This window comes from Hydra viridissima, unplaced genomic scaffold (assembly GCF_058129835.1).
Source record: "Hydra viridissima isolate aposymbiotic clone 2 unplaced genomic scaffold, HvirCarnegie_v1 scaffold_14, whole genome shotgun sequence".
In the NCBI taxonomy this organism is placed as follows: Eukaryota; Metazoa; Cnidaria; class Hydrozoa; order Anthoathecata; family Hydridae; genus Hydra; species Hydra viridissima.
The window spans coordinates 4,916,424-5,060,602 of NW_028324313.1; the positions used below are offsets into that span (position 1 = coordinate 4,916,424).

Genomic DNA, 144,179 nt, shown 5'->3' on the forward strand with positions numbered 1-144,179 from the left:
TCTATGGTGCTGTAGAAATCTTATTAAATTTTCATCATTAATTAGTTCAATAAAATGTGTCAGAGGAGACATCTTCAAAGGTTTGAGAAGTTAAGTTTGAGTGAAATATTAAAACGTGATTAAGCAAAAGTAAACTGTTTATTTATGAATTTTTTCGTACCGTTCGAAACCCAATACCGTTCGAATTCCGATTCTGTAAAATGCACCAAACCAGCAGACTCGTAAACTGTCGGTTTTACCGAATTTAGGGGGGGGGGGTGCGCCGATTACATGTCCGCCAAAATCTGAGGACAATTTGGTAGTGGACAAGTATTAACTCTCTCTCTCGTGTGCTGTGTTTTTGTTTATTAAAATTTATGGATTTATCTGATCCTCACCTTTCATGCTTAGTTAAACTTATACAAATAGTGCAGCTATGTATGTCTCCGTTAGTGACTGATATTTATATTAAGGACCTAAAGGTTTGTATTCAAGCACATCATCGCAGTTTCCTTCAATTATATTCAAACAGTTTTATTCCAAAACTACATTTTCTTGTACACTATCCATCACAAGCATCTCTATTTGGGTCGTTACGTGGACATCTTTGTTTCGCATTTGAAAGTAATTATCAAGTAATAAAAAATTTCAGACATTTATTTTAAAAACATTCCGTATTCCGCTTGCAAAACAATTATTGTAAATACAACTGGATTTTTTAAAAATTCTTTTGGTGAAGACGATGTGATGTTTATGGAGAGGTTGATCAATTAAAATTTAAGGATGGTTTTATTTCAAGTGCAGTCATTAATGGAACACATCATAAGCAAGGTGACATTGTTTCTGACACAAATGAAAATAAATCAGAATTCTATAAAATTCTTGAGATTTTAACAGAAAATGAAAAGCGCATTTTCAAAGCGCAGAAGTTCATTATTAAAAGTTATTCTGCTTACATCACAGCTGAAATTTTGCCTGGTATTAAATATATAGAAGCAGACAGTCTTCTATTTCCTTTGTGTGTTCATCAATTATGCTCTGATGACACAAATAAAATACTTTTGTTTCCAACAGCAATACCCAATTTAAAGTTTTTGTAATGTAAACATTATTTTTTTCTGGAACTGTCCTTTATAAATTTACGTAAAATAGTTATTGGTGATAAACAATTGCATTATTATGATTTCAGTAATAATAATTTTTCAAGAATTATTGTTACATCATAATTATCAAAAATGTGCTTTTTGAGTTAATATCAATAATATATGTTTAGGGATAGTTTTATTATTTTGAGAAATTTTGTAATTGTAAATGTTTTGTATTCTTTAGATCTTAAAAGTACCATTTCCTGAAGCTGGTACTCGTTAAGAGAATTATTTAAATATTGTGTTTATATTATATATAACAGCTATATGTACAGCTATAGCTGTACATATAGCTACAGCTATAGCTGTACATATAGCTGTTTTAGATAATATAGTATAAACAATATTTAGCTATAGTTGTACATATATGCATCAGATTTATTTAAATATTGTGATGAAATTTATTGAAATGATGTTATATCTGAAAATTATAACGTCATTTTTCAAGAAATAACATCAATATAACAATAAATATTGTTGTTTTATTGACGATATATCTTGAAAAATGATGTTATATTGTTCAGATATAACATCATTTTGACGTTATTATAACGCTATATTGAGGTTATATCTTGAAAAATGATGTTATGTTGTTCAGATATAACATCATTTTGATGTTATAATGACATTATATTGATGTTATAATGTTAGTTCGCGCGACTTTGTCGTTATATATTTTTTTAAATATAACATCATAATTTTTTAGTGTGTAAGATAAAATGCTTTACAGTCAACTAAAATTATTTGAATTCCATCAATATCATTCAATGTAATATCATCCTCAGGTTTGTCCCTGAACAGAACACATTAGGAAATATTCCTCGAACTCTCAATGAAATAAGTTTCTTATCGAAAATTAACTTAGTGCAATAGTTTCTTAAGATTTTGGGAATTCTACCACTAGTTTCTTATAAACACGTTTCTTATGAAGAAAAAAAAAAAAAAAAAAGTGTAGAAGGTGGATAAAGATAAAGGATTTTTTTTCTTATAATTAGAGCAAATGATATTCTTCCGATTAGTTTTTGAATACGAGTAAATATTTGTAATTCTCGTTTTAAACAGTATTTTTATATACTGTATTGTTATAAGCAAATCCTACTGGAAAATACATATATTTGAATAACAGCTTCTGAGAATCGTATCAATACTCTCAGGCCCGCCGCGATCCTTAATGACGCCAGGGGTCAAAATTTCACTAGCGCCCTATCATATCGACCGAATCCAAAAAAAGTTTGAGTACTATCCAAATGCTAATCTTTTTTTACTGAATTCTGAGGGCGTGGCTCGAGGAGGCCTCTAATAATTTTTTTAATATATTAAAAAAGAAATGTACAAATAGACATGTTATTGAACTTTATTTATAGGGTCATGGCACCCCCTACCGTGAAGAAGCACCTACCGTGGTTTTTGAAAAAATGAGTAAATTTTTTATGTTTTTTTTTTTAATTTATTTTTTTTAGTATTGTTTTATACAAAACTAACTAATTTCACTTATAATATATTTTTAAAATGATATATTTTTAAAAATTTGAGATGTTTTTTTACCCGCAAATGATTTTTTATCGCTTTCTTAAGAAAATCTTTAACAGTAAAAAAAAGTTTGTCTAGTTTTTTTTATGGGTTGAAATTAATATAATTTTTTCGATAAAAGTTTAAAATAGTTGTAAAAACATTGAATATTTTAAATCTTATCAAAAAATATTAGTATTTTTTGTATAACATTGTTTAATCATTTACACGGTAGGTGATTACGAAAATTATAATAGTTAGCACTTACCGTTTATAAAAATATTTTTTCGGACGTGTTTTATTTTGTGAAGTTTTCTCTCTAAAAAAACCATTTAAGTTAAACTTAATTTCCAATTAAAGGTAATTTAACCCTAGGGAATATTTATTTGATCTGTTTTTTATACTGTTTATTTATTATGTGAAATGAATTTAACCCCTGGGGAGTATTTATTTGATATGTTTTTTATACTGTTTATTTATTATGTGAAATGAATTCGATTAGAAAGATGCAAGGTTCAAAAAAGAATAAAAATATTCAAAAAAAGCTATTGTATTCAGAAGAACAACTGCATGCAGCACTTAGAGCTTTAAATAAAGGTGAAAAAATTTTATGTGTCAGCAAAAAGTTTAATGTTCCTGAAAGTACCTTACGCGACAAATTATCTGGTAAAAGCCAACCCAAACGGCAAAACTCTGGCATTAAATCATATCTTGGAGAAGAAATAGAGAATGAATTGGTTGCTTGGTTAATGCAGTGCGCTAACATGGGATTTGCGATAACAAAAAAGTTATTAATTAAGGCAGTACAAAAAATAGTTAAAGGGCGAGGTATAAAAACACCATTTAAAGATGATATCCCAAGTAAAAACTGGTTTTACAAATTTATGCGCCGTCATAAGGAGTTATCGCAAAAACGAGCAGAGCATATTAGTAGAGCTAGAGGTCTTATAACTGAAGCATCGATAAGAAAATGGTTTAATGAGGTGCATGAATTATTAGGTGATGATGCACAATACCTTAATGATCCATCTCGTGTTTTTAACTTAGACGGAACTGGTTTTGAGTTAGCACCAAAAACTGGAAAAGTAATTGGCATTAGAGAAAGAAATGTTTATGAAGAATGCAACAACAGCAATAAGGAAAATCTTACAACTCTATTTTGTGTAAATGCAAATAGTGAATTTGCACCATCATTAACATTGTACAAGTATGCTCGAATGCCAAAAAATATTGCTGCTGCTGCACCACCAGGTTGGGGTCTCGGTAAAAGTGACAGCGGCTGGATGACTGCCGAATGGTTTTATGAGTACTTCACAAATGTGTTAGTACCATATCTGAAATCTATTAATACACAATTACCAATATATATGTTCATGGATGGACATCGCTCGCATCTGTCTAAAGAGCTTAGCATGTATTGCTTTTCGGAAAGAATTCATTTGATTTCGTTGTTTCCTAATGCTACACACATCTTACAACCATAAAGGTGAGTTTCCACTCAACTTGTGAGCATGCGCAGTTTGTAATTTAAATTTGAAAACTAATCACTGGGCAGGCTCACGTGATTAATTTTCCTATCCCTTTCCCTTTCCCGTAGTTAAAACGGATGAGTGGAAACTCACCTTTAGATGTGTCAGTTTTTGGACCTATGAAAAAAAATGGCAGAACATTTGTCGGCAATTTAAATTGGATAACGATTTTAACGAAATTCGCAGAGAAAATGTACCAATGTTGTTGAATAATTTTGTTATGGATCCAAATATGAAAAAAAATATTATTAACGGATTTAGGTCGACAGGAATATTCCCATTTAATGCGAACAATGTTGATTATAAAAAAGTAATTCAACGTGTTAAATTGAATTCTACAATTGATAGCAATGAAATGAATCTTTCAAGCCATAATAATGTTGGAAACATATTTGAAAACAACGTTGCACCTGAAGTATTGCTCCAGTTTGAAAAAACTGGAAATAAAGAATGGGGAGGAAAAACTGACTTCAGAGAATTGTTTATTTTTTGGAAAAAACTTAAATTTAACGATAGCTCCAAACAAACCATAAATTTAATAGAAGCCAGCAATAATGTATCGAATAATGAAATTGATAAAGAATTGTATTTACATATTAGCAGTACCCAAAATGAAATCGTATCTAGTGATGTTAGCGAATTCGGAAAAAGCGTAATTATTGATGAATCCGGTGAAAGTAAATCAGCAACAGATCCAACAGATTCAAATAAACAAATAGTAAAAGATGTAAATCCATTACACGACTTTCTTTTATGGCCAAATAAACCAATTACGAAAAAAAGGCTTAAACAAGTTGAACGATTACCGAGCGTTGTAACTTTATCAAAATGGTTAGAGATTCAAATAGCTAAAGAAAACGCAAAGGAAGAAGGTATCAAAAAAATTGAACGTAAAAATAAAGCTGCTGAAAAAAAAGAATTGAAAGAAAAAGAAAAACAAGGAAAATCTAAAAGAAAACAAGCTGTGAAAAAAGAAAATAAAAATAAAAGACAAAAAAAAAACATTTAAAAAAAGAATTTAAAAATAGGCACTTCAGTCCATTTTATGATCTCGTAATATAATTAAGCTAAAATGTTAATTTTAATTTTATTGCATTCAAAATATTAATCTTGTTTTAAAATGGGTTTAACCAACTTTGTAGCACTTCTGGTTGTCAAGAAATTTGCATTTTTATACTACCTAATTTGACATTTTTTTAGACAAAAAAACGCGTTTTTTTATTTTAGTTTTTTTTTAACATTTTTTTTTAGCGTAAAAAATTTTACGCAACGACTTTAGGCAATAATCTATCTGTTATCATTAAACAATATACAAATAAAACAACTTTCAGTTCACAACTAATCTTTAGAAAAAATATATATACAGAAAAAATATATATAGCAGAAAAATATATATATTCATTAATATAGTCATAGAAACATTACACATTAATATAGTCATATCTCTATTACAACATTAAATTGTGAAAAAATAAAACACAAGGTTGCCCAATTTTAAATTTTCTTAAATATTATAGATACGATATTATAAATAATATAGATTAATATATACGACTAATTTATAATAATATTATATAATTTATAATATATTTATAATATAATATTACTAATGATATATAATAACTATATACGATAAGTTATAACAACTATAAACGTTATAGATATAAATATTATAGATTAATATATACAACTAATTTATAATAATAATATATAATTTATAATATATGTAATATATTTCTAATAAAATATTACTAATAATATATATAACTAGTAATTATTTCAAATAAATTGTAAAATAGGCTTTTTACAAAAGTATAACCTTTCCTTTTTCAAGGTCAACAACCAATGGAAAAGTCCATACTTGATTTTCCTCAGTCTCATAGACCACATCAAACAAAGTTTTTTTTAAGTTAGGAGTTGACTTGTTTACTCGAAGAACTTCACCTGTACACCAAAAGTATTTTTTAGTGTCGATTTTCATTATTTTATGTTGAATAAATTTCCCAAGAAGATAATTAACATCATTTAGAATGACAGTCAAGATGTTTGTTTTTTGTTGATTTGCTAATTGAGACAGTCTTGCATTCTTTAATTTTTCACTTAACTGTTCTTTCTCTTTTGCAATCAAAATATCTCGTTCTTTTCTTTCAATAAGAATAACTCTTCTCTCAATGGGCTCTGGAAAAGTCCTTGTTCTAATAACTGATTGTAAATTACTGAACAACTCATAGTTTGTTAAGTTTATTCGCTTACTACCATGCATTTTAGTTTTGTAAAAATATTTAGGTTCACATTTAACTTCCATAACATACCTATAAAAATCCAACTGTGCTCTTAATATTTTTTTGCTTTTAAATGTGTCAACTAACAAAACATATTCATCATCTGCTTCTTTTGAGGTCAACCACACCTTCGTCCTCAATTTTAACAACTCATTAACCGATTTAGCTTTTTTTAAGAAGGCTTTGTCTTCAGCTCTTTTTTTAGCTTTATGCTTTTCAGACAACCTTTCACTCATTTCAAACTTTAATTCTAATTTTTAGCAATGAGTCACGCTCATCTAAAGTCTTTTTATCCAACCAGTCTAGTGTTTTGTTTTTATACCACATAGTATAAGCTTGTATAGTTTGTATTTTGGCATTTGGCTTTGTACGAATTAAAAGATCCAATACTGCAAAGTCACTTTCTGATGCTTTGTTTGTTGTTGGAACATTCTCTGCAGCCTTACTTATATTATCAGAAGGATGCCAATATTTACCTCCAGGAAGTTGATCAGCAGATTGTCTTTCCAGAACAACTAACAAAGAATGACAAATTACTTCTAATGTCTGCTGTGTTAAAATATTTAAATCAGTGTCATTAGTCTCTTCAAATAATTTATCATACAAAATATCTTTATGAATATTAACATCACTTGGACTGAATATAGGTGTTTTCGAGATCATAATCGATGATGCATTTTTACACAAATCTGAAAGTTTCATTTTTAGGGTTAACAAAAATGGATTCATATCAAGAATACTCTTTTGTGATTCAATTATCCGCCAAAGTGGACCTGTAATTATTTTATCAATTATTCCAAGAGCCCGCACTTCTGCTAAATATAATTTGTTGCTAATATCTTCTTTAACTGCAAGTAAAAGATTATTTTGATTTGGCCAATTTTGAAGAAACTCTAAAATATCTTTTGAATGAAAATACAAAGCTGCAGCATTATAATATAATATATTAAATCTGTTACCAACAAAGGGTGCAAGCATACACTTACTTTGTCCTTTACCAGCAAGAAATGCATTAAAATACCCAGCAACTCCAGCTTCATCACTTCCCCTTACATGAAAAGCTTTACATGCAGTTCTTATTAATCTAGTGGCACCTGATTCAGCAGTATTGAATGCAAAAATATTTTCATAACTAGTACTTAAAACTAACATTTCGAATGAGTTAATTGTTTTATCAGTTTCTGTTGCAAAGTTAGATAATAAATGCAATTTACAAAAAAAATTAGACATTTCAATGAAATCTGCTTGCTCGCCTTTTTTTAAACCTTCCCAGTTCTTTATAACTTTAGGCAGTAACTTTTTCCTCATATCTTTAAGCTTTAAATTAAACAGTGGATTAACTGGCCCAAGATCAGACATGGTAGTTTTAAAAGAACATACAAGGTTAGAAAAATCGTTTTCCTTGCTGCTACTTTCTAAAATGTCACATATATCATCTAATGTTTTGGTTAACGCATTAATAGTACAATCTGCATCACTGCCAGCCATTTCACATAATCCAAAAGATAAAGTACTTCCATTTGTGGTAGTAACTTGGAAATTTTGAAAATGTCTATGATGTTCAGTGGTACCGTCACTGTGAAGACAATTGCCTGAATTAATTTCTACAGTGTTTATCAATTCTTCTGCAACTTGAAGTTGAGCAAGTGCTAAAGCCTCAGTCATAAATCGAGATTTTGTACCAATTGAGGGAAGCTTCTCTATATCTATCTTTGCTAGTTTTTTTAAAACAATTGTGATAACTTCATTAACTTTGTTCATGCTGACATTCAAAGAAACTAACTCCATAATAACTTCTCTTATATCATTAGAATACCTTCCATTTTGAAATGTTATTATTCTGCGATCATGGAGAAGAGAACTTAAATTAAAATCTTTATTTTCTTTGCTTAATACTCTAGTGTCAGGAAAGTCTGTATCCTTTTCAGGATTATTTAAACTGTTAGAAGACAAATTTTCATGTTTATTTACTTCCATGCTAAACTTCTTGTTTACATAATACAATTTTTTGCATGTAATTCTTTTTTTCTCATGAAGGAGTGCAACTTTATTGTCACTTTTTTCAAGCATAACTAACGAAAATTTAACTCTTTTATTAAGATTTTTAATGAATTTATTATAAAAATCTTTTAATTCTTTTATTTCCTTTTTTTGTTTCTTTTTTAATTGATGATGAATCTTTGCTTTATTACTTGCGTGTAATAGTTTATATGTCCTTCTAGGGTCGTTAGATGTAAATTTTTTTTTCATATTACTAATACGAACATTAGCAGATTTGAACTTATTTATAAAACCAGATGAAGCAAGTTTCAATTTTTTAAAACAGTTTTTCGAGGTTTGTTGGTTCAACTTTCTTTTTTTACCCTTCGTTTTATTTTTTTCACTTGATATGCATAATTCACAACTAGTTTCCGAAATAGGCGGTTTAAAGAGCATCAGCTTATATGTATCTCTTCTTTTATTCTTTTTTTTTAACGATTTAAATTTATCTACAACAATTTTAATTTTGTTGTACAAGCTCAAATTATTTTCAGTTACTGAAAACAAATTGGAGAATCGGCTTCTGAAATTCGAGCACACCATTTTCAAAGATTTATCACTCAAGCATTGATACCAATCATATAATTCTTTATTATTCATTATGATAAGGCTAATTTTATACAAATACTGTATTATACAATTAAATTGTTAAATTGTTTTTGCAAATTAGTTACCGTAATAATTTTTGAAACAATATTAAGACGGACTGAAAGGAAGGGATTTAGCAGGTTTTAACTTAGATTTAAAAATTAATCTGAATACCCACTGTTATCATGAAATCCAATATTGCCAACCTAGCTGACCCAAGAATGCCACTTATATGGGGTGATAGTGTACACATCCCAGGGTCACCTGGTGCAAATTTTAAAATCTTTTAGGTACGTCTGCGGGAAAAAAGTGACTTTGAAGTTCCAAAAATGGAAAAAATTTACCTTCTTTTTTAACATAGCAAAACCGCTATGAAATCCATACTATTAATCATAGACCAATAAAATTTGGTGGCAATGTACCATATGCCAATACCAAAATTTGGGTGAAATTTTATCCCAATTCCTGCAGTATAACAGAAGTTATGGTAGTTTTAGTGTTGATTTTTTGTTGATTTTTTCACTTCCAGTGCTAAACTTTACTAATTACTGCCTATTACAAGCCCCCAGGCCATAATGTGGGTAACACATGTGCTCTAGTTGAATATACCAACAACATTGTAAAGTAAGGATTATGATGTTCTTACCAAAATTTTTGGTTTCGGGGGTCAAAACTGTTGTTCTTGAATGAGCCCTATTTACACCATATGGACCTTTTTCTATATAAAACCTTATATGACAGTACTATTAGTGCCCCATAAGCTTTCTTTTAACTAAACTACTACCTTAGAAGTTAGTTCAGACATTTAAACAGATTTTTTGATGAAAATTATAAAAAATCTTGACACTTTCTACCCTAGTAAAATTCCGCTTATTCTACACATGGATTTAGCCCTGAGGATTTGTAAGCTAAGCAAAGAAATGTGTTGAAAACCTTTTGCATGTGATTTTTAACTGGTCAACATGTATTGTGTGTTGAAAAACCCATTTCATACATAAAATCAGCTAAAAATGCCTAGAATTTCCTTTGTGTTTTGTTTTCAAAATCATTATCAAATGTACAAATTGTAAAGTTCAATAAATTTACACTAACAGTGAATTAATTTCTAAAATTTATTCAACTCTATTCTTTTCTTGTGATATCTTCACACTCTTTAACTTATTTGACATGACATTTAAAGCACTGGTCAGCTTACTATTCTCAAAATGAACATTTTTACTACTCTATCATAAGATATGCTTAAATTCATTTTCAAAGTTTTAAGTGTTTAAATTTTAGTCTTGCTCCATTTTTGTTTTTACAATGATTAGAAAAATAAAAGGGTTTTTCATAAGAAGAATTAACAATATCAACTCATCATCACTTGAATAAGAGCGTACATGATTAATTTGATTTTTGCTTTGAATTTGTACGCTGTGACGTTCATATCGTTATAAAGTTAAAATCATAACAAGACTTTGTTTTTGTGACACTGAACTGAAACGTTTGCAGAAATATCCAAAATTGTTAAACCTTTCACTTGAAAATCGTTGTTTGTGGTAAAAAAATTTTTTTTTCATTTTTTATTATATAGAAATTGTTAGGCTGAAGTAATTGGATTGATTTAGGTAAATATGTAGCTCTACATATAGCAATATGTTATTTATTTGAAATACACCTACCTCAATGTGACGTATATGTTATTGTATTAAATTCACATTATCAAAGACGGCAGGATTCTAAAGATTATCATTATCTTGAACTCCAATCAAAATAAATCTAGGCATCTCTTATGATGACATTACAGAGAATCCTCTAGTAATGCTAATAATGAAATAACGTTGCCATAAGTCTTAATGTTTGTCTATCATATTCTTCAATTTCATATTATAGCTCAATTTGTTTAGGTACATAGCTACAATCCACTGACTCCTTAAGATGCCAAATCAGCCAAGAAACCATGAAGAGAACAGAAAGTGTGTCTGCATGCTCTGCCTTCAAAAATGTGACCGACAGATGACTGTTTTTCAGGCTGAACGAAATTGTCGTATTTACCAGACAAATCTTGATGGGTGTGACTCTTGTGTGCCTGAAGGTCTTTGTGAATCATGCAGAATTGCCATAAGACGAAAAGAGGAAGGAAAGGATGTTGCTTTGCCAAAGTTGTTTGATTTCAAAACTATCCGAGTCAGAGCTAAAACACGTAGTCATGTGTGTGACTGCTTGATTTGCAAAATTGGACAGTCTAGGTTTCCAAAAAAGCTGAACCTAATGAAAAAATGAAAGTGAATCAAATACCAGCTGTGAGGTGCAGTACCTGTCTCAGCCCATTAGGTAAAGGATTACCACATCATTGTTCTCAGTTAAAGTTCAGGGAAAATATACAAAAATTGGCTTCATTAGATTCCAAAGCTGCAGAACAGATAGCATCCAATGTGATTGAAAATAAGGTGCATCTCCAAAAGCCACAATTTGTTTAGCAAAAGCATCTGGAGGTCATCCACTCCCTGCTACTCCAGGTACAATGTCAGCAAAAATTAATTATAATATTATAACTTTGTAAAAGATTAATTATAAAATGATTGTTTTTGTAATTTTTGTTTGCTGGAGGTAATAAATGCAAACTTTCTATTAGGTCAAGTGCAGCAAGATCACATTCTGCCACATCAACATTGACAACCCAAGACCTCAACGATGTACAAATTAACACTGGCCTCTCCAACAATGGGATCAAAAAATTAGTGAAAACTGTTCATCAGTCATCAGTCAAGAAGATGGTTGAGCCCAACTTCTATACCAATTTTCAAATGGCTGGTCAACAACTGAAGGAGTTTTTTACTTTTACAGATTTAAAAACCACAGATTCCAAAGGTTGTGACATAACCCATGTTGTTGTTCATTGCAAAGATTTGTCTGTTCTGGTTAGTCAAGTCATTCAATCTAGAAAAACCTCAGGTGGCTACTTTGTGAAATTAGACATTGATGGAGGCAAAGATTTCCTCAAGTTTTGTGTCAGTGTTATTGAGAGTTCCACAGAACAAGATAAATCAAACACACCACTTCGAAAACGACTTTTGAGTTCCAGAGCGGCAAAAGAAACAAGTGTGAAAAAACAAATTCTTGTAGCAGTCTCCAAAGATTTCCCAGAACCTCATTCTGATATTCGAAAGGTCTGGTCACTCATCAACGCGGATGCTCTGATATTGATTATTGCATTCAAGCATGTACCCTTGTTGTTGGTGTGATATTGACTCAAAGAACCTTGCTTGCAGAGGCAGTTTAAGAACACTTGGCTCAGTCAAAAGAAATCTCAAGTATTTTGAAAAATTGGGTGGAGTGTTGGCCGAGGCCAAAATATTTGGCGATGTTGTTCACAATCAATTATCAATGGACCTAAGGATATACTGATTCTAGACATCATTCCACCAATGGAGTTACACCTTCTTTTGGGCACAATCAATTAGCTCTTCAAAATTCTCAAAACTGTGTGGTCTGATGCTGAAAAGTGGCCAGCCATGCTTCACATTCACCAAAGCCCGTATCATAGCGGACACTTTGAAGGCAATAAATGCAGGAAATTGTTGAAAAATGTTGATGTTTTACAATGTCTTGCTGAAGATACTTCCAACACCCAAGTTCTTGCTGTCCTTGAAGCTTTCAAAAAGTTTAATTTGGTTGTGAATTCATGCTTTGGAAATGTACTAGAAAAGGATTTTTCGGTTAAGATTGATCAATTTAAAGCTACATATTTGGCAATCAAACTTGGAAGCATCACGCCCAAAATCCACACAGTATTCCATCACATCAAGGACTTTGTAAACATAAAACAATTGCCCTTAGGACAACTCAGTGAACAGGCTGTTGAGACTGCACATCAAGATTTTCACCAGCACTGGTCGAGATACAAAAGAGACAAAACCCACCCTGAATACAAAGAAAGGCTGTTCAGTTGTCTTGTGGATTTGAATAGTAAACACCTTTAGAAAATAACGAAAAGTTTTCATCCGTTCAGCTTCAATTTAATGGATTAATTTTCCTTGTTAGAAGAGAATTTAGCTCATAAGTAACCTATTGTAATGAATTATGGTCAATTTTAAATAAAATATTTAAAACTTATGCTAATCTTATGTCAAAGTTTAGTGCCGTTTGAGAATAGTAAGCTGACCAGTGCTTTAAATGTCATGTCAAATAAGTTAAAGAGTGTGAAGATATCACAAGAAAAGAATAGAGTTGAATAAATTTTAGAAATTAATTCACTGTTAGTGTAAATTTATTGAACTTTACAATTTGTACATTTGATAATGATTTTGAAAACAAAACACAAAGGAAATTCTAGGCATTTTTAGCTGATTTTATGTATGAAATGGGTTTTTCAACACACAAAACCAAAAATTTTGGTAAGAACATCATAATCCTTACTTTACAATGTTGTTGGTATATTCAACTAGAGCACATGTGTTACCCACATTATGGCCTGGGGGCTTGTAATAGGCAGTAATTAGTAAAGTTTAGCACTGGAAGTGAAAAAATCAACAAAAAATCAACACTAAAACTACCATAACTTCTGTTATACTGCAGGAATTGGGATAAAATTTCACCCAAATTTTGGTATTGGCATATGGTACATTGCCACCAAATTTTATTGGTCTATGATTAATAGTATGGATTTCATAGCGGTTTTGCTATGTTAAAAAAGAAGGTAAATTTTTTCCATTTTTGGAACTTCAAAGTCACTTTTTTCCCGCAGACGTACCTAAAAGATTTTAAAATTTGCACCAGGTGACCCTGGGATGTGTACACTATCACCCCATATAAGTGGCATTCTTGGGTCAGCTAGGTTGGCAATATTGGATTTCATGATAACAGTGATACCCGAATGTTAGCAAAAACTTAGTTTTTTTAAAGTTATTTTAGACTAACTTATTCTTCACAAAACCAAAAAAACAAAAAAAAAAAACAAAGAAAAATAGTTATATATTATTTTAAAGGATGCTAGAATGCAAATAAAATAACTTTAAGCTAAAATAATTACAAATACTTAATTGAAACCGCTCCTACAGCCAGATAAACTGATATTGAAAATTCTAGCAGATATTTTATGAAAGATTAATCATTTTACTTTTCGTAAAACGTTTTACTATGGCATAATAGATTTAAAAAATCGGTCTAAATTTAATCTGAAAAAGTCTTCTTTATATATAAAAAACTTCGCAAATTTTGTCTAAGGAATTTGTCACGTGACTGAAGTGCCTATTAAAAAGAAAAAAAGTTTAAATTCAGAAAAAAGCTTTGGTGGATAATTTTATAACCAATGTCTTCTTTGTTTTGTAATCATATTAAATTTATGTATTTGTTTCTCGATTTAAATATATAAAACTAAAATTAAAATATACGATTTTTTTCATACACGGTAGGGGGAGAATCGATTACGGTTGGTGGTGCTTTATCACGGTAGGTGAAGAAACGTACTAGCTCTTACAAAAAATTAAAAATAACATTAAAAAAAATAACTTTACTCCAATTCGAATTATATAATTTAGTTAAAAATTGAGTATAAAATATTAATTCGAATACCCTAAATAAAAATCTGTTATGGTTTAGGAGTTAAGAAGTTTTGAAGTTAAAAGTTTTCTTAAAGTCGCCGTAGGGGGTGCCATGACCCTATTGCAAGTAACTGTAAGTTTTAAATATAATAGATATTTAATGCTTCAAGAGAAGTTTACTCTCCGGACTTTATTCATAGCAAAATTCGTAATGACCTCGTCGTAGCACAGACTTTTTGCAAGATCGTGTTCAATAGATATAACTAGGAGATTAGTTAGCCGGTCTTGACTAGTTGTAGATCTTAATGTTGTTTTTACTAGACCAAGCTTACTGAAAGACCGCTCTCCTTCGGTGATGGAAACAGGAATCGTGTTAAAAATACGTAACAAAATGCATATTGATTCGAAGAGAGACTCTAGACTTTTCTGATAGATTCCATTTAATAGCTTCATTGAAGTAAGATTTTCTTTTGGATCGAAAAGATTGGCGCGCTTCAGAGTATCCAGATGACGGACCTCTAAATAAAGTTTATCTTCATCTACATCGCTTACATAGATTTGCGCTAAAGGTTTACATTTCTCCTCCACGTTAGGTGGCTCAAATTCTTTTTCTTCACTCGACCTACTATTTGATTCTGAGAGCCATAGGAAAGAGAAAATGTTCGTTGTCTTTTCTGCAGCTTGAAACCTGTCTCTCTTTTGTTGAATTAAAGTATCGAGAGCGGTGTTGAACACGTTCACCTCAAACTGCTTTTCATCGTTTTTGTAGAAATGAACTTCGTTCCTTGCTTCTTCGTAAAACGATTTCCTATTACTTGTCCTTTTTGGAACTAATTTTGACTGAAATCCATAGCTTGCTAGACCGGAGGCAACCAAATGTGCTTCATTAACTAATTCGGGCCAAGAAGATCTTAATCTAGTAAGATCCTCGATTAGAGTCCTTATAATTTTCATCTCATCATCTAGAGTAATATGTTCTGATTGAAATGACACGCTGACATAGTTTATTGCTTGAAGTGCTTTGAACCAGAAGGTTGTCATGATAATAAACTCAAACGACTGAATCCATTTCTCCAAAGATTTTACGTCATTTAAAATATCTCCAGTTAAATCAAGATCCCGAAGATTCTGCAAAGAAAGAAGAATTTCTCTGGGTCGCTTAACCAACGGCTTTACAGCCTCAATGCGTGCACTCTATCGGGTTTGCGAGGTTTGATGAAGAGACAAACCAGTCGTCTCGGTCAAGATTTTCCATCGTATAGGGCTTCCACTAAAAAGATTGTAGAGTAACTGAATCTGGCCAAAATAGTTCTTCATTTCTACAGAAGATTCAAGGGAGTGAACACCAGCTAGGTTAAGGTTATAAGCGCTGCATGGCATGTAGAAAGCTTGAGAATTTTTTTGAAGAATGATCACTTGTACTCCTTTGTACACACCAGACATGTTGGCACCATTGTCGTATCCTTGACCTCGGCAGTTCTTCAGATCAATGTTGTTTTGCTCCAAGACGTCCATAATTAGCTTGGCAATATCTACACCTTTTTTTTTTTTTCGAGATTTTCGACCCTAAGAAAACGCTCCTTAACTACCCATCTTTTATCAATACCATAGTAGACAAAGCGGAGAACAAAGGCAATTTGCTCAGTATGAGAGACGTCAGGCGTTCCATCGACAAGAATGGAATAGTAAATTGCCATATGAGCCTCTTTAATAATGGCACCGCGGACAATTCTTCCACACTCTTTAATAAATTCATTTTGAGATCTTCAACCCAAATAATGAGCAACAATTTGTTTAGATTCTTGTTGGCTGCGAGAAACTTCTTCTAGGTGTAACTGAAGAGTCTTGTTGTGCTTTGCGAGTATCTTTAGAGTTGCAAGAAAGTTGCCGCTATCGTCATCACCAATCATTTTTGATGAGCCTAAAACAAGAATTGTAATTACACATATAAATCACGACTTTCTGTTTAATTAGAGTGCAGATAAATTAAAATGTAAATATAAATATAACAATTAACGTTCATAAATATACCTCTAAAGCTAAGGTTGCGTGATGCTAAGAAGAGAATTACATCTATGATGCACCGCAGAATTTCACGCCACCTAGCTGCCTCATTTCTTACCAATTTTTCTAGACTTGAATCAACCCTACACTGATTTTCCATGCTTTCCAGCCCTGTTTTCCACTTAATGTAATAGTCTCGATGGTGAGGATTGTTTTGGTGGCTTTTTACTTTGTCAGCTAGCTTTCTCCAGTTTCCATTGATGCCACCATTCCAACGTAGAAGATGCGATTGATTACCAGCCCCGCAAGCTTGCTTGCTTCCGAAAAGTGAGCACGGAAAGCAAAGAAATATTTTAGAAGTTGCACTCCAAACAAGCCAATCTCTGTTTATTTTTTCCCGATTGCGAGTTATTTCGTGGAAAACTGATTCAGGAACCTTAATCTTGTTCGAGTCTCTCGGAAAAGATGAAGGATTTTTAGGAGGCCCCTGAAGAACAACTGCATCATGTTCTACTTTAGACATATTTTCACCCCACAAAGCAGGATCGTTTGTACTAATTGCCTCAACCATCGTATCTTTATACTATTATTTCAAATAAATATTTAAATAAGTATATTACTTACACAAGCTCAAAATGATTATTAAAAGAATCTTTGCAAAGCAAAATTTACCAATAAATTGTTTCCATTTTCAACTCTTGTAGCCGATATTGTGCTACTTGAAGGAGGCAGTGCTTCTTCTGAGCTCAAATAATTTTCAAAAGACTCATTTCCAAAGCCATCCTATAGAAAATGAAGTAAAAGATTTAAAAATATCTTGATTTATATACCAATAGTATAATGGGAGAGGTATATGAAAAAGAAGGTTATGTTTAAATTAATGAACTTACTATTTCAAAAGCTTGACGTGTCTGGGAGGAATTTGTAATAATCAATGTGGAAACAGCAGGCCTATCCCCATCTCCTTTTTTTGTAGCTCGTATACCACAATCTTCGAGTGTACGTTTATTTTTTTGCTCATTTGCTGTCCTATTTGCCGCATTTTTTCTGTTTTGACAGCCAGAATCTTTTTTCTTGAAACTGAACATGTTTTGTTTTTACAAAACAGAATAATTCAAGTATTAAAGGTATTTTTATGTTACTAAGCGAATCTAAATGAAGTCTTGGAATCTCAGTTATGCAATGTACTTTAACTTTTGTTGATATATATATGTATGTATGTATATAATAAATATACATGTGTTTTTTATAAACAAAGCAGCCATTATGAGTATTTTCCCGCAAATGTTTTAAGTAGTCTCAGACTTCCGCATATGAATTCGGATAATGCTGTATTGCTGAGGCAACAATTCTTAAACTCCTAATTTTAAAATATGTGTCAAGTGTATTGTTACAATAAACTTATATTATAAAATTAGGAGTTTTTCTTTGAAGCCCTGTGTATCTTTTTTATTAAAGTAAAAAAAATTATTGTCATGTGTGCGCCCCTTCTGATCTTGCGCCCGGGTAAAAAGTACCCAGTAACCCCTCCCACGCGGCGGCCCTGAATACTCTGTAAACATTTAAAACGACAGAAAAATTTAACGTCATCCATAATTCAAAAGGTCAGACGAAAAAAAAAACAAACTACCGAATCCGAGTCTTTCTTTGATTAGTCTTACTTTGATAGCCTTATTTGATTCATGATTGCTTAACTAGGAATTGCCTACTAAGGCAAACCAAAATTTTTGTGTAAAGATTGAAATCTGAATAGTATAGCAATCGCTTTGTCGTACCAAGGTTGCAAGGCTGAAACGCATGTGTTGGTATTTGGAGCTGTTTAATCTTAATAGGCTTATATAATATCTATACATGTCATGATCCGAGTTAATTTGTAATAATTTGTAATTTATTCAAAAGAATTGTATAGCTTGAAAAAAAACACGCAGAGTAAATTTTAAATCCAAATTTGATGTTTAATGTTGTTGCGCCAATATTGAATAACGGGTACAATTTTATTACAATGGAAAAATGTTTACTTAAAAAAGGTCTATAAAAGACCTGTAACGTTTATGAGATTTAAAATCCTTATGGCCTTGGAGCGAGATGTAAAACTCTGAAGGAATTGCTGCAGTTTTGTCACAATATTTCTCACATTTAAATATCGCCGGTTTGTAGCACATGTCCATCAAAGATCATGCTTAAACAGTTTACTTCTTTAAATGTATGATAAATCTTTTAAAAATAGTTTCAGATATTTTCTTACTATAATTTAACCCGACACCGCATACATTTTTTTCTTAATGGTTTAAAAAAAAAATTGAAATTGATAATAAAGACATTTCTTAGGAACAAAAAAACAATTGATGTGTTTTTAACCGCGGGTTTATTAGTATATTTTACGGTATAACTAAACATATGCATATTAATTTAAATAAACACTATGAAATTAAGTCAAATTCTGTTTGTTTATTTAAATATACAATATGCGGTGTCGGGTTAAGAACATATTCCCGATAAAAGTAGACGGTTTAGAAATTTCATGAAATCTTTTGACAAGTAATAATATTCTGTAGTGATCGTCAAGAGAATTCCGGGAACGGTAATTCCCGGGATTTTCGTTGGTCAATTCCCGTTCCCGTTCCCGTTTTTTTTTTCGAGAAATTTCCAGGAATTTTTTTTAAATACCAATATGTAGATTATCATTTTTTAAAGGTATATTTAAAGTTTATAGTTGTAATTGCAGGTATAATTAAAGTTTATAACTTTTTTTATACCTGGAAATACACTTTACGGGTGTTAAAAAAGTTTTAATCTTTAAATATACCTGCAATTCTATGTATCAAAATGAATCTTCATAAATTTTACTCTAAAGTCTACCTGTAGTTGGTGGTGCAATTATTGCAATATAAAAACGCGTAAAATTAATTAGTAATTAGTTATTCAATATTTTTTAAAGTGTAAAGTGCATTGTGCAAGTTTTTTTAAAAGAAAGTGAAAAAGTTATTTTCGACAAATTATCAAAGGTAAATATAGTACATATTATGTTATTTCTTTTTCTAAATCTTTTTCTTTTTTTTTATTTCTTTTCTTTTTTCTTCATTTCTTTTTTCTTCATATCTTATCTTTTAGTTTTAAATAGCATGTCTTTTGTGTGGAAGCACTTCAAAAGGGAAACGGGCAACAAAGATAAAGCACGCTGTGACGTAGACTTGGGCAATCAAAAGTGTAGTGCTGTTCTCAATTGTGTTGGAGGTTCAACGAAGGGTTTGATAGAACATCTAAAGCGTGTTCATCAGATACTTGATCCATTGAAATCTGGACCGACAACTAGCAACCAAGCTCAACCAAGCACAAGCAGCACTGACAATCCTCCAGTAAAGAGGCAAAAGCTGATGACAGATTTTACTAGAGCATCGTTTGAGGAAACCATTTCTAAAGAAGTTGCTTTAAATGGATTGAACTTCGAACAGATTGTCAACTCAGATATAATAGCAGAGCATGTAAAAGAGAAGTTTCCAACGAAAAACTTCCCAAAGAATAGATCTGGTGTTGCAAAGATTGTTCTAGGTTTTCATGAAGACATCAAGGCTAAAATAGAATCGTGGATTCAAACTCATCTAACTGAAGGACATTTCTTTTCAACAACCCTTGATGAATGGACTTCTACTGTAGGGCGATGGTGTTGATAAAGAAATCAATTTGGGTATGGTTCCAATTTATGAAAGTGCAACTGCTCTTAACATCAAAAAACTAGTAAGTTGATATAATAATCTTTTTCTTTTTTTAGGTTTCTAATCGTTTTATTTTTTATTTTTTTTATTAACAGTTCGAAGCAAGATTGATGGAATTTGGCTTGGATCCAGAGAAACACATTGTTGGCACTTCTGGTGATGGTGCGAGCGCTATGGTATCATTTGGTTCTATGATCGCATCAGAATACGTCCAGTGCAGCGATCATGGAATTCATCTGGGTATTACTAAAGTTCTTTATCTAAAGAAACAGTCAGCAGATGCTCCAGTGGATGACGACGACGATGACGTGTTATTCGTTGAGTGTGGAAATGAAGATGTACCTGATGCCGGCGAGGACACAGAATAAGACGATGAAGAGGAGGCCAATTCACTTCAAATGGTTTTCGCTTATCAATCAACGATCACCAAATTGAGAAAAATCGTGAGCCTCATCCATCGATCATCGGTCAAAAATGAAATTCTTCAAAAATTCGTTAAGACTCGTTGGGGCAGCCTTCATGATGCTTGCGAAAGGTTCTTGAAGTTACTTGGACCTGTGAAGGAAGCTCTGAACCACAGGGAGATTGACAAAACCTACTTATGGGAAGATATCGACTCAAAAAGATTGGAGGAGCTGGTAGAAGTTCTAAGTCCAGCGAAGTTGGCAATTCAATTCTTGTCAAAGAAATCAGAAAATCTCATCGATTGCAACACAACTATCAAGTCTTTCTTGGACAATTTAGAAATGCAAGATCATCAGCTCTCGCAGGACATCTTCTTGGCTATTAAAGAGAAAATCAACAAACGCAGACATGACGTTCTTCAATCACTCATCCTTTACTTGCACGACATCAACAGCATCAATGTGCCGAATCACTTTGCTACATCGACTGTTGCAGCTATGAGCAAACTTGCAGTGAAACTGATGGAAAGACTCTTCAGTACTGAAAATGATGATTGTGTGAAACAACGTGAACAGTAAGAAGAACCATCAGCATCAACATCACAGCGGTTTTAAAGAAGTTTAGCTGAGCAACTGACACTTGCCTTGAAAGCTTCAAGAGAGGTCACCAACGAGCAGGCGGGCAAAGTTATTGACTACAAAAAGGAGATGCAGATGTATGCGAAGACAAAAGTACGCTCACCAACTCTGGATAGACTTTTCGAGGGACTGAAGACAATACAAGCAACATCAGTAGCTGCAGAATGTCTTTTTCGGAAGCAAATATTCTTGTGAGCAAAGTTCGCAACCGTCTTTGTAGTGAGAACATCGATGCTATTTCTTTTCTTAAATGTTATTTCCGAAATAAATTTATAAAGTAGATTTAAACATAAATTTTGAGTTCTTCGAATTGTTTTTTGTATTTTTTGATTAAAAATTTTCAGGTTTTAGAAAGAAAAAAAATATTTTAAAGCTCATTCCCGGTAACGGTAATTCCCGGGAATGAGCTTTTTCATTCCCGATATTCCCGAAATTGACATTCCCGGGAATTTGAGGATCACTAATATTCTGTGATCTTCTGATTTGGCAAAAGTAACTATTGGTGCAAAAAAAAACTTAAGTTGTTTGTTAGCAGATATTTATCTTTTTCCGTTTCATAGATTAAGTTTGGGAGACAAAAATGAAACGCTACACAGTTCTGCTAAGATTTAAGATTGTTTTTCTATTCCTTGAAAATAATTATTCAATAATAAATACATAATGTGCATACAGAGGATACACATTTTGGCGAAAACGGTCAACTCTAATGAATGTACTCGCTTTAAGCCAATGTTCGCGATCTAGGTCGATTTTTTTCATAGCTGGCAGAAATTTTCAGTTTGCCAATTATCTGCATTCTCCAGTTTAACTTATCCTCGATCGGACGATTTTCGGACACATTAGCAGGGTTTTTTCTTTTGGCATATATTCGATAATTTCGCCTTTTAGGTAATCTTGCACTTTGTTTAAATAGTGTGCAGAGGTTAGATCAGGCCACGACACAATTTTGTATTTTTGTGAACCACGTTGATGAACTTCTTTAACTAAACCAGACATTTAGAAAAGTACACATCTTTGTTGACTGCTTGGTCCGATGGAGCAATGTGATGCTTTGAGACTTCCTTCTCAGAAATGGCTATCCGAACTAATAACTTTGGCTAATATTTGCTTTTTCTTCTTAGCTTGACTTCATTAGGCATTGCTTTGGTCACAGAAGTATAATATCTGCGTTGCAAGATCGGTGTTGCTTAAAAGAAAATATGACTTGTCGTCAATAATTACAATTTTTTCCGAAAAAACGCAATCAATTTTCGGCACTTAGGACGCTTAAGCTTGGTTTCCAATAGTTGTAGGAATGTCGTACAACAACTTTGTTTTATAATGGAAACATTTTCTAGTGTAATTTGCACAACTTAACGTCGGTTGTACAACTAATTTTATGCTTTACAACTGCGGTTGTGAGTTTTGAAAAAAATCTATTTCTGCAACGGTATTTTGTTTTTTGTGCAAAACGCGCAGCTTATTTTTTTAATAGAAACCACACAATAACTGTCGTACAACAATAAAGTTTACAAAATATCGCCATTGTGAGGAATTATTTTAACCTCCCCTGAGACACTAATGAGTCATTACTTTCTTTATGAACTTGACAATATTTCTTCCATCTGGCTTCAAATCATACAATTTACAAACTCCGCTCCCCTTTTACACAGTAGTACAACCGCCTTATTTTACACATTGAATACATTAAGACCATACATGCATTAATAACTACATACATTAATACCTACACACATTAGCACCTACATACATTAACACCTACACACACGCTAATTGCATCTTGAAGACGTTATTCACAACACCATAATTTACAAAGCATGGCGACGGCTCCATCTTGTGTGTTAGAAAAAATCTCTAAGGCAGATTTTATGAACGAAGTTCAAAAACTTCCAGCATCGTATGACAAGTTTGATAAGGAATTTAAAGACAAATGGAAAAAGAAAAATGTATGGGAAGAAATTGGTCGTCTGTCAAACTTCTCTGCTAATCAAGTGGAAGAAAAGTATAAAAGCATTCGAAGTAGTTATGGAAGGTGGCTGAAATCAAAATGAAATATCCCATCAGGATCTGGAAGGAATTAATAGTTGTTTAGTTTTAACTCTGAATAAACTCTTTAATTATATTTTGCCATTCTTTTATGCCATTTGGGGCTCTGAGAAATATTTTTTTGAGAACTTCCCATATAGCACAACAAGTTTCGGATTTGAAACCAAGCTTTTATTCAAAACTCACAACCGCAGTTGTACAACATAAAATTTGTTGTACAACCGACGTTAAGTTGTGCAACTTACACTAGAAAATGTTTCCATTATAAACAAAGTTATTGTGCAACTGTTGTACGACATTCCTACAACTATTGGAAACCAAGCTTTAAAGTTGAATGAAACTTTCTTTTATTAAATTGTCGAAATTTATAGCTGCATAAAATTTTATATGTAATTTGTGTCAAACTAGTTTAACATGACAATATACACCAAAGTCTAACGGTTGAAATATGTGGAACAAAAGAGCCCTTAAACATATTGTCAAAGCAAATACGTGCAACATCGTAAGTAACGCGTGACTTGTCCATCTAAGACTAAAATGCAAATATGTATAACTGAAAAAAATTATTAAACTACTAGGAACGACCATAACATGATTCAATTTAATTGATGGTATGAATAACTTATCGAGCCATTAAATAAATTATTCCTTTTATCTCCTATCCGACTTTTATGTTATAAATATTTTATTTGGTCCTCCTACACACCAGCCTTGATATTGATTTGTAAACTACGAATGGTACCGGCAGCGTTGACACAATTACTGACTGTGTACTTTTATGTTGTTACCAATCAATTTTTAAGGGCTTTTATCAACATTCCTGCAAATAATATGCTGTTTGTCTTGATCGTCATATAATTCAATTTTGTCAAAAATCCACCAATTAAATGAAGTGTTTGTGTTGGTACTTGCTTCAAGAAAATGTTTTTGAAAAGTTTTAAAATAAGTTGCTATTTTATCTTCAGTACAAGAAGAAGCCTCGAGAAACAAAATTTTGCCTGGCTACCATACTCATCTAGGTTTTAACGAATTATTAATTTAGCCGCGCTCATCTTAATGCATGTGTGAGCAGTTTGAATGTTTAGTCTTCGCAGATAAACATTTCCTCGTTTTTTTTCTCATAACCTTTTTCTGGAACTAGCAAGTTCAGTTTTAAAGAGAAAATCTTGATCGTCATAAAATTTTCTACAAACCTGCCTTTTTGGTTTAGTAAAATTTAATTTCAGTTTCGAGAGTTGGGGAGAAATCAATTTTTTTGAGAAAAAACTTTCTTTTTTTTTTTTTTTTTACTAAGGTGAGAATTTTAAAGTTTGCTAAGACTCAAATAAATCTTTACATCTTTAGATAAAGCAGAAAATTCTCTACATCACCTTTCTAACGATTTTTTACATTAGCATTAAGTTGTTGCAAAAAAATCAAAATTGATGAACAGTTCATTTTATTTTATTTTTTTACTCTATATTTTCCAATTCTGGAAAATAATTTCACCTTCTGTACATTTGTTTCAACATTTGAATGTATTGAGCACCGGCCTTCTAAATTCAATTAAGATCCTTAAAATTTATTTTTAAAAAGTGCTAAAGAAGTTTATGCATAAAATTGTCACACCCAAAACTAAAGTTTGGCGTGCAGCAAATTTATACGGTTTTGTGTAACTATGTTAAAAAGTTCTATTTTAATAAACTTCAGAAAATACAATTTATCTTTCAAATTTTTTTACAGAACTTTGCATTTTATTCTGTCATTATTAACAGAAAACCATATGCAGTTTCTTAAATTACTTAAAATATGGTTTTCTTTTCAAAATTTATATATAAGGGATTTCATTAGAACTGAGAAAGTTTCTAGGAAGGAACTAAAAAATTTCAAGACGGCCACTAATATTTTCATGCTTAGAATACTAATTTATTGACTAGCATCGTGATACTATGAATCATACGCCACTTTCTAAGCACTTTTTCAAAAAATAAGATCGGTAAAAATTTTACAAAATTTATATTAATTCTACCATTATAATAATAAAATTATTAAACTAAACTCATTTCAATTGAGCGATTCTTCTTCTATCTTTGATATTTCATCTAAATACGCGCCCATTACTTTAATCTGAAAAAACGAATTTCAACATATCACAAAAGTAAAATGGTGAAAACACGTTCCTAGCGAACCATTTTATGTAAAGTTTTTAATTAGTCAAAAAACAACAGAGAAAATTTTAAATGAAAAAATGGTGCATGTTTGTTTCAAATTCTAATATTAATTTCTCAAACTGGTTTTAACTGGAAAACTGGAAATTTTTTCCCCCAGCTTCTTGCTATTTTAAACTACTTTTCCAGCTTCAATATAAAAAAAAAAGTATAACATCTTAGTTTTACTTGAAATTTTAGCAGCTTTTCAGTATTTTTACAGTTTAAAATCGCTTGATATTATAGCAAGGGCTCTTGTTTGGCATAATTAAAATGCATCAGAAATAATTCATTTATAGACCTTTTGTTTTATTTTTGACAAAACCCTAATTGTTAATTAATTTTGTTCAATTTTCAAAACCATTTTTTTATAACATATCTTTAGAATGTCCTAAACATAAGAAATATTAAAAATCACAATTAAAAGACAAGATTATTTTTTCCAGCCAAATACCTAGTGACCTGGGTTTTGTAGAATCATGTTATACCAATATAAATACCATGTATCGAAAAAAATTCAAAATAAACAAATAAAAGACGCCAAATACCCCATTAATAAAGTTAGATCGATCAATCTTTTCATTTTGTGAATGAGCTCCATCATCACAAGATCCAATAGGCAATAAGATAACACTCTTCCCTGTAGCATTCTGCATAGATAGTGTGACAGGGATGCTTCCACCTTCACGAATCAAGTCAGGGGTAATATTGAACACTAAAAATATTTTATGAGTAGGTTGAAAATTATTTTAAATATTTTATAAAGTTCCCTAATAGCAAAAACAATAATCCTATATTAAACATTTTGTTTTAGAGAACAATTTAAATAAACGTAGCTAAAACCATTTTTTTTTTGGCAATAAATTAAAATATAATAGAATTATCTACTTAAAAATACAACTTTCTTAAAATAATGTCGCAAAGCAAACATTTTTCAATACAATATTGAATTGAAAACTTTGTGCCTTTGACACAATAATATATACAATGACACAATAACAATACCTCTTTTTACAGAGTTTATTCCAGCAATATAGTGGGGATGTTTGTAATCACTTAACCAAGGCATACCACCATGAACCATTGTCACTCTAAAAACCAAAAATGCAAAATAATTTTAACATAATCATAAATCAATTACAAAAAAGTGATCTTAACTACCGATTTCATACCAATATTACTTGGTGAGCAAAATTGAATTTTAATTGAACTTAAATTTTAAGATTAAAAATTATTTACTGAAGTTTATTAGGACTTTGGCTCTCCTCATGAATTTGTTCACAATATATTTTTACTAAACGAGCAACTTCATCAGGTGTTTGATCTGGAACCAAGCGAATAGAGAACTTTCCAATGACCTTTATTTTAAAAAAATAATTTCAATATTTTAAACATTAAAGCTATTTCATGAAAAAAAGCCTTTAAAATGTAAACTAACCTTCTTTGGAATAACAGTTTTACAACCTGCACCATCAAAAGATCCTTGGACACCTATATAAAAGATAAATAATAATGATAATAAAATAACTCTATGAACAAATAGATTTAAATGATCCAAATTAATTATTAAAGCAACAGAAAAAGAGCTTTGATCAGATAAAAATATTTACCATGGATAGAAAGAGATGGATAACGCCATCTATGTTGTAATGTCAAATGCTTAACCCTATCTCCATGATGAATCAACCTATCAGTTCCAATATCTTTTGCAAAATCAGATGGATCAAAATCAATCTCATCATATAGATTATTCTCCTCTTCTGTAATAGGCTTAACAAGTTCATTAATACCAGGAATAAGAATTTTTCCTCTGCTATCAACCAATTTACTAAGTAAGTGGCATAAATCAATCATTGCTTCATGCCTGAAAAACATTTATAATGGATGTAATATATTTCATCAAATTTCTTGGAAACATCTTTTAAAACAAAAAATTTGAAACTTACACAGTACCACCAAATACACCAGAATGAAGATCCTGTTTAGCACATGTTATTTCTGCAAAGAAGTAAGTGATGCCCCTTTAATAAATATATTAAGTAATTCACTAAATAGCATTATAACAAAAAAAAAATGTATCAGGGGAAAAAAAAAATCCAGAATCCAATTAAAAATAAACTAAACCTTAAACCATAGGTTATACAAGGAGTTTTCTTTCCAAGCCAGTAGTTGTCTGAGATGCAAACATAGTCAATATCCTGAAGCAAAAAGATAACAACTTGACTATAAACAAGACAACAACACTATTAACTCAAAACACCCAGGAAAGGAAACAAACCTTAAAAAAAGAATCTTTTCTTGACTCAATTAGTTCATCTAAGCCTTCACTTCCACTTTCTTCCATTCCTTCGAAGCAAAACTATAATAAAGTATCAACACATTTTTTACTTCTGCTTCAACACTTTATTCAGACAGTTTTGATCAGTCAATATAGACAAGACAAAAAAAAAAAAGTATTGTGAATACAGAGGAATATCTTCCTCTCCCTATACACAGACACCTCAACTAAAATTAGTTATGTTATCATAGTTTCTATAAGTTTATTTTTTGAACTAATTTGAAATACGCCTTCATTTTCATCAAAAACATTATCTTCATCTTTAAGTCAAGCAAACCATTTAACAATTAAAGAGTCAAAACACTAATAAATACTTTTTTAAATAGTAATTTATAAATAAAAAGGAATATGTATTTTAAAACTGGAAAATGGAGAAAATTATACTTGTGACTAAAACTGCAACTATTTTTGTGCTTCTTAAAATTTTTTTAAACTTATTAGTTTTAACTAAATTATCTTACATTTGAAATTGTAATTTGATTAAGCTTTTTTTACTTGGCAGATTTGAAAACATGATAAAAGTAAAACCATGCTGAATGGATCACACTTCATTATAAATTTAAAAAAATTAAAAAAAAAATTTTTTTTAATTTATTTGATTTTTTTTTTTTTTTTCAAACATAACTTTTCCATTTAGAAGATAAAGCTTAAATGGGTTGTTGCTCATGTAAAATAATAGCAGAAAGAATGTTGAAATTAGAATTTATATTTTTGAGCACAAAAAGTTCATCACTGAAGGTATTTTTTTACGGAGCCTGTGGCCACACACATTTTCATTTCCTAACATATCTCCACGAAACATTTTCTGCATTTCTTGCATTTGATCAACTTTAAACATGTTTGCTTATCATAATTATCATATTTATCTCCAACTTTAAATGATCATTTTTTTGGTAACTTTACTTACTTTTTCTGAACTTATAGTAGCCATATTTCTTCTTGATCCTTGAGCACTGCAATTGTTTTTCTGTCACACATGCTGTCAAGTTTTTTTAAATTTACTTTTTTTTTTAACATGCCTTTGGTTATGCTCTTCCAGTAAACTTTTTAGCTCAATTTCAATTTCTAATTTTGATGGATATGTTTCTTGATATTGGCTTTAATTGGCAATTAGTGTAGATGATGTCACTGGTGTAATTATTATTGCAGGCATTAAAAGTTTTGCAGTTTTAGTAGGTGGATTAAAAGCTTGTGTAATCTTTAACTTATAGTGATTTAGGTTGTATTTATTTGGTGATAATAAGCTATCTTATTGAAACTCCAACTATTGCATGCAAAAGAGTGAAAGCTTTGCCATACTCAAACAGTTTTTAAAACTAAGATGGAAAATTTTTATTATCCAAATTTTAAGATTTAGTTTAATACTCACATATTTTTTTCCTTTTTCACATGAAAATAGACACCTACATCTAAAATTTTCAAAATATGTAAATAGTGAGCTGGAAGGCATATCAAACATGTTATCATCCCAACAGATTTCCAGGTAACATTTTTCATTTCCAGGTAAGCATTTTTCTTATCACTGGTATAAATATTTCAAGTAACCATGTAATAATTGTATCATTTTCCATCCAATCAGAAGTAGAAATGATATATTTTGTATTGGTAGGCCACATTTTCATATTTAAAACTTTCATTATACTATTACTTCAATGAAAAACAAAATATATCACTAGAATTGAAACTTAATTCTCCACAAAGTAGCTCTTTATTCTTTTAAAAATTCTATTCTCAGAAATATATAGAAATGTCATTTTGTCTTATAGGAGAAAAAAAATTCTGATTCTAATGATATTTTTTATTTTATACTTGAAATTTTAGCTTGATTGTTAGTTACCCAAAATACGCCATGACCTGTTTAACACAGATTAACTCTATTTTTGGATATACTTTCAGCATATATTTGATGAAGCTTTTGCAGAAGATCTTTACAAAATAACACTATTCCAGCAAAAAATTTGTTAAGTATATCTCAAATCATTTAGGAGAAACTGTTTATCAAAAGTCTTACTATAAGTGAGAAACCATATAAAAATTATTATAATAAATATAAGGGATCAAACAAACCTTTAAGTTAACAGGTAATTTCATGCCTAAAGTTTGAAATGCTTCAATAACTTTTAACCATGCCAACACTGGACCCTTATCATCAGTTGAGCCTCTTCCATACAATTTACCATCTACTTCAGTCATTTCAAAAGGCTCAGTGTCCCAACCATCTGCTTTAGAAGCAGGCTGAACATCTAGATGCCCATATATGCAAACAGTTTTTTTTGAAAGATCAGAACCAAGATTCCCAAGAATGATTGGAGGCAAAGGAACCTTCTCACCTTCAAGTGTTGTCTGATTACCTAATGGATTGTCACAAATTTCAATAGTAGCTCCAAGTTTTTCCAGTTCCTGAAATTCAAAGTATTAGGACTTTTTGCCAAAACCTTATTCTCTTACGAAGTTGACTTTAATCAACTTTAATAATGAAAATAAAAAACTGATGTAAATAACTTAAATATATCATGTCTTGCTTTAAACTGTAGCACAAAATAATTAAACTTAAGGTATTTTGTTTTTAATTTCAGTAAAGATACTAATATATAATCATAATAATATGTATACATAATCATTAAAAAGATCAACTGGTATTAAAAAAAGTATATTTCCCTAACTTTAAAAATATCCTAAAACGTTTTATTTATACTCCAGTTTCCAAAGTATGAAAAAAAAGCAAACCCAATTAGTGAAATTAACTGAATTTTATTTCAAAATTTTACAAAAAGTCTATTTAAAATCATTTGCTTAAAAAACCTTGAACATTGCTAACAAATATGATGCATGATATCAGTTTCAGCAAAGGAACAGTAAGTAATCAACTAATATATTGCATAATATAAGACAATTAGATATGTTACTTTTATATAAAAAGTTTAAAACCTGCTGTTGTAGTACATTAGTCTTTTAGCTAATATTATTTAGGCATAAACTAAGCATGAAATGTTGTAGGATAACAATAATAAAAAAGACGCCATATTTTTTTATCTCCTAAAAAATGTAGGTCTGATAAAGTTGTATATATAGTCTGAACATTTAGTTGAACTCTGAAATTACCAATATGTAGTTTGTTCTAGTTGCAGAAAAACTAACCATATCTTCTTAACCCAATAACTCAAATCTCTGTTGAAAATGCTACTAAACTTTAGCACCCAGATATGCTCCAACTGTTACCCTTAAACTGTTGTAACAAACTTCTTGTCATAAATTTGTAATCTCCCATGAGGGTCATGTAGAAAGTGAGAAGTGGTATTATTTTTTAAATATACTCAAGTTTGATCCCATTAAATTTTATTTTTAGGATACTTTTTCAGATCAAAATGCTTTTATGTGGTGATTAACTTTATGTTCACTGTAATTTTAAAATTATCTAAAGAATATCAAAAAAAATTACAATGAAACCTGGGTAAAGCATGGAAACAAACAACTTCTTTTGTAAATATAAAATTTCTTAAGAGCTTCAACCTTTACAACTTTATAATTCTGGAAGTTTTGAAAGAAATGATTTTATATTTCTGAAAATTTGAAAGAAACAAATTTATATTTCAACATTAAGCCATGATAGCAACATAGAAAGCATAAAATCTAGCAAATCATATAAAATGGAATTTCATTTTTAACACACTAAGTTTTTTCATTTCTGAATTTGTCCCAAATATTCCAAATCTTTTAAAAGACAAGCTAGTGAAAGCTTTTGATCTCATATATGAACACATAACTTTTAATATTAAAACCTTTTGTTAAAAGATTTACAATATAGTTCCATTTACTGGAATAATTAGGTCTTGTCTTACTTAGAGCACTAGCTGCTTGGTAATAGCTAGTAAACATCATTATGTCTGATTTCATATCTTGGGATGATTTAGAGTTGCTAATGCTTCTGGTCTCCAGTAAAGTAGGGACTATTTTAAGAAAAACTTTACTAAATCTTTAACTTTAAACCCTACACTATTTTCTGAGGGAACTGAAAAATGATCTGCATTAGATAAGTTAGCATAATAAAAAAAGATTGGTTTACACTGAAAATTTTGGATTAATAACAAGATGCATTTGATCACAACTATTTTAATAAGCTACCTTTCCAACAAACCTAACCATATCAATGGTTTCCTTTCTTCTATGAGGCCATGCTGAAACACTTTCAATTTTCACCCATTTTCTTAATGCCTCAACATAAGAATCCTAAAAAAAGGATTTTATAAGAGGAAAAAAAAGCTGTAAAAGATAGCTAAAACTCAAATAATTATTTAAATAGCCTACTTAACACCTAATTGTAGTGATTAAGTTGTTTTAAGAGAAAACATGAAGGAACTAGGCAAATTGAAAACCTGTAAAGCAAAAAAATGGTTTGCTTTGAGTTTGACAAAAAAAAAATGAAGCATTTTAATATTTCACAATAATTTTTATTAGATTATGATAGAACTAAAAAATGCTGCTGTTGGCCATAAAATCTAATTTATTGTTTCCCCCCTAAATGTTTCTGCAATTTACCATAGAGCCTAAATAAAACAAAAAAAAACTTGAAATTATTACCGTTATTAAAAATAACTATTTTAAAACTATGATTCTTTACAAATTTATATACTTTTCTTTTTTTATTTTGCTAAATGTAACTCTAACAAATAGTGTCTTTACAACAACATTAAAACAGCAATACTGATAGTAAAAAATTTATAAAAATCCATACTATATATTAACTTTGTATCCTAAAAAAGGACATTGTGGTGGTTTACAACTATAACAAAAAAAGCCTAACTTTGTTCCACTATGTATGTAGTGTAACAGTAGAAAAAATCAAATCACTTATGGCATGTTTACTGTGATTATGAATATATTTACTATGATATGGCATGATCACTATGATTCATTAATTTTTATTATATAACTGATTTTATTATATAAAGTATTTTAGAGAGAGGAAAATTTAGACTGCAAAAAGCATGGTCTCTGGAAATTTTGTTGATAATAGAAAAAGTCAAAACTTTAACTCTTATGTATGATAAGATCAAAGGCATGATAAGACCACAGAAGAATATACTTATCGCACTTCTATTCTGATAACTCAGAACAGAGGTTATTTGCAGTTAACATAACATTGGAGGTCAGGGCAGGAAGAGAGCTTGGCTCCACTGATGTAAGGCCTTCTTAAAGTCCACAAACAACAAACCTTGATGGTTCTAACCTCAAAATATTAAGGAAGTTACTGAACAAATTCTCATTAGAAACTTGTAATTAATGCAACTCAATGCACTAATCACAAGTTTGCAGTGAAAACTGTATTAAAGTGTTTAATGGTAATAGCCTTGAAGTGGTTTTTTTTCTGGACCATTCCAAAGTGTCTCATATAACAAAAAGTAACTTTCTAATTCATTTTGAGATAATTGCTAAAAAAAAAAAAAAAAAAAAAAAAAAAAAGAGGAAATAATAACTTAACAATTGGCCTACATCAGCATTTTCAGTTTTGATCTTTTAATAATAAGACAACCTGAGTTCTATGATCAATCTTTTGAATAAAATCAAAATAAAATGAAACATTTAAAGATTGTTAAATCTGGATATTTTTAAATTTCAATGCATGGAAGAAACAAAGCTGTAAAACAAAGAAACATGCACAGCATCTACAACTGCTTCTCCCTAATTCTATTTTTGATACACAAACAAAGGTTTTTAGAAAAGCATCTTTTAAAGTGTTCATTATTGAAATCTCTAAACTTTTTTTTAAAAATTACAAAAAAAAAAACCTGAAAAATATAATAGATTTTAAGCCTTCTATATTTTTTTTTTAAAAAAACTCTTTAATGAAACATTAGGGCTCCTAAAATTTACCCATCTACCATAAGAAACATAACTTAATAAAGTTGCACCTTTATTAAATTTTAGAAAGATGGTAGATAATGGATGAGATTTGTTTCTACTTCAAAGTAAATTGCATAAAATTGTAGTAATTGTAATTAATAAATATAAGCAAAACATAAATATAATGGCTGGCAAAAGTCCAGATAGCCATCAAAAATATATGACCTTAAACTAACTAAATACCAATATATCAATACTGTTTTAATGTTTAGGGTCACCTCCTTTAGCAAAAGTTAAATGTTTACACACCTGGTGTTGATCAACAAAACTAAAGAAAAACAAATAACAGCAAATAGCATTGAAATTATTATTTGCAAAAAACAATCAGTATGCTCTTTTACTAACATATCATTTTAAAACTAAATACATTAAAAAAAAAACCAGAAAGTTGTGGAAAAAGAAAGTCAATCATAAAAAACTAAATTTACTTTGTGTCAACATATTTAAGGAAATACCACAAAATTGCAGGACAATAAAGTCCCATGAATTTAAACCTGAAAACAATTGAGGTTCATAAAGCCTAATTTAAAGAATATATCAAAAAATGATCTTACTCATAAAAGTTCTGAAGTACATCAACCATTGCTAAAAGAAGAAATAAACCTTAGGAGAAAGGATATATAAGGATATACATAAATATGTAAAGGAAAAATGAAAAAAGAAAAAGATTTCACTTCCCATGAAAGAGCTAAATTGATTTACTATAATATTTGAATTGCATTATTTTTATTTAATGTAACAAATTCTTTTTTTACTTTATGTTAAATGATAGCAAAAACGGTTAAGTCATAAGCTGCTTTACTGTTTTTGCTATCTGATTGTAAAGCTAATTTTATTTGGTAAAATTGTAATGACCTATTTGAAATCTAAAAATTTGAAAGAATATTTTGGAGGTAATATCTTTAAAAAAATTATATCTTGAGTAAAGTATTTTCATGAAAAGAATCCCATGAAATTAAATACCGTCAGCATTTCAAAATAAAACATGCATAACAGAAAAATTTCCTTTATGAAAACAGTTTCAGCAATTTTCTTTTTAAAACATTAAGTATCGTCAAGATTTTATGATATTTTGACAGGTTAAATTATATTTACTAGCATATTTTTGTCTTATCTCAGAAAACCCAAATAATTAGTAGTATCTTTCAGTAAACCATAATCTTACATAAATTTTTTAACCCTTGGTTTTAGGTTTACCAGTTTAGGTAGAAAAATATTTGCAAATATGATCCCAGACTACCAAAAGAATGTCCTGCCTTTGATTCTTATTGTGGGAACTGTGAACTAAGTTATCAATCAACTAATATTTCTTTCTACACAGTTATTGATCAAACTAAGCATAAAATCCTTGAATGAATTTAGAGTTAAGAAATCACTTGAGGGATACCATTCTCAAACATTTGAAATTTCTTGTAAGTATAGAGAAAAGCTAACTCAATAGCTATAACCAGCGCTACCCTGAAGATCTTAATTTTCTTTTAGGAAGTCAGTTTTGCAATGATTCACAATCAATGTCATATTCATTGAAGAGTGTTTGAATTGTAGAATTCTGAAAAAATCATTTCATTTGACTTTTAAATTTCAAATAACAAGCTACATTGATATCTAATACTACTAAAAAATACCAGTTATATTTACATTCATAATACTTTTATTGATGTTAAAATAGTAGCATGATTTAGCTACAATATTTTTTCCTTTTTTTTTAAGAGTAGATATAAGAAAGATATCTTTATGAAAATAAAACTAACAAAATTATATAGCATATTATTATGAACAATTAATTACATTGATCTTCATCTTCTGGGCATTACACATAAGCTAACATATCACACTAGTGCGGGTGTGTATAACTTTTAATTCATACAGCAGGTAGTTGAGGGAGAATTTGATACATGTTGCAAATTAATTTACTTTTCTCCAAAACAGAGTCATTTCACCTCAAATCAAAAGACTTAAACAAAAATTTTATATCCAAAATAGTTCTAACCTATAAGGAGGCAAAAATGCTTTTCAGATTTCTGGAAGTCAAAAAAAAAGAGTAGCTTTCGAGATTTTACTTGCGCAACAATTAAAGCTGGCTTTACAAAAGCATATTTTACAGACTCTTTAGAGAACGGTCCGCAGCAACAAGGGGTTGCGGGCCGAATTGGATTCTAAACGGCCTAACATAAGGCTCACCAGTCTCTTTATGTTTTGTTATTTATGAAGCCTATACAACATAGTCACTGGAATGTATAATCTGGATACAAACAAAAGCGCTTTGTTTATGTTATTGTTCAAGAAATTACTAGTTCTCATTCTTCCGAAGGTGCACAGTAACGCAAATAAACAAAAAACTGCTTAAATCTTGGTTTCCAATAGTTGTAGGAATGTCGTACAACAACTTTGTTTTATAATGGAAACATTTTCTAGTGTAATTTGCACAACTTAACGTCGGTTGTACAACTAATTTTATGCTTTACAACTGCGGTTGTGAGTTTTGAAAAAAATCTATTTCTGCAACGGTATTTTGTTTTTTGTGCAAAACGCGCAGCTTATTTTTTTAATAGAAACCACACAATAACTGTCGTACAACAATAAAGTTTACAAAATATCGCCATTGTGAGGAATTATTTTAACCTCCCCTGAGACACTAATGAGTCATTACTTTCTTTATGAACTTGACAATATTTCTTCCATCTGGCTTCAAATCATACAATTTACAAACTCCGCTCCCCTTTTACACAGTAGTACAACCGCCTTATTTTACACATTGAATACATTAAGACCATACATGCATTAATAACTACATACATTAATACCTACACACATTAGCACCTACATACATTAACACCTACACACACGCTAATTGCATCTTGAAGACGTTATTCACAACACCATAATTTACAAAGCATGGCGACGGCTCCATCTTGTGTGTTAGAAAAAATCTCTAAGGCAGATTTTATGAACGAAGTTCAAAAACTTCCAGCATCGTATGACAAGTTTGATAAGGAATTTAAAGACAAATGGAAAAAGAAAAATGTATGGGAAGAAATTGGTCGTCTGTCAAACTTCTCTGCTAATCAAGTGGAAGAAAAGTATAAAAGCATTCGAAGTAGTTATGGAAGGTGGCTGAAATCAAAATGAAATATCCCATCAGGATCTGGAAGGAATTCAGTTCCACCTCAGTTTCTTCAGCTCAATTGGCTAAATACTTTTACAGAACATCGTGAAACAGCATTGAATATTTATTCAACCTCTGATTCCAGATTAGAAACAACGAATTTGAAGGAAAACGTTGAGGTGGTTTGTGAGCAAGTTGAAAATATTCATCATCCATTAAACAAGGAGCTAAATAATCATTTATCTGAAGATGTGACTGAAGAAAACGATTATGTTTATTCTTGTGTGCAAGTAGAATCAAGTGAATTGACAATTCATACCAATAACAATTCATACTAATGACAGTTCATAATAATAGCAGCCTCTCTGTTTAACCTATTAATATGAACAAAAATTGTAAATATTACATTCTAGCTTATTATTTTGTTAAACCAACTGATGTGAAAAACTACACATTCTGTAAAATCCTTTGTAGTTGTAAGAAGAAGAACCTGATTTTGCAGGAGCCTCAATGCATACATGTTTTCCATCAATAGCTCCTATGCATTGTGGACAGTTCCAATTCTGATTAAACTCTTTAATGATGTTTTGCCATTCTTTTATGTCATTTGGGGCTCTGAGAAATATTTTTTTGAGAACTTCCCATATAGCACAACAAGTTTCGGATTTTCAACAGGTTTGAAGATCCGATTAATGAGAAAAGTTGTTCAAATCTATCAGGAGACATTCTTAAGTATCGATAAAAAAGTTCCCTATCAAATAGCATCTTTTCTTGCACAAAATAACTAAATGCATCCCCAGCAAACATTGACAAACGGGTACCGTACGGGTCCCATACGGGTCCGCAACTGGGTCCCGTATGGGAAGACCAACGGTATCCCGTCGGATCTTGGCCGCGGTTTCCATATGGGGCCCATATGGGTATGCCCGCTGGGTATCCCGTATAGTTCCCACAAAGTTTGCCAATTGCAAATCTTGCAAAACTACGTTTATAATTTACAGATAAAATAAAACTGTATATGATTTGACTGTTTGTTTCAAACAAAATAACAATTAAAATTACAATGTCAAAATTGAGAGAATTTTTAACCATTCTTTAATCGCGTATCATCTGATTTCACGGTTGTTTCGCGAATTGGAAGCTTTTCCATCGTTTTATTCTCGTTTCGAAGCTTTTTCTTGTTTCAATATAAGCTGTAAAAAATAAAATGTAACTGTTAGTCTGAAATTTTATAGGTAACACACCTGGTTTTATTCATTTAATATATTATAAAACTCTCTACTCAACACTCTTCAGATAAAAAATTGTTGTGATAGTAAATGTATAACATTCCTTTAGTTACTGATAAATAAATTATAATTTTATATTGATATTGTATATATTTTTAAATAAATAAACATATATATATTTATATGTGTGTGTGTATATATATTAATATATATATATATATATATATATATATATATATATATATATATATATATATATATATATATATATATATATATATATATATATATATATATATATGTATATATATATATGTATATATATATTTATATATATTTATATATATGTATATATATGTATATATATGTATATATATATACATATATATATACATATATATAAATTAGTAAAAACACTTATCTACAAACAACATCATTCGACTGAAACACTTTTACTTAAACTAACCAATGATACATTTGAATTTTTTTAGTTAACTGTACCCAAAAAGTTAAAATTGGTAATTCATGTTCATCTTACCAAAATGTAAAATATGGAGCACCCCAAGGTACAGTAACTGGGTCCAAATCTCTTTAATATCTAGTTGTGAATACATTTCTAAATGGATGTGTGAATCATTCATAAACCAATCAAAAACAAAAATATTAATTATGGCACCACCTAACATTCAAAAAGATATTATTATTAAGGGTACTTTTGTTAACAAGAAATGCATTTGATTTGTTGATTCTGCAAAAAGTCTAGATGTGATACTCAACAATCAATTATCTTTAAAAACACAAATAAATAAGATTTTTAAAAACTGTTACAATATAATGAGAAATATACCCAAAATAAAACAATTCTTATCCCATAAAGATCTGTGCACCATAGTATGTTCATTATTATTTTCACAACTATATTATTGTAACTCCCTCTACTTTGGAATTGATAAAACACTATTAAAAAAAACTGCAATCTGTTCAGAATTGTGCAGCAAGACTGGTATTTAAAACCAGAATAGAAAATCAAGTAAATAACAAAGAGTATAACAACTTGCATTGGCTAAAAAATAGAGAAATAATATATTTCAAGGTCATTTTAATAATGCAGAAATCTATTAAACAGGAAGTACTAACATCATTATGCAATTTAATTCAATACTCTTAGTCAGAAAGAACACTAAAACTAAAAGAAACAAATTACAATAATTGTTTCAGCAATCAAGCATTATCCCAGTATGGTCTTAAACTTTGGAATATACTTCTAAATAGCATCAGTGACAAAAAAAACACAACTACTTTTAATGAAAAACTAAAATCATATTTAATGGTGAATGGAGAACTATTCCACCAGAAAACTCTTGATTATTAAAATTTCTCGCTTTGTTTAATTTGTCGCACAGCTGAGCTAAGTGTTTTGCCAACTTCTGGCAAAACACAGTAGTTGTGGGTAAGACCATGTATTTATTATTTATTTATTTATATATATAAAAGCCTGTCTAAATTATCTCAATCTACAAACTCTAGAACAAAGAAGGCAGTTAGGGGATATGATACAATAATTTAAAGCATTCAAGGGGGTTAATGAAGTAAATTGGTTTCATATCAATGCACACCACATTCCCTTTTAGCACAAGGACCTGCAAGTAATGTTAAAGGCTCTAAATTATATATATATATATATATGTATATATATGTATATATATATACCCTGTTAAGTTGAACCCTGGATAAGTCAGACTTTTACTAAATCGGACAGATTTTCGATTCCCCTTGAACACTCTATACATACGTAGAGCTCACTTAATTCTGACATTTTCTAAGTCTAAATATCTATCTATTCCCTTTGATATTTCATATATATATATATATATATATATATATATATATATATATATATATATATATATATATATATATATATATATATATATATATATACACTATAAAATATTATAAAAAATTAAAATTTTCTCCTACAGAAAAACCTTGACAATGGAAGCTATAATATACATAAAAAATTATATGCAATGTATAAATGACAAATATTTAATTGGAACCTAACATTATAATAGATAACAATTATTAAAACAAGTATTGAAACAATATCTTACTCACTTTTCTCAAAAGGCTTTTCTTGATTATCTCTAAAGGATTGGCAAAATATCAAAAGTATTATTATTTTTTTTGAAACTTTAATAATTCATAAATGTGCAAGTTTTAAGCCAGTAACATAAACATAAGCGGAGTAACACTAACATAAACATCTTTTGTATGTTAAATTAAAATTATGTAACTTTATATACCTATTTTTTGGTTTTGATATACTTCATCAACATTTGAGGTATCTTCTGCATATCTGCATTTTTCTTTTGCTTCAGATTCTGTGTCTAAATTTTAAAAAGTACTTATTTTAATATTGATGTATCAAAATTTCATTTTCAAATTTCAATAATTATGATTAAATGCTTAAATAAATTTATAAAAAATTATCAAAATTATTACTTTACTATCTTTGAGAATATTATATAAACTACCTGCAGTTGACAAAATTCTTCCTGAAAACCTAAGCCATCCAACCTCAGGTTCTTGACATATTGATTTAGCTAAGTCTATTTTTTTCATATTTGTCCAGCAAGGCCAATAAAAATCTGTAGATTTTCTAGAGGAAATTATTGATAACACATTTTCACTCATAGCATTCACTAACCAAATTAGTGATACGTAATCTGTATTGTTTTCTTTATCGAATGCAACTATTGCATACAACATCTCACTCAGTAACACAGTACAGAAATTACACAGTAAGTTACTCTGCTACAAAATGTAAACAAAAGTAGAAAAAATCCATACTCCGCAATCTCCTTTATATAGGAATAAAATATTACTAAATTGTACTTTTGGTTTTAAAGAAAAACGTTCAATGGTCTTCAAAAACTATTCATGATTCTAAGAATATATGCCACAAGGAAGTAAGACAATAATGAAAACCCTCACGTCAACTTTATAATATTATATGCATTATATGCATTTATAATATTATATGCATTATATGCATTTCCTTGTGGCGTTACTTTTCATAAACGTAAATATTAATGAATTCTTTAAAGTATTTATTGTTCAAATTGCATGTAAAACTTTGTAAAATTTTCAACTTTTTACTAAAGAAAGAAAAAGAGAAAAATTTATGTATAAAAAATAAAAATAGTTATAACAACTTTTTATATTGAGTTTCATAAAAAACATAAAACGAGAAAACGATTATAACTTTAATTTATACGTTATATTGTAAAAACTTTTTTTGCACAAGGTAAGTTGCAAATGGCGATAATGGTCTGATTGCATAGATTTTTCCGCATATTACTTTCACCAGATGGGTCCCTAATGGGAAACCCGTAAAAATCCCAGTTTTCTTAGCCAGCTAATCAATGTTTTATTAAAAGATTAAAACCATTAAATAGTTATAAGTAATTTTTTCACTGTAATTTTCCTATGTTATAGACATACCACAAAGGCAATAATCATGTCATAGAACTTTCAATTAAAAAAAAATTTTTTTCTAAGGCATAATAAAGTCAGGCATACAGCCACAATTAAACAGTAATTTTAAAATAATAAAATTATTATGTCATGTTAAATAATTTTCATCACATTTCATCAAAGTTATTCTTTATTGTTATTGTTGCCTGTTTGTGTTGACCCTATACATAATACTATTCTCACATATAGTTCATTATATTTAATGTGCTTTAATGTTTTTTATCCAAGGGGACAGAAAAAAGACGCCTACATAGCTCAAGTGTCATTGAGTTTGTCACAAAAATTTGGCAGACTGGATTAAATAATTCAAAGATGTTTTAATGAGAAGATTTGGCGAAAAGTCACAGATGGCTCAAAAACACCAAAGGTTACCAATCTTGAAAAAAACCTGGGCATCTGAGGCTATCTATTCTAAAGCAGTTGCAAATGGACTCCCCATTCCAAACATCTACTACCTAAGGCATGTAATAATTTCTTACATTTCCCAAAGTATTCTAAACCTAGTTTAAAATTAGATTACCAAGTTTTATTCACATTAGATGTTAGTTTGGTATGTTAGAAGCAGGATCCATTTTGACCAGACAAAATGTATTGGTCCTGAATGCAACCTATTATAAACCCTTAAAAGGAAGCCTTCGCCACTTCTACTACTCTATAAATAACAATAAATACCTTTTATAAGCATCAAAAAACATCCTAAAAGTTGTTCTAGCAAACTAAAATTGAACAATTCGATTCCATTTATTAAAATTTTTTTTTAGGAGAAATTAAAGTAATAATCAAGCTTGCTCTGACCAATCGAACAAATTTATTTGTTGTCTCATGAAAAGTTTAGTTCTCTTTTTAATCATTTAGTGTAAGTTTTGTAGGAGAGAGAAAGTCAGTGGTTATCATATCCTTTATAATTTTACTTTGTAAAAAGTATTGCTTTAGTATCACTTGTCTATGTTGACCCTTAGATGCCATTTACACATTTTGTAAGTTGGAAAATTTGTGTCATTTTTACTAAAATAATAATTGCCAGGCATCAGTTTTAGTTACCTGACAATATTTTAATATAGTAAAAGTGACCTATTGCTCAAGGTGAAAATGGTTCCAAGACGGTGCAAAATACTGCAATAATGCAATATCATAGTATAGGATGTAATCAATGTTGTAAAATGTTACAAACTTAAAATGTATTATTTAACTATGTAGGACTTCTGGGACATCATCAAACAAGTGACTACAAAGAAGGTGACAGATTCTAACAAAAGTAGTATGGGGAGTCAAAAGCTAATACCACTGGATGAGATTGTTTTTGACATTAGACTCAAATAGTTCTATAGAATATAGTATAACTATTCTAGAATTAAATTCTGAGTTTTTATATTCAAATTCAATTTGTTCTACTGCAATATAAAGAAATCTAGATAAAAGTATTTGTAATTGGCAAAGCAGTTTCTTTCATTACTAGTGACACTAACCTTAATAGTTTCTTTTTTTGCAAATAATATTTAATGATAACCTTGGTGTTTGATATTTGTGGAGAATTTTATATGAAAATAGAGTTTGATCTGAAAAAAGTAAGAAATTTATTCGTGCCCAAATTCATATTTTTAATTTCTTACCCACTGTTGATTATCTGTTATCGAGGTGGACAGTGAAAAATGAAATGTGGAACTTATTATTCTAATTTTGTCAATGAGAAACGTTAGAGATTGAGTTTGATTTCTGTTTTTGTTTTCAAAACAAGAAACTGTTAAAAAAAAAGCTAGCTCAAATTATCGGATTTACGATTTCCGCTACACAAAGATCGCGTAAACTTTAATTGGGTTTTTACGCTGAAATTAGCGGAAATTACGAAAAAATATGTTTATAGTAACAATCCGCTCATTTCAGCGGGTTTCAGATGAAATGATCAAGAATTCCGATCGGAATGAGTTTTATAGTAGTGACCCCAGAACACAGACCCTTCTAAATCCCGTTCCCATAAGCCCAGTTAAAAACCATACGGTACCCGTCTGTCAATGTTTGCTGGGTCTTGCTTAACGCGACTTTTAGATAGTTCTTGTTGAGAATGATAACACATAATTATGTAATACAAATTACGTAAGTGCGTTCATGTGGAACGCATTATAAAAACGTGCATAAAAATAGGAAATGGAGATATTTAAAGAGATTAGAATTCGCGTTATATTAAAAGTGGTATAAAAATATCTTTATTGACTTATCTTAAAATAATATATATAATCAAACATATACAAGGGTTAGATGCTTAAGCGGATCACAACAATTGGCGACGAAGATAAAAATATGGCAAAAGCAATTAGTAATTTACCAGGTATAGAACAATTTATTATAAACGAAAATGATACAACAAATATAGATAAACGCTGGGAAATATGGAGAGAAGATTTTGAGCTATATATATTGGCGACAGGAGTTACGCAAGAGGCGCAAAAAAAGGCATTATTGTTGCACTTAGCTGGAAAAGATATAAAAGAAATATACAAAACTCTAAAAGGAAACGATACTGATCAATACAATGTAATGTGTGAAAAACTCGATGAATATTTTAAACCAAAAAAAAACATCACGTATGAACGATATATTTTTAAGAACATAAAACAAAATGAAGAGGAGAGTACTGTGAGCTTTGTTACTCGGTTAAGAAAACAAGCCGAATATTGTGCGTTTTCAGATGTCGCTGAGGCAGTAAAGGATCAGTTTATATCAGAATGTCATTCTGTGAAACTGAAGCAAAAACTTCTCAAGGATAGAGAAATAAACATTAATAAATGTGTTGAAATAGGTCGCAACATGGAAATATCAAAACAACAAGCAAAAGAAATGTCAAATAAGAAAACAAATCAATCCCCAGAGGAGATTGATGTGGTAGATCATTTAAAAAAATTAACTATTTCCAGAAGACAAAAACAAGCAACAGATTTAAAATCAGGAAGTAATCAAAGTGAAAATATAGGTAAAAGAGAAAATGACTTGTTATGTTTTCGATGTGGGGAAAAATATTTTATTGGACATCAAAAAGAATGTAAAGCTAATGGAAAAACATGCTATAAATGTCAAAAGAAAAATCATTTAGCCATTTGTTGCAGAAGTTTTTCAAAAATGCCTTACAGGACAATACAGCAAGTTAAAGAGATAAAAAATAAAAACAAAAGTGAAAGCAGCTCAGAAAATGAATTAGAGGAAGCACTTGCCCTAACTTTAGTTCAAAACAAAGAGGGCAATCCTATAAAAAAAATCAATAAATGTACTGGTAGATGATGTTATAATAAAAATGGTTGTTGACTCAGGTTCTAGTGTGAATTTGATTAACAAAAACACTTTTGAAAGGATTAAAAACCACAATCCAAACTTATTACTAAAAAAATCATCAACAGTAATATTTCCCTATGCTTCAACGCCTCTAAAGTTGATAGGTTGTTTAAAGGCTGAAATTGAAACAAAAAACAAAGTAACTACCAACAAAATCTATGTTGTAAATAAAAATAATGCTGGAAATATCATGGGAATTGAAACGGCAAAGGAGCTGAATATTTTAAAAATTGATGAAAATGGAAACTTTGTGCTCAACAAATATAATGGTGTAAATTCAGTGGCTAAATCAAATGAAACTAAGCAGCACTTTAATGTGTGTAAAAATATTGATGATGAAATTAAATCTCCACTAAATCAAAAAGATAGTAGACCTTTTCATAAATAAACGTCCGCATAATTCCAAAACGAGGCTTAGGTTGTACCGTTTGTAAACAAACCAAATGTCTTCTGATAAAAAACCTATAAGAAAATCATCTGGCAAACAATGTGCTGCCTATAATTGCTTTAATCGAAGCTATATTATCGAATTTGGAGAACGAAAGGCTTCTGGCATTAAATTCTTTCATTTTCCGAAAGATAAAAATGAAATTTCTCTTTGGTGCAACTTGATAAAGCGTAAAAATGGTTTAGATAGTTTTAATGTTACTAGCTCATCATATTTATGCTGCTCTCATTTTAAAGCGCAGGACATTTTAAAAGCTGCTGGAGGTACTAGATGCACTTTAAGAAAAGGTGCTAAACCATCACTTCATAGCTGGAATAATTTCAAAGCTAGTGAAAAAGAAAGAAAATCACCAGGTTATAGATAATCTCCCCAAAAAAGTACAGTTTTACATGACAATGATGTTCTTAACAAAACAAGCAGTAGCTCAAATAGAGATTCACTCCTTTATAGAAAATTAAACATGAAGCAGTTGCAAAATGAAAATAAGAAAATAAAAGAAACAATACCTAATGAAGGAAATAAATTTGTTGAGCATGTTCTCTCATGTGATAAAGAATTAAAACATTACACAGGATTTCCGAATCGAAAAACATTTGATGCAGTTTTTATATATCTTGACCCTGGAGAAAATGGAGAAAACTTTATCTTATTTAATAGTAAGCATTCAAAAGAAAATGAAAATAGGGGGAGAAATCGAATTATGTTACCTTTAGAAGCATATTTATTAACATTAGTGCGATTAAGAAAAAATTATGGTATTAGACATTTAGCATTTCTTTTTTCAATAAGTGAAGGAACTGTAAGTAACACTGTTATAACATGGTTGAACTTTATGTACATAAAGCTGGGTAGCCTTAGCATATGGCCTTTGTTAACTCAAATAAAACAAAATATGCCTCAGTCAATGAAGGATAAATTTCCCAATGTTAAATGCATCATTGATTGTCTTGAAATAAAAGTAGCTGTGCCTCAGTCATTGACTGTACATAAATTGCTCTATTCTGACTATAAAAGTCACACAACTGTAAAGATTTTAGTTGGCATTGCCCCAGGAGGTGGTTTTACTTTTATATCTGCTGCTTACCCTGGGAGTATATCAGATAAAGAAATAACCATTAAGAGTGGACTTTTAAATCCAAATTTATGGAATCACGGTGAAGAAGTTATGGCAGATAGAGGTTTTACTATACAAGATTATTTAAGTCCACTTGGAGTTAAATTAATCACTCCATCATTTCTTCGAAATCGCGAACAATTCACTGAAACAGAGGTGATACAAAGTCAGCAAATTGCAAGTGAGCACATTCATGCTGAGAGAATGATTCAAAGACTAAAATGTTTTCATATATTCGATAGAGTTATTCCTCTAAACATGATTGGTTCTCTCAATCAAATAGTTACAGTGTGTGGAATTTTAACTAACTTTCATGAGCCTATTATAAAAAACGCATAGAAACTAATGGATAAAAATGTGTTGAGGCAGTAAATAAAATTTAACATTGAACTTAACATTTATATATATCATAAATAACTACAATTTTTTGTCATAAATTTATAAATGCATAAACTATAAAATAGATTCTGAAAATTTCAATAAAATATTTGTCTTCAAATTAAAAATTGTTGTTTATTTTTTCAATTATTTCGTCCAACATATAGTTGAAGTAAAAGTCTAATACTCTTTTCCTTAGAGTCTCCCAATATACTTTGTCATATGTAATACGATCAATAACCAATCCTTTTGAAGTGTAAAACACAAAATCACACCATGTTTGTGTTGTTAATCCAAGTTGCATTTGGATTTGATCATAATAGCTATGGTTTTTGTTTGTTAAAATTTTATTACTAGATTTATCAAATATTATAGATGGATTTTTTGCTATAAAACATATATCTTTTGGGTCCAGGTTACTGTATTCTTCACTGCACTTAATTTCTATTATTCCACAATCATTATCACACCTTACTTTCCTATCAGGCGATGCACCCAAAACAAAATTTTTTTCATCAAGTACCAAACCACATGGTTCAACATCTAGTTTATAGCCAGAGGATTTCATAAAGTTTTCATAATATTTTAATGCTATAGGTTCATAATATTTACCATAAGAAAGTTTATATGAAATAATATTGTTTAGCTTAGTTTTGTTTTCACCATGGACAAGTTTGTGTGCCAAACTTTTGAATCCTTTTGGAGATTTATTCTCTAACTTATTACATAAAGATGCAGTGAATCGATTCCTTCTGTAATCAAACCATTTTGAATTTCCATCCTGTTCCCTTGTTTCTTTTTCAATTTGAACTACTATTTCCTTTACTAACTTCATTTTTTCTAAAATGTTTATTTTTTTATTACAAAATATTTTTTCAACATAACAAGTTATAAAATCATCAGTTTCATTAAAAGGGAATGTAGGGTATTCAATGTATTGAACACTGTCTAAATTTTTTAAAGGTGCAGGTAAGTTGTAGTAAACATTGTAACTAGGTGGAACTACAGCACATTGATAGCTTAATACAGACCCAAATGGGACACTTTCTAGACTTGTTTTGACTGTTCCTTCATTTGATTGATTTAACACATTCAACATATGCACTTTAACATCACTGTTTAAAAGATTCTTGTAAAGCTCATTTATTTTATTTTCATTATCACTTTTTCTGTTTAAATCAGTTCTAGTATCATACAATGATGATTTAATTGTGGCGAATGAAGATAGTTTTCTTGTCGAGAAATTCTTTTTTTTAATTTGTGGTGATATAATTTGTAAGTCACTTATTGGTGTTTTATCAAATCTTTTACGACTTTGTGGTATTGACCAAGTACAAGTTCTTGAAGTACAGGCTTTAATATTTGGAACAGTTTTCAGTTTTTCAACTACCCATTTTGCAACAAGTTTCATCATTGCAAATGCATGTGAATAAGTTCCAGTTTTTCCTGCTGGGCATTCACAAAATGCATACATTACTGATCCATCTAATTTTTTAAAAGCAATAAAAATCCATCTGTCAATTTTTTTCATGCTAGCTGCACATACTCCTTTTACACAAAATAGTTCAATACTTTGTTTTGAGTAAATTGAGGATAGATCAATGTATTGCTCTTCAAGAAACATTTCTCCTCTAGACAAATGTTTTTTAACTTTTGTAGATTTAGGAAAAAATTACTATTTACATTTAAAGCATATGCATCAATTTTCTCAGCTGAAAACGCAGGAAGTCCCTCTAGACACTTGCTCCATCCAATTTTGGAATTCAAACTTAACAGCTCACATTTTAAATTTTCAGGCAATATAGGAAATGTTTTTACACTTTGTATTTTTATATTTTTACCCATCAAACATGCCTTTTTTGATAACCATTTTTTCTCAAGAGTTGGATCACAAATAATTGAATTCGTTCCGTTGTGAAAATACTGTAAAACTTTAACTTGAGAGTCTCGTAAAGTTACTACAGCTTTAAGAGAATCGCCACGGTAAAGAAGCCACCTTTTTAAATGATTGTTTGTATATGTTTGTAATTTTTCTAAATCGACTTTGACAGTTGGATCGTCTATATCATCTTCTTTTAAAACAATTAATGCTGGATCTAAACAAAAACAAAAAACATCCAAATAAGTCAACTACACTACACAAATTTAATAAATTTTGTAGATAAAAGTAAACTTCAGTTAAGGTAAATTTTTGATAAAATATTTAATATATTTTACTTTGATATTCAAGTAATAAAATAATAGAAAGGTAATTAATAAACACTTAAAATAAAATAGCAAACCTATTTCCTATGAAGAAACTTCATTTGTGTTTGAAGATAATAACATTATCTTGTTAAAATAACAAATAAAGCTCAAGATTAAAAGAATCAGATAAGCCTAAGCAATGAAATATTTTGTTTGTTTACTAACGGTACAACCTAAGCCTCGATTTGAAACGCGGACGTTTATTTATGAAAAGGTCTATAGTTTGCATTATTTTGATGCAAAGTGACTTTGAAATTCAAAAATGATTTATTAAAGTTGATTGCAGATTATAAAGATATATTCAAAGGACATGGTAAGCTAAAAAACTTTCAATGCAAACTGCATGGGCGCTACTTAGGGATTGCAATCCCGCATTGCGGGATCCCGTAATCCCGCGGGATCCCGCATTAATTTAGCGCATGCGAGATCCCGCAAAAACTACTGCGGGATCCGCGGGATTTGCGGGATTTTGAAACAATTGCTTTTAAACAAAAAAGGTCAATTCTTTTAAACAAAAAAGACAAAAGAGATATCAAATTAAAAGTGTTTAATGTATTTGTGAAACAAATCAATTTAAAAATTTATCTTCAGCTATTAAAATATTTTTCTTAGCTATAAATATAAAAACATCATTCAAAAATAAGCAATTATTTAGCAAAACATTAGTCGAACTCGTTCAAATTTTTTTTTTGTTTAATTAATGATTATGTTGAAATTTTCGCTAATGAGTATGTTGAAATTTTTGTTAATGAGTATGTTGAAAACGTGAAATTGAAAACGTGCGTGTATAATTGTAAAAAATATACTTTTAAAAACTACTTTTTAAAAAGTCTTTAAAAATTATTTACATCAAGATTTTAAAACAAAAGTACTAAGCATGTCGCAAATTAAAACTATATGGAATTATTTTAAAAAAAGTGATAATGAAGAAAATGCGAAGTGCATTTTATGTTCGGCTATTTTAAAAATTAATCAAATCAACTAAAGGGTTATTAATCCATTTAAAAACTAAACGTGGCACCGATTTAAAATCAAACGTTTTACAACAAGACGGAGCTTCAACTTCAAAACAGCATGAACCAGTTGAACTAGAGCCTAAAATATACATCGACTGCGAAGACGAAGAAGTAATTCCATCGAAAAATATAATGCAAAAATTCACATCACTAAAAAAGCAAAATCAAAGTTTTCAATAACGTTTGACGAATGGACATCACAAAATAGTCAGAGATACTTAAACTTAAATTTACATATGGAGGCGAAACACTTTAATCTTGGATTGATTCGAATCCATGGATCGTGTAATGCAGAATATTGCGTCAAGTTAGTTTCAGAAAGGCTAAATAGCTTCGATATTGACCTCCAAGAAGACATTATTGCCATGACCACTGATAGAGCAAGTGTGATGGTGAAAGTCGGTAAAATGATGTCTTGCTATCAACAGCTATGTTATGCTCATGGAATACAACTTGCAGTTATTGATATCTTATACAAGAAAAACTGCGGAGAAGTCGAAGAATCGTTTATTACATATGAAAATTGTGAAGAAGAAGATGAATGTGGTAAAACTGAGGATGATGAAGTTATAAATAAAGAAAATGGTTTGATAATGATTTTGGACCGAGCATCAACTGAATTGGTTAGCAATTACAAAGATCTCATAAAAAAAGTGAGAAAGGTTGTAAAAATATTTAAAAACTCTCCTGTAAAAAATGATACATATTTACAGAAATATATCGTACAAGAACACGGGAAAAAGCTTCAGTTGATTCTTGATTGTAAAACTAGGTGGGACAGTATATTCGATATGTTAGAAAGATTTCATAGACTAAAAGTGTGTATTGAAAAAGCCTTAATTAATGTTGGGTCAGAAATTCGTTTCACCCAAGAAGAGTGGTCCCAAATCAATGACTTAATTATTTGCCTGGCACCACTAAAACTTAGTCTCGAACTTTAATGCAGAAGAGAATCGAACCTTGTCACGGTGGAAACAACTTTTCAATTTATGCTACTACTAGGACTTGCGGATTCTGACGCATTGATACTTTTCCATACTTAAGGAATTCAAGATGGCGTCGTGTTTTTTTAATTTTCTGCAATCATGAATTGTGCATTGTGATTTATAGAAATACCGCATCAGTATTTTTATAATATTGTGATTTGCTATAGTTAAGGTTTTCAGTATGACATCGTGTTCTGAGTTTATATTTAATCATCATGTCCGAAGAGTTGATCATAGTTCATAAATGTAAAGCATGGTTTTAGTTTGTAGTGTCCAATAGCAAATGTTCTGTGAGTGCCATCATTCATTCGTATCCTCTTGTCGTCATCAGCGCTGAGTGCAACTTTGTTGATTTCTTCGGTGTAAATGTTATGCTGATGAGATCGGATAACGTTCATGGCTGCAAGCTTTTCTATCTTATTCATTAAGCAGTCTTTATAATCTTGATGAGTGATAAGCCTAACATCAACATGCTTTCGAATATTCTCCATGGTTTGTTATTTTTAAAAAACTTTATTCTTTAAAAATTTCACCACAAGGTATTGATAACTTCTTGAAAGTCAAGACCTTCATTCAATTTTTTCAAGACGTAAAGACACAAATGGCCGCAATAAGAAGTATCACCAAATTGAACCCTTTCACTGTTATAATAAACCGGACTTTTTAAATAATCAATGAGCTCTACAAGAGGAGGTTGAGCATAAGAGTCAAAACTGTATTTCTTATCACCGTCTTTATACCAACACACCCAATGAAATCCACCAGTGCTTGAATCTCCCGTATTCACGATTCCACATTCTTTTTTCATTGGCTTTTTTGGTAACTCATCCCTGACAAACACGCCTTGAAAGTTTTTTAATTTTAACTGTTTAGCAGCCTTTATCAATTGAAAGTTAGTTAAAGCTTCATTAGGTAAAACAATTCCTTCTACATCAATCCATTGAAAGTCGATCATTTTTTTTAATTTCTTAAAAAGTTTATCCGAATTTTTTAACAAGCGATTTTCATAGAATAGCACCTAAAAAGGGTATGCTATTAAAGGGTGAGTTAGGTCCGAGTAATAATCCAGCTCCAGCAGATTGATAGCCTTTTCCAGTTTTAATGAAGAGTCCATCACCGTAAACATTTTTAGTCCATGGGGTGATAAACAATCCTTCTCCACCTAAAGTTTTTATCTTCATTCCTTTCCCATTTTTGCTCATGTAAAAAAGACCTCTTCCAGCAATTTTATCAACCATAGCAGAACCGGCAGAAGAGCCTACACCTGCTAACAATCCAGTAGCTAGAGCTGGGACTACTCTTGTAGCAAGAGTGCTGCCTAACATACCTAATAACGGTAAAAGAGCTCCGATAAATCCACCTTCAACTTTCGAGTTGTATGATAATTGTTTTCTGCTCAGTTTGAGTGTAACTCCTTTACCAGCTTCATACGCTTTTCTAATTTTGTTCAATTGCGCATTAGTGATAGCGAGAACATGTTTACCGTTCAAGTCTTGATGAGAAAGCTTAATGCTAGTATTGGTTTTATCATGCATAGCTTTTTTAATTTTATCAGATTGACTCTGTGAGATATTAATTTTGATGTTTTGATAATTACTCATTTTTTATGTATTAAAAATTATTTATTTCACTTCTCGAATATGATATCGTATTGCAATATCCTCTCCACGAAAATCAACCAAATCTCCATTCTGATCAATGATGCGAGTAACCATTGTTGAAATTTCAAACAGTTTAACAGGAAGATAAATCAAATGCATTGGTCTCTCAATGATTTTATAGCCAGGACTAACATTTGGATAAAAGGAGTAAATGCAATTGAGTTGGGTTCCATTAATATAGGATGATCCGATAACGTTGTTAACGATTCTGATGGTGCTAATGCTTGAAATTCTAACGATTTGATCCGACTCGTATTCGGAATTGGAATTTAATTTTCTTTTAGTAAACCCTAAAACTGATGCGATGCTGTTTTCCACGTTCAAATCCATCAAATAATTCATTCCAAGTGTGATGGTTGATTTTAAAGTGCTTAAATTGGATCCGATTTTTATGTTATCGGGAGAGTAGCTGATTTTATTTGCTGTGACGTAGCTAGCGCTTTGAGACGCATAATTTTTTATTGTGTTTGAGACGGTCTTTTGTAAATAATTGTTGATGTCTTTAATGTCATAGCTTCCTGATGGAATGTTAATGTTCTCCCAATGAGCTCCATTGTCCATGCTGTATTTGAAAGAATTGTTTTTACTGTTTACATTTGGAATGCTGTTGTAAGTCTCAAGACCGAGAAAAGCCATTTCATAACTTTTTCCTTCGTCAAAAACGATTTTATCCAAAAATTCAGTAGTGATAACACTTGATTTTCCATCTACATTGATGATTATACCTGGCATTTTTTAAATTATAATTATTTTTTAAATTGTTTTAGAAAAATAAAAAATCGTCAAATCCGCTTCGGTACTTTCCCTCGTTCTTTTTAGAAGAGAGATCAATGACGGCAAATCCGTGAGGTTCATTCCAGCAATGATTGCAAAAGGCTTTAAATTCTTCTATTTTCATATCGCAGGAAACGTGATTTTGATAAATGTGATTAACGCTTTTTTGGTCTTGTTTAAATAGGCAAATGAAATTAGCATTTTCTCGGATGGTTTGTCTAGGGAGCATGAAATAATTTTGAGCGAGGTAAAAGCAGTCGACGTTAGAGTGTCTTCCTCGAATGTAATATTTTTCACATTTGTTTTGATTGGTCAATTGTAAATCGTCAAAGATCATTAAATTGTTTTTGGATGAATCAAGATCTTCTGGTTCTGGCACATCGTCAGCCGTTTCGAAAAATTGACATTCCATATCATCATTGTCAGAATATTTTTTTGAAAGATCGTTAATAACATCTTCATGGATTAAATTCAATTTTTCCATTTCGTCTTGTACATCATCCGTTAACAAATCAACAATATCCTTTTTCGGTAATTTCTTCTCGAACGAGTTTTTGAGTATTTTGTACTCGGGTTGAAAAAGAGATTTGCCAAACACTTGCAAATGATTATAGTCTAGCCATCCAGGTCTTAAAAGTAAATTGAGCAGCAGCGTTGTTTTTCCGTATCCAGACTTTCCAACGATGATTCCTCGAATGCTTCTCGGTAAAAGCTTGCTGTTGTTTCTTTTGGTTTTCCCAATTTTACACGACAATTTCATCACTTCCATATTTTTTATATTAAAAAAGTTTTTATATATGTTAAAATGTATTGCGTCAAATGTAAAAAAATAACAGAAACGATTCATTTGAGAAACGAGATCACAAAAAACAACAGAACTATGCTTAAAGGGGTTTGTACCATCTGCGGAACGACTAAATGCAAATTTGTTTCTGCGAATGCGCTTAGCGGAGGAGACTTGGTGGAATCAATCAACAATTTTTCAAAAAAAATAAAGCTTCCATGGGCAAAGTTTCCAGGAGAAATGCACGTTCCAGGGATGAACTTTGCAGGGCCTGGAACTAATTTAGACAAAAGACTCACTTCCACGGACATGTATCAAGAGTGGAGCAAACCGGTGGATAGAGTGGACAATGCAGCATATCACCATGATTTAGCTTACAAGTATTTTAACGACAAGCAAAACAGAAATTTAGCAGATCGAATGATGCTTGAAGAAATGGATTCTATACAAAATCCTACTCAGAGAGAAATAAGCGAGCGAAAAATCATCGAACCCATCATCAAAGCCAAAGCCAAATTCGGATTGGGTGTGAGTGATTTGAAATGGACGGATCAGCTTGCAGAGGAGCTTCATAAACCGGTGATTCATCATTTTAAAAGAAGAAGGGTGATTGTAAACGACATTGATGAAATATGGGCTGCAGATTTGGTGGACATGCAATCGTTTTCAAAATTCAACAATGGCGTAAAATATTTGCTAATGGTGATTGACGTGTTTTCAAAGTATGGATGGATCGTTCCGTTAAAAAGCAAAACAGGTCTTGAAGTGGCAGAATCGTTGAAAAAGATTTTTGGTGAAAGAAAATGCGTCAAATTGTGGGTAGATAAAGGAAAAGAGTTTTACAACAAGCACGTGAGAGCGTTGGGTGTGCAATTATACTCCACTGAAAACGAGGAAAAAAGTTCTGTTGTCGAGCGATGGAACAGAACGATGAAAGAGAGAATGTTTAAATATTTTTCAGCCAACAATACCAATAAATATATTGACGTATTAGATGAGATGGTGAAAAATTACAACAACACAAAGCACTCTTCTATCAAAATGACACCAGTTGAAGCTAGCGATGAAAAGAATAAAGGTAGGGTATGGTGGAGTCTGTATGGAAAGGATCAAACATTACCAGCAAAACCGAAATTCTTAATGGGTGATCAAGTGCGGATTGCAAAAAAGAAGTCTCATTTTGAAAAAGGGTATACGCCGAGATGGACTGAAGAGGTTTTTACAGTGTCAAATGTTCAGCATACGAATCCACCCACGTATAAAATCGCTGATGCTAACGGTGAAGAAATTCAAGGCACTTTTTACGAGCAGGAGATGCAAAAGACGCATCAAGACATATTCAGAATTGAAAAAATCATTCGCAAAACCAAGAGCAAGTCGTTAGTTAAATGGTTAGGATATCCAGACTCGTTTAATTCATGGGTAGATAATAATGAATTGTTAAGTTTGCAAAAATAGACACGCTGTTTTTGTATGATAAGAAAAAAAAATTTGAATTTTGAGTTAAATAAATTTCTTTTCATATAAAAAATAACAATGAGTATGTCAGAAAATCAGCGTGCGATGATAGAACGGCTAAATGCAATGAATGAAAGGATAGAACCTCCAACGCCGGAAGAAATTACTAGTCTTGAAGAATATGCGTTAGAGTTGATAGAAAGAGATGAATTTACTTATGAAATAGAAGAAATTTATGAACAATTTATGGAAGAATATACTGAAAAATTTACGCAAGAATTTATGGAAAGATATTATTTAAGCGATGATGATTTTAATGTTTTAGACGAAGCTGCTGTATTTAATTTGCCTAGTTCAGAAGATGTTGATCCTGAAGATTTACCTTACAATGGACCTTACAATGATACTATAGTTTTAGATTACAATTCGATGAGTGTTGAAGAACAAAATGAATATGATGATTATATATATAATGAATTGTTAGAAGATATGCGTAATGAAACGGGTGGAAACAACTTTATCATTTATATCAATGATGATGAAAGCGTAGAATACATTAATGAGGAGGAGAAAAGAAGAAATAGATTAAAGATTGAGGCGTTGATTGAAGGTTTTAAAAAGGATGAATATAGAGTGTGCGCTTCTGCTGCTTAAAAAACGATAATCATTTTATTCTTTACATGTGAGGAATAAAATGATCTAAAAATTTATTTTTAATATGTAAAAATGCATGCTCCTCACAAGTTTTTTAGAAATGTTGCCTCAGCAGAAGTTCATAGTTTGGATTTACAATTAAAAATTTTGGAAGAGAGGGTTAGAGAGTTGGAGGAAAGAAGACCAAACAACATTATTGTGTCTACGAAAATGTTAGATCATCCACCTTATTTCAACGTTAACGAACAATATGAGATTTTTGCTCAGAAAGACATTAAATTTGCTGCTCTCTCACATACAATGATAGCTTTATCCATTGGGCTGAATTTGGAGAAAGGTATTGCAGTGATAACATTAATGAATAAAATTACTGATCAATTGAATTATAGAAAAAACGAAGTTATTATTTCAGAGTCTGTAGATAATGTTATTATAGACGTGAATAGTAACAGCAAACAGGATGTGATTGTTAAAAAAGGAGAAAAACTTTGTAAGATTAATTACATTGATTTAAAATAATTTTTATTAATAAAAAAAATGGAAATATTGAATGAAAAACTTTATCCAGTTCTTCCATCCGCTCCTGCAGATGAAGGAGGGCATGTTTATAGGCTTCAGAAAATAAGCGAGATTCAGAATGAGATAGAGAGTGAAAAAGCAAAGAGAGTTCATCTAAGCAAAAAGTACCATCGCGCTTTCAGAATCATTTCTAATGTGGATAATACGATGCAAGCCTTATGCATTGCATTGGGTGCGACTGGAATTGGGCTTTTGTCAACCATTATTGCCAGTCCTGCAGCAACTGCGTGTGAAGGTGTGGCTATTGGAATGGGCTTTTTATCCATTGTAGGAGGACAGGTTAACAAAAAACTGACATTGAAAGCGGAAAAACATGAAAAGATCAAAGTGTTGGCCGAGTCTAAATTAAACACGATTAGCGAGCACATTTCCAAAGCGTTGATGGATGGAAAAATAAACGATTCAGAGTTTCAATTGATTCTTGATGAGCTTCAAAAATTTAAATCCTTGATGGAGGAAATACGAACCAAAACAAAAAAGGGAATAGATGAAGTTACTAAAGAAAACTTGATCCAAAAAGGACGAGAAGATGCGATTCAAACGTTCAATAACCTTTTTAAGAAAGGATCAACGTAGTCGTAAAAACCAATTTATGTTTTTTTTCCACGTATTTTAAAAAGATGTTTTTCTTTAAAATACAAGACCTGAATAAAAGGGATGAAATTGTGAAAGAAATTAATGACAGACGAAAGAGGATTTATCAGAACAGCGTGAATGACAACATTTTAGATACGAATTTTCAAGCTGATGTGAGCAAGCTTTACAAGCCTCTGATTGATAGCAATGAAAAGATGATCAAAAGCCTGTCAGTCGATCAAAAAAAGAAAAGACCTTTCGAAGTGAACAAAGTTGGAGATAAAATGTGCATTGGAAAAATGGAGGTTGAAATAGATGGAAATGATATCATTGTCGGTGAAGAAAAGTATAATGGAACAAAAGGTCTTTGGGAACTGATGACTGAATTAACAATACCAAAGAACTATACCAATGAAGATTTGCAAAATTATGAAAAAATTTTAATGGACAGTGATGCTATAAGATCTGATTCGCAACCGCATAAACCGAAATCATCAAGAAGACCAAAGTATCAGCAACTTATTGCTCCTATTTGGGAAAAAATGATGCGTATTGAAAAAGGTAAAAAAGGTAGTGGTGTCATTATTCTTCCAAGCGATCCTAATGCGTTGGTGGAAAAGCTTGAATTGAGTATTGCTGCATGGCATGCTGGGAATACAGGATCAAGAAATGTGGCTGTTGCTATTTGCGATGAGCTGTTGAGACAAGGAGAGATTAATAAAGAGGAATATAAATCGTTAATGAAGGCTATTGATAAAATTATTTAAAAAAATTGTTTTATTTAAAAAAAAATGCTCATTGTGAACAAAAGAAGATATGTGAAAAAGAACGTTGTTGGTGGAGGTGGTATTGTAGACATGATTAAAAATTTCATAAAAAGAGCAGCTGCGTCAAGTGTATCAAAAGCAACAGTGAATTTGCTTAAAAATGCTGCTACAAGTAAAATTGGGCAAGAAGCGATTACAGCTGCAAAATCTGCTGGGACAGAGTTAGCCCTTTCAGCCATCTCCGCTGCTAAAGACGTGGCTATTGATAAAGGTAAAAAGACCATTGAAAAATTAAAGACTGGTTCATCTATTCAAATTAAGAAAATGTCTAAAAAGAACGCGATTCGAATCCAAGACCTGGTGAAAATGGGGCAGGGCATGAAAATAGTATGAAGATAGCATTTTGTTGCGATGACTTGCAATGAGAAACATTTAAATGAATTAAATAATTTTTTTTATTATATAAAAAAATGATAAGTACTGAGCGATTAAGAGTTACTGAGAACCCAGAGTATGATATTGGTATTGAAAAAGTTGATTTTTTTGAGTACCTTCCAACCAATCTCGATTTAAATTCTTCAGGCACGATTACTTTTGAGATTGACTGTCAATCGATTCAAACAGTACCATCAGAGGCTTACATTCTTATTGAAGGAGTGTTGAAAAAGAGCGATGGAACCTTTTATGATGCTAAAGACAACATTGCACTGGTGAACAACGCTTTGATGTATTTGTTTAATGATGTGACTTATGACTTGTCGGGAGAGCAAGTGGAAAGAGTGATGTATCCAGGTCCAGCCACCACCATACTTGGATTGATGAAATATCCTTATGGATTTCAGTTTGCTGATGGATTAAAACAGATGTGGTATATGGATACGTCAAATCTTGTTGGAAATTCAGGATTCAATGTTAGACGAGACCACTTGTTTGCAGACACTACATCCGTTGGAGCTTTTTCGTTTAAAATTCCGTTGAAACACATTTTTGGATTTTGCGAAACCTATGACAAAGTTGTTTATGGGTTTAGGCATACCATCACCTTTACAAAGAAAGAATGTGATGATGCGATTTATAGAGCGGAGAGCGTTAGTGGAGGAATGATCAACCTTAAAAAGTTCAGACTTTATATGCCTCGCGTTGAATTGGATATTTCGAAAAAGACTGATTTCATGAATTTAATAGCTCAAAAAATTCCCATTCAAGTGGCTTATAAATCAAACAAATGTGAAAGACAGCTTATTCCAGCCGGTCAAACAGAATTTACCTGGTCGCTTGGAAGAGTTACTGACAAAAGCATTCCAAGATTTATCTTGTTCGGACTTCAGACAAACAGAAATTCCAGTCAAACAGTTAATCCATCACTATTCGACCATTGTGATGTTAGCAATTTTTACGTGACTGTTAACGGAATAAAGTATCCAAATTACAATTACGACTTGAATTTTGGAGAAAAGAGAGTGGTCATGGCTTATTCAGATGCGTTCTCTTTTGATGAAAAATATTACGGCACAAATGAACTTGTTTGTCAATCTGGGTTAAGCTTGCTTGAATATATAAAATTATATCCGTTGTTCTTTGTGGATATCAGCAAGCAAAAAGAAAGAGTGGCGTCGGAAACAGCTGAATTAGTGGTAAACCTTAAATTTCGAACTTCAACTATTGCAAATACAGTTATTTTTGCAGTGGTGATCTCTGATAAATTGCTTAAATTTGTTTCAGATGGAACCAACATGACTGCTGTTTATTAAGATATCTTTTCGGGAAAAAATTGAATTGACTTAAAAAAAATCTTGGTATAATAAAATGAGATATTCAACATCGTATTTGAAAAATTTGTTGAATGAAAACGGTGTTAGTAAAACAGCAGATGATTTAATAACGTTGATGATGCTTGCGGTTGAAAATAATTTGATCAGTAAAGATGAGATTTTGGAAAGAGCAAAAGAAAAAAAAGTAAAGCCTCATCCAAAAGAAAAAAAACCTGTTGATCCAAAATGGGAATGGCTTAGTTTAGTTAAGAAAAAACCCATCACTGTGAGAATAACCAACATTGAAACGGGTGAGGTGACTGAATACAAGTCTCTTTACAAAGCGATGGCAGGGACTGGACGTGGATGGAGATATTTAGAGCGTCGAGATGGAAAGGTGGATGATGGAATCAAGATTGAATTTTTAAATTCTGAAAAGCTTGAAAAACGTAAAAAGCAGCAAAATTGATTTTTTAACTTTTAACATGTTAAAAAATTTCTTGGTATGATCTTTATCATAGAGTCTAAGGCCTTAAAACATTTAATGCAGGTCTTTACGTGATCTTTTTGAAAAACGATGCTGAAGGTGTGCCAAGATTTAAAAAAATTGAATTGACTTAAAGAAAATCACGGCATTAAAAAAGATGGAGAGGAAGTATGTGATTGAATTTGATACCATGGGTCGTGCGCATCTGTTTGATGAAGAAAAAGAAATTCATGCGGCTGGATGCGAATTTACTGCACATGACGAGTGGGGAAGAAAGTATACGATTAGATTTGATGAAATGGGTCAAGCACATGTATACGACTCAATAAGCGAAATTTTTGCCAATTATCTTGTTTCATAAATTTTTAATTCTCCCTCAAAAAGAATTAAAAAACGGTAAAAACTTTTCGAAGAAGAAAATATGCTGAAAGTGTGCCAAGATTTAAAAAAAATTGAATTGACTTAAAGAAAATCACGGCAGAGATAAAATGAGTATCTATTCTTCAAAACCAGAATTAATTGCTAAAGAGCGAAAAATTGAATGCATCGAAAAAAATCTTTCCATTAATAAAATGGGTGATAAAACTGATGCTAAAAAGCAAAAAGCAAAAACTAACGCCAAAGAGCGAAAAATTGAAAGTGACTTAAACAAAAATCTTTCCGTAATAAAAATGGAAAGTAAAAGTGTGAAAGATCAAAAAGTATCAATGGCATCATTAAGAAGAGATGCTAAAGAAAGAGCTATAAAAGACTATACCAGAATGACTAGGGAAGAGCTTGTTGAGGCTATTAAAACAACAAGACCTATCATTGGGTATGGACCTGCTACTCGTAGACGAACGACTGAGGCAAGACCGTTGTCTGTTAATGTAAGACCTACCGTGGTTAGGTTTGTTCAACCACCTGTAAAAGTTTCTGTAAAGCCGACAAAAGTTTCAATAAAGCCGACAAAAGTAAGGTTTGTTGTTAGTCCTGAAAGACCTGTATCTGCTCCTCGTCCTGCGGTTCAAAGACCTGTTCCAGCTCCAAGACCAAGGTCTAGCGACTTGATTTCATTCGAACCTTCTACTCTCTTGCAAAATCAGGTGACAAGAGATGAACCCTCTATTCTTAACACACCGGTTATAGATTCAACAAACGTTATTACACCTATACCGGTTCCAGCACCAAGACCTGGTTTATTTTCAACTATGACGAGAGTTGCAAAAAGTGTGGCGTCTTATGTTAAAACTAAGTTTAATGATATTAAAGATTGGATAGAACCCTACGTTCCTGAAGTGGTCAAGAAGAATGTAAGCAAAACGGTAGAACAAATCGATAAAAAGATACAGTCTATCAAATCGCTTGTATCAAAAACAGAGTATAAACAACCTGTACCAAAACCAAAGCCATTTACAGTAAAGTTTAAAATGACTGAGCATTCAGCGGAGAGTTCTGTGAGACAATTTTCTTATAGACCTTCTTCTCGATATAACGATCTTGCATCCTTTTTTAATTTGGTGAGAGAGTCTGCTATTCAAACCATGGAAGGGGAGAGAAACACCAGAGTAAGAATTATTTTAACGTGCAAAATGAAATCTGTAAGCATGATGACTGGTGCAGAAGTGACTCGGGAAGCAAGCTTTTCATCAAGATCAGAGATTATTCTAGCAGCTACAAATGTAAGAGAGCTCATGGGTGAGATGGAAGAGAAAGTCTTGGAAAGTAGTGTCAAATACAATGCTTTAGGCTCTAATAGTATCCTGTCTAAGATTTTAAGGATGGATATTAACTTTACTGATTACGAGCCTATCAGCGGTTCTTCCTACATGGAGCTGCCTAAAGAGCTGAAAGACAAAAAGGCGATCATCAACATGGAAAACGAGGACGATCAATGCTTTAAATGGTCAGTCACTCGAGCGTTGAATCTGAAAAATAGAGACAACGAAAGAATCGATGAAGACTTTATTAAAAAATCAGAAGAGCTGAATTGGGATGGAATGGAGTTTCCCGTCAAGCTTAATAAAATCAACAAGTTTGAAAAGAATAATCCAACTATTAGCATCAACGTCTTTGGGTATGAAAGTAAAAAACCTTATCCCTTGCGAATATCTAACTTTGTAGATCGAAAGCACTGTGTTGATTTGTTGTTTATTTCAAACGAAGACACTGACCATTATTGCATGATTAAAAGTTTGAGTCGGTTATTGTCTACACAAACATCAAAAGGTAAAAGAAAACAACATTATTGCAGAAATTGCTTGCAAGGCTATGACCAGGAAGAAAAGCTTCAACATCATCAACCTTATTGTTATGACAACGATGCAGTAAGAATCGAACTTCCTAAAGAAGGAACAACCGTTCAGTTTAAAAACTATCAAAAGGGTATGAAAGTTCCATACATCGTATACGCAGACTTTGAAAGTTTCATCAAACCCATTGAGGACAACACTGAATATAATAATAAAGAGTCATACACCAAACAATATCAAAAGCATATACCAAGCTCCTTCTGCTATTACATCAAATGCTTTGACGATAGCCTTTACAAAGGAAAACCAGTCATGTACACAGCTGAAAGCGATGACGATGACGTAGCTCAAAAGTTTATAACCATGCTTGAATCAGATCTTATAAAGATTTTCGACAAGATTGATTTAATAAAAAAGAAAGTCATGACTGATGAGGATGAAAAGAATTTTAAGGTTGCAACTCTATGTCATATTTGCGAAAAAGACCTTAACGGTGATAAAGTCTTAGACCACTGTCATTTGACTGGAAAGTATCGAGGAGCTGCTCATAACAAATGCAACTTGGATTATAAACTTCCAAAATTCATACCTATCATTTTACATAATTTGTCTGGCTATGACAGCCATTTGTTCATCAGGAAATTAGGAGGGAAATTAAAATGTATACCCAACAATGAAGAAAAATATATCAGCTTCACAAAAAGCATCAAAGTGAGAGAATTTACTGATAAGAAGGGTAAACTTCAGGAAGTATGGAAAGAATTGAGGTTTATTGATAGCTACAGGTTCATGGGTTTCAAGTTAGAAGATCTAGCTAAAAATCTCACCGATGATCAATGCAAAAACGTTGCTCAATATTATCCTGAAAAGGAAAAGTTTGATTTATTAAGAAAAAAAGGCATTTACCCTTATGACTGGGTGGACTCGATTGAAAAGTTCTCTGAAACGCAATTACCTCCTATTGAAGCCTTTTATTCCAAACTGAATGATGAGGGAATAAGCTCTGAAGACTATACACATGCTAAAAACGTTTGGAAGGTATTTGATTGTAAAATGTTTAAAGATTACCAAGAACTGTACAACATGTCTGACGTCTTAATACTTGCTGATATCTTTGAAAATTTCAGAGACGTGTGTTCTACCCATTACAAGCTTGATCCTGCTTGGTATTACACCTCACCCGGTTTGGCTTGGGATGCCATGTTGAAACTAACTGGAATTCAGTTAGAGCTTCTGTCTGATGTTGATATGCTTAATATGATAGAAAAAGGGATACGTGGCGGAATTTGCATGATCAGCAAACGACATGGAACTGCTAACAACAAATACATGCCAGACTATGATCCTTCAAAACCTTCGAAATTCATTCAGTATTTAGACGCTAATAATTTATATGGATGGGCCATGAGCAAACCTCTTCCTGTTAGAGGATTTAGATGGATGGCTGAGGATGAACTTTTAAATTGGAAATCCATGCCTTGTATTCTCGAAGTCGATTTAACCTATCCCGAAAGCCTACACGATTTACACAACGACTATCCTTTAGCTCCTGAAAGATTAACCATTGGAAAAGTACCCAAGCTCGTTCCCAATTTAAACAACAAGGAAAAATACGTCATTTATCATGAAAACCTAAAACTCTATGAACGGTTGGGTTTAGTCATCACCAAAATTCATCGAGGTATTACCTTTGAAGAAGAACCCTTCATGAAACAATACATTGACCTCAACACCACATTAAGAGCAAAAGCTAAAAACGAGTTTGAAAAAGAATTCTTTAAACTCATGAATAACTCTGTCTTTGGAAAAACCATGGAGAATATTCGAAAGCATGTTGATATTAAACTGGTCACCACAAGAAAAGAAGTCTTAAAATTGTCAAGAAAGCCTAATTATGATAGAAATACCATTTTTGATGAAAACCTTACTGCAGTTCACATGAAAAGAACAAAACTCTTTTACAACAAGCCTGTTTACTTAGGACTGAGCGTTCTAGACATAAGCAAAATTCTCATGTTTGAGCATCATTACAACTATATCAAACCTAAATACGGAGATCGCGCGAAATTACTCATGACTGATACTGACTCGCTCATCTATGAAATCGAAACGGATGATTTTTATCAAGACATTGCTAACGATATTGAAGCTAAATTTGACACGAGCGAATTTCCAAAAGATCATCCTGCCGTTCAAAACTTTGGATTTGATATTGGGTTTAAAAATAAAAAGGTTATAGGCAAGTTCAAGGATGAAGCTGCTGGTAAACAAATTAAAGAGTTTGTTGGACTTCGTCCTAAGCTATACTCCTATAAGCTCTTTAATGAAAAAGAAGAGAAAAGATGCAAAGGGGTTAAAAAGAAAGTTGTTGATAAACACATCACTCATCAAGATTATAAAGACTGCTTAATGAATAAGATAGAAAAGCTTGCAGCCATGAACGTTATCCGATCTCATCAGCATAACATTTACACCGAAGAAATCAACAAAGTTGCACTCAGCGCTGATGACGACAAGAGGATACGAATGAATGATGGCACTCACAGAACATTTGCTATTGGACACTACAAACTAAAACCATGCTTTACATTTATGAACTATGATCAACTCTTCGGACATGATGATTAAATATAAACTCAGAACACGATGTCATACTGAAAACCTTAACTATAGCAAATCACAATATTATAAAAATACTGATGCGGTATTTCTATAAATCACAATGCACAATTCATGATTGCAGAAAATTAAAAAAACACGACGCCATCTTGAATTCCTTAAGTATGGAAAAGTATCAATGCGTCAGAATCCGCAAGTCCTAGTAGTTATGCTAGATAAATTGCGAAAGCAATCATCACTTTTGAGCATAGATTTAGCCGCGGCACTTCGTGAGAGGTTTACACAACGTCGTAATAAGAATTTAAATGGACTACTAGTTTACTTAAAAAATCCGACGAAGAAAATGAACTCGAAGAAAAAGAAGCTGTAGATTTTATTAACAATTCCCAAATACTTATTCCTACAATTCTATCCCTGAAAAAAGAATTGGAAAATCAAACACAGAAAGACAAGAACAGCTGGACAGAAAATGTAAAGGAGAGACCAAATTTAGATTCTTTAGACTTTGATAAATTATTGAAGCCGGAAATGTCTGCCTATGAAAGTAATGGAGTAAGAGGCAAGTTTCTAGATATAGCGCATAGTTACTTGATGACCATACCACCAATAAGCGTAGAGGCCGAGCAAGCTTTTTCAGCTGCTGGTTACATATGCAATCCTTTGAGGAGTAGATTAAGTGATGATACTTTAAGTAGGGTCTGTTTCTTAAGAGCCCATTTCTTACAATCATTTTCTCAATTTGATATTTTAAAAAACAAATAAAGCTAATAGTTCTACGTAAAGCTAAAAGATGTTCTATGTACTTTGGCTTATCTTTTTGTTCATTAAATGTTAAGAATTATATTGATTTACAAATGAATTGCGTTTTTTGGCTTTATTTACCTTATCTTATCAATTTAATAAGTTGAGTATATTTTTTCTAAAATACTTGAAAGAAAAATACAATTGTCATTTTGCCTTTTATAATGTGCATAAGAAACCTACTAATCCCGCGCGGGATCCCGCGGGATCCGCACAAAAATTAAAAAAATCCGCGCGGATCCCGCGGGATTGAAAAGTGTGCGGGATTGCAATCCCTAGGCGCTACTGCAGTTTCTCCCCCCCCCCCTTTTTTTATAATTGATTATGATAGAGAATTTTATGCTGATTCAGAAAAATATAAAAACATAGGCCTGAAAATCAACGGAAAGTGCTCTAATTCGAAGTCAAAGTTGTAAAAAATCCCACTAAAAACCCTAATAATCGAGAAATTGCAAGATGGCAAATCAAATTGCAGGCATATGATTTTGACATTATTAGAGAATAAACTATATTGCAATTAATGTACTTTTGTAATAAGTTTTAAAAAAGAAATCAACAGTTTTTTTTTCCTAAAAGAAGAACTTTTGAAACTTAGTTCATTGTTGTTTAATCACATGTAAAATTTAGAAATAGTAACCTTTAAACCATTTTTTTTTAATAAAAAAACCAGCGTACGATACAATGATAATTATTCATCAGTTTGTCTGCATTCTCAAATTCTACTTTCAACCTTTATTTGAAATCTTCCATTAATTTCATTTCGTTATAACAATTTCGTTATAATACTTTAAAACAGTAATGTAAAGGCTGATGGAAACCAGGTCTGTTTAAAAAGGTGGCTTCTTTACCGTGGCGATTCTCTTGAAGCTGTAGTGACTTTACGAGACTCTCAAGTTAAAGTTTTACAGTATTTTCACAACGGAACGAATTCAATTATTTGTGATCCAACTCTTGAGAAAAAATGGTTATCAAAAAAGGCATGTTTATAGACACAAAAATTAGTATATGGTATTAACAATTCATTTGAGATTTTTCAAAAAACGATGGAACAAAGTTATGGTAAAATAGATGGAGTAAAGTTTATTAGTGATGATATTATAACATATGCATCAAATGAACAAGATTTGTTAAGGAAGTTAGAATTATTGTTTATCAAAACACGTGCATTAGGTTTAAAGCTAAATAAAAAAAAGTGTATTTTTGCTCAAGAGAAGATAAAATTTTTTGGTATTGAAATATCCAAAAATGGTATTAATCCTGATCCAAACAAATTAGAGGCTATCAAGAATGCAAGACCACCAACAACTTTAAGTGAGCTTCGTAGTTTCCTGGGTTTATGCACATATGTGTCAAGATTTATTAAAGACTTTAGTGAAAAAACAACAGCATTACGTGAACTATTAAAAAAAAATACAAAATTTAAGTGGGTCAAAAAACATAATGATGCTTTCAATATGCTTAAACATGAATTATCAAGTGAATCGGTTTTGGCTTTTTATGATCCGCACAAAGAAGTACAGTTAACTACTGATGCAAGTAATCATGCTATAGGAGGAATACTCTTACAAAAAGAAGGTATTGGAATCAAACCAATCTGCTACATAAGTAGGTCACTGACAGCAGCTGAGTTAAAATATAGCATTACAGAAAAGGAAGCTCTTGCGTTGGTATGGGCAATTGAAAAATTACATTTGTATGGAAAAAACTTTAAGGTCGTAGTGGACCACAAACCGCTCAAGTTTATTTTTTCATCCAGTTCTAAAATAAATGCACGCATTGCAAGATGGCAAATCAAATTGCAGGCATATGATTTTGACATAATATATAAGAAGGGAGAAGAGAACATTGCAGACTTTATATCCAGAAACTGTATCCCAAATGAGGTACCCAATGAGTCAGATGAAAATGAAGTGGCGGCTTATGTAAACTTTTTAGTGACAAAAATGGCACCCAAATCAATATCAATTGAAGATATAAAAATGGAGACAGCAAGAGACATCAGTTTAGTTGCAGTAAAGAATGCATTAGTGTCTGGTAAATGGCATGACAACCCAATTGGAACCATATCGTAGATTTCAAAATGAGTTAACTGATCATGAGGGGATTATATTAAGAGAAACAAGAATTGTCTTACCAAAGTCTCTTCAAAAAAGAGCTTTACAAATTGCACATGAAGGACATTTAAGTGTTGAAAAATGCAAAGGATTATTGCGTCAAAAAGTGTATTGGATCACTATGAATAGTGATATTGAATCACATATTGAAAAATGTCTTGGATGTCAGGCCAACTCATGCATGCCAGGTCCTGAACCAATTAAAATGTCAATTCTACCAGAACATGTTTGGGATGAATTAGCGATGGATTTATTTGGACCATTACCATCAGGAGAGTATTTATTTGTTATAGAAGATATATATTCCAGATACCCATTTGTTGACATAATGAAAATCACAACAGTGCCAAGTATCATAAATAAATTAGAAAGACTGTTTTCTATATTTGGTTATCCTAACAAAATAAGAAGTGACAATGGTCCACCATTTCAAAGTGAGGCTTTAAAATTGTATTTTGAAAATGCTGATATAAAGCATATTAAAATAACACCGTGATACCCGCAAGCAAACGGTATAGTAGAAAGATTCATGCAAGTAATAGCGAAAACAATAAAAACAACTCACTTTATGGGCAGAAACTGGAGAGAGGAACTTCAATGTATGCTTCGAAATTATAGATGTACTCCTCATGCTGTAACCGGAAAACCACCAGCCACATTGTTATTCAATAGAAACATCAAAAATAAATTTCCTTCAATAATAGTTGAGAAATCACCATACGATAAAGAAGTGAGAGAGAGTCAAAATAAAAAGTATGCAAAAGTAAAAAAATACTTTGATGAGAAACACAACGCAAAGGAGAGATATGATGTTAAAGTAGGAGACCAGGTTCTCGTAAAACGTCATGAACGTGGAGGAAAACTAGATTCAAAATATCTAAACAAGAAATACATAGTTAAAGAAAGAAGGCAAAGTTTAGTTATTGTAGTAGACGAAGAAGGAAACGAGTTGGCGCGTAACATACAATTTATAAAAAAGATTTTAAAACCTGATGAGTTTATACAAAAGGAAGTACAAGTTAATGATATTGAAAGAACAAAAGCTGATAGAAAATCGTATCCCAAGCGAAATCATAGACCTGTGAAACTTTATCATTAAGTATCAAGATCTACTAATCTGATAAGAAAAGTCTTTCCCAAACAGGGGGAACTGTTGAGAATGATAACTACGTAATTATGTAATACAAATTACGTAAGTGCGTTCATATGGAACGCATTATAAAAACGTGCATAAAAATAGGAAATGGAGACATTAAAAGAGATTAGAATTCGCGTTATATTAAAAGTGGTATAAAAATATCTTTATTGACTTATCTTAAAATAATATATATAATCAAACATATACAAGGGTTATATGCTTAAGCGGATCACAACAGTTCTCTGACCCAAAACATATGCTTTCTTTTCTTTACGCTTTTTTTGCGTCTTAAAGTTAAAAGTTTAAGAAAAGGTCGATAATTTAGAGTGAGATTTTTTTTTATGAAGGCCATTTTTTGTTTTTTTACACTGTTTTTTTTTTAAAGATTTTTGCGCTAATTCAATGCCATGGAAACAGCGTTGCACAACAATTTACCGCACAACAAATCAAACGAACTTTGTTCGATTTTTATTCAACATTTCTACAACTATTGGAAACCAAGCTTTAGCTAAAGTCCTTAAATTCTCAATTTTCCCCTAATTTTTGTAAAGTTTTTAGATTTTCAATTTTGCCTAAATGATGCAGATGAGTTGTGGCATAGTGATCAACTGAAACAGAGATTTCGCCGGAACCGGAACAAAACCGGTAATAGATTATAAATATACCTAACCGGAACCGAAAATAAACCCTAACCCAATGATATATTATATATACTAGATATCTAACTTGCGGGATTTTATTGGACAAAAAGTGAAGCCGCTTTTTTTGTTTACAAATTGAATCCGCCATTTGTAATAAGGGCAAAAACTATATCCGACGTGCGAAATAAAAGTTAAAAATGAACGTTTTTGCCCGAATTAGAAATGGCTCCCACGGCTTCACATTTCGGATCGAAGTTAGACATCTAGTATATATAATATATCATTGCCCTAACCTGTGTCACGTTAAATAAGTAGCCCGTTAAAAAAGTACACAGATAGCTCTGCGCATGCGATAAGCATGCGCAGATATGGTGTTAAGTTTCCGTTAGGTAGGTGAAATCTATCGTTAAATAAGTAGCCTTGTTCCGTTAAGTAAATATTCTAAGTTACTTAAATTTCTAATTTACAAGTCAAAAATTTAATTTGAAAAATGCCTGTTCATAACTATTCTGTTTAAGATGTTAAACAATATCTCTCTGATGTAAGGATGAAATATTACAAATCAGAGCGTAAATCTTTTAAAGTATGCAAAAAAATCCAAACTCTGTGGTATGTAAACATTACATTATATTTTGTTGAATAAATAATAATTATTATTGAATTAAATCTAAATTTTTACATACTTTAGATGGTAAATTGTATTACGTATAAAGCCTTATTTATCAGAAAAACAAGCATTGTCCAACCAATTGATTTTAAAAGAGCATGATTATTGTCCTAAAATGACTAAATAATTAATTGAAAAAGATGATTTAAAAATAATTTTAAAAAAATCCAGCAAGAGAAAGCATCCAACTTCTCTAACTGACGAAAGTATATCTAAATCCAAAAGATTAGTTTGTCCTGCAATTTTTGTAGATAATTTTTATTCAACATTGTCAGCGCAGTCAGTCAAGCTGTGCATAGATGTTTTAAAACATCCATCTTGTTGGCTTGATGATACTTTAATTGATATTGCACAAAGCTTTCTTTCGCACCAGTTTCCTGAAGTAGGTGGATTTTAAAGTTCTTGGATTTTTAATTCAAAAAACTTTGATGGTTAAACTATTTCTGGAAAGTTTGTTCAGATACTTAATGTTAGAAATTCGCATTGGGTTCTAATAAGTAGTTTAACATTTGAAAATGGTTCTAATTCTGTTCAGTATTATGATTCACTGTTTTCTAGATTTAATAAAAGCACTGTTCCATTACTGGTACACAGAGTTGCACGATCGTTGTTAATAAATGAATGTATTTCTTCTTTGAATGTGGAGGTCATAAGATGTCAAAAGCAAGACAATGGAAATGATTGTGGGCTTTATGCTGTTGCAAATGCTACTGGTTTATGCAATGGTTTTGATTCAAGTTTAATTATCTGGGACAAAAATAGTATGAGGTCTCATTTCCTGCAGTGTATTGAGAGAAAAAAAAAATGGAGATGTTTCCTTACATTTCTTTAACATATGGTAAAAGAAGTATGCTCATTATCATTTCAATGTGATAATTTCTGTCACTGTACAATAAAATAATATTGATGTAGTGTCTCTTTAGATTATAAAATAGTAAAAATATTTGAGTGTATATTTACATTATACTGACCTAATCATGTGATAATAGCAGTTTTCAGTTATTTATTTTGTTTTAGTAAGTGAGTTAGTTATTTTACAAACTTTGTGTAATAATAATTTTTTGAAAAACCTTAATAAAAGTTAGATATTTGATTTATTAAATTTTGTTTTGTGAGCATAATGACTTGAAATCTTTTTGTTAAATACATAAAAATATTTTCTTTACAAAAACTTGTTTTAAACAAAAACTTATTTTAAGTGTCTTTGATTGATTCGGTTTTAAATTAGAGTTATAAGTAGTAGAGATCCAACAAGTAGAGTTACAAGTAGTAGTTATAAGTTAGAGTTAGAATTAAAGTTACAAGTAGTAAATATGAAACTAGACTAGAGTTTACTCAATTTTATATTAGAGTTTATTGTAGAGTTTTTAAAATTAGATTTATTATGATAATTTAATTGTTTAAAAAAAAAATTGTTACTGTATTTTAAATTCTAGTTGTATCATGACTCTAACTATTAAGTAAAAGTTATAATTAATAAATATAAATTATAAATATAAAAAAGTTAAAAATAGTTTTCTAATATTATTTTTCTTATATTTCACTTTAGATTGCCTGATTACATTTCAGGTTACAAGTACTTTTTTAAATTCAAACATAATTGTCTTTTTTGTTTGTTTCATCTGTCAATTTATTATAATTATCTAGTAAATAAGTCTAATTATAATAAGAATGAAAACTTTCTTCTTTTTTTTTTTTTTTTTTTTTTTTAGTTTTAGGTACAACAACTTAAGCTCTTATGGCTAAGAGTAATTAAAGAAAAAGATTCCATCGCTTATGTCAAAAGTATATTTGATAGGTAAACCTCGATCCCTGGTGTTTATTTGAGAAGGCAAACAACCGACAATCTAGGAGAGGTATATTAATATGGACACAATAAATTTACATTCAACTTTGTATAATAACAATACAAAGTTGAATGTAAATTTATTTTGGAAAATAAATTTTTAACAATTTAATGTTATCATGTCTTTTTTTTACATTTCTTATTTTGTTTTCACATAATTGTAATCTTCTACATGTTTTAATCACTTACACATTATCCCATGTAAGCGTGTTTGGACGGTTTAATTTGGATAATGCTGGTTTTTAATTGTAACTTTATGGAAGGTTTAAGATCATATTTAGATCAAAACCTAGAACTCGTTAAATTTCAAACCATTAACTCGTTTTCCAGATCAGAAATAGATTCCTAGGTTTATTAAGTGTAATAGACTTTAAACTTTTTACACTTATATGAAAATTTTCATCAGCAGAAAATTTATAGATTAAGCTGCTTTTTTTAAATTTTTTTTTTAATTAAAATGACTCTTAGAAATACTATTACATTAAGAGATAATACTACTTATCCAGGAGGCACCGTGGGGGGTGCGCGCCAGATATCACAATATAAACATGTTGTAACATTTGTATCACAATCTGTAAACATAAGACACAATACAATATAAGATCGTTAATCAAGGGCAGTGCGGCGCTCCTAATTTAGGAATTTTCATTTACCATATTGTTATGTTAAATATGTTTGCAAATATTAAGTTCTTATAAGATTATTTTTAAAGTCATACTTTTTAATAAGGATTTTATAAAACTTTAACTTGATCTTAACTTAATTTAAAATTACGTTTGGTGTTAAAAATATTGTCTTGATTGCTCATTTTGTCTACTTTTTTAACGGGATACTTATTTAACGCTAGACGATAATTGAATCAGTGTTTTTTAAAAGGGCTGATTTGACATTTTTTTTGAAATTCACTTTTTGTGTGTTTTGTGTCCTTCTTTGATGGCTTCATCAGTTTATGTTAAAAATGTGTTTAAATTTTATCTTCTTACACAAATAAAGCCACCTGAAAGTTTTCGATTTTTTTAAAAAAGGCAAGTTTGCTTCAAATACGCCCTTTTTAAAAAAATCACTCTCCAGCTGATTCGTATTTTTAGCCGCAAAACACGGAAAATGTAAGCAGTTTCAATTTCGAAATATTTGATTTTTTTTAAAAGGGCCAAATTTTCGAAATTTCATACATTAATTGTTAACAAATGAAATGTTATAACAATTATCAAAGTGTGCTAAGATGTTACTCTTGCATATATTTTTTAAAAATGTATTACACAAATTCTGTATATTTAATATTAAAAGATATAAAGAGTTTTTTTTAGTTTTCTCAAAAACGGGTTTTGAGCAAACCAGCCCTTTTAAAAAACACTGATTCAATTCGTCTGACTTTTTTTTCCCGTGAACTTTGGGAAGTCAGACCAGAAAACTTTGGTTATTTAAAAAATGAATAATGGCAAAATATAATTACGTTTCGCAGGTTTAAGGACGGGGGTAATAAACTTTTTAAAAACAGTTATTAAAAATCAACTATTTTCAACCAATTATCAACCATTTTGCCTAATTTAAATATACGTTGAATATATTTTGTAAACCCGTACTTTGTACTTTCAAATTAATGTTTTTTCTGATTGCAGATTCATAAAAATAATTATTATTTCATCTCTTTCTTTTCTTACTCGTAAGTAGTGGCCAAGTTCAGTCAGATTAAATTCAAGTTTAATTTGTTAAATTCAAACATTTTGTTTTGCCTTTTATATAATCACAAGTTTTGGTGTACTCTTCTATTGCAACATGGTATCCAGTTTTTAACAAATGGAGGATAAGTTAATTGATTTTCAATGCAAAGATCACGATGATTCAATGCTTAAAAAAACAAACATTTTACCATTACCAAAAAAAAGGTCAAATCTTCTGAGGTTTCCTTACCTCTTAGTGTACTAAATGTGTGCATTTTATGTCTTTATAATATCACACAAAAGTATTCATCCTATGATGATGGTTCTATGAAAATTAATCTATGGGACAATAAGGGAAAAATAACAGAGGCTGGCCTAAATATAGAAAAATTCATAAATGAAAAGTTAATTTATTCAAATGACTATAATTGTATTTGTAAAACATGCTATACAAATGTAAAAAGAACATTAGAAAAAATACAAAAAAATATAAATGCCATTGCAAGAGGTCGTGAAATTCTTAAAGAAAACTCACAAAGAATATTGACATCTACACCAACAGCAGAAGACATGGATAGTAGAATATTTTCTAACAAAGAAATGGAGCTTGATGAAGGTAGTTTAGAGGTAGTTTTTATTTTTATTTTGTATTATTATATTTATCATCATTAAAATGTATATGAAAAAATTAAAGGGTGGCAAACATATTTTTGGCTTTTTGTCATATTTTTTAAATTTGAGATAATTACATTTCTTTAACATAAGTAAATTTAAGTTGCTATATTCAGTAATTAATTTACCACCAGGCACTTCTATGTTGAGGAAATTTTGGAAATCATAACAGTTTTTCTCTATTTACCTTTTTCTATTTATCTATGTTCTCATAATTAAACAAATTTATATTGAGTAAATAGGAATAAGTAATTGTTTTAGAAAGAAGCAATTGAGAAAGTTTTTATTAATGAAATATCAATTGGAGTAACTAATTAGACTGATTAGTTAAATCAGTTACTGATTAGTTAAACTGATTAGTCAGATCAGTTAGACCTAATTGTTTGTTTTTTTAATCTTAAAAATATGTAAAATTTTTTGTTTTGATTCTATTAAAGGTTTAATGATTGCATACATTGACTCTAAATTTGTTAAAAAATCAATATCAGAAGTTTTTCTCACTTTTAAATGTTTACAAAATTATTAAAACAAGTCCTTAAGGGTAATCTAATAATCTTCCACAGTAGTTATTATTATTTTTTTTAATTTAGATTTTGTTAACTAATTAACTTAAGGGTAATCTAATAAGGGTAATCTAATAACTTAAGGGTAATCTAATAATCTTCCACAGTAGTTATTATTATTTTTTTTTTTAATTTAGATTTTGTTAACTAATAAATCAAGTTCAAAAGTTAACACATTTAATGTTCTTCTAAATAGAAAAAGAGTCATTAAATCTGCCATTGAAGGAAATGCTGTTCTGATTTTTAAAGCATTAAAAGAGCTTGATCCAGTGGCATTTAATGTTTCTATAATTAATTATATCAACACTAATGTTTCTTTTGAAGTAGACACTTTATGTAAAAACCCATCTTCACCATTTAAATTACCTGATATTAATAATGCTTATAAAGTTTCGTATCAAATCCAATATAATGAGTTATGTGAGAAAGCTCCTTTTTTAAAAGAAATGGCAATTTCATGTGCAAGAAGCTCAAGATCTATCAAAAGAAACACAAGAAAAACTTTTAAGACCTGTATACCTGCAATTACAAATGCTATTAGTTATTTACTAATGTGTCATAATCAACAAATGAATGCTAATGCTATTGTTAATTCATTAGTTCTTCAAGGAGGAAAAGTTAACAAAATGACTTTTAATCGACTTCAAACCTTTAATATTTGCCTATCACATACATCAGTCTTGAAAAAACACATGGTGTTGGGGGAAAATTGTTATCTTCCAATTCATAAGTTAGCTTGTGATCTAGAATACAGTGCAACAAGTTTAGTATCAAAAATATCTTTTGCTTTAAATCAAGAATGTGAGGATATTCCAATTGAGTTGACTCACAATATACTTGATTCTAGCCTTACACATTCATCTTCAAATATGAATGACAGTTTTTTTGAAGGCTGTGCAGCTAATTCAATAATAAACTTTGTAGATTCTGACTGTTCACTTGCTTCAGAATGTGTTCCGGTACTTTTGTAAATTTATTTTTATCTTAACAGAATTTTGTTTTATATTTTTTTGTTAAAATTTGTTTCTTAACTAATAAAAATTTGTTAGTTAACTAATACTATTGATGGATAACTAATTTTGTTATTTGGGTTATAGTAACACCACTTGGTTGGCTAGAATTAAAACTTAGCAGTAGGCCCCCTCTCCATAAAATGAGTCATTGTTGATTAGGGTATCTAGAAATAAACAATAATGTAATAGAAAGGGTTCCATTAACCATGCACAATAACCATGCATGCAGCTGTACATATTACAGTCAAATTTTTTGTTTTAAATAGGTAAGGTCTATATTGTGTGGTGAAAAATTTGGCTGAAAAATTTCATATTAAACTTAATCAAAATTGAACAAGCAAACATGGTTGCAGTTTTAAACAATTAAACAATTGTTTTCCAACTGTGTGACTACAAGGAGGAAAAAATGATCGCAGATAATGCATCAAAGCTTAAAGGTACTAATATTTTTATTAATGAAGATTATTTAAAACTGCTATGAAAACTCTAAAAGGGTCATTCTCTTAAGTGAAATTTCATCAACAAAATGGTTTTTATGCTCTAGTTATGTATAACAAACTAATTGTCCTTGAATTCTAACAAAAAAATTCTAATAGCATGCAAAGTTTAATGTCTCTATACTAATAACTCCGTAATGTATTTATAGTTAAATACTTATTTATTCTCATATATATAAACTCTGATTATTAAGGAGAACATTCAAGGAATTGTACATGCATCAGCTGAGGCCACCAAATTTAGAAGCTTGGCTACTTAATGGCACTCTAATAAAGGTTTGTGCTCTTTAAAGCAATGACATTAATGCAAAGGCTTTAAGAGTTTGTTTCTTTTTGTAAACAGTTATATCTTTCTCAAATTTAGTAGGCTCTAAGAGAATCCAGTTAACCTTTTGTACTAAAACTTTGTCAGTTTCCTGTTGATTAGCATATTCAATGATCATAGATAAGAATCAAGGTAAAATGTTTATCTTAAAACATGTTCAAGAACAAGATTATTTTTTAGTTTGCTTAAATAAACATTTAACAAATTGTATGGTAGGTGGAAAATGTTATATAACTTTTTTATTTAGATCAGAGTGTAAAAACATCAAAACAAAGAAGATTTACCATTATGAAGATTTGTATTCAAAATGTTCATAATGGTAGTTTTTCATGCTAAAAAGAGCTAATGAGTAAGATGTTTTTTTAAATGTTATTCTTAATCTTTTTTTAATCTCATTTATAATTGTTTCATCTTTTATTTTATCTAGTTATGTTAAGAGCTTATGTTACAAAGTTTGTTTTTGTTAAAAGACTTCAATGATATAAAAATTTCAATCTATGTTGTGTGTACTTTTTATTAAATTCTCTTTTTTTACATCAACCATTATTTTGTTTTAGTTGCTACTGTCAAAATATGGTTTTAATTTAGTAAATTTCAGTATTTGAAACCTTACATAATTAATCATTAGCTAACAGACAGTGAAATTTAATTCAATACAAAAAGGCATGAGCACCTTTATTTTCTGGTAACATTTTAAAACAGGTTTTAACCATTTATTTAACTTTTTTTACCCTTCTTTAGAGGTATTATACTATTTCTTTGATGCCCTACTATATGATACTTAACTATTAAAAAAAAAGTAATTTGATTGTAGTACATACAGGTGCATGTTATGGTTATTATGTATGGTTAATGGGACCCTTTTTATTATGTTATGTATTTCTTGATACCCTAATCAACAATGACCCATTTTATGGGGGGGCTACTGATTATCATTGAGCATAACTTCTTAGCGCTTGAGCAACATGCAGTTTATGCGCAAACAATGCGCTTAATAGATTGAATACTTCTCAGCATATTGTTGTTACATAAACTGTTGTTATAAAAATGAAATTTTTCTGTTTATATGTTATATATATTTATATATTTAGCATATATCTATAGAGAGAGACTTAGTTACATATATTTATATAGTATTTGTAAAATATTTTATATAAAGTATAGCATTAATATAGATATCAGTGGTTAAAATACTAACTTGTTTCCATTGTTTTCTTTACATAGCACATAATACTAATGTTTTAAAGCAATAGAGTTGCTAGTCTCTGACCAGCTTTTAATCTGATGCTAACAACTCGCTGTCTTTGCCACATCAGTAATACAAGTTTTTGTAATTTTATGTTTTAAATTATTTATCAGCATTTCACTGTAAAAGCACAAGTTCTAAAGAGCTACTTTGTACATTGTTTTTAAAATTTCTTTAAGCTGAACCAGTATTTTAATCTAAATGTAATATATATAATTTTGTCACAGCAAAAGTTAATAAAAAGTTATTTTAATATTTAAAAAGTTTTTTATTTAATATTTTAATGTATGTTTTATAAATTTAGATATTGCTGGAAAGATCATGTGATGCTAATAAAGCATTGTTTAACGAGTTATCATACAGTATACATGTCAGGAAGCTAAAAGCTAATCGACATTAATTGTCTATTAATTTTCTGTTCCTTGACATGTCATTTTGGAATTCGGAATGGAAGTTGTGATCATTAACTACTTCAAAACGATTACAATTGTGTTTAAATCTGATTCGGTTTGACTATTCAAGACAACAAAATCATGCTAAATTTTAATGATTATTGGGTAATTATGAACTCTTTACAAATTTGCTAATTTTTCTTATTTGATTACTTCTCCATAATAAATTTAATGTACTATTGTTACTTAATTTTAATAAGTTCTTTCAATTGAGGAGCCCATCTGCAAAACGTGAAACTATGAATAAAAGTTTTTTAAAGTTCCATTTCCACATTAATTCAATTGGAGTTATTTCCATTTCCACATTACATATATTGAAATCTATTAGACCTATTAAAAGACTCTTAGTCCTAAAAAATAGATAGAGAAAATATCAATTTCAGTTGGTGCGCAACTATATGAAAGTCAGTTTTTCTTTAGTTTCTCAAAGTCAATTTACTCGGATTTGAGGGGTTTTGCAAATGGGCTCCTAATCTAGTATTACCATATTTTTTTACCTAATTTAGTATTACCATATGCGTTAGCATATTAACAAGTTCATTTTACAATACTTTAGGCGATTGGAAGCCTCCGTATTTGCTAGTTCGAGATTAAACCTGAGGTGAGTTAAATGTTCCTTTCTTACTCACCAAGAATAAAAACAAAAAAGGTTGATTTTTCTCACTCAACTGGTAGTTCAAAGTCAAGCCTATTTCTTGCGGGCAATACTCGATTAGTATTTATGTTAACCGACCCTTTTTTTTTTTTTTTTTTTTATTGCCGATTCATTTTATAGACGCAATGCAGATAGAGCAAGCTTGATTCTTTTACTTTCCTTAGTCAATGAGTTGTTGAAAAGTGAGACTACTGGCAAAGATTTTAATATTGTTTTTAGTTAAAACCATATTAATTTTAATTATGATTATATTGTTTTTAGTTGAATTTGAATTTCCAGGACAGGATTAAGAGCTTGTAACTTACAGAAGCTATAAAAGTTATACAGTGGTTTTCATAAATTTAGACGCACTCATTTTTTTTTACATATATGTAAAAAAATGCTTAAAATAAAAATAAAATAAAAATGCTACCGCTTTTTTTGATATATAAATTAGTAGAGGAAGTGAAACTCTATTATAAAGTACCTTAATTTTTTTTACAGGATGTTTATTACTCATTTTATTCAAATTAACACAAAAAAGTTAATTGATAAGCTTGATTTTATTTTATTCATAAATTTAGACGCACAATCAAAAAAGTCTTATACCTTGTTAGTTGATAGTTAATTAGTAGTTTTTTTCCCATATTTCTCATTAATAGGCCTAAATTAATTGGTTTTGTCAAAAAACCTTATATAAATATAACTTACCTGGAATTAGTTAATCATTATTTAATAAATAAACAAAAGTTTTTTTACAGGATGTTTATTACTCATTTTATTCAAATTAACACAAAAAGGTTAATTGATAAGCTTGATTTTATTTTATTCATAAATTTAGACGCACAATCAAAAAAGTCTTATACCTTGTTAGTTGATAGTTAATTAGTAGTTTTTTCCCCATATTTCTCATTAATAGGCCTAAATTAATTGGTTTTGTCAAAAAACCTTATATAAATATAACTTACCTGGAATTAGTTAATCATTATTTAATAAATAAACAAAAGTTAATTTAGTTTTGCACTAAAAAGAGGCGAAAAATGGGCAAAAGACGTATCACTCAATCTGAAAGATGGCAAATTATTGCTCACATCAAAGAAGGAACCAAATGTTATGGAGAAATCGCCAGGTTAATTGGAGTCTCTGAGAAATGCGTTCGAACAACGAAGCAAAACTTTCTTCAGACTGGTGGTGCCAGCGAGAAAACGAGGCCAGGTAGACCCTTGTCAACCACCAGAAAGCACGATAGTGCCCTTTTTAGAGCTGTCAGACCTAATCCAAGAATTAGTTACAAAGAATTGAACACAGAAGAAACCGCTCTTGCGTCCATTTAATGAACAAAGGAGACTAAAATGGTGTCGTGAAAGAAGGTATTGGACAATAGAATAATGGAAAAACATTACGTGGAGTAATGAGAGTAACTTTGAGCTGATCAATTGCAAATCTAACATAACAGTCAAAAGAATGGCTCACGAAAAGTATTACGCCAGGTACATTAGACCGAATGTACAAAGTGGAGGAGGCTCGATAGGAATCTGGTCATGTTTCAATTACAAAGGTGTTGGTATGTGCAAAACATACACCGGAAGAATCAACTCCACAATATACGTAGAAGTACTGGAAAACAAACTCCACCAATTGACCTGTTTATGCTCAATGATAAACTATGGAAACTTCAACAAGAAGGCGCTACTGCACATACTGCATTCTATACAAAGAAGTGGTTCAACGATAATAATATCAAGACAACACCGTGGCCTCCATACTCACCTGATTTGAACCCAATTGAAAACATTTGGGCTTGGATTGACCGTGAATTGGCAAAGGTTCAAATTTCCACATTGGCAAGCTGAAGGACATCCTTAAGGAGACCGGTATAGGGTCCCAGAAGCGATGAGCAAAAATCTTGTTAAGTCTATGCCTAGAAGAGTTCTTAGTTGTATTAAAGCAAAAGGCGGATACACAAAATAGTGATTGGTTCATAAATTACGCCTCCTATATATATATATATATATATATATATATATATATATATATATATATATATATATATATATATATATATATATATATATATATATATATATATATATATATATATATATATATACACACATTTTTTGTAGAACTTAATTGTGCGTCTTTATTGTGTATTTTCTTTACTTTAAACTGCTGTGCACCTCAACAAAGCCATAAAATCGACTAATACTGACATTGAAGACGTTATAAAACAATGGTTAAGGTATCCATGCGATCGTGATGGCGGTAGGAAGGGGGGAAACATAAATAAATTAAGGAAAATAATCCATGATGAACATCAAAGCAATGAATTTTATGAGAGGAGTGATATTTAATTTGTATTCTTCTTTTGAATAATATAATCTATACCATGTTAAATTCTGGATTCTTTTTGTATTCTTGTTAGAAAAGTTGCCATTGTTCGAAGGTCTTTAAGTTTGACAAATGTTTTATAAGTATCTATTTAAGAATTAAGAATAATGATTCTTCCCGGGAATTTGTTCCGGGAAATTTTTTTCGGGATCCCGGGATTTTTGTACACACATTTTTTAACTTTCCCGCCAAAGTCAGAATTTTTTATTTTCCGGATCATAAGAAATATTGCTTATTTATATTGTTTACATATTGAAATTTATCGCAGCGCATTGGGAATTTTTAAAAAAATGTCCTTAAATCTTAAAACTTCGAAGGTTTGGAGTTATTTTGATCTTAAAAAAGCAGACGAGGCACAATGCAAACATTGTCCAAAAATATTACTATGCAAAGGTGGTTCCACTGTTGGATTGAAGAGGCATTTAGAAAAAATCCATAATATTATTTTAAATAAAGAAGAAGAACCATCAACTAAAAAACGTTGTGTTCAATTAACAATTGATTCCATGACAAAAAAAGTTTCATTGGGAGAACGATTGGCTCGTTTTGCTGCGATTGATGGTTTTTCTATTAAGGCAATAACTGAATCGGATCAAATTCGTGAGTTGCTTCGTGATAAAGGCTTCACTCTTCCTAAATCGAAAACAGATGTCATGAATCTTATATATATATATTATTTGGAAATAGTCGAAGAAAATAAAAAAAAGATACTCGAAATAAAAGAAAAAAATGCAAGTTTAGTATAGATTTGGATGAATATTCAAAACATGGCAGAAGATTTATGAATATAAATCTTCACTTTAATGAAGGCTTTATTAATCTTGGATTAGAGCGAATGTTAGGATCGCACAATTCAAATGATTGCCTAGAACTACTCATCAAAAAATTAAACATGTTTAATGTAAGTCTTACAAATGATGTAGTTTGCATAGCAACTGATGGTGCTTCTGTTATGGAAAAATTAGGATATACTTCGCCTTCTGAATATCAACTTTGTTTTGCACACGTAATACATTTAGCCGTTGTTGATGTAATATATAAAAAAAAAGGTAAAAATAATAATCAAAGTACTAATGACAAATATATTGAAGATGATGTCTTTGATGATGACGATGATTATGATGAGGAGGAGGATCAGCAAAATGAAATTAGTGACCAAGTTCCTGATCTTGTTCCTGAGCTTCATAAAGTTCTTGTTAAAGTTAGAAAAATAGTTGTAACTTTTAAAAGATCTCCTTTAAAAATGGATTCTTTAAAGCGTTATTCTAAAAATGAATTTGGATAAGAGCTAGTGCTAATTTTGGATTCAAAAACTCGTTGGAATTCAATGTTGACCATTATTCAAAGATTTATTAAAGTTAAAAAAGCAGTTTTTAAATCTCTCGTGGATTTCAGTTTAGAAAACCTAATGTTGTCTGATGATGAACTTAAGTCTGGAACTTATTGTCTTAGGTTCTGAAATGATTTGCAGAAGTGAAGCAACTTTATTAACAGCTGATGACACATTAAAATTTATGGTTAAAGAACTTGATGTTCAAGATTGCTACCTAGCAAAAGATCTTAAAAATGCTTTAATTGAAAGAATATGTCAAAGAAGAAAAAAAGATCTTGTTGGTTTACTAAAATTTTTAGATAATCCACAATCTTCAAAAAGTGATATGGATGATGACTTATTTAGCATGCCATCTAAAGCAGTTATGATAAATTTAGCGATTGAAATAGCTGGTCGACTTTTTCCCATAATTGAAAATATAGCAAAAGAAAAAGATAGCGATAGAAAACTTAACAATAGTATTATTGATATAAATCAGTTATCTGAATATATGGCTGCCAGATTAGAAAAATTTGTAAAAAAAAAAGATGTTTTTGAAGTCAAGTGCAATAAATCAATTATGCGTCAAGAATTCAATCTGTTTGAAGCTACTAATAAAAGATCGCATAACTTAGATATGCTTTATAATGCGCTTTTAACTATTCTTCCTTCCAGTGTAGAGGCTGAAAGGGTGTTTAGTTCAACTGGATTTTTTTTTACCAACTATAGAACTAGATTGATCGACATTCATCTCGATGCACTGGTTTTTCTCAGAAGTCACTTTAAAGTTGTAAACAGTTACAAAAAATAAATAGAAAAATAGAAAAGTGTATTTAGTTATTTATATTTTCTCTGATGAAGATTTTCCCGGGATCCCGGGAACAATGTAAATAATTCCCGCTATCCCGGGAATGGAAAAAGTCCGGGAAATCGCAATCTTTAATTAAGAATCTATTTAAAAGACAAAATTTGGCCCATTTTATGTTGATAAAACGTTTTGTTAACACAAAATATAACGTTGAATCAACGTAGAATATAAAATTGCACCAACGTGAAATATTACACTTCGCCAACAAAAATACAACGTTGCACCAACGTTGGTTTGTTGTTGTTGGTGACGTCGCTTTTGTAACCAAAATGATATAAAAACAACGTTGACAACTGACGTTTTGCCAACGTAAACTCGCAAAATTGTTTTAACGTTTTATTTACGTATGTGTGCTAGCTGGGGACATCATCTACAATATGTTCTTATTATCACTTATCCCAGGTCTACATGACTGGATGGCTCACGTTGGTCACCTATATGCGATCTATATATCGCAGATATTTATTAAATATATCTTAAAAATTTTAAAGTTTAATTTAACAAAGAATTTAAATCAACTTTTGTTATCTTACATTTCATGAAGTCAAAAAATTTTATAAATAGATTAAATTGAATTATAATTTTTATTTCCGTCATTTTTATACTTGGATTTTACTGACACTCAATATTTTAAGTTCACTATAACGGTTCTGTTAGCAAAATAAATAATTTACTGGTGGTATTTACCGCTAGTAAAATATCAACTTTAGTTGGTGGTAATTTTTTACTTACATTTTAAAGCCACTTTAGCAAAATATCAACTTTAGGTGGCGGTATTTTACGTCATAAATTTTACCGCCATTGTAGCAAATTTTGAAGTTAAGTGCGGCGGTATTTACCGCCACTTTAGCAACACGCTTTTCCAATACTCTATTGCAGGACGTAGCAAATGACATTTTAAACTACCTTACCGATAAAAACATATTCAATGGTGAGAAATGCGAAAAATCGACCATGACTATAAAGGATGCAGAAATGAAGTTTGCAATATTTAGCTGCTTATATTATTCACTAACTGTTCAATAAGTTACACTATTCAAAAAACTTATTCTTTTTATAGCATTCAATAATGTTCTTTACTTCTAGCATGTAAAGTAGAACTTGACACTATACAATGCTCATGATGGAGATGGTTTATGGAGAGTGAATTCTAAAATGATTGATATACTCGTACAATGTGAACTATTATTTAGAAAAAAAACTTCAACATTTATCAGTGTTTTCTGTAAATGATTTTGCAAAAGAAATTCTTACAAACATAACTGTTACATCTAATTTTAACGATGTTTGTATATCAACTAATACTTCTGTTACAAACAAAATCAAAACAAAAGTGCTTGAGCAACAAACTTGTGTAAACTAAAATGTTTTTTTATAAATATTGTTGTTTTGCATGGCATACCTTTTTCTTTTATATTGTTTAATACTAAATAACTAGTTATACATACATACATACATACATACATACATACATACATACATACATACATACATACATACATACATACATACATACATACATACATACATACATACATACATACATACATACATACATACATACATACATACATACATACATACATACATACATACATACATACATACATACATACATACATACATACATACATACATACATACATACATACATACATACATACATACATACATACATACATACATACATACATACATACATACATACATACATACATACATACATACATACATACATACATACATACATACATACATACATACATACATACATACATACATACATACATAATATATAAGGAAAAGCGGGTTCTGGCGCATTGACCCATTCCCATACTTAAGGATGCATAAAAAATGGTGAACACTTCATATCATGACAAAACCAATACAGTCGTCTTTAAAAACCAAGAAGAAGTATAAAAATAATCATGTTATTTATATACCAGTTCTTCAAGATGTTTATTGCCTTGTTTTGTAGTGTCCGATGGCAAGGGTGTGAATTCCGTCATCTAAGATAATTCTTTTGTCGTCGTTAGCGCTGAGAGCCACTTTGTTGATTTCTTCGGTGTAAATGTCATGGTCATGTGATCGTATAACGTTCATGGTTGCAAGTTGTTCATTTCCGTTCATTAAGCAGTCACCACAAGGTATTGATAACTTCTTGAAAGTCATCCCCTTCCTGTAATTTTTTCAAGACGTAAAAGCACAAATGGCCACAATAAGAAGTGTTACCAAATTGTACTCTTTCACTGTTATAATAAACTGGACTTTTCAAGTAGTCGACCAGCTCAACAAGAGGAGGCTGAGCGTAAGAATCAAAACTATACTTTTTGTCACCGTCTTTATACCAGCACACCCAATGAAACCCACCAGTGCTTGAATCTCCCGTATTTACAATTCCACATTCTTTTTTCATTGTCTTTTTTGGTAACTCATCCCTCACAAAAACACCTCGAAAGTTTTTTGATTTTAACTGTTTAGCAGACTTTATCAATTGAAATTTAGTTAAAGCTTCATTAGGTAAAACAATTCCTTCTACGTCAATCCATTGAAAGTTGATCATTTTTTTAATTTCTTAAAAAGTTTATCCGAATTTTTTTAACAAGCGATTTTTCATAGAATAGCGCCTAAAAAGGGTATACTATTAAAGGGTGAGTTAGGTCCGAGTAATAAACCAGCTCCAACAGATTGATAACCTTTTCCAGTTTTAATGAAGAGTCCTTCACCAATAGTAGGTTTTACCCAAGGTCTTAAAAAGACTCCTGATCCCGCAGCAGTCATTTTCATTCCATTTCCATTCTTTTTCAAGTAAACGATTCCTCTTCCTGCAATTTTGTCAACCATAGCAGAGCCAGCAGAAGAGCCTACACCTGCTAGCAATCCGGTGGCTAGAGCAGGAACTACTCTTGTGGTAAGAGTGCTACCTAACATACCTAATAAAGGTAGAAGAGCTCCGATGAATCCGCCTTCAATGGTTGAGTTGTATGCAATTTGTCTTTTGCTCAATTTAAGAGTGACTCCTTTACCAGCTTCATACGCTTTTCTAATTTTGTTCAATTGCGAATTAGTGATAGCGAGAACATGTTTACCGTTCAAGTCTTGATGAGAAAGCTTAATGCTAGTATCGGTTTTATCATGCATAGCTTTTTTAATTTTATCAGATTGGCTCTGCGAGATATTAATTTTGATATTTTGATAATTGCTCATTTTTTATGTATTAAAAATTATTTATTTCACTTCTCGAATATGATATCGCATTGTAATATCCTCTCCACGAAAATCAACCAAATCTCCATTCTGATCAATGATGCGAGTAACCATTGTTGAAATTTCAAACAGTTTAACAGGAAGATAAATCAAATGCATTGGTCTCTCGATGATTTTATAGCCAGGACTAACATTTGGATAAAAGGAGTAAATGCAATTTAATTGGGTTCCATTAATATAGGATGATCCGATAACGTTGTTAACGATTCTGATGGTGTTAATGCTTGAAATTCTAACGATATGATCCGACTCGTATTCGGAATTGGAATTTAATTTTCTTTTAGTAAACCCTAAAACTGAAGAGATGCTATTCTCCACATTAAAGTCAATCAAATAATTCAAGCCAAGTTTAATGGTTGATCTTAAAGTATTAAGATTGATTCCAATTTGAAGGTTGTTTGGAGAGTAATTAATTTTATTTGCAATAATATAACTTCCACGTTGAGCTGTTTTTATTGTGTTTAAAATAGACTTTTGCAAATACTCATTGATGCCTTTAATCTCATAGTTTCCTAATGGAATGATAATGTTCTCCCAATGGAATGATAATGTTCTCCCAACTAGATTTTTATTAGAAAATTATATATTTATCGATATTTGAACTCAAGATATAAAACTTGATTATCATCAGTTTCTTAATTTTCATATCACCATTCCTTAATTCCGCCGCCATCTTGGGAGGCCAAAACTGGCTTCTAAAAATTTTCCGTATACGCTATCCAGTTATATTTTGAGATCAGTGCTCTTCATGTGTTGTAAACTCGATCATTTCAGTCCGCGTAGAATTACAGCGCCTAAAGCAGCGAACAGTTTTTTGACTAAATCCTTCTTTAAATCCTCCAATTGAATTTGCTGTTAAAGAATCCCCAGAAAAGTATAAAATCTCAGCTGTAACTGTCATTAACTTTCCAGCAATACTTATTTTTACGCCTGTATTTAACAATTGTATTGTTTCTTTAAAATCTTTAAGTAAAGAAGAAAAATGAATGAAATTCTTAGTAAGCTTACTAAATGTAAAACCAATGGGAAAATAGATGATGTTCTACCTCTATAATTTCCAGGAATGTTAAGAATTTGAAAGTGCATAACCCAAAGTTTGTGTTTCGAATGGGCTTTACCAATTGGATTTTAATTGCCAATATCATCTGCATAAATAGCTAATTTAATATGATGATGATGTGTGTTTGATACCTATGTAAAATCTTTAATCTCAGGTGATTGTAATAAAAATTCTAGCATCATCATAAATGGAGCAACTGATCCTTTACCAACAATCTTTATAGTAGGCATAGAAAATACATGTTTAAAATATTTTTCACGAAAATATTGCGATGATAATTTTTTACAGGAATAATTTAGTTTTTTTACATCATAAATTGGGTCCGTAAGTAGCTCTTTTAAAGTTGAAAATGTAACATCTAAAACAGTCTGAGGACATCTGTACTTAGACTGCAAATGTAAAGCTAACATACCAAGATAATCATTATTTAATTCATCAACATTGTCATACACTATTTGATCAACTATTACATTAGGTTCAGTATTACCATCAACAGTATTATTTTCTTTAGCACAATTAGCAATATGCTTTTGATTACCATATAAACTTTTAAACTTGGAAAAACAATTAATACAAAACACTGCAGCACCATTACCATGTAAATTTTAAAGATTTCTCATTAAAGTGTAAGTATTTGAAATAAAAGGACAACTAGCACAATAAAATGTTGCCTTTCTTTTGGTTATTTGAGGTCTATTGCAGTTAGATGAGCCTGCAACTAACTCTGTACAACTCTCAGTTTCTATAGATATATTTGTTAATGATGTAGTAGAGCAAGCTGAATAATATTTTAAAGATGATTGTAATTGTGATTGATAATTAAGAGAGGGATTGAAGGAGATGTGTTGATCTGTATTGACAGCAGAATCGATTTCATTTCTTTCTGAATTGTTATATATAATTGTTATATATAAATTAAAGTTCTATTTGAAAGTTTTGATGGAAATTACTTATGTCATAAAAATGCAAAAGTAAGAAGTTATTCAATTTGTGTAATTAAATGTGAATTTAAAAAAAAATAAATTTTTTGTTGACAAAAAACTTAATAAGTCATATTTCTATTATCAAATCAAAGATAAAATCTCATAATTCAATAGAAAGAATTACTTATAGTGTAATAAATGCAAAGTATATTAAGCTATCATTCATACAGTATATGAAGCTATTATTCAAACAATGTGTTAAAAACTGACAATTTTAAAAATGATTTTTTTTCTCGGACAAAATAGTTTGATTTTAATTTTTGCATTTTTGATATCAGGGGTTTGTATACATCACTCCCTCCAGAGGGTTTCTCCGGAACATTAAATTGGGGTTACAGCCTTCTCGGGCCATATGTGCAAAGCAAAAATGAATTATTGTCAGTTTAAATAAACAGCTACCCGGAATTAAAAGCTCTAAAAACTTGTTTCACTTTTTCTTACGGAATTTTTGTAAAGTTAGACATCTAGTTAGTATCATTGGACATGGTCGTAACTTACAGCGAACACCCCTTATTATCTAGATCATATCCAAAATTCTTTACATCCAAATATTTTATAACAAAAAGTTGAAATTATTTGTTAACAAGTTAGCAATTTATGTCAACTTTGGGTTAGTAAACAAAAGTTTAATAGAGTTTATTCGCTTTATCAGTCGAGTAAACAAAATTACTTTGTTCTTTACGACATTCTAAGTAAAGACCTAATTTCCATGTTCCAAGTGAAGTATTAAAAATTTTACTAATTCAATTCTTCACTTAGATTTAGGATTAAATCTTTACGTCCTAATTATATATATTTGGTCTAGGAATTAATTCGTGCGGTTTGACAAGGGATTACGAAACTAGCTTATTGTCTCAGCGTTTCGTTTAGCCACGCATGCGTGCGAAGATCACTGTTATTGCGCATCATTTTCATTATAAATCTTTGATTTAAGCGTAAACAACACTATTTTTAATTTAACTGATAATGTCGATTTTTGTTCCTGATAAAGTGTTTTTGCGGGGGATTCTTCTTCATTACTTTAACATGAAGAAAAGTGCTACCGAAAGTCATCGTATTTTGGTTGAAGTTTATGGTGACCATGCTCTAGCTGAGCGAACGTGTCAGAAGTGGTTTGCACGGTTTAAAAGTGGTGATTTTTGTTTGGAAGACCAAGAGCGACCAGGACAGCCGAAAAAATTTGAAGGTGCAGAATTGGCAGCATTGCTCAATCAGGATTCTTGTCAAACGCAAGAGGACCTTGCAAAATCGTTAGGAGTTGAACAATCAACAGTTTCCAGACGCCTCAAAGTCATGGGTATGATTCAAAAAATGTCTCATTGGGTTCCACATGAATTGAAAGACAGAGACGTGGAAAGAAGAAAGACCATTTGTGAATTGCTGCTTGAAAGACAGAAAAGAAAGGGATTTTTGCATCGAATCGTTACTGGTGATGAGAAATGGATTTATTACGAGAATCCTAAACGAAAAAAGGCCTGGGTAAAGCCAGGTGAACCAAGTCCATCACAACCCAAACGGAATATTCACTGTGCTAAGGTTATGCTGTGTATATGGTGGGATATGAAAGGTGTGGTGTACCATGAGCTTCTGACACCTGGTGAAACAATTAATGGAGAACGTTATCGACGACAATTAACGCATTTGAAGCAAGCTCTGGTCATAAAACGACCAGATTGGGGTAACAGACATGATAAACTCTATTTTCAGCATGATAACGCTCGACCACATGTCGCAAAACCTGTCAAAAACTATTTGGAAAATGTCGGATGGGAAGTGTTACCCCACCCGCCGTATTCTCCGGACATTGCTCCTTCTGACTACTACTTGTTCGATTGCATGAATAACGATTTGATTGGACAGCGCTTCACTTCTTCAAAAAATATCGAAAAATGGGTCTCTGATTGGATCACTTCTAAGGATGAAGCATTTTTTCGACACGGAATTCGTAAATTGCCGGAAAGATGGGCAAAAGTAGTGACTAGCGATGGACACTATTTTCATTAATGTATTCATCCATTTAGTTTTTGAAATAAACCTTCAATTTTCAATTAAAAACCGCACGAATTAATTCTTAGACCAAATATATAAATATATATATATATATATATATATATATATATATATATATATATATATATATATATATATATATATATATATATATATATATATATATTATTTCTCTAATTGCTATCACTGCCATTGTAATGGGTATGGTTATTATTAGTTTTTTTTATTCTAGCCCTTTCAAATTGATGGCCTTTTTAAAATTTAAGTATGGTAAGTTCATTTTACATGTGCTTAAAACTAATGCTGTAATGTAAATGTCTTTTTTATCTTTTAAATCAGCATCCTAAAAAATCTGAGTACCTCATAATGTTGTTCAATTTAAAAACATCATCATGCAATAGTATCAAGATGATTTTTACTCAGGTAAGGCTATGTTCTAAAATAGAACAAATATTACTTTACTAATTTTTAGCAGTTTGAGTAGTTTTAATTATTTAATAACCTCCAAACTTGAAAAAATAACTTTTAAAGTTAAGTTTTTGCTCAAAGTTTTAAAAAAAAAAATAAGAATTTATCAAATTTTTAGTTTTTAAACTTTTAAGCTTATTTTTTAAACCATGAAAATTCACAATATTTTTAACATTTCTGTAATTACAATAGATAAGTGTAAGCAGTAAATAACTGCTACATTCCAACTTTAAAAAAGTGTTTTTTGTATATGCAATACAGATGGTATGATTTGTTTATATTATGCTATATAATCACTTTTTACCATTTTATTGATTTTTTTTTCTATTTAGGCACATCGTACTTTAGCTGGTTTATGCTTTGGTAGGTATACTCTTCTATAAATATGTAATATATATATATATATATATATATATATATATATATATATATATATATATATATATATATATATATATATATATATATATATATATATATATATATATATATATATATATAAAAAGCATAAATACCTTAAATTTGTATTATCATTATTAACAACAGAGCTGAATGATGAACAAAAGGCAATTGAGCAACTTGCACGAAAATTTACTTTGGAAGAAATTATTCCAACAGCAGCTCACTATGATAGATCAGGCGAAGTACCATTTTACTTTGTTAATTAAAGTATTTTTTTGTTATTGTAAGAAATTTAAAAGTAAGCATGACACTTAAGTTGAAATATTCCTTTTAAAACTAATAAAAATCAATGATAAAGTATTTTAAATAACAGAAAGTATATTAAAATGATATTAATTTATAAAGGAGTTTAAAATTTAAATTCTTCTAAATTCCTCTGGGGTAGTAATAGGAATGTGAAATCTGAAGTACAATCTGTTTAATTGGAATCAAAAATCAACAAAATAAAATTTCTTTATAATTTTTTTTTGTTGATTTTTGATTCCAATTTTCCAAGAAAGAGAAAAACTGCTATACAAGATCAAAGTACTGTACCTGGAAGCTAAAACCACTAGGAGTGTCACTTTTGAAATAATGTCAAAAAGAGATAAGAAAAGATTATAAAAAACCAGAAAGTTTCTCTCCGACATTTATTGTATAGTAGTTTTGAAGAGTTTCTGGTAAAAACTTACGTAATATACACTTAACTGCAAAATTAATACATCACATTTCAATTTATTTTAATTTTTGTCAATATTATCATATATTTTGACAAACATATTAAGAATAGAACACATGAACGCAATTATTTTAATGATAATAATAAAATTGACTTTGAGGGTGGTGAAAGAAAAAACTAAAACCAAAAATATGGTCTGTTTAAAAAAATAAGGTAAAATGATTATTATTGTTGTGCACACTAAATACAGCTTAAATTGAAACACTTTTGACTTATCAATAACTAGTGTTACCACCTCTTGAAGCTATTACAGCCTGACAGTGCCGTGGCATACTTTCAATTAGAGATATAATCATTTCTTACTTACAAGGCAAAACCTTGACTCATCTGTAAATAAGACCTGTCCCCAATCATGTATTTCCAAATTCATATGCCTCCTTGCAAAACCCAGTCTTTTTCTTCAGTGGTCTACAGACAGTCTGGGACCAGTAGCTGCTGCTTAAGGTCATAAATTTAAGGCACAAAGTCTTCTTCTTATGGTACCTTGACTAACAGCAGTTCCATGAACCTCAGCAAGTTGTATTTGGAAACTTCAAGCAGCAGTGAACCCTTCTTTCAGCGTTCGAATCATTAAAAATTGGTCCTCCACGGCATTGGTAGCTCGTGGTCTGCCTTGGCCAAGTCTTCTAGTGGGATCATTGGTCTCTACAAACCTTTGTAGAACCCAAATCTTTTAGCAAGTTTGCAATTCGTTAATTCTTCATTGGACAAAGAAACAATTTTGACATATTCATCATGACTTAAATTTTGTCTAGAACACTTATCTTTTCTACTGTTAAAACAGAAGTGAGGTTTAATTACAGCAAAACATGCTACTTATAAAAAGCTGCTACAATTTCAAAATCAAATAAGGGAAAGGGAATAAAATTTAGAAAAGGTGTAACAATAAAAATTATCATCTTTGTAATTGATAAATCTGGAAAATAATAATATTTTTCAAAACAAGTCGGAATTTATAAGTGGTGCATTAATTTTGTGGTTAAGTATATATTAATATTTAGGTCTTGCTCAATGCTATTGGATTTTTTTATAATTCTGTAATTTTTGTACTGACATTGTGTTAAGGCATTGATATCTAACAGAATCAACAAATTTTTTTAAGTCAAATTACATATAATTAACAATTATGCATTTGCTACACTAAATTTTTAAAATTCACTATGCCAATTAAATTGTATGATTGAATGATTGTTGGCACATTTCAGTACAAAATAGTATTTACATTGTCATATTTCTTAATATCTAGATTACGGATGTATCTTTGTCACTGATGGTGTCAGTTAATTTTGATTGTTTTATAACTCCAGCTTTTAATTGCACCTTTTTTCTGCAGTTTTTAACAACTTGTAGCAAGTATTATTCAGGTTATTTAATGTAGATTACTGAAAAATTTTTTCAAAATGACCCCATGCTCTGCAATATTATCTATGAATATCCAAGATCAATAAAACAACTGGGTCAAACAACTGGTTCAAAAAGGTGCTTCTGAATATTTCTGATATCTTGCACCTCAAATATTGTTGGTACATTGTTAAAAAATGGATTCCAAAAATATTCGAACTAATGTCAGTTGCTTGGCAAGTAAATGGGTTTGAATGTAAACCTGGTTTCTTTAAAAGTCCTGGTTTTTGTTTTATTTTTTATCACAGAATTATGAAACTATCCATTTAAAATTGTTTATCAAAGGAGAATTTAAAAATCTCAACATAAAAAATAGTAAACTTATAGGAAGTTTGTCTAAAAATCATTTGCTTGTTTGTGATAACTTTAACAATTGAAATTAATCTACTTTTTTTTTTTTTTACAAATAACAAATAAACATTATGCTACATTAAAATTTAAACTTAAAAAAAAAAATAGTAATAAATTTAAGAAACAACAATTCATCTATTTAGGTTCTAAATTTTCTGAGATTAGTATATCATTTTATATAAATATGCCTTTTAATGAAAATTACAGTAATCTCAATGTCCCTATAGTAAATAAACATTTCTGTTGGTGTAATCTAAATTTCAGGTAATATTACTTGTAGGGCAATTGTATTTTCAGTTGTGGAAACCTAAATGTATATCAACAGCTTCAGGCTGTTATATATATCCAGAAATTAATTTCACATATTCTCATTTAGTTTGAAAAGTACAGTATCAAATTTTGCTCACAGAAAACATAGCAAAACCTGCATGCTACCATGCCAAGCACCAAAAATACCATCATCACAGTATGTTAGGGTGGTCTATAGGTCTATGGAAAAAGTTTAATATTATTGCAAGTTGAAAGGCTTCAAGTGAATTTGCTCAATTATTAATGCTGTAGTTTAGTTATTTTACTTCTTTCAGTGTTCACTGGTTTGCAATCATGAGTGAAAAAAAGTTTTAATCTTGTATGTTTACTTTTAGGACTATCAAAATTCAAGTAAATGTGTAAATTTACACATTTTTAGAGGACTTTGAATTAAAGCAAGTTCTTACAGATATATTAAATCTTTATATTACAGTATCTGATATTTAATTGCAAGAAACAAGTGAACTCAAATAATATTTAAAGTACCCATACATTCTAATAAAAAATTTTCAGGCAGCTGAGTTGACACCAAGGTCATTTTCTAAGAAATGAAAAACTATTAATTATAAAATATCACAAAATGGTGGCTTTGTTGCTGATGATATTAGAAAGTCTATGCAGAAAAAAGAGCCTAAGATAATTAACAATAATATGTTATTTGATGCATTTCATTTAAATTTAATGAACAAGACACTTCACTCTCGAACAGTGTGAGAGCAAAATCAGTCTTATTTGATAATGGTGAGCCAATCAAAATGTTAAAAGAAAATTTTTGAGAAAAGAAAGTGGCTCTAGTTCTGTTCTTCAAGGCTCTTCTTCTGATGGAGAAATGACCTATGATAAAATGTTGAAGAAAAATCATATGAAGAAAATTCAAAATGACTTCATTTGAATGAAGATGTAAATGATGACAGAAATAAGTTTATGCTTCCAAAAGTTACCTGACAAAATTAATCATTTCATAAAAGCTTTATCTCAAGTTAGGAAATTTGATACAAAACTAAAAGTGAAGGGTTCCATTCCAAAGCATACTGAAATAATTTAAGATGCAGCCAGGACATTGCCACCAACATAAATCAGTTTAGAATTTAAAGTTAGTTTTAAAATTATTGAGTTGTAAGCTTGTTTACATTCAGTTTATTTTATTGTGACTTATAATAATGTAATTCAGAATAAATTGAATTGATTATTTAGAGTTATCTGAAAAAATAATTTTTGATATTATAAACAATGAATAAAAGATAATAAAGCTGTTTAATGTTAAATATAAATTTTTATTGTTCTTTTTTTTTTTACTAACTGAGTATTGTTTATTTTTCTATTTAGTTCCCATGGAATTTATTCAAGAAGGCTCATGGACTCGGACTTCTTAATGTTGGTATTCCAGAGAAATTTGGTAAATTAATTTACTTGTAATTCTAAAAGGTTTATTTCTGTAAAAATCAACAGACAAAAGACAAACATGACATCTTAGATTTAGATAAAAATTGGTAAAGAAAATATTTTTGTTAAAGAAATAAAATACGGAAAAATATAGATAGAAAAAGTTTTTTTTTTTTTATTTTTTATAGAAGAAAAAGAACTGTTTTTAAAGAACTGTATTTAAAGAACTGTATTTAAAAAGATTTAATTCTGGATTATAAATATAAACTGTTCCCAAGTTATGACTAAACAAAAATAAAAATCTCTTTAAGATTTCAACAAATATAACTATTACAGGGTGCTGTTGTGATTTGCAAATTTTATAGAACATTTTTCAAGATGAATTTTTTTTAAACATTTTTCAAAGAACTAAAAAATTATATTTATAGAATATTAATAAAAGAAAAGTTGAAGATAAATGCTTTTCCCACCTTACCATTCAATTAGGTTTCCTTTTCTTTTGATCACTGCCTCAAGCCTAGGATGGAAGTACAGGCAGGTGCTGATTATACTGGCCAACAGAGAAATTATAACAAAAATAAAAATAGCTGAAATATACTAATTCAAGGGTGCTGAACACAAGTCTGATATTGAAAAATTTTGTTTAGCTCTAGTTTCAAAGTTATTGCTAGAAGGCTTGTCAATTGATTTCATGGTTTTTCATTGAATGTGTTGACCTCTTCTTTAATCGTGTTCTTTGTTTCATATGTTTTTCATGCAGTTAAACTGTTTTATCTGTTTGTTTTAGATTTTATTATAAAGTATATTAAAATTATTTCATTAATTTTAATCAAGCATGCCAAGAAAGTGTGTCAATAATCTGGAATTGTTCTGTTATATCTGTGGCAAAGTGACATTGTTTTCACAGAAATGTAAATGTAAATCACACCAGTGATCAAAAAAGCTTATCATTTGTACTTTGGTTGTAAGTTGGGAGATCAAGAACAACCCTGGGCTCCTTATATTTGTTTTACTTCTTGTAGTACAGAGTTTTCTAACTGGTTACATGGCAAAAGATGAGCCATGCCATTTGCTGTACCCATGATTTGGAGGGAACCAACTGATTATGTTACTAATTGTTATTTTTGCATAGTACCCTCCATAGATCATGGCATCACAAAGAAGAGGACACAATCAATACAATATCCAAATATTCCTAGTGCCTTGAGACCAGTGCCCCATGGTGAAAGTCCTCCTGTGTCAGACCCACCAACCAACATACCGACTGAGTTCAGTGATGAAGATGATGCCAATTATATGGAGAAGCTTCAGAGCCATCAACTTCGGAAAATGTAACATTTCTACCTACTGCAGTTGATGATGATCCTCATCAAATATCTCAAATGAACTTAGTGATCTGGTTTAAGATTTAGGACTATCTATCAAGGCTGAGCTATATGGATCCAGATTGCAACAGTGGAATTTTCTTCAAGATGATGTTAGAATAAGTGTATTTTGCAACAGGCACACTTAGTTTGAACCATATTTTTCAATGGCAGAGCAAGTTTTCAATTGTCATAATGTGGCTGGTTTGATGGATGAACTAAAGATTCAGTATGCTAATAAAGAATGGAGACTGTTTATAGACTCGTCGAATACAAGTCTCAAGGCTGTACTCCTATACAATAGAAACACTCTTCCATCAGTTCCCATTTGTCATGCAGCTGGATTAAAGGAAACATGACAATATGAAGCTAGTCCTAGTCAAGATCAAATATGAAGAACATCAGTGGCAGATTTGTGGTGACTTAAAAGTTATAGCACTTATTCTAGGATTGCAGCTCGGTTATATAAAGTTCTATTGCTTTCTCTGAGTGGGATAGTTGAGTGAGGCCGGATCATTACATCAAATGGGAATAGCCTAAGAGACAATCCTTAGAACCTGGTGTCAAGAATTTAATTCATGCAGCTTTTGTTGAGCGCAGTAAAATTCACCCACCACCTCTACATATAAAACTCGGCCTGATGAAAAAATTTGTAAAGGCCCTTGATCAAGATGGTACAGCATTTAAATATTTGATTTCCAAGTTCCCTAAGTTAAGCCTGGAGAAAATCAAGGCAGGTGTAATGGTGGACACTTAGTTTAAAAACACCCTTGAAGAAGATGAGTAGACTGCCTGAAAGAGTTTTAAATCGATGGTGAAGAATTTCTTGGGGAACCACAGAGCTCATAATTACCAGGAAATTATTGAGAGCCTGTTGGACTCATATCAGACACTGGGCTGCAATATGTCATTGAAAGTAGTAATTGTTTTCTGCAAATGTCTTCTTCAGACATAGTACCAGATAATGTTTTAGTAAGCTGATTTACACATCAGAGGTAACTTTTTCTTTCTCTTTGATGTAGATTGGTGGACATCTCTCCATTAGAGGCAATTATTTTTATCATCATGAAGGATTGAGGGTGCTTAGTGGAACACATAGGTGGTGCTCTGTCACCCTTCTGCACAATGAACCTGTCACTTTGCCTATTGATCACACAGTTAACACTAAAAAGTTTTTCATCTGAGAAAATTTGGACTGTTGACAAACAAGGCTTTTCAGCTGATTCAGAAGCTTCTTGATCACTCCAATCTCAAAGTTTTTAGCCTTTCTGTCAAAAGTTGACATGAAGGTTGGGGCACATTGACTTTTCCAGGTGTTTTTAGAGTTCTTCTGACTGTCATCTCATTAACATTGAACAGTTTTGCTGTCTTTCTGATGGATACAGTAGGATTCTTTTCAACATAATTTTTAAGCTTTTTGGTGAACTTTTTATTAACTTTTTTGTTCACTGGAGAGTTTATTTTGGCTCTCTCAGCACTGTCATGTTTTTTCACTTTGTAAAATGTAGTTTTAGGCACTCCAGAAATAAAAATTACTTCATGTGCAGGCAAACCTGTGTGAATCAAATTTAAAACTTCAGTTCTTTTGGCCTTCATTTTAAAATTTTTAACCAAAATATTTTTTATTCATAATTTTATTCAAATCTAACATCATTAACCAGCAAAAACAAATTGCGAAAGTATTTTATTTACATCACGAAACCTAGCCAAAAATTAGTTTGTGAACTGCTGCTGAAACCCTGTATAATGATAAGCATACTAAATGAATTTTTAGCCTTTAGTTTTTTAGTTTTTTAAAATAGTTACCTTATTCAAACTTTATATCAATTTGTTACCAGAATGGATATGGAATTTCATTTCAGTTCTAAAAGTAAATTGCATCTTAGAATTTTAAATATTAGTTAATACTATCAGTTTAACCTTGAACTTGAAAAAGAAAAGGATCTGGTATTCAGATCTCAGTAATCTTAACATGAATGCAAACTGAATGTCTTTTAAAGTTTGATACATGTTATTTATAGTGAGATATTTCTATTATTGATACATTTTAGAAAGTATTTTAGAGATCACTTTACCCATGGCTAACTTAATGTGCAACTATCTTTAAATTATATTTTTTCAGGGATTTCTGTTCTCAATATTGGTTACCTCAGTGTAGGTGCTTTCCATTGTGATAATTATTTCTCCAGACAGCTTTCTTTAAAAAATCCAGGAAATGAAATAGGTTTTTCACAATTTGCTAGTCTATGTCTAAAGTGATGCCTTCTTGTAGATTCTACACATTCTCTAGAGAGATTTTTCAATAGACTGTATTTAAAATGTTTTTCCTACTAGTCACAGAAAATCACCAAACAATGGAATAGGTGGCATTGTCAAAAAATTGATGACCCAAATAAGCTTGCAATTGCCAAGAGTTGATTAAGTTTTAAGTACTGAACATATATTTTTGTAGAAACTGTTAGGTTTGTTTATGCTTCTATCTATGATATGCAAAATTTTAAATAGCTCTTGCAATACTAGTATTGATTAATAAAAACAGTTCCATGAACATCTCTACAAAAGATACCAAAAATTTATAGGATGATGATTAAAATATAATTCTGTCCATGTCTTTCTGATTTTTAAAAAACTCTTTGAAATTTTTTTTTAATGCTAGTTAATGTAGTGAATGTTTCTCATTATTAATAAGAGTTTCTTTTAAATTTCAATAAGAACAAAAATGCAAAATTTGAAAATGAAATGTCAAAGATTTTGATACTAAAAGGTTCTTACTGCACAAAATACCAAAAAGGGATATAAAGAAGGAAATAATTTATTTTAAGTTGGAATTCTTATTAATTGTAAGTATTATAAAAATCCTGTTGAAAAATTTACATTTTTAGGTGGCCCTGGTCTCAATAACATTTGTTCCATGATAATTGAAGAGGAAATGTCATATGGTTGTAGTGGAATTAATGTTGCACTTGAGGGAAATGGACTAGCTGTGAGTTGAGTTTATAATTTTATCATAAAGATATATTTTGTTTTTTGGATTAAAAGTTGTTTGATGTTTTGTAGGAAAATAGTATTATGGTACATTAGCCAAAGCTGTGTCTTAAACATTTTGATATTTATTTAGTTTATGAGAGCTCATCCAACTGAGGTTACATATTACATTAGATGTTATAAATTATTTCCACAAAGTGATTAAATAAGTGTTGTTAAAAAATAACAATTATTAATGAAAAATCTGTAGATAAGCTATTGTAGAATATACAAGTCTTACTTCAAAATGTGTTCCATATGATTCAGTAGTGCTAGTTTATTAGCAAAATTTTTCAGTTAAAATTTTGTTTTAAAGCAAAAAAAAAAAACCCTTTATTTTTTAAAATTTAAAAATGTTTTTAAATATTTAAAAAATGTATATAAATACATAAGGATAATTTCAAGTAAAAGACTCCAGGTTTTTTAAAAATTAAATTAGTTGTCTGAGTTCTTTTAAATTTTGTAAAAAAAGTATGAAAGTTTTTTGGTCTGTCAAAAACTAAAGAAAAATATTGCTAAAGCAATCAATCAAAACAAAATGAAACAAATAAATTATTTTCATTTTTTACAGTTTGTTTTGACATATAGATTAGTTACATATCATTTGAAATTAGATTTTTTATAAACTTAAATCAAATTCAAAAGTTCTATTAATTCTAAAGATCTGAAATAGAAGATGGAACAATTTTACACATATTTGAACCTATATCAAGAAAAAATCTAAATAACAACTAGTTATATTGTTCTTTTGAACACTTAAATAGGGTACTTACATAGAGTAAATAAGTTGCCAAATTTGAGATAAAAATTTGAAACATTTCAAGACATAGCAGATATAAATGATGATTTTTTAACATGTAAGTAAGATCATCGTATTGGAACCATGTTATGAGCAGGAGCAGTATTTCCTGCTCATAACATGTTTCTAATAAAATGATCATTTGCACATGTTTTGATTTTTATGTATGTTTTATTAAGAAAGATTAAGAGAAAATCATGTAGTATTGTACATGAGCTAATGCAAATGCAGGCTAATGAAACAGAAGAGAATGATGTGCAACATTAAAACAGACACAGAATGATATATGTTATGAAAAAAAAATTTATACTAATACTAATTCAAAAACACAGGCAACCTGAACTCATAATATGACTATCATTCCCTTCACTTCATCCCTCATGCTCCTACTCCTACAACTTGATTCCTCAGTATCAAATTCTTCTAGCTCTTTGAGAAAAATGTTTAGAGAGATATTTTAGTTTTAAATGAAAAAAAGAATACTTACTTTTACTAAGAATTTCTTACTTTTACTATTAATTCTCTGTAAGTTATACCAGTATTCTATCTAAAAATAGAATTGTACTTTGATGTTGAACACATCCACAGACTAAGTGAGCACTTGGAGCTCCAATATTTAGGCACTACTTAATCTGCAGACTGAAAAATTTTGAAAGTGTAACATTCATTCCAGACTACTTTAATATGACTTTAAAAATATTGAAGGTAAGACAATAAGAGTTGCTTATGTATTGTCTTTTCATTTTCCAATATTCTAGTAACCTTTTTTTACCTGAGATCATTCTATTATACTTAATGTCTTGTTAAAAATCTTGAACATAGTCAAGAATATGAGTTTACAAGTTTTTATCAATTTTGTTCAAATGTCTACTATTCTTAAGTTTTACTTGGTGTGCTTTTCAAACTGCATGGTCACTCACTTTAAAGTACACAGAAACAAACTTTCAGGTGTTAAAATAAAAAACTTATATTTTCTTTTTGGTTCAAATGTATTAGAGTTTATAGAGGCTCTTTTAGAGGAATTTCTAGATTTTCTCAGATTTTGATGAACTTTTGACAGATTATTAGTATGTATAGAGTAAGCACCTCCTCAAATTTTCAGCTCAAAAACATTTGTCATTGAATAAATTAGTTAAAGTATTTACCTTCTTATATTGATTTACGGTTTCTTTAAATTCTTGAAAAGAAATTATGTTTGCTGTTGTAATATCTTTTTCTTTTGAATTGCCAAGTTTTGGCACTCCTAGAAAATTTATCAAGCACTGAAGAGGAATGTTGAAATAGTTTGTTGAATGATAATCAGTTTTTATATTATGGAAAGTGAAATAGTGAGCTTTTTTTGTGTTTGACTCTGTGTACTGACTTACATATTACTGACCTACATATTACAGAAAACTATTACAACCATTTTAGTACTTTTCTGTAATTTGAAATTTAGATAAAAATATTTCCAAACTAAAATTTTTAAAAATTGGTTATATTTTTTTTTTTTTTAAACCAATCTGATTAGAATAAACTCAATATTGGCAAGTTAATATGCGTTTTAGAATAAATATTGCTTAATAAATAATGCTAGGCATAACAGTTTTTTTGCACTAAACTGTGATCAATTCAAAAATAGTGCATACATTAATATTTAATTACTCAAAAACTATTTAAAAGATTTTTCTAATTTTTTTTACAGAAGGAGGTTAAATTGTTGTTGTTTAATCGTATTTATGTGGTGATGCAAAGAAACTCAATCTAGAAAGAAAAGCAGGAAGTAGAAAAAAGAAGGATTTAAAGATAAATATAAAGCAAAATCAATTACTCTATCCATAAAGGCAAATAGTTGTCAGCCATACAAAGATCTTGTGAGAAAATTTAAATGCAGCCAAGCTTTGATAGGAAAATTACTTAGATTTGAATTACTTTTAAGCCAAGAAAACTTGTGCATAACTGAAAAATATGAAACCTATTGGAAAAAAGGGCTTTTTATTATTGCCTGCAATTTTTTTTATTAGTTTGAAGATAAATATGCTGCCAACAATTTCAAATATGTTTAAACTAAAAAACTTACTCCCAAGTTTTTTTTATGGCAAGCAATCTGCTGATGTGTTTTGAAAATTGCACCATACATTACTCTTAAGACTTTGACCTTGGATTTGTATATAGAAGAATGCTTAAAGAAATGTCTTTTGCCATTCATTAGGAAGCATGATATGCTTACAATATTTTGGCCTGGTTTGGCTACAATCCACTACTCAAAGAAGTCTCTAGAATGGTATGAACAAAATGGCATTGAATTAGTGCCTAAGGAAGTAAATTCTCCCAATTGTCTTGAGCAGTGAGTTATTGAAAATTATTGGTTAATTATAAAAGGAATCCTATTGAAAATCAAGAAATTAGCTTCAAATGAAGATTTAAAAATAAATAAATAAATAAATAAATGGATAGCAGCTTCAAAAAAGTAACTTAAAGCAAGATATCCAGGAGATGATCTCAAGTACTCACAAAGATATTCACTTTCTATCTAAACGTCCAATTATATATGTAAAAAATTATTGAAATAAATAGTCTAGCTTCATTTTGTAAAAAATTCAAAAAGATCTGTAAAGTAGTTTTCAAGTACTTAACAATAAAAGGGTGCTGAATTTCATCATGTTCAACCAAACTTTACTTTGGCAATCTTAAATACATTCTAGTAAATAATTTATACGCAATTTTGCAACAATACAATTTTGAGAAAAGATGCACAATGGCTTGGCACTAATTTTACCAAATTGTTGATCTCTTTTAAGTTAATTTGATTCTAAGCCTTTAAGATTGCATCTTTTAGATCTCTGATCTTATAGTCCAAAATTTAAGTCTGGTAACTGTGTTGGTTGCTCCATCACTTCTATAGTATTTTCAGTGAACCATTTTTGTGTTTTCTTTGTTGTATGCTTAGGATCATTGTCTCTCTAGAAGATAAAATTGCTTCCTAATCTTAATTTTCTGTCAGAAGATTTGAGATTCTCTTTAAGAATGTCTGTGTATATTGTAACATTCATGATGCTATCAATAAAAGTTTCTTTTCCAACTCCTCATCATCACATTGCACCCCAAACCATTGTTTTCAACAATTTAATAGTTCCTCTCATACAGCTTAATTTATGTCTCTTTAATTTTTTTGAGCTCCAAATCTTTCTCTTGTTTTTTATAAAGTTTTATCTGGTATTTTAAAACTCAAATAAAGTATTCACTTTTAGCAAATGATGACAGGCCTGATTGAACTCTGCTATTTCTTTTTAGTAGTTAAGATTTTTTTTTTTACATGTTTTTTTAAATTCTTATATAACTTAGTTCTAATAATTTTAATTTTTACTTAACTTGAAGTGTGCCCCTGTTGCCATTGCTGCAAATGATGAACAGAAAAAGGAGTATTTTGGTAGATTAACTTCAGAACCTTTGGTTGCTGTAAGTTTTTGAAATTTATTATTTTTGTATTATTGGTGATCATCTGTTATCTCCATCTTTAACTTACTTGATATAGTTTGTAAATTTGGGCCCTAATATCAGTAAAATACCCTAAGAAAACCTTATAAAGGGTAATAATACAGCCAACATTAAAATCAAAAAGGGTTTTTCAGTCTGGAAGTTTTTTTTAATGGACTCTGGTTATAGTTAAATTAGATCTACTTATTTAGGGCACAGTTTTTTGTCCACACTTAAATACTGTAAAATTAGATTTGTAGAACATAGAACAGAAAATGTTTTTGTTTTTTTGTTTATTCGCGTTTTTTTGTGCAATTTAAGAGATTCAAGTTTAAAAAACCAAACTTTCGAAAATATACAAATACACAAAATTTTTTTCCAGGGAAAAGCATTAAATATTTTTATGATTTTCATAGAAAATCAATTTGTTTTGTTTTAAAAATTGCGTGAAACAATTTAACAATGCCTACATTTGCCGAAACACACAAAGAGTGTAGAAAAACAGTCAGTGTTATCTGTATGAAGAAAGGTGACCAAGAACTGAGTGAAACCTACAAGGTGAAAATTTTGCAACTAGTTCAGAATGATGTCAACTTCAATGATGAGAGAGTGGCATTAGCAACATGTGTTTCCTGCAGATCTAATTTTTCAAAACTCTGTGATGGTAAAACAAAAGTTGTGCCTCAACTTTGAGACTATTGAAATCAAACCTCTTAGATGCTTTTTTACTGTCTGTGAATGTTTGATTTGTAAAGTTTTGAAACTCAAATGAAAAGAAAAGCATCCACTGAGCAAAGTTCAAGACTCAGCATCAAATTTTACACAGTAAGCCTCACAAACTTCTGAAAAACTTTGCAATGAGGGCCTGTCAACTATTGGTCATGGACTTCCTCACTACTGCACTCCTGGAACTCGCCATGAAATTCTAAGAACAATGGCTGCTTCATATCCCATTGGAACTGAACAAGTAGTAGTTGCAGTTTTGGTATCAAAAGATGCATCTCCCAATGGTACAATTAGGCTAAGTCAATCAAGTGGAAAGCTCTTGTCATAGTGAAAAGATACTTAAATTTCAATTTTTAATCAATTTTTAAAAAAAAATAATAATAATACAATACAAATTTTTGTACCAATGAGGTAATTAGATGAAATTTTTTTCTTAATCATTAAATTTTCCTCACTACAAAAGCTGTTTAAATAACCACTAATAACAAAAAATATGGTGCACATTCAGCAAAATACTGGACTCTCAAAGAATAGGATGAGAAAATTTAGAATCAGCTCTAAACCATATCAATCCAGTAAGATTGGTTAAACAAAATTTCCAGCAAAATATCACTCAAGTAGGTAAAAAACTTAGTGATAACTTCACTAAGCATCATCACTGGCAGAGAACAATCAGAAGTGCAACGATGCTCACTTTAAAAACCTAAACAATATAAGTTATGTCTTCTTGCCTTCCTGAAAATTAACATCAATTTTAGTCATCAATTTTAAAATTAGGGATTGATGAAAGAGGATCATTTCAGAAAGTCAGCTTCACTGATATTGTGGTGGATGAAGATAAACCACCATAATGCCCAGTGCAGAAAACAATCAAGTTGATATCTCCCTTAGCCCAAAAAATGACAAGTGTCAGGCAGCAAGTAATAGCACTTTCACAAAATACTCCAGAGAACTATCACAATCTGAAAGCTATTTTTGGTTTGATCCAAGTGCAAGAAAAATACCACGTGGATTTATGCAACCTAATGCTGGCAAACATCCTTTGTGGTATTCAATCCCGTAGCAGTAAACACCCATGTTTCTGATATGATGTTTTATCCTCAAACCTACAAAGCTTTGGCCAATCTCAAACTTTTGGTGAGATTAGGAGACAACATTCTGCATTCATCAGTGCAGGAGGGGATGACAGGACATTAAAGGAGTTCACAAATATGATTCACTTGCCATTGAGTTTCCAGATGACATGTTTGTCCTTGAGTTTTTCCCACCAATGGGGTTCCATTTGCTACTGGGAATAGTGAACCATTTGTTTGAAAATCTTTGGACATTCAATGGACATTCTTTATTTTTCTATCTCTTGAAAGCATCAGAATGATTTACTGAAGAATTCAATTTGTTGTATAATTTTGAAATCAAATTATTGAGGCAAAAAGTAAGGAATCTTCCAAATTAAATTTGCACCATTTTTTATTTTATGAAAAAAATTCTGGGATAAAGTTTAGTACTTAATGCAGGTGGCTTTAGCTTAAGTATAAAGTCCTTTATAGAAAAAATTTAAAGATCATAAATCTACTTTGGATGTTAATGTAGGATTTAAACTAGTTATAAACTCCTATTGTGATAGTGCTGCTCTTTTAATACTACATTTCTAAACCATAGTTTTGTATTGACCTTTAATAACATTATCTTTTGTTTTTTTAGGCTTATTGTGTCACTGAGCCAGGTGCAGGATCTGATGTAGGTGGATTAAAGACTCGTGCTGAAAAAAAGGGGGATGAGGTAAGATTAAGTGTCAGTTAGCCAATTTGATAACCATATGTTGCATCACCTAAATTACACCTAAATATTATTCCTACATTACACCTAAATATTATTCTCATATTGAAAATAGTTGTGATAAAATAAATAACTCCTGCATTGTAAATAAATAACTCCTGCATTGTAAAAAAAGTCCTGCACAGTGTCAGCTAAAAATAGCCATAACTACTGAACCCTCAGAGTTTGCTATAGGGTCTGATAGTAGTGCGTAGATAGACCTGTACTTGAACCTGCTCCTTATTCAACTTAAGAAGAACTTGAAGATTTAAAGTAGGAAAAATAAGTTAAAAACTTATGTTATGAAGATGAGAAAAAGTCATATCTGGTGCTCCTATAACTCAATTGTGGTCAGAGGCACTTGTGTACAGATAAGCCATGCTAGCAAGGACTGTAATACTATTGTAGCTCTTGGCAACTCCACTGAAGAACAGTACATAGCAGTTAACTATGGTGAGGATTTAAATCCTTCTCTAGGTAAATGGGATGTTTAGGATTACTGTACATTACAGTTATCATCACTGGCAATTCATCTAATATGGATGATGCTTGTAAACAAGCAGGGCATAAATTCAGGTTTAAATGCCTTGCACACTGCCTCAACATGCCTAACCAAATTTTTTTTTTTAAAAAATGCCATGTCATATTTCTTATAAATCTAGAAAAGGAGTGACTTTCCCTATAAGATCTGTTGGTTTACCCCTAACATAAATTAGTTCAAAATGTGGCAACATGTTGGAACATGTACACATACTAGACATGTTTGAAAGGTTTATAGAATCAAAAGATTATTTCTATCAAGTGCTAGAATTAAATAGGATAACCAAAGTGCATATTTCAAAAATAATGAAAAAATAGTACAGTTCATGCACTTTGTAAATGTTGCTACAGTGACACTATCAATTGGTATTACTAGGTTTTTGATAGTGTACCTTATGCTTAATAAACTATTTATTGCCTCAAAGCATAAAAAAGTAAACATGTTTTAAAAAGACTTCTTTTTGCATGTAAGAATAATATTTCTCTTTAACTGAATCACATTAACAAAATCACTAGTTCATTACTTTTTTATTATTTTGTATTTTTAAAGGGCATGTCAAAAAAATTGTCAAAATGAGGTTTTAAAGTGGTATTGGGCTGTTTTAATTTTAATGAGTAGGTTTATACATATCAAATCAACCAATGAACCTATATAGAGGCACTAAAAAACTTCATGATTCCATCAGCAGACATAGTGATTGTTCAAAACTAAAGCCCAATTAAGTTCCAGAAGTAAGTAAAACAAGGGTTATATTTCATTTGAAGGATCTTTGAATAATCTTATTAAATTAATCCCTAAAAGCACATAGGGAATATTTTAAATATTAGTTTTGATGATTATGGTTGTTGTACCAATCAATAAAAAAACTAAAATAAATCAAGTTATTTTAGTTTTCTTATTGATTTATTAATGCATTCATTATCATTTTAAAATATATTTGTATGTTTTATATGTAAGATTTAAAAATAATTTTTCTTAACATTAAAAATAAAAAAATTAGGTATTTAACTTCTTTCTTTTTTTTTTAACTTTAAACAAAAAACATGCATCTATTACTTTTTGAAAGTACTGTATGTAGTACTGTTTCCACTATGTTGGTTCTACATTCATAAAAAATTATCAACTTATTTTTTTCATAAAGATACTTCAATGAAAATGAGAATAGAAATTCCAATTAAACTTTTTAAGGAAATTTAAACAAATAGCTTTTCTTGCAGTTGTGTCCTTTTTATTTTGGACCAGGTTGTTTTATAGTTTTTTCAGCACCTCAAGCTATCTTTTTTCTTTTTAAAAAATGCCTGTTATTATTACATAAATGAAATTTAAAGCTATTACCTATACCAAAATAAAGTTATTCATTAAGATTATTAATTCTTTTTTTCAAACCATCATAAAACAGTAACCATGAACTTTTCAACACCTTAAATGAAAACTGTGAAAAACATGTTTCATTATATATGATTAGAAATATTTTATTTAAAAATACATTACGGAACACATTAGTTTTTATACAGCCATTAGAAAACCAATAAAGACAACCAGAAATAGGCTCATATGCAACTATTAAAAAACCAATAAAGACAACCAAAGATAGGCTCATAATGATGAATGGTGACAGTATCAGCAAGATATGGCTCCTGTCCATAATGCTCACATAGTTAAAGCTTGGAAAGAAAAAAATAAAATTAATTTAAAGCCCTGGCCAGTTTGATCTCCAGATTTAAACCCATTCAAGTCTTTTTGGGTGGACCAAGATCCATTCAAATCTATTTAGTTTTGGGTGGAGAAAGTAGCCTAAAATTTAATTAGATATTTGGAGTTCCAATTCAAATTTGTAAACTTGTTAAATTGATGCAAAACTAGTGCATAGTTTGGAACCAGGAAAAATCCCATCCTGGTATTAGTTTTTTATTTGCAAAAAAACTGGGAAATTTGTAAAAAAAAAAGTCACTTTGTGCTTTGTTGAAAATTAAAATGTCTGTATGACAAAACCAATCTAAAGTTTGGAAGTACTACAGTCAATTGACAGACAGTATGTAAAGTGTATTAAGTGCAATAAGATTTTAGCTTGCAAAGGGTAGTCTACTACAAAACATAATATTTTTGATATGTGTTGAAGAATTGTGTCAGCAAGACTCAATACTGCTTTCATTTCATATTTGCTCAGTTAAAAACTTGTCAGTCCAAACTTTCAATACAATTAACAACAGTAGTTAAAAAATAGTCATAGAAAGGCAACAAGGGGATCTAATCAGATTGTTATGTTTTCTCCATGATTCCAAATGCTTTAAAGAGTAAGATGATTCATTTCCAATCCCTTCTAAAAAGGTAATGCAAAAAGCAAAAGGACTTCTTCACCAACTATTTCAAACCAAAGTGATCAAGATGATATATGTCAAATAGTTAGTGATCAAAATACAAAGATTGTACAAGAAAAAACAATTTCAGAAAAGTTGGAAAACTTTATACCAAAGTCAACCTGTGTAACCAACAAGAAACTGCCAAATATTTCATCAGTTATTGACAAAGATTTCAATTTTTTAGCAGCAACAGAGGTTCAAACTCCAAATCTAGAGTTACTCTACAATACCCTGCTGACCATTCGACCAAATTCTGTGGAGGCTGAACAAGGTTTTCTGCTACTGGATTATTACAAAGCTACGTAGTAGTTTAAGTGATAAGTCTATTGTTGCCCTTTTCTTTCTTAGAGTATACTATATTTAAAATGAAAAATGAATGCATAAATTTGGTTAAAATTTTTTCCTGCTTTTTCCTGGGATCCTGTTTCTTTGGTGATTTTTTCCCAGTTCCTGGTTTTTTAAAATAAACAGGGAATTCAGAAACCCCAACACATTGTTTAAAAAAAATGTGGAGATATTTTAAATACTAGTTTTAATGATTATTGTTGTTATGTGAGTTTTTTTATTCTTATTATGTTTGATAACATTTAAAATTAAGTTTTATGTTTTAGTATGACACAATGCAAGATTTATTTAACAAAAATTTTTCTTGAAAATAAAAGAAAAAAATTAGGCCAATATCTTATATAGTTTTTATTTTATGATACTTTAGATAAATGAAAAATGATGTGGTTTTTAACTGTTTTTATCTTATCAACCTACTAGAAAGATTTGTTAAAAATACATGAAGTAAAAATCACTTGATCTGAAAACTTCTAAAAATGACCAGTGGTATGTAAAACATACCATGACATAATTAGACAAAAAATTCTATAATCATTTATAGAACTTATTGTCCTTGGTGTAGCCTATAGATGATTTGTAGACTAAAGTTTGTGGGTGTTTTTTAGTGGATTTTAAATGGCAGTAAAATGTGGATCACTGGTGCTGGTGTTGCAAATTGGTAAATTTTCTGTAATTTCTTTATTTTTTAAATCAGTATTTTTATTGCATAGAGTTAAAAGTTTTCTGTTTAATTTCCTTTGTTGTTGAATGAATTAAGAGTCACAACAACTACAGTTTGATTTAAGAAAGGGTAGCTAGTGATTGTATCTTCTTTGGAAGATTAAAAAATTAAACTATAAAAAGTAGATACAAATCAATGGCAGTTCAGATTTTACTGTGAAAAAAAGAAAGGATGAATGAATTAGTAATTTTTAGCTAGTGAATTTTTTATAAGTGGAAACTATAATGTTGTTTAGATATATTTTAATAAGTTTTTAATTTATTGAAATACATCTAATAACTTTTCTTGCAATATTTTGATTTCCTTTTCTCAGGTTCTTTGTATTAGCTAGAAGTGATCCAGATCCTTCTACAAAGCCTGGAAAAGCTTTTACAGGATTCATCGTGGATGCTGACTCATCTGGATTATCTCTAGGGAAAAAGGTGAAATAACTTCATGGTTTGGTATTGATTTATTTTTAAATTTGTTCAAGTCTTCTCTCAGTAAAGTGTTAATGAAGTTTTAAAAACAGGTAAGATTTACTGATAAAATTATTTGCTTAAATACTGTTTAAACTTAAACTCTGTTTAAACTCAAGATGCTCGGAAGATTATGATAATTCTGTAATAATTCTATTCAAATTTAAGGAAATTAATCTGGGGCAAAGATGTTCAGACACTAGAAGTGTGATTTTTGAGGATGTTAAAGTTCCAAAAGCGGTAATCAAGTTTTTGATTTCTGCCCAGATAAAAAATCTTTCTTTTTAATAAAGGTTCTTTTTCTTACTTATAAAACTGTAATCTTTTCTATAGAATTTATATTTTTTAAAACTGTTTATTATGAAATAAAGTTACATTTTAGTATATTTCTCTTCATTAAAATTTTTGAATTTCTGCCATTTGATATTTAGAATGTCTTAGGAAAAGTAGGAGAAGGCTTTAAGTATGCAATGGGAGCATTTGATAAAACAAGACCTGGTGTAGCTTCTGCAGCTGTTGGTCTTGCACAACGTGCTTTAGATGAGGCCACAAAATATTCAACTGAACGGAAAACATTTGGAACCCACATAGCTAACCATCAAGCTATTCAATTTATGTTGGCAGATATGGCTTCTGGTGTTGAGCTAGCTCGGCTTATGGTCAGACGAGCTGCATGGGAACTTGATCAGGTCAATTTTTTATACTTACATTTACTTGTTTTAAAAAAAAATTTAACTACAGTAAGTTCTACCATTTCATGTAACTAGTTATGCTGAAAACAATAGTTTTCAGCATAATTAGTCACATGAAATGGTAGAACTTACTGTAGTAATGGTTTTTAAGTTTAAAGAAAATATCAATGAAGCCTTTCAATTAGTGATGAGAAGTAGTGATTTGAAAACATGAATATTCTAAAACTACTTATTAAATGTATTATTGTATAATTGTATTAATTGTATATATACAAAAATAACTCTTTCTTATAATAGTGTTAAAAAAACACCTCTTTAAATAGACTTTCTAAGCTCAAACAGATCTTTAATTAAAAGGTATTTCAACTACTGTAAAAAATTACACTTTAAACTAAAATGGTTGAACTCATCAGCTGATGTAAAGTTAAATAATTAGTACCGTTGGCATGACAAACAAATTGTTACAAAACATGTCATAAAGCATGACAAACAAGTAAAGGTTGTCACAACCTAATCAACTTTTACTTTGTATTTTTTTTTAATTTTTTGTTTGATTCATCTCCTAAAAAATATTTATGTCACAAATTCACAAAAGTTTAATAGGGAAAGATCAAGTGATTGGGGAGGTCAAAACATTCTTTCAATAATTTTATCATTTTCCAATTCACTTAAGTAATCCCTAAAAAGTTTTGAAGAATAGTTTGGGTCATTATCTTTTTGAAAAATGAATGGTTCTCCAATTATCCGATTTTCTGAAGGAATGGCATGATTTTTTAAAATGCCCTAATACAATTTTTTTGTCATTATTCTGTTTATTTTAACAATATCATCAATATTATTACCACCAAAACAACCCTACACCATGATACTACCTCCACCATGTTTTACAGTTGGCACCACACAGTTTCATTATCTTTTCACCAACCTTTCTTCAAACAAATACTCTTCTCTTCTAATCAAAAATTTAGAACTTTGACTCGTCAGTCCAAAGAACCCTTTTCCAGTCAATCATTCATGTTTATTTGCTCAGTGTTATCTTCTTTTCTTATTTTGGGGGTGAAAAAATGGCTATTCTACCACTAAGCCATGCCTCCATCATCTTTTCTCTGTTGTTGTCACAGATATTGGATCTTCTTGGGAACTATTCATACTATTTAAAATTTCTGGGCAGTTAATAGTCTATTTATTTTACTAGTGGTAGCAATTCTTTTGTCTTCAGTAGCAGAGGTAATTTGTTGTGTCCTGATTGTTCCAAATTGATCAAACCAGTTTCTTCCAGTTTTTTTGCAGTTTGTCCCATTGAATATTTTTTCTTGCCACAATGTAAATAATACCAATCATGTTTCTACTGATATAAATAATACCAATCATGTTTCTACTGATAATTCGCATTTGCTTGCAATTTTTTAACAAAAATATCAACTTAGATAAGAAAGTTAGATAATTATTAAACTTCACTCTGGAAAGCTACACTATTACTTAACCTTTTGAAATGTAATTTGAATAACTATGGACAGTAGTGATTTTGTGTGTGTGTGTGTGTGTTATATATATATATATATACACACACACACACACACACACACACACACACACACACACACACACACACACACACACACACACACACACACAAGCTGGAATACCCATGCAATGCACCAGGTTTTCCTGCTCTTAGATATAAATCTTTACTGTATTAATCAGAAGTGCAATTGTCTTCTCTCCAAACAAAAACCTGTCTTTACAAATTTTCTTGTTCATTTGCACCATATACTTTTCTAAAAATATCCCTCAAAAATCATCATAAAAAACCACTAACACATATTTACAATTTTTTGGTTTTCACTGGTAAAAACTATTAAAGTTATTAGTTTCATAATCACCTCCTTGCTGGGGACAAGGAGTGGTTGGAACTTGATTCTAGCCATAAGCAACCTGAACATGGAGTCCAAGGCAGTTTAACTTTAAATGCAACACGATCTTTTTTTTCCCCTTCAATATCCTTTTTAATAACCAAATTGCTCATCAATTTGTTAGTGTATCACCTTTATGATTAATTTTACTTTCATTGAGTTTATTTTTGCACTTTTAATGAAAGAGACATGCTTGCTTCTGATGAAAACTTAACTTTAAATAAAACTGAATAAAACATATGCATATTTGTTTTTTATAAAATATGGTCGAAAATATTTCTTTATGGTCGAAAATATTTCTTATATATATGTATACATATATATACATATATATATAGGCAATTCCACGTAAAAGAGGAAAAAAAAAAAAAAAGAATTTCATGGCAACATAACTTCATTAAATTTATTTTCCAACTATTTAAGAATGCTTTTAAGAAAAAAGTTTATTGAAAAAATCATTTTATCATACCATAACATACTTTTAAAGTTGTAAGGGTTATATGTGCATTTTTTGATGTTTATATATAGTCAAGTTGTGAAGCGCTGAAAAGAGGTTCAGTGCTGTTTTTTTTAAATAACTTTTACTTCTAAGTTTGACTAAAAGACAAAATTAAACATTGTGCATAATATTTTTTATAAAAACGAACTCTAACTTGGTCCATAAGAAGAGCATATTAATGAAAACAAGACGTTACGACCGTCACAAAAAAAAGTCGAAAAGTTTTTTCTATGCTTTGTATCAAACTTTTTAAAACTGCAACCTTGGTAAAAGTAAAGATACTCATACATATTTTATCATCGTTTCAAAAAAAAAACATTAAAGTGCTTTAGATCACCATTTCAACATGTTACTAAGTACGTTACAACCATCATGATATGTTTGTTTTCCCATCACGGCTTCTTGACTTTAAAAAAAAAAAAATTGAAGCGCAAACGATTTATTTCGTTTCAAACGATTTACATCATTTAAACCAAGTTATAATATAAATCAGTTTTGTTTATTGTTTAATTTGCAGTTTGTTTATTTATCTTATACTAAACTTGTTAAAGTTTTTTTTGAAATTATGAGTAACTAATGAAACTATGATAGTAAACTATTGGAAGTTTCTATGCCCGAAAACGGAGACATGGATACCTTAATCACCTATAGTTGATGGATTAAAGAAGATCAACACTGTGTACTCAGTCAACATAAAAAAAAACATAAAAAGGTATTTTTAAAGATTTCTGCAACAATTTACTAGAGTTTACTGAGCATCATCTCACTAAAAAGCACCAGTCTGAGCAATATTGTAGCCAAAAAGAAAATCTCGAACCAGACCAAATTTTGATACACTTTGATTATTCACAAAACTATACATGTGGTTATCAGGATGCTGTTCAAGCTGCTTATTAGTTGCAGTCAACTATTATCTTGTTTACAGTTGTAATCTATCATTACCAATTAGAGCCAAAATCAGTTGTAATAATATCGGCGATAATGATAAAACAAAATGCGCCACTACTACATATTTAAGTGAAATATTTGACCTCTATTGCATTGATTATATAAAAAAAGTTATATTATGGAGTGATGGTCCATGCACTCAATTCAAACATACATACATGGCCAAATTCATACAACATCGCTCTGTGAAATATCATTTTCAAAGTATAGAATGGAACTTTTTTGCTCTTACGGAAAGGAGCAGTTAATGGAGTAGGAGGGTTATTAAAGTGATTTGTTTGGAAAACCGTAAAATCTTGTAAAGTGGTCGTCTTAAACGCTAAAGACTTTTTCATAGCATCAAATGGGTGCAAAACTTATGTTAGACTTATCAACACAGATGATATTAATCTAAGGTGGGCCTTACTAGCTGATAAAATAGAAGAAGTGAAAGCCGTTACAAATATTACCAAAATGCATTTCTGGCAAATAAAAAGTGGAAAGTTTTTGGTTACTAAATTCTCTAATATTTTGTAATGGGGTTGCGGAACAATTTTAAAATCTATATACTAGTAAAAAAAATTTACTATTCTAAGATATTTTTTTCCTATATTGGATTCCCGGCTCCTCAAAACATTTGCGAGACATATGAAAGTACATACTCCTAGATATTGAGTTGTATTAAATAGAGTTAATAAAACAAAAAAAACAGGGAGCATAAATAGCATTAGTTTGTTGCCTATTCCAAATAAAATGATCCCAGTATTGAAGAAAAATCATGGATAACCTTGATAATGTTATAAAATTCATATTTTTTAACATAATTTAATAGGTTTTTATAATCATTCATCTTTTATTATGTCATTCATTGCGTTATTTGTTGTTTTTCATTTTTGGCTTTTTTGTTACGACCGTCACAATTTCGACCGTCACAGTTACAACCGTCACGGTTACAACCATCACAACATAAAAACTATGAAACTCACCATATAGTAAGTTCAATGTGTAGTTAAAAAACACAGCAAAGGATTTTTTTTCACTGTGTAGATGGCTGCATAAAGATTGACAAAGTGTATTTGTTTAGATTTGTCAAAAAGTAAGCGTTACGACCATCACGCTACGTAAAGTTGATTTTTCAAATAAGTTGAACACTTGAATGATTTAACTTTTGTATACTAAATTATATAATAGTATTTAACATGTCTGGAAATTTTCATGTGAATACCATTCTTGGTTAATTTTTAATGCCTAAAAATACATCAAATGTTACGACCGTCACTTGCGTGGAATTGTCCATATATATATATTAGGGCTGTTCATGTGAACACAGGAAAAAAATTTTTTTCTCGGATTTGAATGCATAGTTGTTTATTTTGTGCCATTTGACATAGTAATTGACTGTGGAAAAAATCTTTCCAATCAGATAATGTTTAGGGGGTGCTCAATGACCATAAAGTTTTACGAAAAACGTCAAAAACGTGTAAAAAGTTCCAAAGTTCCAAAAATTTCTAGAACCTGGTTAGTTAGATTTTTTCCACTGAAATATTGTCTGATTGCGTGCTATATAGATTAATTAAAGTGCAGCAGATTAACTGTCATCAGGGCACCAGACTAAAAAATGTCTGCTAGTGTTTAAAACAACTGTGTTTATATCATTTTGTTAAAATTTGTATTCATAATTTTAATACTATTATTTAACTCAATTTAGAATTTGTTCAAACAGAATAAAAAGGTTTACAAGTATAAATATTATTTTTATTTGGAATTTCAGTTTGACAACAAATGTATTAATATTTTGATAGTACCTAACCTTAGTAACCTATTACAGAAAACTAGCATGGTAGTCTGGTAGTGTATTGTTTGTTATTAAGTGCAGATAATAATAATTTCTAATTTGAAAATATTTATTTAATTTCTTTAGTAATAATTATTATAATATATTGCTGCAGCTGCATAAACCAACAACTGAATGATAAGTTTGTATAATATGGTATTGAGTTTTGATTTTCTCATAATATTTCAGTTATCATTGAAATGGCAGCATCATCTCGTGTTGCTATCTCTACACGACTTCAAACCAAAATCTTTTTAATTGGACAACCAGAGCCAAATCTTCCAGATAAAGTTCTTCCCTTAACATCTGATGTTTTAAAAACATTTTTTTATCATCCTAATTCAACCAAAAAGTCAGTGCCTGAAAGTCTTAAAACAACTGTTGATGAACTGATTATTATTTGGAATAAAGCCCGTATTCCGACAGCATTTCATCCGAATGTAGTCTTAAAGTTGAAAACTTTAGTCCAGGAATTTAAATTAATAAAAAAAAATAAATCCAGATTGTCAGATTCTCAGAAATCGAGAGAGAAATCATTTACAGACACCATTGGCCTACTTTTTGACATTGCCCACAAGGATGCTGAAACCATGATCAGAATTGAAGAAGATAAAGAATTTTTATTGGATCAGAGATGTCAGAGAAAAATGGTGATGTTTGGAGAGGACAAAGAACTTTCAAAATTAGAAGAAAGAAATGAAGCAAGGAAACAAGCAGAGAGAGAACGAAAGCTAAAAGAAGAGCAAAGACAATCTGGTGCGAGTGCAATAGTTCCTGTTATTGAACCTTTACATGACGAAAGTTATAGTGATGACAACGATAACGATGCTGTTGATAATGACAAAATGGTTGATAGAGATTTTGAGATAGAAATCCCTGTTTATTACAGACAACAAGTCAGTAAAGCAAGTTCTTCAGGGTCAGCTGAATCAAGTTTAGCAAGTACTCCAAAACGACAATGTATCTTAGATACAATTCTTGACTCGCCTGATGTTTCATCAACATTAGACAGAATTAATCTATCTGACACAAAATTTACTATACTAGCAGCAGCAATTGCAAGGGCTGGTGGACAGAACCTCGATGATGGATCATTGTCACGTTCTACAGTCCGTAGAAAACGAACCTATCATTGATCAAATATTGAAGCCACTGTTCGAACTGAATTCTGCGATTTGGACAAACCACCATTAATCGTCCACTGGGATGGCAAACTGATGATAGATCGTACAAATTCTGCAGCCCCTAAAGCAAATGTTGACCGGCTATCTGTAGGTGTGACAGGTCACAATGTTGACAAAATACTTGGAATAGCAAAACTATCAGCTGGAACTGGAGAAGCCCAAGCAAAAGCAGTTATTCATCTGCTTAATTTCTGGGACATAATTGGTGATGTTATTGGAATGAGTTTTGATACTACAGCCTCTAACACTGGCTCCAAAAATGGTGCATGTGTAGTTCTAGAGAAACATATAGGTAGAAATTTGTTATATTTCGCTTGCAGACACCATGTTCATGAGATCATAGTAGCAGGAGTGTTTGGATCACTATTTGGACCATCATCTGGTCCCAACATACCTCTTTTCCAGAGATTTTAGCAATATTGGCCCAAAGTTAATCAAGGAAATTTTAAACCTCTGGATGACATTCGAATGAAAATACCCCTGGTGCAAGAACTACAAAATGAAGTGATTGCATTCCTCAAAGAAAACCTGCATGTTAAAATGCCAAGGGATGACTACAAAGAAATCATGGATCTCTGTCTGTTAATACTTGGAAAACTGCCTGATCAAGAAGAGAAAAATTATCATTTCAAGATCCCTGGTGCTTATCACATGGCTCGCTGGATGGCCAAGGTTATTTATTGTTTTAAGATTTATTTATTTTGTGAAGAGTTCAAGTTGACCACAAAAGAGGAAAAAAATCTCTGTGAATTTTGCTTATTTGCTAGTCTGGTTTATGTAAAATCTTGGATATCATGCACAAATGCCAGCGATGCTCCAGTTAATGACTTGTTTCTGTTTCAGCAACTTAAGCAGTTTGCAGTTGTGAATAAAACGATTTCCGAAGCAGCAGTCAAGAACTTTCAAAACCATTTGTGGTACCTTTCACCAGAATTGGTCCCACTAGCTTTGTTTTCAAACAAACTTCAAACGGAAGAGAGAGCGAAAAATGATTTCCAACATGAAATTTCACGGTGAGAACTGGTCTGAAAGGTTGATCAAATTAAAGAACATTGAAAGTCTAGAGAAGAAATCTCTGGACATGCTGGTGACATCAGTTTCAGCAAGTGCGTTGCGGTCAATGAAGGTTGATATTGATTTTCTGTTCAACAACGATCCAGCTACCTGGAATGATTCCCCAGAATACCAAGAAGGAAAAAATTTAGTATATTCATTGAAAGTAGTAAATGATGCTGCCGAACGATCTGTGGCTTTAGTGTCGATGTTTAATGAATCGATTACAAGGAATGAATCTGAAATGCAGAGGTTAATTCAGGTGGTTGAGGATCACAGAAAGCGAGTGCCAGATGCCAGAAAGTGTACTCTGAAGAGTTATAGTCCTCGCTAGCATTAACATTGCACGAACTATAACATTACGATAATTAAATTTAATTGCTCATATGTTTTTTTGTTTATAATTCGTATTTTAATCAATGACAAAGAGTCAAAAATCCTAGTGTTTTATTTTGGAAAAATTCTGATATAACAAAAACCGCAGAACTTTAGTCGTATTGCAGTATTTTATTTCATTAATTTCTCTGCTAATAAACCAGTCTAAAGTGGATGTGGATTGTAATTTGTATTCAGAATTTAATATTTAGAGATAATTAAAACTGATCAAATCTGAAAAATCTAATTAACCGGGTTTTAGAAATTTGTGGAACTTTGTTACTTTTTCCATGTTTTTCACATTTTTCGTAAAACTTTATGGTCATTGAGCACCCCCTAAACATTATCTGATTGGAAAGATTTTTTGCACAGTTAATTACTATGTCAAATGGCACAAAATAAACAACTATGCAATCAAATCTGAAAAAAAATTTTTTTTTGGACAGCCCTAATATATATAGATATATATATATATATATATATATATATATATATATATATATATATATATATATATATATATATATATATATATATATATATATATATATATATATATATATACAGTACTGTGAATATGTTTTAGACCACTTGCATAATTAGACGTATTTACAACTTTTTTCCTATATAATTTTTTTAAAGCGTACTTAAGTTTAATAATATACAAGAAAAGTTGAAAGAGTATATTATTTTGAATAAATAAACAAAATTGATGAGAGAACATGAGGGATTTGTTTGTTTATTTATTAAAGCGATGTGTCATAATAACTACCGACCAAGCGTTCATCTAAATAAGAAATAAAAATAAACTGGTTTATAGTGATTCGGGTTCATACTCCTTCATTTTTTGTTTTTGACATTATAAAGTGCAGTGATTGAATGAATTTAGTACAATAATTATGGGTTTTGGTACATTTTTAAAAAATTGTTATTTTTTATGAACACAGTTAGACAAATCGTTAAAAATAATTAAACAAAGTTATTAATTTGCATTTTTAGATAAATTATATATTAGTTTTCATTTTTAAATGTTTTGTTTTGCATTTTTAGATTAATTAAATGGGTAAAGTATCTTTAATAGAGAGACAAAAAGTTATTGTGCTTCACGAAGAAGGTTATTCGCAGCGCCAAATTTCGTCCAAAACAGGATATTCAAAGACTGCTGTTACAGAAATCATTAAAAAGTTTAGAGAAACTGGCTCCCTTGAAAATAGAAAGAAAAGTGGTAGACCTCCTAAGCTAACAAAAGATGACAATAAATATTTAAAAACACTTTCTTTAAAAAATAGGAAAAAAACATCAACCGAGCTGGCAAAGGACATTAACACAGCAACTGGGAAAAATGTCAGCTCTTCTTGTATTCGACGACACCTACTGAAATCGGGATTAAGAGGGTGTGTTGCAATTCGAAAACCATTATTACGGCGTGGTAATTAAGAAAAACGACTTAAATATGCGAAACAACACAAAGATTGGGCCCAAGAAAAGTTTAATCGGGTTCTGTACACCGATGAGTCCAAATTCGAAATTTTTGGAACAAAAAGACGCCAATATGTTCGAAGAAGAATTGGAGAAGCCTATAAGCCCGAGTGTTTAAACCCTACCGTTAAACACGGAGGAGGCTCTTTACAAGTTTGGGGCTGTTTATCTTCATCTGGAGTAGGTGACTTGATCAAAATAGAGGGGCGACTCACCGGGGAACGTTATGTGGATATCCTAAGGCACCATGCTGTATCACCCGGAATGAGACTAATAGGTCATGATTTTATTCTGCAGCAGGACAATGACCCAAAACATTGTTCCCGAGTGGCAAAAAATTATTTAAGTAAAATGGCAGAGGAAGGAGTACTACAATTGATGACCTGGCCTCCCCAGAGTCCAGATTTGAATATAATTGAGCATATATGGGATTAACTGGACAGAAAGAAGGTCGAACATGCTCCCTGAAATGCTGAAGAATGTTTTGAAGTACTTCAAAGAGAATGGCACAACATACCCCAGGAATTTATAACTAATTTGTATGAATCTATTCCCCGGCGAATATCGGCTGTGATTAAGGCAAAAGGAGGACATAGTAGATATTAAGAGTTTTTTATGAAGTTTGACATTAAATAGTTTGTTATTGTTCCATATTTTTGTGTGAAATACATGTGTTTTAATAAGTTTATAATATAGAACTACAAACTTAAATATTAGAGAAGAATTCTCCGGGATTTTTTGAAAAAATGTAAGTGGTCTAAAACATATTCACAGTACTGTATATATATACATACATATATATGTATATATATATGTGTGTGTGTGTGTATATATATGTATATATATGTGTGTGTGTATGTATGTATGTATGTATGTATGTATGTATGTATGTATGTATGTATGTATGTATGTATGTATGTATGTATGTATTTTCAAGATTTGAAAGAACAAATTTTGAGATTACAAGCAAAAAGAATTTTGAGATTTTATGATTGCAACCACAAATCTAAAGCAATACTTTTTTTGGGCTAACTTATTTGTTTAATTAATGTTAAGTGCAAGAAGAAACTTTCTTATTGAAATGGTTGATCCAATCTTTTATCTGTATATTTATTATTTAATGTTAGAATAAGACTTTTATTCTTAAGGTTATGTTTAAGTTTTCTTCATCCAAAAAGTATCAACAGTATGCTTTTGTGGCAGAGTTTGAAATATGACCTTTTGCTTGCTGTCCTGAAAACTACATAGATGTAAACACTTCAGTCATGGATAATAATTAAGTAAATAGCAAGGGACATACAAAGATGTTTTTCAGCAAAAACAATGACGTGTTTTTTTATGATTAAATTTGTTTTACCTGGCTAATAACTTTAACAATTCCTTTTAAACAAAATGGAAAGTCAATATTTTTTCAACAAAACAAACAGCACATTTTTTATTTTCTTAATACTTATAATGCTTTAGGTCTGTAAAAACATTTGGTACTTTTCTGAAAATGTTAGAGATCTTTAGGTTTCTGGCTTAATCTATGTTTTTCTATAAATAACCAAAAAATATAGGCACAAATAAACACCTATAAAGAACTTTTGCACATCATCTTGATCAATAGCAATATATTAAAATGTAAACATTGTGAAGGAAAGTTCAAAAATTAAATTTTGTATTTATCTAAAAAATAAAGAATATGACAAAAACCAAAGTTATTCATAAAGCTCTACAAATAAATTTAAAAACATTAAAAGACAAAGTAGGTCAAGAAATTAATAATCTTATAACAAGTAAAAGATTGCTGAATGACTTTGAATTAATCATGTTTATTACTTAAAAATCAAGTCAAAAAGTTCACATTTTTAGACTTTAACTTCATTATAAAGCTTTTTTTTTTTTCAAATTTGTAATCTATTTAGCTATCAGTATGTACATTATTGTGAAAGTATTTATATAAATTTCAGGGGCGGAAAAATACATATTATGCTTCAATTGCAAAGTCATTTGCATCAGATGTTGCTAACAAAAATGCTAGTGATTGTGTACAGGTATATTATTTTTATCAGAGGGAGAGCTTAAATAGTTATTCATACAGTGTTGTTCAACAATCATCAAATGATTGAAATTTAAATTTCAATCAAGTTATTGTAAATTGAGGTTGATTTAAAATTAGCTATAGTGTTTTACATTTTATTTTTTAACTTAATAAAAAATATCATGCACCAATTCTGCTAAGTTTTGAATTAAGCAGTAGGCTTTTCATGTTCTTTTCACTTATAGTGTTTTATTTTTCAATTGAGGGGTTATCCATATATTATGCCATGCTCTAAGGGTGCAGGGTTCATGTTTTTGTAACTATTTCTTATGGGTGAGGGTGTGCGTATTAAATTTTGTTATGAAATAAGTTTTAAATTTATAAGTTTTTCCATAAATCTATGGAGAAATAGAAAGACTATATCATAATTGTATTTTAAAAACTCAAATTATTTGCAAATATGGGAATACTTGATTGGATTAAGGGAGATGAATTAGGTTGGTCTGATGTTCAACTTGTTTGTCATAAAGTATGGATTAACACTTATGCTTACCTTGGACAGAGACAGTTTAACATGTCTATATGTAATACAGAAGTGATCTTAATGCTTTTGTTAAAAACAACTGATATGATAAAATACAACTTAAGTGCAACTAATATATTAAATATAGTTTTTCAAATATAATTTGAATGTCAACTATATTTTCTAAAATTTGTTATTGGGGAAAAGGGGTTGAAAATTTTTGATGCACTTTTAGAGGCAAAAATGTTACAACTAGTTACAAGGGGTAGGGAGGTATCAAAAATGGTCAAAAATTGCATGGATAACCCCTGAATGAAGTTTCTCATTTACAATTTATTTTTCCAGCCAAGACCACAGCATTTTAATGCAGTTTTAGTATAGACTGTATTGAAAGCTATTCCAATACAACAGGTGGTGGGAAAGTTTAATGGTAAATTTAAAATGTTTATTTTTACATCACTTTTTGCTTTTATTTTCCAATTTTTTCATCAAACATACCCTGATACACAAGGAATTAAACTGTATATTCACAAAATATAAAATGATCCTTTATCTTCAATTTTTCTTAATTTGTGATGAACACCATCATGGGTTGTATGATATTCAAATCAACTTTTTGAAATGCATCTTAGTTCTATTGATAAACTGTTCTTGATTCATAGCTTTCCAGTCCCTCACTAAATCTTAGTTGAGCCTGTATTCCCTAAAAATCTTCAATTGGTTGTGCTTTTGGGAACATTTGGTGGATTAATATGAACAAATGGTACTTTCTGTTTGTTCAACCAATCTGTCATGTTTTTGGTTAACTATGATCTGAATGTGACTAACTAGATCTGATCTGTCATTATGATATTCATTAATAAATTTAATCAATTTTGGTAAACATTTTAAAAGATGTGGCATCAAATGTATTTCGTTTTGTTGTTGAAATGTATGTTGTTGAAATGCTGGATAGCACTATCCAGACTGATATTTTAAGTTCAACTTTTTGTTTTTATTTTAACTTAACATCTGATGGATTTTTTACTTTGTCAGAACATTAAAACTTGGCATTTCCAGGTATGTCAGAACCTGACACAGTAAAGTACTTTTCATTATCAACAACGATGACAGTTTCAGTATGATTTCTCAAGGTAATTTTTGACATTTGCTTGGTATTTGTTCTGCTTGCTTTTCACTGTATTTTAATACACATTATTACTTGGAGTATTTTAAGCTAAGTTTCTTTACATTTTCCTGATTATAAGTTTTTGATGTTATTATTTTAAAGCCAACCTTCTTTGACTCATTCCAACATGCTATTCTGCAAAGTTCTTCATTTTTAGTTGCTGTTTCTTGTGAAATTTTTCTTGATTTACCATTACAATGTAGACTACTGCTAAAATTTTGTTACCAGTTGCTTTTTCTTTCTGCGTTTTTTTTTTTTTTGTTTTCTGTAATTAATCTGTCTTTATAATGATTGATTTTATGATAAATAGAACTTTTTAGCATTTTTTGGTTGAAAATGTTTGTGTGCATATGATTTTCCATGAGAGAAATTTTCAATATAAAATTTTTTATCACTAAAGATAATATTTTTATTATTAAAAAACAGATATTTAAAAAAAAAAAATTTTCATTTATATTTGCATGTTTTTAGTTTATACATAAAAAATTTTGTTTGTATGACATAAACACAAAACAATTGCATTTTATTTTGTTAACTAACATGTATGAAGCATTGATTGCATGCTTTATTTCCTAATATATCTTTTAAGAGCAATAGTAAAGTTATTTTAAAAATAAACCTGTATGTTTGTTGCATTTTTGTTGGTTAAGATGTATGATTTTACTAAATTATGTTTATGATCTGTTTTAGCCATCAGGGTAGGTTAATAATAGTTGCAACATTATCCTAATGTAAAAGTTTTAATTTTTAAATATAGTTTAATTTACTTGATTTGTTGGTTACAAGGTAATTAAAGTTAAGTGAAGAATGAGAAAGAGGAGAAGCAAGAATATCCTTAGTCAAAAACCAAAAAAAGGAGAGAAACTACAAAGATTTATAGGATGGCAGTGAATTTTGTTGTTTGTTTTCTTGCAGACAAAGCATTCAGATTAGTTTTCAGCCTTTTAGTCTAAATCAATAAAAAAAAATTATCCACATGTTAGGGCTGTTATTGGCTTAGGTGTATCAAAAAACCAGGCAAACACACTTATCAGTTTTGTTGTTACTAGTGCTGGTGGGAATATTGATAAGCTTAAATTATCTCTCATCTCTGCCTGTTGTTTCTCATATAAGTATGCAAAAGGATATAGCTGTCCTAAGAAATTCTTAAAAAAATGATTAGGGAAACTGGAAAACCCATGATTCTGGATTATGATAGAAAAAACCATTAAATATTATGTGGCTGTAACAGATTTGTTTCATCTGTCTCTTTGCCCTTGTAAAAATCAAACCCATCTTCTTGGTAAGCCAACCCTTAAACATGAAGTTGTAATACAGTTGCTAAAAAAAATTTGCAGTTCTTTCTTAACTAGAGGTTTTGGAAAAACTGGTTTACTCATACTCCTCATCAATCTCTTAACCTCTAATAAATTCTAATAACTCTAATATATTGGATTGTCAATCAGAGTAGTTAGGTATTGCATTAAGGATTGTTGCATAAGTTAGATCAATGTTAGTCTTTTTCATAGCTATACAATTTAAAACATTCACAATATAGATTGAGTAGATGAGTAATTTTAAGGTTTGATTTTTAGTTTCTTAGTTTGGGAATCTTTCATAAACAAATATCCAATGATTTGGCTTTATATTTCTTTAAGAAACGAACGAAAAGCACTCAACTTAGTTAATAATTAACTGGCAATTACTTCCTACTTCCTTACTACATCATTGCTAGACTTCCATTAGTTACATTATTATAAATTTGAATAGAGTAATTTAAAAGTACATTTACTGAATTTGTTTTCAGTATTTATCTTATAAAAAAATGCCAGTAGTTTTGAAAAATAGAGTTTTTAAGCATTCTTTTTTGATTGCCTGTTGAGTAAGGTTTGATTGATTCAATTTGGACATTTTGAAGCTATAGTAAAGAGGATGTATATGTTTTAATCTCTTTTACACAACTCTTAAGCATTATAGTGAGTCTTCACAAAAGTTAGAGCTGTTGATATAGTTAACTTTTTCATCATTTTCATATTGTTGGCAGCATGTTATTCAATTCTTACGATGCTTGGATGGCTTCCTTTAGATTTTTTCTTTCTCGATATTTTGACATAATTCTTTTTTGGTAATATTAATATATATATTTGGGTTTTACTTTAGCAGGTGTGATCTTGTTGGAGTCTGTCCTTTTTAATCTTTAGTTAACTGTTAAGATTGATGCCAATAATAAACTCATTCATTTTCTCATGGAGTTTTCTAATGTAAATCCATAAAGTATTTGGTCTCTGGGATATGGGAAATGAATTTATAAAATTTTTATAATATTTTGTATTAAAGTTTAAGTTGGAACTAAAGGTTTGTTGATTTAATAAGAAGCTTCAGCTTGTGTAGGCACATAATGAACTAAAGTAATCATTAAATATTGTTTGGCGTTTGAAAAAAAGAAAAGTACAATTAATAAAAAAAACCTATTCTGGAAGATTCTGAAAAACACTAAGTTTTAAATATTCTAAAAAGTTACAAAGTTTTCAAAAATGTGGATAATTCCTATATTGTTTTAGAATTTTTGGCACTATTTCTGAGAAAATTGTGTAAAATAGGTCTAAATAAATTAATACTTAATGACCCTCACTAATACTTTATGACTCTTTACAGGAAAATTTGTTTTCTTGAGAAAATAGATATTTTATAGGTATGTCTAGTATGTGTTATATACATTTAGTATGCAATATATTTTTTAGTTTTGGAAATTTTTAAATTTTTTTTAGATCTTTGGAGGGAATGGGTACAACACAGAGTATCCTGCTGAAAAGCTAATGAGAGATGCAAAAATTTTTCAAGTAAATTTTTATCTGATTGTTACTAATAATTGCTATTGCTTTTATTGCAATTCACTCGCAGTCACTCTAAATTTTATGAACGTTTCATAACAATTAGAGTGAGTTAGAAAGAAAGCTTTCAGGTTCTTTCCAACATTTATGTTAAAAATCTTTAAGCTGTTGTCAAGTGAGGAGAAAGACAGTTTGTTACTTTCAATAAGAGAAAAAGTCTCTTAATAAATCACATTAAATGCAAAATGATTTTGATAAAGTAATTAAAATGTTTTCAATGAAAATATGTTAATTTTACTGAAAATATGTCAATTAGGGTTGTTAATTTACATATTTTCAGTGAAATTAACATATTTTCATTTAATTAACATTAATAAAATTGTTTTTTTTATTAATTGTAAGGCATATAGATGCCATATATTATAATAACTGATCAAACTTTTTGTTTGCTGAAACAAGGCAGCATTATTTTGATTTTTTTGAATAACCATCAACTTTAAAAACAAAACTCCAAAACTCATTTTCTTGGTGTACTTTATATTTTATTTCAAACAAATATTTTTTCATTTACTACTTTATTTAAAGATTTTCTCTTTAAATAAAATAGTAAATGAAAAAATGTTTGAATTGAAAAAAATTCCTATTCCTAAAATGTTACATTTTAGGAATTTTTTTCCAACAAAACAATTTTTTTCAATTAAAACAGTTTTTCAATTGTTGGAATGAAATCTAAAGCAAAAGTTTCAAAAAATGTTTTTTAAAAAAATGATGATTTTCTTTTGATGATTTCTAATTTGAACATTTGGATTTCATTTTGAAGCTGCTTTTGATCCTTTCTCAATAAAAAAAACATATTTCTTTTTTAATTTGAATTAAAAGAAAAAGGGCTCAATAAAAAGAAACACTATTGAAAAGTTTGAAATGTCTTTAAGTAAAGAGTTGTTACTATTTTATACATAGAAATTCTTAAAGGGAGTTTCTAGATAAAATTGCCTCAAAGAAGTTTTAGTAATGCAAAAAGCATCACTATAACCACAAAATATCTACAACTTTGTTATCTTTTATAAACATTTTATTTATAGATATACGAAGGAACATCACAAATACAGCGCTTGATCATATCTAGAGAGTACTTTAATCAATTTCAAAAGAGATAGAACCTAAAAACTTTTTTTTATTTTTTTAGTTAATTTGTCATGTTCTTGTGACATATATGAAATTAATTTTGTTGTGTTAGCTAAATTTTTCCTAAAAGTTTGAGCAATTAAAATTTCTTTGCTCTATTAATTTTCTACACTTCTGAAAATCTACTAAAAATTGTTAATTTAAGTTGTGAAATATTTTTCTTTCTCTTTTTTTCTTATTGAGTTGATATCAGTACTGTTTTACATAAAACCTGAAATTTTGTAATAACCTCCTGGTGGGTGTTCAAAATGTGTTGATTCCTATTAAATCATTTGTTTTACTGTGTGTTAAGTCCATCCTAGGAAGTATATCATTGTCTTTCCATATTGTGCTAATTTTATGTGAAACAAAAATCAAATGAGTTTAAGACATTAGTAATGAAGAGCTAGTGGAGTTTACAAGTAAAAATAAATATTATTAGTAGTGTAAAAGTGTCTTACTTTGTATAAAAACTTGGCTTATAATTTTCATATGTAAAAATCTGCTTTAAACTTCTATTATATGGATGTAAACTTGCAAATCATTTACTTAGGTTATCAAAAATCCATTTTAATTGTTAATTTTTACAATTTAAGAAGTAAATTTTCAAGATTGTTTAAAAAATGTATAAATTGAACTAGGAGTCTGGGTAAATTTGCACAAAGTTAACAAAATTAGAATGGGATTGGTGCAAAGTAACCTTTTTTTTTTACTTTTTAAGGACTAATAGTTCTAAGGCTAGTTTTATTAAAAACAAAAGATTAATTTTAGTACTATTTTGCTTAATGAATAATATAACATGTTATGATAAAAGAATACGGAACACAATCTTATTAAAAATACAAATCACACAAAAAAGTTCTTTTGTATGTGGGTAAACTTGAGCAAAAAGAATTAAAGATTTACTTTTTTTAAATTAAATATCAAAATTATTAAAACAGTTAAAATAACCCCATTGAAAATCTAATTTGGACACTATTTGATTTTTGTCACAGACTTCAATAATATTTAGAGAGATTTGAGAGGATAAGTTATTGCCTAACAGAACTTTAGTTCCTAACTTCTTCTTTAAAGAAGGTAAAACTATAGAAAAATCCACTCTCCAAAAGCTACTCCATCAAACCATCCACTTTTAGTGCTGAAGTATTTGGCTCCTCTACACCCCAAGTTGACCATAGATTTGCAGCCTTAGAAAGATCTATAGGTGGTAATATTTCACTTGTTGCATTACCTGACATCATTATGGGAATACTTGTCTTTGAAGTGTTTCTTATATTTATGGGGTATCTACTGCCTTTTTTTACCAAGCATTTTTTTGACCCAGGGTCATTACTTATATTTGTTTCATCATAGTTGTATATTATGACTGTTGGAACATTTAGTATGATTTTGGTAAAATGTTGAATATATTCTTTTAGAGATTCTTCATTAACATTTGTTTGTAAATCTTTTTATGTTTAGCACAAATTTATTTGTTAGCTCTGGGTATTTATTTGTAAAAATGACTTCATTAAATCAAGTCCAGGAGAGACTTTGTATTTTTTTACTTTTCTACCACAACTATGGAGATGATTGTTCATTATATGATGTAAGTCTTCTTCACTGATTGGAAATCTAAAATCAATTGAATGGTACATTTGACAAAGGCAACCTCTTCTATTTTGGAAAAATAATATAGTTTACCAGGTTTTAAGTCATATTTTCCTTTCAATTTGTAACAAATCATTCTTTGACTAAAATCATGTTTTGCAGCAGCATGCTCTTGTGTCAGCTTTTTAAATTTTACATCTTCAAGACATTTGGATAGGTTGTCCTTTGTATAGTCTTAGCATTTTCTGATCTTAATCTCCTTTTTGTAATGACTTGACATCTGGAAAAAACATTGCTGTTAATTAAAGCTATAAAAAAGTATGAAATAACTCTTCTTACATAAAATATTAGCAAGAAGTTTTAGAAAGTATTGCTGTTGGATGACCAACAACATTTGTGGTAACTTTGAATATTGTACAAAGTTCACCCCAATTTCTACCAAAAAAGTACTTTATTTTACAAGATTGTTAAACTTTATTTTTTTTATATTGACAATTGGTTTAACACTTAATATACGTCCAATACCATAATAAACACTTTAAACAGTTTATTCACTTTTAACTTTAATTCTGATCTATTACACAGATAAAAGTTGCAAGAAATATATATTTTTTTATTTCTATGTTTAAACAAAATGACTTGTGTTGATAGAAATCACATTTATAAAACTATTTTATACAACTTTGTGTTAACACTAGAACAAACCACTGGGTTTTAATGTGATTTCCATTGGTAGTTCAAATTTTTAATTGTTAGAGAGTAAATCATCTTTGACATATTGTTGTTCAAAGTTTCCAATAGTTGTGCAAAGTAAGACACTTTTATGGTACTGAATATTTTTATTGGATCTCTTTTAAATAATGATTATCAGTATTTGATAAATATTATCAATATCTATAAAATTTATCTTTTTTTGTTAATAAACAATTTGTTTTTGTTGAGGAGGAAAGAAACAAAAAATTGTACAAATCTAACAAGTTATTATAATCTAATGTAAATATAAATAATAATCTAATAAAAATGGATAATGACTTTACCTCTCAACCTGAATGTGGAGAAAACATAACTAAACCATCAACTGAGGAAGAGTTTATATTTGTTTATGATCTCCGTGGATATCAAAACAAATTGGTGGTAAATGTAAAGATCCCTTTAAAATCAGTTCGTGAGTTTGGGTATCGTCTTATCAAATCACATTCTATTCCATTTTACTTGGAAGAAGGTGAGTAAAATTTTTATTGTGGTTAATTTTACAATTTATGCATTTAGTTTATCACATGGATGTGTTTTAATAGAAACAAAAATCAGCATAATTGTAAAAACAATCAATATTTGAAGTTTATTTGCATTCTTGTAAACACTCTAGTATATCTTCTTTGAAGGTATTCTAGATTCTTTTTAATATTTGCAATCAGAACTTATTCAATCACTGGAGTTCTTCAACCAAAAAAAATCCAAAGAACTTTGGCATTCAACATTAACTAGACTTTTTTCAAACATTAAAAACTTAGAAGAGCAAGACAAATTAATACAAGATTGGGTGAAAGTATTGTTAAAAGGAAAATCTAAAAATGAGTGTAATGGTTTGCAGACATCATGGGCCAACATTTACCATTCTCTTATTCATTCACCATCATTAGAGCAGCTTTTACAATTAGAGCATAGTTTTGCTGTAGCAATGAAAGAACTAAGTAAACAAAGAGATAGCCAAATAGAAAATTTGCATAATAGGTATGAAAATTATTTTTTTTAATTAATCTTTTTTTCCTTTCTTTTTTTTTTTTTTTTTTTTTTATTTTTTATTTAATATATAGGCATGTTTTGGAAATGGAGGAAATAATCTCTTATGTGGGTAGCACAACAAATGATAATGATGTTAATGCTTTAGCTATTAAGCAGTTAGAAGAATCACAGGTTGTTGATGGAGTTTTATATATAGTTTCATTTATAGTTTCATTTGATGATTTAAATGTGAATTTTAAAATTTTGACAAAATTTCTAAAAGCCGGTTAAGTGTAAATACATTTCCATTTAAATTCTTTGTTTAAAACAAAGATGGAATAATACTTGAATGGCTATTTTTTTTCTGCTGGTATTTCAAAGCTCTCAGATAATTAACAATTACTCTAGGAATCTTAATGCTTAAAAACAAATCTTTATATGTTGAGAATATATAAAAATTGTCTTATTTTTTTAAAAAATTTGTTTTGGTTCTCAAGTTTTCAAAATGTCATATCTCTTTTTAAAAAATCTGTGTGTTAGTTCTGGCTTACTTTCAATAGCAGTAGTATTATAATAAAGATAGTTAATAGGTACTCTTCTATTTATAAAATTACTGACCAATCATAAAACATACAATTGATTGAAGAACAAAATGTAAAGCCATTTAACTTAAACCTCTAAAAATAAGTAACAAGTAATAGCTTTTTGACATTTTATTAGTTTGCCTTAAAAAGAAGCATAACATTTCAGTTTGAAATAAAGTTTTGAAATTAAGATTTTCTCCTTTTAATGTGTAGATCAGCTGTTAAGATTTTATTTTTTCATTCATTTTTTTTTTCAGATGTTGGAGATGTATTGGTCTAAAGCTATTACAAAGCTACAAGAAACCCAAAAAATTGAATATAAGCAATGGGTGCAAACAGTTCACGAGAAAATATTCATTGATAGTTCAATTCAGTCTTCATCAAATATAAGAAGAACCTCCACTGAAAGTTTAAATAGTTTTGAAATGCCTGTTCAATCAGAAATTCCTTTGGAAATTCCTATGGAGGAAAGTTTTACTATTTATTTAGGTATGTTTTAATGGTTAGCTCTTGTTTTTGAGCATTTCATGCTGCTAAGTTAAAAATTTTTTGCTATTAACTCATTCTTTGTAATTTTTTAAAAGTAAAGCTTAAGATTGTCACTGGTTTTGAATCAAGAGCATCTTTTTTTAAAACATATTTACTGTTATCAAAGTTTATGGGAACCAAAGTTCAACAATTTTTTCATTTTTCTTAATCAATTGTAATGATAGTATTTCAAAAATCCAATGATATTAATTCAATTTTTTTTCCCCGTTTAAATCAGAGGTTGTACAATGTTATCCAACTTCATCTTTTGTAACCATTGATACAATACAATATTGATGATACTATAACAATTTATAACATAGCAGTTAATAACTTTTTCAACTTCAGGAATAATTTCTCGATGATTAGAAAAAGAAGGTATCTGTTAAGTTGCAAACAATGAAAGTATTATGCTCTTATTCATAAATAGTTATAAGAATTGTTCCTATTTTAAGAAACCTTCCAAAAATGAGGAAAATCCCTCTTGCAAGTAGACTTTAAAGCAATATATTAGAGAATAATTTGTGTAATTGATTATATAATAATTATATAAAATGCTTTTATCATTACCATACCATTACTATGGCAAAGGGAGTATATTATCTTTAATGTTTAAACAAAGTTATTAAATCATTTGCTATATTTTTTCAGTTTTTCTCTTAAATTCAGTCCATGATACAAATTATTTCATAGGAAATCAAATTAAAAGTATGCACAATATTCGTTTGGTTTGTCAGGATGTTATGGATTTCTGTCAATGCAAAACTTCATTTATTGGGTAAATTTTCTTTTGTTTTTAGTTTGTAGCAAATATTTTTTAAAGAGTGTTTCTTTAGCTATTGCTCCCTTCAATTTTTCTTAGAGGTAATATGGTGCTGCAGCCACAACGTCTTCAGACTGCAATGACTTTATATTCTGAGCGTCTATCTGCTCTTATTTTGCTTGTTGATGACAGGCTGAACACAAGAACTGGTGTTAAAAAGAGTATTTAATTTATTTAATTTCTAGCTTTTTATTTTACTTTTTAGATAAACTTTTTTAAGAATGAATTTAGCATTATTTAAATTTGTTGTATAAAAAAATTACTATAGCATAAAGTAAAAATGTATGTAACTAAATCAGCAATATAAATAAGTTGCATAAAATGATAATGTAGCATAATAGAGTAATTTCCAAAAGTTTAGACGCACTCATTATTTTTTTAGTATTTAAAATAGTTTGTTAATAACTTGATAAAGAAAAAAGATTTCAATTTACAGTTTGTTTTTTTCTATTAGTAAATTTTATAAGGATGTTAAATTTAAAAAATTTACAAAATACTACAAACATTAAGAATACATAAGTAAAATGTTATGGTAATATACAAAAGCAAATATTTAAAATGTTCAAAATTTTATACCCACGTCAAATTTAACAAAAAAAGTTTAAATAAATATTTATTGTGTCCACCTTTAGCTTTTATACAACTTAAGGCTCTTCTTCGCCTTAAATTTTATACCCACGTCAAATTTAACAAAAAAAGTTTAAATAAATATTTAGTGTGTCCACCTTTAGCTTTTATACAACTTAAGGCTCTTTTATACAACTTAAGGCTCTTCTTCAAATCAATACTGACTCTTAGACAAAGGTATCTTTTTAAATTATTTAATTGACTTAGTAACTAAAAAAATTATCTTATTATTCTTTTAAACACAATCATAATGCAGTGTTGATCACAATTTTGTATTTACAGAATGAATTTGACCAGTTTTCAAAATGAATTAAAAAAAGTTCCTGTAATAAATTTTAATGCCAATCACTGGTATGAGTTGATAGACCTCACTGCTCCAGACGTTACAGAACCTCCTACTACGCAAAATTTTACAATTCAAGAAATTCAATACTTCATAGACAATTCTGTTAATTTAGATATTCCGGACTTCCCATCTCACTCCCTGAGTGTAGAACGAACTGTTAAACTAGTATCGGAAGCATCCCATTACATTTACGGGTTTGAGAATCGACACAGCTGCATCTTGACTAAATTGCTTAGTAGAAAGATGCGTCAACCATATATGTCAAAAGGATATTATTCCCATTCATATGATGATATTTTTGAATAAATTCAAAAAGTTACTAAATTAGATAAAGAACTTTTTAAAAATTTAGAACCATAAGTTATAAAAAATGAGTTTAGAAAACTTTTTAACATATTCTCACTAATGAAAGTTTTGATTTCCGCTTATCACGCTTTTTATTGCGTTTTTCATAAAATCGCAATAATCTTTAAAGTTAAATCCTACCAGAATAAATTCTACCAGAATATGTTTGGCACATACCAATACCTTTGTAATTAAAACATGACCAGATACCAATAGAGCCTCTTTTTACTTAAAAGTAAAATTTTCAATTTAAAAAAGTTACTTAAAGTAAATAGACTCTAAATGTATTTAGTTGGTATGGTTTTGATATTTAAAGTTTTGGTATCAAAAAAGAAGGTAACAGGATAGTGATTATTTAATGTTGCTCAATTTTTTAAAATTTACAAAGTTAGGTTTTTAAGAAGCTAAATTTTACGAAGTTAAAGATGTTGTTAATGATTGAACTTTAAGAGACAAGTGTAACCTATAAAATAACCTTTTTGTTTCTTGTAAAAGCAGAAAAGATTTTTCAAATATACAGAAACATTTTTTAATATAGATTTATTAGAGAAAAGATATATAGACACTTAAATTATGGTTTTTATTTCATACAAGGCCGTTCATACAAATGATAAAAAAAATATATATATGTATATTTGGGAAAACGAGGATACCACAGCAAAAAACAGAAATAGAATGCTTATTCCTAGTAGGGAAAGGAAAACCGGAAACCATAAAATTTTTGGAAATCGAAAACCGAAAATGTTATTTTCAAAACCGGTTTTTGGATATATATCTTTTGTACAAAATTTACTTGGTTATTTGGCAATTCTAAACCACTTTTCTTGATCTGAAGTTGCTCGAGAAAATAAATGAAAACATTCAATTTGCTTCCACTTGAACTTTAACAGTAAGTTACTGCAATTTGTGATGTAAAAAAGTGAAACAAATTTTCATAAAAATGAAAATGTCGTTTTCTGAAGTCCACAAGGATAACACATCAGTTTGGAAGCACTTTTTGCACTCAAAACAACTTGAATTGGCCAAGTGCAAGCTCTGCGACCAAGAAATTAAGTGCAAAGGAGGAACCACCTGAGGACAAAGCACAACATCATATTTGCTGCAGTTGTTACTCCTGAGAGGAAACTCGAAGCCATCAAACCCATTGATTCATTTTATAATACAAAGGAACCTGTTGATGTTGTTTTGACTGAGCTTATTTCATGTGATGTGCTGCTGCTTTGTGTTTTCTCAACAAGTCAACGTTTGAGAACAGCTCTAGAGACAAAAGGATATAAATTCCCCAAAGATGCTAAATCAATTTAGGCTCTGCTGATGAAACATTATGAAGATATCAAAAAAAATATATCAGCAGCAAATTGCAGAAAAGAATGTTCATAAATGTTCATATGGAAGGTGATTATTGGAACCTTGGAATGATTAGGGTACATGGGTCTATGCCAGCAGAAAAGTTTTGTATAATTGTTGACAAGAAACTGAAAGAATTTGGGCTACGTTTTGCTTGTGATAATGTTGCAGTAATCACAGACGGAGATGCTGTAATGAAAAAATTTGGTAGCTCAATTTTACCAGACCATCAGCTCTGGCTCAACCATGGAATCCACTTGGCTGTCTGTGATGTTCTATATAGACAATCTAGGAAAGAAGATTATGGCACACCTGAGCAAGTCACTATTCTAGAAGAGGACCAAGAAGATGGTGACAGCGATGAGGAAGGAGGATTAAAAGTTTCAGCAGAAGCAGATGCATCAGCTCTTCCAATGATCAGGGAGGATGTCACAGAACTTATCAACAAGGTCAGAAAATGTGTCAGATTGTTTTGAAACTCTCCAGTTAAAAATGACATGATTCTGCAAAAGCATGTCCAGTCTGAGTTTGGAAAGGAGCTGCAGCTAATCTTAGACTCTAAGACACGTTGGAACAGCTTACTAGATATGATTTCAAGATTTTTTACCCTTAAGAAATGTATTCAAATGTCACTGATTGAGTTGTCAAGCGATATTATGATTTCTGAGTCTGAATTTGCCACCTTACAAAATCTAGTAAATGCTTTAGAACCAATCAAGGTTGGTGCTGAAGCACTTTGCAGAAGAGATTCGAACTTGCTCTCATCTGATGGCATTCTAAAGTTCATTTTCAAGCAGCTAAAAAGCCAGAAAAACACCTATAGTCAAGAGCTAGTTGACTCATTTACTAAAAGAGTCACTGAGAGGAGGAATGCTATATTGGTAAACTTAGTTAAATATCTGAATAATCCTGATGTCATTAATGGAGCAACTCATGACATTTTCGAAAATTCCATGCCAAAGAGAAATGCAATTGCTACTACTGCATCAAGTTTATTTAATCGTTTGTTTGAGCAAAAGAGAACTGAATATATAGATGAGGAAAACTTGTCATATAATGAAACTAGTCAGGAACAAGTACAGCAATTTACTTCCTTGTCAGAAGAGCTCGAGTTCTCCATTAGAGAGACAGTCAAAGGGGTTTCACTAAAGAAACACAAAATAGAATCAACTTCTAAACTAATGCTCAAAGAAATGGCAGTATTTGAGGTAACAAAAAAACAAACAAGCAACTTAGATTTGTTGCACACGGCTTTGAAGTCAATCCAAGTAACAAGTGTGGGGGCTGAAAGGTCATTTTCTGCAAGTGGTCTATTTGTCACTAAACTAAGGTCAAGGTTAAATGATGAAACACTCAATGCTTTATGTTTTTTACGTGCTTATTGTCTTAAGAAATGTAAAATTAACCATTAAAAAGACTTATTTGTTTGCTGCTCAATTGTATTCAATGTATGTATATGACATTGTTGCTATATATATTTATGTTTTTGCTGCTGTTGTTCCCCTGAAATATAATAAAAAGATACACTAGAAAACCAGAAAAACGGAAAACCGCTTTTTAAAACATTGAAAACCGCGGTTTATTCGAAAAACTGGTTTTAGAAAAAACTTAAATATTTCCTTTCCCTAATTCCTAGTAAAAAATGAACAAGTGGCTTAAATCAAAATTATCACAAATAAAAGCATCAAATGTTTCGTATATTTGTGTGTGTGTGTTTATTAATGCAGTTTTTGATACTTGTAAATATAATGTCAAATTTATTTTTTAAATTTTTTAATGTTTGTTGTTATAATGATATGATTGATATTATTAATTTACATAGGGGTAGTTTTTTTTAGAGTTCCATTCAGTTTGCTGTGAATCTAGTGACTTTCATTTTGCTGATATTGATAAGCAGTTATTTGTCATAGAAGAAACTTTGAAGAGTCGCCCCTTTAGTTTATTGCAACAAACTTCTGAGCAAAACAAAACAAAAAGCAGCAATTTATTACAAATAGGTTTTACTTTGTTATCAACTTTGATATATCTTAGATTTTTAAGTAAATTATTCTTAATATTTAATGTTTTTTAGGTTTTTTAAAGAAGTTTATTTTGATTTAAATTTCTTACTTTGGTTTGGATATAAGCTTTTGAAATAATGTGTGATGAAAGATATGTAAATGTAGTTACTTTTTTTTTAAAAAAAAAAATTTTGTATATTTTAGGTGATTTTTACATAACGAAGCATTCCAATCTTTCTGAAGTGCATACCATTTTCCATTTGGTTTGTGATGAGTCAGTTATTTCATCATCTTTAAATTCACGTCATCCTGTTATGATTGGTTTGCGTAACATACTGTTAGTAGCAGCTCGTCATAGCATTGAAAATCTCATAGTACCATTGCTTCTTGCACATGAAATGGGTGAGGTACATATTATTTATTTTGCTATAATTTTGTTATTTCTTAATTAAATAAACACATTATTTTATCAAAAAAGGTAAAATGCAACTGGTAAAAATAGTTAACAGTATCCATCAATTCAACAAATTGGTTTAAGAGTAATTCATAAGTAAATAATTCTTAAAGAGTAACATTGCTACATCTATAAAGTTTTACATTTTACTGAGGAATAGAGTTACTTTTTTGTGGCACATCTGATCTTGAAAGAACTTTACATGCTCAATTCAAAGATGTAATAATTTTTTCTTCTCCATATATACTTAAACTTGCTAATATAAGTTCTCTTTAATCTTCTCTTTGATTTAATACAAATTTATATTCATTATATATTGCAAAGATTTCAACTAACATTTCAACTTTCTAAAGTGTGATTAACCTACCTTTTGACGGATTATATGTGAGAACTGACAAACTGTAGACATGTTTTTATTGAAATTTTTGTTGAAATGCCAATGAATACTGATTCATTGGCATTTCAACACGGTTTAGTGGAAATTAGTGTTGGTTGGCAAAATGACTTATGCTGCAAAATTTTTTACAAGTTATACAATTGTATTACAAAAATCACCATTCTGTAAAGGAGTATTTTTTGTATGCTTAGACCAATTTATGGTCAACATAATTGACCTACTGAATCCACTACCCAGTATACCATTGAAAAAATTGAGAATCATTTTATATTATTAGATGATACTCAGCTGGATAGACAATGTCCTGCACATAGTGCAGAAAATATAGAAGCTGTAGCTGAGAGTTTTCAAAACGACCCTGAAGAATCAATTCAGGGCTATTCTCAACAACCTGGCATACAGCATATAGAACAACTTGGGCAATTTTATGCAGAGATCTTGGTTTGAAGGAATTGAAGCAAGAATTAAAGCCAGCAGACCTTCCCCAGCCCCATAATTTCAGGATAAAGGCTCTGGATAAGATTGCTGAAGATACACTGTTTCCAACCAAAATTTCATTTAGTCATGAACCTCATTTCTGGCTGAATGGTTATATCAATATTCAAAATTGCTCTATTTGGGCTAAAGAGCAACCAAATGCAGTTTAAGAACTGTTATTACATCAATTGAAAACAACTGTTTGGTCTGGCTTATAGGCAGGTGGAATAATTGTTCCATATTTCTTTTTAAAATAATGCCAGTACTGTGTAACTGTGGATGATGCCCATTATTGCACCATAATGAGGAACTTTTTGCTGCTTGAAATTGAAGCCATCCATATTACAAAGTGTTAGAGGCATAACAGAACTATTATCTACTAAAGATTCTACTATAGTAAATGGTCAAGTTAAAATTATAATCTTCTGGATCATGCTCAAAAATCGAACTCTACAAATTCCAATGTGCAAATGTTATAAGAATATGTTTTTACAAAAAATTTCTACAAAAATAACATTAAATGAGAAAAATTTAATATGTATAATCATTTTAAAGTGGAAAATGTTCTGAAAACAACTGCATACTGTATAATTAAAAGATATAAATGTGGATTGTGTGCAGAAAACAAAAATATTTTAAAAAAGTTAAAACTGACTTATGGTAAGTGGATATGTTAGTGATAAACCTTTTGTTTGATTACATGCAACAATATTGGATGTTCAGTAATAAATTGATGCAAAAGAAAGAAATTTAACATGAAGCTTATTACACTGACTGTAAAGAATTCTATTCTTGAATGATACTTTAATTTTGTTTCATCCAGTGTTTGAACTTTGGTCAAATATCTCATCTCATCAAAAAGTATTCCTTTAAACTCTCAGGAAAAGAAAATTTGGAGTTCTATCAAATTTCTGGAAAAAAATTCTTTAACAGTGAACTCCTAGTTCACCAAATCCACTTGATTATTCAATCTAAACATAGCTTTTTTTTATTGCATTTTTCATTTATGTCTTAACATAAATACTAATATTTATTTCCTTAGTCAATATCATCAATTGAAATTAGTCACTCTATCATTCAGTCTAATTAGCCATGTTTTCTCAATCCTTTAAACTCTGTTAGGCTATTGTAAACTGATATTAAGCATTTTAACTAGTTTTCAATCAAAAATAATTATTGTTAGAGAAGTTTTGGAAAAATTACTTTTTTTTTTTATTAAAAATATTTTATGTTTTTTAGAGTCTCAATATTTTTTGTCCAGATTCCAAAAATATTTTAGGATTTGGTCGCTTAGTATGGCAAATTTAGTTTTGATCAATGTTTCTTTTATCTTGCCAAAATACAAATAATCTCTATTGCATTAAATTTTTTTCTGAAATGGACTGACAAGAATGACCATTATCTGTTAAGGCTGGCTCCTTTAATAATAAATTCCTTCTTTTAAGATCTTAGTCTCGTCCCCATTTTCGATTTTTTTTATAAATCTTTTTCTGAAAATACTCTTCTAAAAACCTGATTTTAAAATAATAAAATGAGGACAGTAAACTGTAGTTCTTTAATTTTTATCTGTACATGAGTAATCATTGTATAATACAATATTATCAGTCATTTTTTAAGATTCAAAATGCTATAATGTTATTTTTTTGTTATTTTTTCATATTAGTGTTTTTACACAAGAAAGTAGGAATATACACTTAACTGCAAAATTAGCGCACCACTTATAAATTCTGACTTGTTTTGAAAAATATTATGTATTTTCCAGATTTATCAATTACAAAGATGATAATTTTTATTGTTACACCTTTTCTAGATTTTATTCCCCTTTCCCTTATTTGATTTTGAAATTGTAGCAGCTTTTTATAAGTAGCATGTTTTGCTGTAATTAAACCTCACTTCTGTTTTAACAGTAGAAAAGATAAGTGTTCTAGACAAAATTTAAGTCATGATGAATATGTCAAAATTGTTTCTTTGTCCAATGAAGAATTAACGAATTGCAAACTTGCTAAAAGATTTGGGTTCTACAAAGGTTTGTAGAGACCAATGATCCCACTAGAAGACTTGGCCAAGGCAGACCACGAGCTACCAATGCCGTGGAGGACCAATTTTTAATGATTCGAACGCTGAAAGAAGGGTTCACTGCTGCTTGAAGTTTCCAAATACAACTTGCTGAGGTTCATGGAACTGCTGTTAGTCAAGGTACCATAAGAAGAAGACTTTGTGCCTTAAATTTATGACCTTAAGCAGCAGCTACTGGTCCCAGACTGTCTGTAGACCACTGAAGAAAAAGACTGGGTTTTGCAAGGAGGCATATGAATTTGGAAATACATGATTGGGGACAGGTCTTATTTACAGATGAGTCAAGGTTTTGCCTTGTAAGTAAGAAATGATTATATCTCTAATTGAAAGTATGCCACGGCACTGTCAGGCTGTAATAGCTTCAAGAGGTGGTAACACTAGTTATTGATAAGTCAAAAGTGTTTCAATTTAAGCTGTATTTAGTGTGCACAACAATAATAATCATTTTACCTTATTTTTTTAAACAGACCATATTTTTGGTTTTAGTTTTTTCTTTCACCATCCTCAAAGTCAATTTTATTATTATCATTAAATTATTTGCTCTATGTGTTCTATTCTTAATATGTTTGTCAAAATATATGATAATATTGACGACAATTAAAATAAATCAAAATGTATAAGTATTGTGTTAATTTTGCTGTTGAGTGTATTTTACATCCTAGAAGATAAATGAGTTTAAAAATATTTTTTAACCTTGCATTTTAGACTCATTTTTTATGGTTTTCAAGTACCGTTTTTTTTAAAGAAATGCTTTGAGGAAATAATTGAGTGACCCTATTGAGTTTAAACATTTCAGGAATAGTTTC

General features: G+C 30.0%; 11 protein-coding genes and 4 pseudogenes across 23 annotated transcripts in view; 9 read left to right on the forward strand and 6 right to left on the reverse strand.

Moving 5' to 3' along the window:
• LOC149878968 (uncharacterized) overlaps positions 1-213 on the reverse strand; it is a 1,413-nt gene extending 1,200 nt beyond the window's left edge. Inside the window, exon 1 of the mRNA XM_090072345.1 lies at positions 1-213. This exon is cut by the window's left edge and continues 69 nt beyond it. Coding sequence (XP_089928471.1) covers positions 1-72 — 72 coding nt within the window. The 5' untranslated portion in view covers positions 73-213.
• Positions 214-3,088: 2,875 nt separating this feature from the next.
• On the forward strand, positions 3,089-4,117 carry LOC149878969 (uncharacterized). The gene has a single exon (XM_090071249.1). It carries the CDS (start codon positions 3,122-3,124, stop codon positions 4,115-4,117), a length of 996 nt encoding a protein of 331 aa, XP_089927375.1. The 5' UTR covers positions 3,089-3,121.
• A 1,692-nt stretch (positions 4,118-5,809) lies between these two features.
• Positions 5,810-9,203, reverse strand: LOC149878970 (uncharacterized; annotated as a pseudogene).
• Positions 9,204-10,182: 979 nt separating this feature from the next.
• LOC149878971 (uncharacterized) lies at positions 10,183-14,017 on the forward strand. The gene is made up of 2 exons (XM_090072340.1): positions 10,183-11,570; positions 11,687-14,017. Exon 2 carries the CDS (start codon positions 11,826-11,828, stop codon positions 12,294-12,296), a length of 471 nt encoding a protein of 156 aa, XP_089928466.1. The 5' UTR covers positions 10,183-11,570; positions 11,687-11,825; the 3' UTR covers positions 12,297-14,017.
• Positions 14,018-14,529: 512 nt separating this feature from the next.
• LOC149878972 (zinc finger MYM-type protein 1-like) lies at positions 14,530-18,091 on the reverse strand (annotated as a pseudogene). Its single transcript, XR_016447098.1, has 4 exons — positions 17,489-18,091; positions 17,271-17,381; positions 16,626-17,181; positions 14,530-16,515 (listed from the first exon to the last, which is right to left on the reverse strand). The product of XR_016447098.1 is annotated as a zinc finger MYM-type protein 1-like (transcript).
• Positions 18,092-19,341: 1,250 nt separating this feature from the next.
• On the forward strand, positions 19,342-20,576 carry LOC149878973 (uncharacterized; annotated as a pseudogene).
• A 4,764-nt stretch (positions 20,577-25,340) lies between these two features.
• LOC145182219 (cytosolic non-specific dipeptidase-like) lies at positions 25,341-35,971 on the reverse strand. 3 transcript variants are annotated; one of them, XM_090072333.1, is made up of 14 exons: positions 35,816-35,971; positions 34,380-34,410; positions 34,075-34,093; positions 32,047-32,151; positions 29,992-30,324; positions 27,865-27,945; positions 27,711-27,784; positions 27,533-27,607; positions 27,197-27,450; positions 27,025-27,077; positions 26,826-26,944; positions 26,592-26,677; positions 26,135-26,301; positions 25,341-25,506 (listed from the first exon to the last, which is right to left on the reverse strand). In XM_090072333.1, the coding sequence occupies exons 2-14, from the start codon at positions 34,406-34,408 to the stop codon at positions 25,444-25,446; spliced, it is 1,458 nt and encodes a 485-aa protein (XP_089928459.1). In that variant the 5' UTR covers positions 34,409-34,410; positions 35,816-35,971; the 3' UTR covers positions 25,341-25,443. The 3 variants fall into 3 exon arrangements, with proteins under 3 accessions (XP_089928459.1, XP_089928460.1, XP_089928461.1); XM_090072334.1 differs by having other exon boundaries at positions 35,614-35,944; XM_090072335.1 differs by lacking the exons at positions 34,075-34,093; positions 34,380-34,410 and having other exon boundaries at positions 35,816-35,951.
• Positions 35,972-37,950: 1,979 nt separating this feature from the next.
• LOC149878974 (uncharacterized) lies at positions 37,951-41,635 on the reverse strand. Of its 3 annotated transcripts, none has more exons than XR_016447102.1 (5): positions 40,698-41,634; positions 40,467-40,550; positions 40,279-40,307; positions 38,699-38,776; positions 37,951-38,124 (listed from the first exon to the last, which is right to left on the reverse strand). XR_016447102.1 is itself a non-coding variant. In XM_090072341.1 (4 exons), the coding sequence occupies exons 1-4, from the start codon at positions 40,930-40,932 to the stop codon at positions 38,086-38,088; spliced, it is 387 nt and encodes a 128-aa protein (XP_089928467.1). In that variant the 5' UTR covers positions 40,933-41,635; the 3' UTR covers positions 37,951-38,085. The 3 variants fall into 3 exon arrangements, 1 of the variants encoding a protein (XP_089928467.1); XR_016447103.1 differs by having other exon boundaries at positions 38,662-38,776; XM_090072341.1 differs by lacking the exon at positions 38,699-38,776 and having other exon boundaries at positions 40,698-41,635.
• Positions 41,636-44,983: 3,348 nt separating this feature from the next.
• LOC149878975 (uncharacterized) lies at positions 44,984-45,409 on the forward strand. Its single transcript, XM_090071250.1, has one exon. The coding sequence runs from the start codon at positions 44,984-44,986 to the stop codon at positions 45,407-45,409; it is 426 nt and encodes a 141-aa protein (XP_089927376.1).
• Positions 45,410-45,929: 520 nt separating this feature from the next.
• LOC145189219 (uncharacterized) lies at positions 45,930-47,089 on the forward strand. Its single transcript, XM_080065806.2, has one exon. It carries the CDS (start codon positions 45,930-45,932, stop codon positions 46,920-46,922), a length of 993 nt encoding a protein of 330 aa, XP_079921932.2. The 3' UTR covers positions 46,923-47,089.
• On the reverse strand, positions 46,969-49,552 carry LOC149878976 (uncharacterized). The gene is made up of 2 exons (XM_090072332.1): positions 49,244-49,552; positions 46,969-49,057 (listed from the first exon to the last, which is right to left on the reverse strand). Exon 2 carries the CDS (start codon positions 48,583-48,585, stop codon positions 47,083-47,085), a length of 1,503 nt encoding a protein of 500 aa, XP_089928458.1. The 5' UTR covers positions 48,586-49,057; positions 49,244-49,552; the 3' UTR covers positions 46,969-47,082.
• Positions 49,553-69,709: 20,157 nt separating this feature from the next.
• Positions 69,710-72,778, forward strand: LOC149878977 (uncharacterized; annotated as a pseudogene).
• A 1,282-nt stretch (positions 72,779-74,060) lies between these two features.
• LOC149878978 (uncharacterized) lies at positions 74,061-78,395 on the forward strand. Of its 2 annotated transcripts, none has more exons than XM_090072339.1 (2): positions 74,061-77,621; positions 77,737-78,395. In XM_090072339.1, exon 1 carries the CDS (start codon positions 76,101-76,103, stop codon positions 76,623-76,625), a length of 525 nt encoding a protein of 174 aa, XP_089928465.1. In that variant the 5' UTR covers positions 74,061-76,100; the 3' UTR covers positions 76,626-77,621; positions 77,737-78,395. The 2 variants fall into 2 exon arrangements, with proteins under 2 accessions (XP_089928465.1, XP_089928464.1); XM_090072338.1 differs by having other exon boundaries at positions 74,061-77,104; positions 77,359-78,395.
• A 13,582-nt stretch (positions 78,396-91,977) lies between these two features.
• Positions 91,978-130,346, forward strand: LOC145182222 (medium-chain specific acyl-CoA dehydrogenase, mitochondrial-like). Of its 2 annotated transcripts, XM_090071204.1 has the most exons (14): positions 91,978-92,135; positions 92,513-92,543; positions 92,727-92,824; positions 96,748-96,817; positions 101,051-101,151; positions 105,349-105,429; positions 107,875-107,952; positions 111,840-111,892; positions 112,269-112,377; positions 112,582-112,653; positions 112,845-113,102; positions 124,322-124,405; positions 128,831-128,902; positions 129,976-130,346. In XM_090071204.1, the coding sequence occupies exons 1-14, from the start codon at positions 92,079-92,081 to the stop codon at positions 130,048-130,050; spliced, it is 1,239 nt and encodes a 412-aa protein (XP_089927330.1). In that variant the 5' UTR covers positions 91,978-92,078; the 3' UTR covers positions 130,051-130,346. The 2 variants fall into 2 exon arrangements, 1 of the variants encoding a protein (XP_089927330.1); XR_016446784.1 differs by lacking the exons at positions 128,831-128,902; positions 129,976-130,346 and adding an exon at positions 125,234-126,527 and having other exon boundaries at positions 124,322-125,062.
• Positions 130,347-132,555: 2,209 nt separating this feature from the next.
• Positions 132,556-144,179, forward strand: part of LOC145182216 (ferry endosomal RAB5 effector complex subunit 3-like) — a 12,888-nt gene continuing 1,264 nt past the window's right edge. For 3 of the 6 annotated variants that reach the window (XR_016446781.1, XR_016446782.1, XR_016446783.1), the window contains exons 1-8: positions 132,556-132,869; positions 133,063-133,378; positions 133,462-133,561; positions 134,211-134,442; positions 135,175-135,259; positions 135,344-135,465; positions 139,808-139,966; positions 140,174-140,371. Coding sequence is in view for 3 of the 6 variants with exons in the window: in XM_090071201.1 (XP_089927327.1) it covers positions 132,668-132,869; positions 133,063-133,378; positions 133,462-133,561; positions 134,211-134,442; positions 135,175-135,259; positions 135,344-135,465; positions 139,808-139,966; positions 140,174-140,376 (1,419 nt within the window). In the remaining 3 variants the exon portion in view is untranslated. Of the gene's footprint in view, positions 132,870-133,062; positions 133,379-133,461; positions 133,562-134,210; positions 134,443-135,174; positions 135,260-135,343; positions 135,466-139,807; positions 139,967-140,173; positions 140,377-144,179 lie in introns of all 6 variants that reach the window. The other 3 variants (XM_090071201.1, XM_090071203.1, XM_090071202.1) reach the window with 1 other exon arrangement.

Excerpts from the sequence above, each read along its gene's own strand:
- LOC145182219 (XM_090072333.1), bottom strand. The coding sequence starts at position 34,408 with ATGGTTGATGTACTTCAGAACTTTTATGA. Across the intron at positions 27,078-27,196 it reads TCCATCTCTTTCTATCCATG|GTGTCCAAGGATCTTTTGAT; the intron begins GTAAATATTTTT and ends TCTTTTATATAG. Across the intron at positions 25,507-26,134 it reads GATCTAACTTTATTAATGGG|ATTAAAGTAATGGGCGCGTA; the intron begins GTATTTGGCGTC and ends TCGTTTTTTCAG.
- LOC149878976 (XM_090072332.1), bottom strand. The coding sequence starts at position 48,585 with ATGTTTCTTGAAGAGCAATACATTGATCTATCCTCAATTTACTCAAAA.
- LOC145189219 (XM_080065806.2), top strand. The coding sequence starts at position 45,930 with ATGAAGCAGTTGCAAAATGAAAATAAGAAAATAAAAGAAACAATACCT.
- LOC149878975 (XM_090071250.1), top strand. The coding sequence starts at position 44,984 with ATGGTTGTTGACTCAGGTTCTAGTGTGAATTTGATTAACAAAAACACT.
- LOC149878978 (XM_090072339.1), top strand. The coding sequence starts at position 76,101 with ATGGCAATTTCATGTGCAAGAAGCTCAAGATCTATCAAAAGAAACACA.
- LOC145182222 (XM_090071204.1), top strand. The coding sequence starts at position 92,079 with ATGTTGTTCAATTTAAAAACATCATCATGCAATAGTATCAAGATGATT. Across the intron at positions 111,893-112,268 it reads GGTGCTGGTGTTGCAAATTG|GTTCTTTGTATTAGCTAGAA; the intron begins GTAAATTTTCTG and ends TCCTTTTCTCAG. Across the intron at positions 112,378-112,581 it reads GATTATCTCTAGGGAAAAAG|GAAATTAATCTGGGGCAAAG; the intron begins GTGAAATAACTT and ends TTCAAATTTAAG.
- LOC149878969 (XM_090071249.1), top strand. The coding sequence starts at position 3,122 with ATGAATTCGATTAGAAAGATGCAAGGTTCAAAAAAGAATAAAAATATT.
- LOC149878971 (XM_090072340.1), top strand. The coding sequence starts at position 11,826 with ATGGTTGAGCCCAACTTCTATACCAATTTTCAAATGGCTGGTCAACAA.
- LOC149878974 (XM_090072341.1), bottom strand. The coding sequence starts at position 40,932 with ATGTTGTATGCAATAGTTGCATTCGATAAAGAAAACAATACAGATTAC. Across the intron at positions 40,308-40,466 it reads ATATCAAAACCAAAAAATAG|AGATAATCAAGAAAAGCCTT; the intron begins GTATATAAAGTT and ends CCAATCCTTTAG. Across the intron at positions 38,125-40,278 it reads AGAAAAGCCTTTTGAGAAAA|CTTATATTGAAACAAGAAAA; the intron begins GTGAGTAAGATA and ends TATTTTTTACAG.